We start from the raw sequence: 142,522 nt of genomic DNA, 5'->3' as shown, positions 1-142,522 counted from the left end.
TGCTTCAGCTCCCCGCCAGGGGCGCAGATCCCGTCCCACTTCCTCTCCTCTTCTTTTTCCCTTCTTCCTTTCATCCTGCCCAGTTATGCAGGGATCTTTTCTGTCCTTTCTGGTGTCCAAGGTCTTCTACTAGTGTTCATCTGGTGTTCTGTGAGAATTGTTCCATGTATTCTTGATGCATTTGTGGAAGGAGATGAACTCCGTGTCCTCCTACTCCTCCACCATCTTGGTGAATCTGAAATAACTAAGTATTAACATGTTTTAAAAAGCATGATAAACATGTTTATGTGTATATATATATATATGTATAAACACTGCAGAACACAATATGGCAGAGCATTTAAAAGTAGAATACATACACATATAATATATTTATGCATGTAGGTATATATGCATTTATACATATGTATGTACGTATATATATATGTATGTTGTGTGTATGTATTCTACTGTTTTTTTAATTAATTTATTCTTTTATTCTTGGCTGCGTTGGGTCTTTGCTGCTGTGCGCGGGCTTTCTCTAGTTATGGCGAGTGGGAGCTACTCTTCGTTGCATTGCATGGGCTTCTCAGTGCGGTGGCTTCTCTTATTGTGGAGCACGGGCTCTAGGTGCACAGGCTTCAGTAGTTGTGGCACGCGGGCTCAGTAGTTGTGGCTCGCAGGCTCTAGAGCACAGCCTCAGTAGTTGTGGTGCACGGGTTTAGTTGCTCCGTGGCATATGGGATCTTCCCGGTCCAGGGCTCGAACCTGTGTCCCCTGCATTGGCAGGCAGATTCTTAACCACTGTGCCACCAGGGAAGTCCTGTATTCTACTTTTAAATGCTCTGCCCTGTTTAGAGTTCGGTAGGCAGAAAATATTTGATAAATGTTAGGAATTGCCAACCTTTTGGCAAATAAACATGGGAAGTAATCTTACTAAACCTGCAATACTAGCACCTCTTAATAATCAATACAAAGTTTGTGTTACTCTAAAAGGGCCATGCTATATGTTTATATGTAGAAATATATCTCATTGTTTCCATTTTTCTCTAGTTGATCCACCAAAATCGGCAAGCCATCTTGAACCAGTTTGCAGCAAACGCTCCTGTTGGCATCAGTATGAGATCAGGCATGCAGCAGCAAATTACACCTCAGGTAACGTGAGAAAACCAGGCATTGTTAGTACTTCTCTAACCCATAACCCAAACTGTATTTCTTAAAGTGTTGACTTGAGTGTCTTTGAAATGGTCTGTGAACTGATCTTTTAATGATGTTTGTACTGTAGCTTTCTTCTAGAATGAATTTATAATCAACTTGTGATACCCCTTACTGATATTTGATGTAAAGCTGAGGGTTCTTTGTTTCATTTTGTTATTATTGTCATTGCTATTAGATATCAGGTGACTACGTAGAAAACTCTTATTGCTGTCCTGATTAGTACCAGTATTAAGAAGCCTCGGATATGAAACTGTGTGTATGGTACCTGAAACCTGATCAAAACCCAGTCACACATTGCTTAGTTATCTTAACTAACTTGCGTTCTCCACGTAGTCTGAGCATCAGCATTTTGGTTTTTATTTGTTTTAATGATCCTTGTGTAAGAACCCAGAGCCATTGGAACTAAACATAAAAAGAACGGTGAAGGCTTCTAAGTGTTATCTAGTACTTCCTCCCTATTTAACTTCTGCATGTACTTTAATATTTTTGCTTCAACCATTTTTTTTTTTTTTTTTTGGCTGCACCACGCAGCTTGTGGGATCTTAGTTCCCTGACCAGGGATTGAACCCGGGCCCACGGCAGTGAAAGCGCCAAGTCCTAACCACTGGACCACCAGGGATTTCCCTCAACCACTTTTTTTGTGGTTTCCCAACAAATTACACAAAAATTTGGGGGATGAGGTATTTTAGAGAGGATTCGAACAAAACACTTCTCCATAAAATGAACCTAGAAGGATTGGGAGCAAATACTAACCAAAAGGATAAATATTGATAGAAACTGCTGTTTAGCAGCAGATGTTGACATCTTCATGGATCCAGACTTGGGTTTTTCTGTCTTAAAAATCTCAGTGGTTAGCTCATGCAAGGGTAATTAGGTTATAAGGAAACAAGACCCCACTGTTGGAATTCACATAAAGACAGATTCTATCAGGAAGTCATTATGTCACAGTTTCTTCCAGAGTAGACTTCATCTGGTTGGCAATTTTCATTTTTATGGAGCTGTATGCTTTAATCAGCTCCTCAACCTGAACGGACATTTTCTGATGAAGGCTTTATTGACATGCCATGTTGCTTTGCAAGTTAGACCAGAAAGTGACTTCAACCTAATTTTACCACTTCTTTCATCATTCATAATATTATAACTATTAAAACACTTACTCTAATGCCTGGAGCAGTCTTACACTGCAACAATAATATAAGATACCTGGGTTCATTTATTTCTGCTTATTATTTTGTTTCTAATTAATTATTTGCTTTTTAAGTGACGATTTGGCATTGGATCCCAGATTTCTGATTCTTCCTTTTTTAATGGTATTTGTAGATTTTTCTAATTGTGAAGATAATGCACATTCATCATAGATAATTTGGAAAATACAGAAAATTAAAATCACCTGTTATCACATTTCATTTAAGTAAAGTGGAATAAATGATCTCCAAGAGAAAAGGGAAAACTAAGTTTCACCATACTAGAAACACAGTGAACTTTTTGGAAATGAAAAAGAAAATGTCCCCTAACAACCTAATGCCAGATAAGATAGAAGTCATCAGGCACATTTTATTTCTCTTCTTTATGGTTTTCATGTTTCTCTTAATAGTTTTCATGGCCTATATTATAATACTAATCAATATATGCTATCTTAGACTTTTATCAGTCCTGTGTGACTTTAATCTGTAAAATGTACTTATTTTCTCTCCTGTAGCTATTACTTAAGAGGTTTTCTTCCTTTTCTGTTTTAGTTTCCCTTGTACACTGATAATTGCTACATATTCTGTTGCTCCAAGCTACTAGGCTTAATCCTGTAAGCTAAGATAGGTGGTAATCATAATAATATTAGTAAGTGAGGATTTTTTTCTCTCTTTTTTAGCCACCCCTGAATGCCCAAATGTTGGCACAGCGCCAGCGGGAGTTGTATAGTCAACAGCACCGACAGAGGCAGCTAATACAGCAGCAAAGAGCCATGCTTATGAGGCAACAGAGCTTTGGGAACAACCTCCCTCCCTCATCTGGACTGCCAGTTCAAATGGGGAACCCCCGTCTTCCTCAGGGTGCTCCGCAGCAATTCCCCTACCCACCAAACTATGGTACAAATCCAGGAACCCCACCTGCTTCTACCAGCCCATTTTCACAACTGGCAGCAAATCCTGAGGCAACCTTGGCCAACCGCAACAGCATGGTGAACAGAGGCATGACAGGAAACATGGGAGGCCAGTTTGGCACTGGAATCAGTCCTCAGATGCAGCAGAATGTCTTCCAGTACCCAGGATCAGGTATGAGGATTACACCTTTATGTTGCTTTTATAAGTACAGTTGGCCCTCAGCATCCACGGGTTCCATACCTGTGGATTCAACAACCCCAAATCGAAAATATCCACCCCCCCCAAAAAAAAATTCCAGAAAGTTCCTAAAAACAAAACTTGGATTGGCTGCACTCTGGGAACTATTTACATAGCATTTACATTGTATTAGGTTTTACAAGTAATCTAGAGATGATTTAGTATATGGGAGGATGTGCATAGGTTCTGTTTCTCCATTTTATATAAGGGACTTGAGGATCCATGGATTTTGGTATCCATGAGGGTCCTGGAACCAATTCCCTATGGATACCAAGGGACGGCTATACCACATACAGGCATAGGTCTCTCTTTTCACATGTGTTTCAGTTCACTGACATTGAGGCAATTTGCTGAAGAAGAAAGATGCTGAGGGAGTTCCCTGGTGGCCTAGTGGTTAGGATTCCAGGCTTTCACTGCCCTGGCCTGGGCGGAACTGAGATCATGCAAGCCGCGGGGCACGGCCAAAAAACAGAAAAGACGTTGGTGTTGGAGTCAGGAGATCCAGGCTCTAGGTTCAGCTCTTGCCACTAAATGGTTGAGTGGTTTGAGGCTTCTCTCTTACATAAAGCTAAGATGATTAAATTAGAGGATCCATAAGGACCTGACACGAAAATTTTTAACATTTTGTCCGCAAAGCATATTCTTACTTTCTCTCATGGATCCCTATAAGAATCTTATGAGAGTCCATGTCAGACAATGGGTGTAAGTACATTAACTCAAAATTTGCATACAAATTTTTAAACTTACCTTGGAAATTTTTTTTGATAGATTACATAAGGATAATCAGTCTTCACAGATTATCTCAGACTTCTCATTGGTGTCACCACCCTTAGCTGCTTAGGTTGTAAGCTATTCCTCTGAAATATCAGGCAGCTTTCTGGCTTTCAAAAGCTTTGTTCTTTTTTAATCTTTCATTTGCAGTGTCTCTGTCCTACTCCCTTTGTCCTAGGTAATGATATCTTTTTAAAATTTTTCTTCTATCACTTGGAGATTCTAATAGGTAGTGGCAATAAAACACATTTGATTAATCCACCAGGTTTAATTAAACTTTGATGCAAAATTAATGGCAAATTCCTGGGAGAAAAATTGAAATAAATCCCTTCATTTTATAAATGAAAGAAAAAGTAAATTTTAAGCCTGCTTAAAAATGAATTTCAATGAGAAAGCTGCTGTTTGACCTGAATAAAATGTTGAAGTTATATAGAGATTTTTTTACACGGCAGTATGCTTATCAACTTTGACAGCCAAATCAATTTAGACTTTTCATTCTGGTGGCAACAAGTGCTGAAATCCTTTGACTATTAAATTAAGTATCTAGGGAGACATGTGTCAGAGAGTACCAGAATTCTCTAAGACGTTTTAATCAAAATTATACCACATCAGTTTCTTTGTCCTCAAGACAATGAAGTCATCTTTGGCTGGTTTATATCACTTACACTGTATGTGTGGGCAAGAAAAGTATTATAAATCCATATTTTAATTATAAGATTGTCTGAACAGGAGTGGCCTTCAAAAGAGTTGTATTTTCATGTGCCTTGTGATTTGTGTATGCAAAGATTTTGACAAGGTTCCTTCAGTGTATTCCAGCCTACAGAAGTACTTCCTCCAACATGAGAAGACTTGCATAGTTGTTTCCCCATTGCTCTTCCAAAACGGCAACTTAGCCAAAACAGCAAATTGATTCTTAGTAGCATTTATGATACTGATTGCAGAGCCTTAAATCACAAGATTTATGTCATTCATTGGGGAAAAAAATAACCACAAATAAGCCAAACATTAATAAATCCCCCAATAAATTCTCTTATTAAAAAAAAATAAGATAAAAACGGTACATCTCAAAAAACTAAAAATACAACTACCATGTGACCCAGCAGTTCTACTACTGGGTATATATCTGAAAAAAACGAAAACACTAATTTGAAAAGATACATGCACCCCAATGTTCATCACAGCATTATTTACAATAGCCAAGATATGGAAGCAACCGAAGTGTCCATTAACAGATGAATGGGTAAAGAAGCTGTGGTATATATATATATATATATATATATACAATGGAATACTACTCAGCCATAAAATAAATGATGATATTTTGCCATTTGTAACAACATGGATGGACTTGGAAGATATTTTGCTAAGAGGGAAGAAACTGATGGTTACCAGTGGGGAGGGACAAGTTAGGGGTGAGGGATTAAGAGGCACAAACTACTATGTATAAAATAAATAAGCTACAAGGATATCTTGTGCAATACAGGGAATTTAGCCAATATTTTATAATGATTATAAATGGAATACAACCTTTAAAAATTGTGAATCCTGTGTCGTACACCTGAAACATATAGTATTGTACATCAACTATACTTCAATTAAAAATTATTAACTAATTTAAAAAAAAACAAACAGTACTTCTGTCAATTTTCAGTCATACTGCTTAACGCTTCATCTCTGGAAAGCCAAGAAAGGTTGACTTCTATCTGCTCCTGTTTCTTGACTAAGCCTCCTGGAAAGGCAGTACTCCAAAACCCCATTTCCTATGAAGTTAACAAGATTTCCTTCAGGGTTGTGGGTCTAGTCTTTAATCTCTTGCAAGCCATATAGATAGAATACAGTGATCGAGATAATGAGTGGGTAGAGCTTCCTTCTTCTCCAGACAGTACAACCAGATATGTTACTACCCATTGTAATTGCTCTATCTGGTACCCGGATTTTTCTTCCAGTCCAACTTTTTTTTTTTTTTTTTTTTTTTTGTGGTACGTGGGCCTCTCACCACTGTGGCCTCTCCCATTGCGGAGCACAGGCTCCGGACGCGCAGGCCCAGCGGCCATGGCTTACGGGCCCAGCTGCTCCACGGCATGTGGGATCCTTCCAGACCGGGGCACGAACCTGTGTCCCCTGCATCGGCAGGTGGACTCCCAACCACTGCGCCACCAGGGAAGCCCCCAGTCCAACTTTTGATTGACAAAAAGTGCTTTTCACAAAATAAGATTTTTTTTATAGAGTATCTGTACTACAAACAAACCCCAGAAGCTAGGCACAGTGGAGAGAGTAGTAGTTTTATCCAGTTGCAGTTTGAAATGAAATGGCAGAGCTTTCAGGTCTTCCATGAAAAAACAAAAACACAGGGGGAAAATTGTTTGTTTTTCTGGAGAGCATAAGAACATTTAAAGGTTCAGTAGTTTAAATTTCTTCCATTGCTCTAAGTTATAAACTTGCACTATCATGATCAGCAACCTGGTAGAAAGCTGCAAGATCAGGTTGTGTGTTGGTACAAATTCAAGTTCTGGAGAAATTCCAACCTTTTCAAATCAAGCCTTCTCCAAGAAACAAAAAGCACCACATGTTTTTATAAATAAAGTTTTATTGGGACACATCCATGCTCATTAGTTTACATATAGTCTATAGCTGGCTTCACACAGTAGAGTTAAGTAGTTCTTACAGAAATGTTATGGCCTGCAAAACTGAAAATATTTACTATCTGGCCCTTTGCAGAAAAAGTTGGCTGATCCCTGTGTTAATTAATGATAGTAAAACCAAAGGATGAATAAAATAGCTTTGCTTTAGTCCTTTGTTTTGGCATCTTTCAACTTAAAATAGACCCAAAGTAAACGAAGGAACATGTAGGTCATAATAATGACAGCGTATGCTTTCTTTTATTTCTGAAAACAGAAAATTATTGTAGACTATCATGCCATGATGATGAGTGCACAAGAACAGAATTAGACATTTAAAATTTATTTTATGCTATGGTAATATTCAAACAAAATATGAGAGAAATTTAAAAAGAAATTTTTTGTACCTATTTCATGAATTCCTTGGAGCCAATCCAGAGCTCCCTGTTCTGTGAACTACAGAAAACATGCTACTCTACTCACTTCTCCTGAGTGATGTCATCTACTCCTGTGGCTTCAATGACTTCTTCATGCTTATGACTTTCTTCTCTATATCTAAAGCAGATCTCTCAGCTCATGTGAGAGACATACCTGAATTTTCTACCAGCACCCAAACTTGTCCAGAGCTAGGCTCATCAACTCCATTTCCCCTTCCCTCCATGCCTCAATGTGCCAGTTTAACAAACCTCTCAAGTTCCAAGAAAGAATATATACCTTGCTCTCTTTTACTTCTAGGCTTTTGTGTTTTCTGTATCCTTTGTCTAAAATGTCCTTCCCTCATCTGTCTCATTCCTGTTCCTCCCTCCCCTCAGAGATATCTCCTCTGGGAAGCCCTCCCTGACACTCCCAACCATAAGTACTCACCACTCTGTCTTTTTTTTTTCTTAAAGTATGATGAGTTTTTTAAAAATTTTTATTTATTTATTGGCTGTGTTGGGTCTTCGTTGCTGCACACGGGCTTTCTCTAGTTGCAGCAAGCAGGGCCTACTCTTCGTTGTGGTGCGCGGGCTTCTCATTGCGGTGGCTTCTCTTGTTGCAGAGCATGGGCTCTAGGCACGCAGGCTTCAGTAGTTGTGGCTCGCGGGCTCTAGAGCGTAGGCTCAGTAGTTGTGGCCCACGGCTTAGTTGCTCCGCAGCATGTGGGATCTTTCCAGACCAGGGATCGGACCTGTGTCCCCTGCATTGGCAGGCGGATTCTTAACCACTGCACCACCAGGGAAGCCCCACCCTCTCTTAGAGCCACGTGTTCATCAGCTGCCTTTCTTTTTTTTTTTTTTTTGCGGTACGCGGGCCTCTCACTGTTGTGGCCTCTCCCGTTGCAGAGCACAGGCTCCGGACGCACAGGCTCAGCGGCCATGGCTCATGGGCCCAGCCGCTCCGCGGCATGTGGGATCTTCCCGGACCGGGGCACGAACTCGTGTCCCCTGCATCGGCAGGCGGACTCTCAACCACTGCACCACCAGGGAAGCCCTGCCTTTCTTTTTAAACAGCAAGTTCCTTGAGAGAGCCAAGTGTGACCTTTTAAATCTTTGTTTCTCAAGTGCTCAGCACAGTGGTCTGGTGGGGAAAGTAGATGCTCAATGAATCTTCTAATGGAAAAATGAATCCTAATTCTAGTTGCTGCTGCCAGTGAAATTTATGTGGTGAAATTTATGGTCCAGTGGGGAGACTTAACATAATCAAAGATAGAACTGTAGAACTTTTAAACTAGAAGGAAGAAGACTGTCTGGTCCAAGGAATCCAAGGTCCAGTGCAGTGGCAGAACTGGGGCCAGAACTCTACCCCTCCAAATTCATTATTCACAGACTGGTTCTTTCTACTAAAACTAGGTCATCTGATAAGGAAAACATGGGCAGTTAGAATGTGAAATGAGGCCAGAAAAAAATGTCAGAAAGCATGCTGGGACTTCCCTGGTGGCACAGTGGATAGGAGTCCACCTGCCAATGCAGGGGACACGGGTTCGATCCCTGGTCCGGGAAGATCCCACATGCTGTGGAGCAACTAAACCCATGCGCCACAACTACTGAGCCTGTACTGTAGAGCCCACAAGCCACAACTGCTGAGCCCACGAGCCACAACTACTGAGCCTGCATGCTACAACTACTGAAGCCCACGCACCTAGAGCCTGTGCTCCACAACAGGAAAAGCCACCGCAATGAGAAGCCCGCGCACCGCAACGAAGAGTAGCCCCCGCTCGCTGCAACTAGAGAAAGCCCTCGTGCGGCAATGAAGATCCAACGCAGCCAAAAATAAATTTATTTTTAAAAAAAAGCATGCTGATGTACTTGAAGTCTTATTTATTAACTTTGACCCCACAGAATAATAGCCAGAATGTGATAAGTATATTCCCCCCTCACATATATATTTTTCCTGAAAGAAATTATTTTATCATAAATAAGATTAAAAATGCATTAGGAACAGATAAGTATTTTTTAAAGATCATAACCAAAATAGTTAAAAGTTAAAATGTAGAATTAATGCAAAGACAGCCAATATAAAAATGAAGATGATGGGGGGGAACCCACCTTCTAGAGTCATAAATGAAAAAAATAATTTCTCCATATATTCTAAGTCAAAATTATTTACCAGAGATTAAATTACATATGGAGGAAGCAGCAAGGAGAAAAATATGTAGCTTTTTTTTTTAATATAAATTTATTTATTTTATTTTTGGCTGTGCTGGGTCTTCAGTTGCTGTGTGCCAGCTTTCTCTAGTTGCAGTGAGCGGGGGCTACTCTTCGTTGTGGTGCACAGGCTTCTCATTGTGGTGGCTTCTCTTGTTGCGGAGCACAGGCTCTAAGCATGTGGGCTTCAGTAGTTGCAGCACCCAGGCTCAGTAGGCTCAGTAGTTGTGGCTTGTGGGCCCTAGAGCACAGGCTCAGTAGTTGTGGCGCACGGGCTTAGTTGCTCCGCGGCATGCGGGATCTTCCTGGACCAGGGCTCGAACCTGTGTCCCCTGCATTGACAGGCAGATTCTTAACCGCTGTGCCACCAGGTAAGTCACTGTAGCTTTATTTATATAAATTTTACCAAGAAAACAAGTAGCTAAATGTTTAGTGAAAGAAAAAAATATAGAAAGTCTACAGTTGGCTCAACTTTCAGAGAAAATTTAAAATATTTTTAAAACTGTAGCCTATAAAAAACAAAACTGGATACTTTAACTACATATCTGGCTAGTTTAACCAAACAGAAAAAAGAGAAAAATCATTGTATTAATAATAACAGAACACAAAATATACAGGAATCTACAAGGAGACATTAAGGGCATAGAGACATACTTGTGATATAATGATAAGAGAAAGAAGCAAGCCACAAAGTTATGCAATATTTCATAGAGGAAGATTTGAAGGAATTATATTAAATTATGGGTAATCACATTATGATATTCTTTTTTTCTGTACATTTATAACTTTCTTTACCTCAACAGTATTTAACTGTGAAATGTATTTTGTCAGGAAAAAAATAAAAATTACAAAGTGCTAGCATAACAGAAAACGTAAAAAGAAGCCCATTTTTACTCTTTTAAATTTTTATGGACTTCCACTTTTGGTCAAGATGGAATAACAGGGATGAGATTTATTCTTCCATTTGAAACAAACAAAAAATTGAACAATAGTTGTAGAAATTGTCCAGACTGTGATGCAGGAAGGGGGAATCCAACAGGAGCGTGTAGTTTCCTATAGTTGAGGCAATGGCACTTAAGAGTCTGGGAAAGCCAAGGCAGGTAGAGGTTTTAGGGCACAGAACCAGAGAGAAGAGAGCCACACAGAGAGAGAACCATGAGGATGTATAGAGGGTCCTGCTCAGGTCTTCAGTTCAGAACCAATCAGTGTGTGTGTGTACACAAACCGAGGCCAGGGAAAACCACCTGAAAAGAACTGAGGGAACATCTTCAGAGTTTAAACAGGGCCAGTTCCTCTTCCCACCAGCCAGAATAGAAAACCTCAAAATTCACGGTGTCAAGTAGAATACTCAGAAATGTTTGTGCCTAAGTAGCAGGGCAAAATAAGCACCAGGCTAAACCCTGCTCTTGTCTCTTTAGGCACAAGACCCAAAAGAATTAAAACTGTTACCATGTAACCTATCCACGACCCAGACAAAGGTCGAAAATTTAAATTTAAAGGAATTTTCAAAATCTAGCACCTAACAAGGTAAAATTCACAAGCCCTGGAATCTGAATTTTTTTAAATTACCAGACGTGCAAAGATAAAGGAAAATAAAACCAATAACAAGAAGAAAAATCAGTCATCAAAATCAACCCAGAGGGCTTCCCTGGTGGCGCAGTGGTTGAGAGTCTGCCTGCCGATGCAGGGGACACAGGTTTGTGCCCCGGTCCGGGAAGATCCCACATGCCGCGGAGCAGCTGGGCCCGTGAGCCATGGCCACTGAGCCTGCGTGTCCAGAGCCTGTGCCCCGCAACAGAAGAGGCCACAACAGTGAGAGGCCCGCGTACCGCAAAAAAAAAAAAAAAATCAACCCAGAAATTTCACAGGTGTTAGAATTAAAACAGTTAAAAATTATACATTTATTCTGTATGTTCAAGAAGCTAGAGGAAAGCTTGAACGTGTTAACTAAAAGTATGAAAGATATAAATAAAACCAAAATGAAACTTCTGGAGATAAAAACTACAGTGTCTGAGATGAAAAATACACTGGATGGGATAAGCAGCAGATTAGACATTATAAAAGAAAAAGTTAGTGAACTTGAAGGTATAACAATGGAAACTATACAAAATGAAATCAGAGAGAATACTGAAAAGGTAGTAATTTACTCCAAATTGATCTTGTAATTACACAATCCGTATCTAAATATCAACATGCTTTTGGGAGAAATTGACAAGCTTCTCCTACAATTTATATGGAAATGCAAAGGACCTAGAGTAGCCGAGACAATTTTGCAAATTAAGAATAAAGTTGGGGGACTTCCCTGGTGACGCAGTGGTTAAGAATCCTCCTGCCAATGCAGGGGACACGGGTTTGATCCCTGGTCCGGGAAGATCCCACATGCCACGGAGCAGCTAAGCCTGTGCACCACAACTACTGAGCCTGCCCTCTAGAGCCCACAAGCCACAACTACTGAAGCCCGTGCACCTAGAGCCCATGCTCCGCAACAGGAGAAGCCCATGCACCACAACAAAGAGTAGTCCCCACTCGCCACAACTAGAGAAAGCCTGAGCACAGTTACGCAGACCCAACACAGCCAAAAGTAAAAATAAATAAATAAATTTATATTAAAAAAAAAGAATAAAGTTGGTTGACTACCAGTTTCAAAAATTATCATAAAGTTACAACAATCAAGACAGTATAGTATTAGTACAAGTATAGACATACATATCACTGCAACAGAATAAGAAGTCCAGATATAAACCCTTACTTTCATGGTCAGTTGATTTTCAACACAGTTATATCAATGGTTACTAATAAGCACTATCCTGAATAGAAAGGAACAAACTACTGATAAATGCTACTTCAGCGTAACGTTTCACTCAACGTTATGCTGAGAGAAAGGCACCAGACACAAAAGACCTCACATGATTACATTTATATGAAGTTTCCAATAAAAGGCAAATCTGTGGGGACAGAAAGCAGATCAATGGTTGCCTGAAGCTAGAGGTGGGAGTGGGAATTGACTGCAAACAAACACAAAGGAATTTGAGATATGATGAAAATGTCTAAACTGGATTGTGGTGCTGGTTGCACAACTCTATAAATTTACTAAAAATCATTGACTTGTGCAGTTCAGTGGGTGAATTTGATGCTATATAGAGCACATATCAGTAAAGCTTAAAAAAAGAGGCAGGGAAGGGAAGCCGTGCCCATAAAGACAACTGAGGAGGAGCAGCCGACAATACTTTCATGAGTGGGTTTTTCTTACCTTTTTCCCTCTTCAACTTATTTTTTTAAGCTTTTTAAAATTATTTTTATTGATGCATACTTGACATAACATTATATTAGTTTCAGGTGTATAACATGATGATTTGATATTTTGTATATATTATAAAACGATCACCACAGTAAGTCCGATTACCATCTACTACTGTACATAGTTACAATTTTTTTTTTCTCATGATGAGAACTTTCAAGATCCACTCTCCTAGCTACTTTCAAATATGCAGTACGGTATTAACTATAGTCACTGTGCTATACATTACGTCCCCGTGACTTATTTTTTTCTTCCCATTCTACTGAGATATAAGTGACATACAGCACTGTATGAGTTTAAGGTATACAGCATAATGATTTGACTTACTTCATACATCATGAAATGTTTATCACAAGTTTAGTGAACATCTGTCATCGTGTATCCTTTTCAACTTATTTTTATTACACAAGCAATCTGTCATGTGTGCTCATATTTTTTTTTTACACTTAAAAATTCATGTAGTCAGGGCTTCCCTGGTGGCGCAGTGGTTGAGAGTCCGCCTGCCGATGCAGGGGACACAGGTCCGTGCCCCGGTCCAGGAAGATCCCACATGCCGCGGAGCGGCTGGGCCTGTGAGCCATGGCCGCTGAGCCTGCGCGTCCGGAGCCTGTGCTCCGCAACGGGAGAGGCCACAGCAGTGAGAGGCCCGCGTACACAAAAAAAAAAAAAAAAAAAAAAATTCATATAGTCAGAAAAGAACAGAAAAGAAAATCATACATAATCATGGTACCCAAATCAATATCTTGGTGAATGGAAACGTTCTTCCAAATCTCTTTTATATGTTTATTTATCTGTCTGTTTATACTGAAATTTCCTGTTTTGTTTTTAAGGAACTGAAATTTTTCCTACTCTGTTGAATAGGCTGTTTCTAACTATATTATGACAGATCCTTCTGGGTTTTTTTTTCTTTTATGGGGTTAATAAATATATAGTATATTCACGTAAATTAATTTGTGTCAATTTGTAGGAATGGTTCCCCAAGGTGAGGCCAACTTTTCTCCATCTCTAAGCCCTGGGAGCTCCATGGTGCCGATGCCAATCCCTCCTCCTCAGAGCTCTCTGCTCCAGCAGACTCCACCCACTTCTGGCTACCAGTCACCAGACATGAAGGCCTGGCAGCAAGGAGCAATGGGAAACAACAAGTAAGGGGGCATTTTTATATATGAGCATCCCTGATACTCTGCAGCACATAAGAACAAATATGCCTTCACAATCCAAATAGAAGATTATTAGCTACTATCCATTTGCAAATTCAAGGAACTGAATTTTATGTTATCAGCAAATAGCGATTTTTAAGTCCCTTAAGTTTCAAGTCAATTTTAAGGCAAATGTGTGTGTTTACAGTATAGAAAAGTACTGTAAACCTTTTCATCCCACTCCCAGCACACCTGAGGAATATGATCAACTCCTATGAGTAACAGAGCTTCGCTGGGACAGATTTAGGGATGAGTACTTTTTAAAAAATCATTATTTATAAAAACACTTAAAGGGCTTCCCTGGTGGCGCAGTGGTTGAGAGACCACCTGCCGATGCAGGGGACACGGGTTCGTGCCCCGGTCCGGGAAGATCCCACGTGCCGCGGAGCGGCTGGGCCTGTGAGCCATGGCCGCTGAGCCTGCGCGTCCGGAGCCTGTGCTCCGCAACGGGAGAGGCCACAACAGTGCGAGGCCTGCGTACCGCAAAAAAAAAAAAAAAAAAAAACACTTAAAAATCTTAAAAATCTAAAGCAAGAATGGCAAAATGTTAGAATTCAATAGAGCTGAATAGTGGGCACACGGTTTCACTCTTCTCAGTATGTTTGAAGGATTTCATAGCAACAGCAAAGGTTTTTAAGTCTTCTAAGGTCATTCTACCTTACCTAGCTTTTTGAATCTCTGGATTTTCAGTGGCCTTGTTTTACCCATTTTACTGAAAATTATCTTACTAAAGTCATTTTTCCCCCCAAATCGTGGCTGCTGAACTTTTCACACATCACTTGAGTTTTATAAAGGTTTTAATTTGGTTGTGTCTTGATTCTAATGACAAGGAAGCCGTTTGATCTGACAACATAATAAGTAAGGTAGTTAAAGTTGAAAACTTAAGACCATATTCTCTTAAAGTTCATTGAAAGGTAAGAGAGGAAATCTTCCTGTTAGAGAACTGTGTAGCTCTCAGTGAGGACTGATGTAAACTAGGTAGAAATGGAACAGTCTGTGTGATGTGCAAGAACTTAGTCTTCTACTGTGTTCTAATCCCAGCTTCCTATACTCACTTTAGATTCCATGGTCTATCTTTATAATTACTCCCTTACAGGCACTCTCAGCTCCCTTGCCCACCTCTCCCTCTGTTGCACTTATGCCTAGCAAAATGCTCCCTAATGAAATCCAACTAAACTCTCGCTCCATACCTACCCCTAAGCATCTGAATGTGCCCTGAGGAAAAAAAAAACACAGTCATGCTGACAGATCTGCTCCCCTTCACAGTTAAATCCCTTCCTCTCCTTCCATTTCGTATTGAATCTGTCAGGCTTTCATCCCTACCATTCCACCACAAGTATTCTTATCAAGGTCCTCAATGTCCTTTACAATGCCAAATGCAATGAGCATTGATAGCACTTGACATATTTGAGCATGTACTCTTTCTTGGAGCTCTGTGTTCGTTTGGTTTCTGGAACAACTTTCTCTCCTGAGAAAGGTGACTCTTCCTAACCCTCAGTCTCCTCTGCTGGATCTTCCTCATCTCCCTGACCTCCATTTTAGGGCCTCAGAGCTCATTCTAGGACCTCTTCCCCATATCTGCTTGCTCCCTTAGTTATATCATTCAGTCTTACTATATAAATGTCTGTCCCTATGCTATGACTCCTAAATTTAAGTCTCTAGCCCAGACTTCTCCCCGAACACCATACTGTATATACCACAGCCGAATCGACATCTCTACTTAGAAGTCTAATAGGCATCTCAAACATAACATGACAAAAACGAAAGTGATATTCTTCCCCAAACCTGCTCGTCTCATACTTTTTTCACATCTCAATAAACAACTCTATTCTTCCAGTTATTCAGAAGACAACCTTTTCTCTTTCTCTCACATCCCACATCAAACATCCATCAGCAAATCACATCAGCTTCTTAGCAGCTCTCACTCCTTACTGTCCCACTTGTACACTTTAGTGCAAGCCAGCATCATCCTTTTCCTAGACCACTGCAGTGGCCTCCTGTCTTCCTGCTTCCACCCTTGCTCCACTACAGTTTAGTCTCCACATGGTAGCCAGAGTGATGCTTTTAAAACGTGAGGCAAGATATCAGCCCTTTACTCAGAACACTCCAACTTATTCAAAATACAATATAGGGCCTCTGATGCCCTACATAATCTTGCTCCAGGATACCTCTCTGACCTCATCTGCTATTCTCATCACTCATTCTGCCGTACTGGCTTCTGTTTGTTCCTCAGATGTGCCAAGTACATTGCAAACTCAGGGCCTTTGCATTTTTAAATCCCTCTGCTGGGATGTTCTTCTCTCAGTAGCCACATGGATTTCTCTCTCATACTTCAAGTCTCTTCTTAAAAAATGTCACTTTATAGATATTGAATGTCACCATATTAAACTTCCCTGACCATCATTTCTAAACAGCATTTCCCACCTCTTAGTCCCTCCTTTCCCTTCTTTATTTCTCTTTATCATGCTTAACATCTGACATACTGTGTGTTAGTCTATTTACGGTCTGTCTCCTCCAACTAGAATATAAGCCTCAGAAGAGCAAGGACTTTTTGTTTACTTGTATATGTCCATCCTTTAGAACAAGTAAGCACTTAATATACATCTGTTGAACAAATGAGTGTAGAGATTCCCTATTCCTACCTAACTCATTTTTTGGATGCAGATTCAAATATGGACTTGAGTTTTTGTTGCACTTTCTATAAACTTCTGACTTTCCCGAATCATTTGAGAAAGAAAATAGTTATCACCAACTCTTCAAACATTCACACTTGCTTATTTGGTTCATGTATAAAAGTTTATTAGTCAACACAGGCAACATATAGTTTGTGATCACTCACTGTCTCTTTTGCACAGTGCAAGATACCACAAGGAACTGGGGAAAACAGCCCCTGTTGTCAACTTACCTAGAGTGTAGTTAATGACAGGAGTAGGTCGGAGAGAAGTAAAACATGAAACAAAGACTCATTAAGCAGAATGATGTAATAGAGCTCAGAGACAGTGTAATGTGATTCTTTTTCATTATCTCTTTGGTAGCAAGAGAAATAAAGGGTTAAACAAACTTATTTGTCCAGGAACTGGACAGTGTTACTGTGTAACTCTAGTCACAAAGGAGAATCCCAGGGCTTGTTAGCATTTTAAAGGCAGAGGTCTATCCTCTGTGGTTTAACCCTTTGTTTCTGAGACTTATTTGACCAGGAACTCCTCCTTGCTTGTTAATACCTGTAATATCTATGGAACCTACTTTAGGCCAAAGTTGTCATCTTTCCCTTTTCCCCCCATGATTTAAGGGCTACCAAATACCTGGTGCTAGCGTAAGGAAACTGTGATAACTGCCATGAGGCAAATCAGGAAAGCAGGTGAGGGAGGGGTCCAGGAAAGTGTGAGGAAGGGGGCCTTCATGCATTGGGCCTAAGGTGCCAGTGAACCCCACAGTCCATTCCAGAACCTGGAACAGTGATTGATGCTGCAGAAGGGCTTGATCTTCTTCCCATGAGGGAAGAAACTAAAATGGAGCTATTGGCAGGAGCAGTTTGAAAGAACTTAGGCTAATATACAGTCCCAAATATAATTTGAAAAGAAATTAAATCCTAAACTTTTTTCACTAAGTATGACATCATTGCAGTCCTTGAAGCTGCTGCATGCATTAACTTACATAGCCCTGCGCCTTCACAGTGGTGATTTATGTATCAGTTGCAAATGAACACTGTCTAAGGCAGAAATGTTCTCATTAGAAAATGGGCAGTAGACTAATGGTTTTTTTCCTCATCTTTAGCTGTGGGGACACTGTCTGACAAGCATACACACTGTACAGACATTAATGGTCCACAGATGCATTATTGACCATTTCCTAGGCATATAATTTTCTTTGAGCATTTGTGTTTTATAATTACTTGGGGAAAATTTGCTACTTTTCTTCAGACATGATGAATAGGCTGTTTCTCAGCCTGTTAATTTCAGTATGATTACCTTAATTTACCAGAAGCTGTAAACGTTAGTACATCCTGCTTACCTCCCAAGAGCAAGCAAGGAATAGATAAGCCATTGATGGGATAAATAATTTTTGAAATCAAATTCTTCAGAATAAACATTAAAATAGGTGGAATTTTACCAGCAGCTTATTGTTTAAAAATTGATAGATAATCACAAAACATTTGGTGTTTTTTTTGGAACTTACCAAAGACATAGTTCATATTATTTTCCTTTAGATGTGTATATCTGTATCACTTAGAATCTGGGGGGTTCAGATATAAAGTTTCAAATTGTATTTACTTGGAGTTTATTCCATACTATTCTATCTGCTAATAGAAACTGGTTTAACATTTGAGATCCTTGGTGTAACCACAGTCCAGACCTTGGTGGTGAAGAAGGAAGTCTAAAACAAGCCCTCTGAAAACCATAACTGGCATTGCATTTTGCTTCCTAGAAAAGACATGAAGCTATCTTCAGGCCTGAGAAAACCTTTGAAGTCTTCAAAAATACTACATTTTCCAAATAAAAATATCTGGTATATACTTCTTGGTTTCCTCTTAGTTTATAGCATATTGAAAATGGCCAGAAGCTGAATCCTTGAGAAGTGACAGCAAGCGGTAGGACACTGAATAAAGGCTCTCGAATTTTAATGTGCGTAAGTAGTTAGAAATGCAGCTTTCCATACCCACCCCCAGAAAATATGATTCACTAGGGCTGGGGTAAGGCCTGAGAGTCTCAATTTTCAATGAATACCAGGGAATTCTCTTGCAGATGGTCTCTGGACTACACTTCAAAAAACATTGGTATACATACAGTAAAATCTATCAACAAAAGCAACCTCATCAGTTGACAGCACTGAGTAATAACCCATGTCCACAATTAATTCATTCATCAGATATTTACTGAGTGCCTGCTGCTGTATGTCATTTATTAGTAGAGACAAGGAATAAATGGAACAAAATATCATCACTTCCCCCAGGTGTTAAATCTAAGAGAATATACAAGCAATCACAATATAAGAATGCTACCTTTGAATCATTCATTCCTTTGTTAATTTATTCAATGAACATTTATTGAAGACTGATATATATGCCAGGTACTTTGCTTAAATAGGATATTCTCTGTTTAAGAAGATAAAATAGTGTAATAAATATTAGAATGAGTTTGATGTTTAAATGGGTAAACCAGTTATCTGGAAGATTTACTTCTGTGGAAAACTTCCTTTCTTAGTTATTTGAATAATTGAAGTTTAACAACTCTGATACTAAGCCAGATAATTATGACTTAAAATGAGGTCTTTTTAGTTATTAAACCCCTTGAGCAGAGTTCAAAGTGCATCTGAATGATACTTAGTTCTTATATATTATAATAAGATAAAATCTTACACATAACTTAGGAATATAAAATATTTTCTTTGGAATTCCATCTAATAATTTAGAAAAAGAGTCCACACACATTATCCCCATGTTCATGATCAGTGGATGTAATTGAGATTGTTTTTGAGTTAACAGTGTGTTCAGTCAAGCTGTCCAGAACCAGCCCACGCCTGCACAGCCAGGAGTGTACAACAATATGAGCATCACCGTGTCCATGGCAGGTGGAAACACAAATGTTCAGAACATGAACCCAATGATGGGCCAGATGCAGATGAGCTCTTTGCAGATGCCAGGCATGAATACTGTGTGCCCTGAGCAGGTAAGTGGCACAACTGGCACACTTGCTACACACACACATAGTGCTCTATATCACACCACACTGCAATTCATTATTCCAAGGAAATCAGGAATGTTCAGTTACCTGTCAAAAATAACCACACTTCTTTTTCTTTCCCACTATCTTTTGATAATTACTATTTATTAAGGTATACAATGGAAATTTTGACAGACCTTGTAAGATTTTAGTCTCACGAGATTTTAGTGTTTTAGATTTATTATAAAATGATACATATAATACATTGACTTGGAACTTACCCCTTTATATTTTGAACACATTTTCTTCATTTCTCCCTTTCAGTTCAACAAACTCAGTACTTACTATATACAAAGATAGCTCTGTGGGCAATAATATTAACAAGTTGGGGAGGCACAACCTGAACAAAGGATTAGTTGAATAATAGGACAGAACAGCTGTGTAAGAGATGGACCCCATAGGACTGTGCATATATTTCTGTCAGATTAGGGGTATATACAGTTAACCACAGAGGGTTTAAAAGAAAAAGGGTCTGATTAGGAAAGTCTTCATGGGAAATTTGCCTAAAGGAAGAGATAGAAAAGAATATTCAATACTGGTTAGCACAGCATGACCTAGACAGGAATAGATGTTGAAAAGCCTAATGAATGTTAAGGGGATGTTTATATTATATTTAGAGCAGAATTTAATTGGTAAGCTTTTTACGGGGTGTTGCAGGCCATCTAAATGTTTAGTTTATCTTGGAGCCTCCTAAAGATTTTTAAGGAAAGAATGACTAAATTCAAAGTGATATTTAAAAAAATCTTTGGATACTCCCTGTAGTTACTATTCTGTCATCAACCACAAAGTAGACTATGGTGACTCAGCTATGACCATATAGCCGTAATTTATAGCAAGTCTTAAAAAACATGTAAACACTGATTACCTTTTCTATAGAATTCCTTTTTGATATGAATTTTAAAAAAAGTCCCCATTCACCAGGTATTAGCCTAATGAAGTTAGCAGGGAAAAAATCAACAACTTAGGGACTTCCCTGGTGGCACAGTGGTTAAGAATCCACCTGCCAACGCAAGGGACACGGGTTCGAGCCCTGGTCTGGGAAGATCCCACATACCACAGAGCAGCTAAGCCCATGCACCACAACTACTGAGCCTGTGTTCTGGAGCCCGTGTGCCTAGAGCCTGTGCTCCACGACAAGAGAAGCCACTGCAATGAGAAGCCTGTGCACCGCAACAAAGAGTAGCCCCCACTCGCCGCAACTAGAGAAAGCCCACACACAGCAACAAAAACCCAACGCAGCCAAAAATAAAATTACTTAATTAATTAAAAAAAAAATAGAACTTCATTTAAAAAAAAACTCAATGACTTAGTGATATCTTTTAGCAAAATAAAAGAACTAAATAGGATTGTTTCTTGTCCTTGTTGTCATCTTGTCATATTTCAGTTAGTAGAATTGTTCACTATCTCTAGTATATTAAGACAGAATAATAAAAAATAAAATGAATTAGGTAAAAAGAATATTACATTTAAAATGTATTTCTTATATAGTTGGGTCTTGCTTTTTTATTCAGTTTGACAATCTCTGCCTTTTAATTGGAGTGGCTAGCCCATTTACATTTAATGTGATTATTGATATTGCTATTGAAATTGAAATCTCTCATCTTATTTGTTTTCTCTTTGTCCCATCTTGCCTTTTTTGGTTTAATTGAATATTTTAATTAATTTTATCTCCTTTGTTGGTTTATTAGCTATAAATAACTCTTGTTTTACTGGTGCTTTAGAGTTTATAGTATACATCTTTGTTGCCATCTACCTTCAAATGCTATTATATCACCTCATATAAATATAAAAATCTCACAATGGTTTATTTCTGTTTCTCCCCTCCTGTGCTATTGTTGTACATACATATCATATCTACATATGCTAATACCCCACAATATGTTGTTAGTACTTTTTTACTTTACTTTTTTTACTTTAAACAGTCAATAATATTTTTTAAAGTTTAAATAAGTAGTTTTTATATTTCACACATAGTTATTTCCAGTGTTCTTCATTCCTTGGTGTAGATCCAAATTTCCATCTAGTATCATTCTCCTTCTTCCTGAAGGTCTTCATTTTTTATAGTGCACGTCTGCTAGTGATGAATTCTTTCAGCTTTTGTATGTCTGAAAAAGTTTTTGTTTCACCATCATCTTTGAAAGTTCTTTTCCCTGAATTCTAGGTTGGTAGTTTTAGCTTTCAGTACTTTAAAGACATTGCTCCACTGTATTTCTGATGAGATATCTGCTGTCTCTGGCTGCTTCTAAGATTACTCTCTTTATCACTGGTTTTAGGCAGTTTGATTATGATACACCTTAGTGTGATTTTCTTCATGGTTCTTGTGCCTGGGGTTCAGTCAGCCTCTTGATTCACAGGTGTATAATTTGCATCAAATTTGGAAAAGTATTGGCCATTATTTCTTCAGATATTTTTTCTGTCACCAACCCCCTCCTCTTCTTCAGAGACTCTAATTACACATATCGTAGGCCATTTGAGTTATCCTACAGTTCACTGATTTTCTGGGTTTGGAGTTTTTTAAGGGGGTATGAGGTCAGTCATTTTTTTCTCTGTGTGTTTCATTTTGGATAGTTTTTATTGCTATAGCCTCAGATTCACAGTTCTTTTCTTTTGCAATATCTGATAGTTTTATCTAGTATATTTTCATCTCTAGAAATTCACTTTCGACCCTTTTTATATCTTCCCTATCTCTAACATGTTCAGTCTTTCCTCTTTTTGAATATGTGGAATATGGTTATTATAATAGCTGTCTTAATATTCTTGCTTGTCACTTCTAGCATCTGCATCATTTTAGGATTGGCTTCAATTAATTGATTTTTCACTTAATTATGGATCATATTTTTCTGTTACTTTGTTTTTTTATTTTTAAAAAATTTTATTGAAGCATCATTGATTCCAATGTTGTGTTAATTTCTGCTTTTCAGCGAAGTGATTCAGTTATACTTGTATATACATTCTTTTTTAATATTCTTTTCCATTATGGTTTATCACAGGATGTTTAATATAGTTCCCTGTGCTGTACAGTAGGACCTTATTGTTTATCCATCCTATGTATAATAGTTTGCATCTGCTAATCTCAAACTCCCAATCCTTCCTGACCCTACCCCCTCACCCCCATGGCAACCACAAGTCTGTTGTCTATGTCTGTGAGTCTGTTTTTGTTTCGCAGATATGTTCATTTGTGTCGTATTTTAGATTCCACATATAAGTGATATCATATGGTACTTGTCTTTCTCTTTCTGACTGACTTCGCTTAGTATGATAATCTCTAAGTCCATCCATGTTGCCGCAAATGGCATTATTTCATTCTTTTTAATGGCTGAGTAATATTCCATTGTGTATATATACCACATCTTCTTTATCCATTTATCTGTTGATGGACATTTAGGTTGTTTCCATGTCTTGGCTATTGTAAGTAGTGGTGCTGTGAACATAGGGGTGCATGTATCTTTACAAATTATAGTTTTTTCTGGGTATATGCCCAAGAGTGGGATTGCTGGATATGGCAACGCTAATTTTAGTTTTTCGAGGAACCTCCATACTGTCTCCATAGTGGCTGCACCAATTTACATTCCCACCAGCAGTGTAAGAGGGTTCCCTTTTCTCCACACCTTCTCCAGCATGTACTGTTTGTAGACTTTTTAATGATGGCCATTCTGACCGGTGTGAAGTGATACCTCATTGTAAGTCATAGTTTTGGTTTGCATTTTTCTAATAATTAGCGATGATGAGCATCTTTTCATGTGCCTGTTGGCCATCTGTACGTCTTCTTTGGAGAAATGTCTATTTAGGTCTTCTGCCCATTTTTCGATTGGGTTGTTTGTTTCTTTGTTGTTGAATTGTATAAGCTATTTGTATATTTTGGAAATTCATCCCTTGTCAGTCACATCTTTTGCAGATATTTTCTCCCAGTCCGTAGGTTGTCTTTTCATTTTGTTTTTGGTTTCCTTTGCTGTGCAAAAGCTTATAAGTTTGACTAGTTCCCATTGGTTTATTTTTGCTTTTATTTCTATTGCCTTGGGAGACTGACCTAAGAAAACATTAGTACGATTTATGTCAGAGTCTGCTACTTTGCATACCTGGTAATTTTTTATTGGATCCCAGACATGTGAATTTTACCTTGTTTATGTTCCTATAAATATTGAGATTTGTTTTGGGAAATGCTTAAATTACTTGGAAATAAACAGTTTGATTTTTTTCAGGTCTTGCCTTTTTGTTTAGTGGGACCAGAGCAGTATTTAGTATAGGGCTAATTTTACCCTACTACTAAAGCAAAACCATTCTAGTACGCTACCTGAATTATGATGTTTTCCACTCTGGCTGGTGGGATCAGGACCTGTTCCCAGCTCTGTGTGATCTTTGGGAATTATTCCATGTAAATCTTTTCAGGTGAATCTTTGCTTGGGGTAGTTCTGTAACATCCATTAGCTAGTTGATCAATACTAAGCTGCTACTCTCTGTGTTGTTCTCTCCTGATATTCTGCCCTGTGAATTCTAGCTCTATACTCTCAATTCAGGGAGACTGCCAGGTGCTGTCTGGTTCCCTGTCCTCATGCTGCAGCCTGGAAATTCTCTCTAGGCAGTAGGCTGGGGTAGTGGTAGGACTCACCTCAATTGTTTCCCAACCCTTAGGGGCAACTTTCCCCTTCATTGCCTTTGTCCAAGGTCTTGAGTGTGTTCATTTCATATATTTTGTCCAAATTTTTAGTTGATTCAGGCAGAGGATAAATCTAATCCCTGTTACTGAATCTTGACTGGAAGTGGAAGTCTTTTGCTAATTAACTTTCACGAGTGTTGAATTAACTTTTTATTGAAGTATCATCTGTAAGGATATACAGAAAAGTATACAACTAGATGAATTTTCGCAAACTGAACACATCTTTTTAACTATCACCTAGATCGAGAAACAGAACATTACCAGCCGCACCCCAAAGGTTCTCCCCACACTCCCTTGCATGTCTGTCTACTTCTACAAAGGGAACCACTGTCCTGACTTCTAACAGCACAGTAAATTTCTAAGCTTGTTATTTCTGCTCTCCTCCTATTACTTTTCTGTCAGTGAGATTGTTTTTCATTGAGGAATTTGGTCTGCAACGTAAACAACTAGTTTGTAATTTGGTCTTGTACTTATCTTTAATAGATAAATGATCCAGCACTGAGACACACAGGCCTCTACTGCAACCAGCTCTCATCCACTGACCTTCTCAAAACAGAAGCAGATGGAACCCAGGTCAGTAAGAAAACTCTAAGCCCAGAGCTGTCAAGTTTTCTCTAGATACACAGGAATCTCTGTGTAGCATCGCGGTTAAGAGCCTGACCTTGAGAGTCAGACCTGGTTGTGAGTCCTGGCTCTGCTCTTCTTAGCTGTGTCATCCTGGGCATGTTAGGGAACTCTCCTGAGCTGCCATATAACCAACAGAACTGATGAGATACCTGCTTAGAGGATTATGAGAGGGTTAAATGAGATAAGCTTTCAGAAAGGTTAATCCAATGTTTAGACAGGATAAGCGATCACAAATGGTGACCACTAATTGCTATTTGTAAATAAACACAGTGCTAAAACTCATGTGTAATCAGAATACCTCAAAAGAGTTCAATAAATTCAGACAAAACAGAATGCGTACTGTGTACTCCGCCTCCTTTTAGAAGTTTGTTTCAAAACAATACAAATAACAAGGGTGGCCACTTTCCTATATCAGCATAAATTAAGATATTTTTTAAAAAACACAGGCCTTATGCAAAGGTGGAGATACAAAGAAGCGTGAGACATGTTTGCTCTTTAGGTGAACTGTGGGGAGAAGTAAGGAAAGGAAGCTTCATTTGTGGAATGCTTATGATTTGCCAGGCATTGTGTTAGGCACTATCTGCTTTATCTCATGTAAACATCACTGTAACCCTATGAAGGAGTTAGTTTTCCTTTTTTTTCACAGATGAAGAAACAGAACCTGAGGTGATTTAACTACATATACAATTCACAAACTAGAAAGTGGCAGAGCTGAGGTTCAAACCCAGGTCTTTCTAACACCAAAGTTCATGCTTTTTCTGCCATACCACTTAGGGCCTGTCGAAAGATAAAACATACAGACAAATGCACGTAAATTATTACATAACCAAAGAAGGCAAACTCAAATTTATTACAAGTAGCAAGAGCCATAAGCATTAAAAGAAAGGAGAAATTCCTGAGGTTGTCAGAGAGCATTTATGTAGGAGATAGGAGTGAACTGGGCCTTGAAGGAGGCAAGTGAAGGAGAAAGGTACTGTGGTTTTTGGAGGCTGAGGAAGGGGGTGAGCTTGGAAGTCCAGGAGATTGGAAGTTAGAGGGCACAGAGACAGGGAAACAGTAATATCAGCATAGTCCTGGGAAGCCAAATCCACTGAGCATAAAGGGTTTGTAATAAGAATTCACAGGAATTAAAATTGGTAAAGTAGATTGGATCAAATTTCCAGGGGCCTTGAATACTAAACTCTAAGGAATTTGGATTCAGTCCTACAAATGAAGCATCATCCCTGAAGGGGAACAGTGAGGAGAGTGCTAGTTTAAGCTTCATCTTGAGGGGGAAGAGGGGAAAAGGAAGAGCACTGGACAGCCAGCTCAGAAAGAGGAAAGCCAGTTAGGAAACTATGTGCATAGTTGGAGCATCGGGAAATAGGATCTGAGTCCTGTGATGGTGAAGAGAGGATTTTGTGCTGAGGGAAATGAAGTCTTTATTCACTAGAAGTTTTTAAAAGTCTCCTACTTACAGAGACATATACTTACGACAAAACAACTAAGTTTTAAAGTTCCTGAGTCCTGGGATAGTACGTGAATTGAAGTAAAAACTATGTTGGAAAATCTTAAGAGGTTGGGACTCAGCTCTCACATCACTCTTCTCATTGGGCAAAGCATAAGTTTTGTTTTCGTGTTGCTTTGCCTGTCTGTGAAGGTATAGCAATATCAGAAGTCCTCTGAGGTCTGGTCTAAGTCACCATGTTTTTAAGTAATAATTCAAAAAGGCTGAGATGTGTACTTTTTGGAGTTTGGTATCTTTTTAATAAAGCATTCTTTTTAAAGCAGCAGAATTTTCTCTCCAGTTTGTTTTATCATGCCTTTATCAAAAATTTTTTAAGTGTTTGGGGGCACAAACACCTTATGCTCTGCCCCAGTATCTCATATGTTGAAACATATAAACATGAAATTTTATGTTAATTTTTTAGAAAATCAGTCATTGCCTAAATGCACTATAGTTTGTGCTCACGTTAAGTTTCAGTGGCAGAATCTTCTTTCTGTGGTAGCCCATCATGAAATCTCTATTTGCTCTAATGTTTTTGTATTTGCCAGACAAAAGCTGGAGAGTGAGTTGGATAGAAATATAGAAACAGATGTACAGAAAAGGAGACGGAAAAGAACAAGGAGAGAAGGAGTAGGGGAGGATAGAAGGCTAGCTGCACTTGGAGAGCTGGGATGGGGAAGAGGAGAGAACAGGAAAAGAACACAGAGAATAGAGAAGGCGGAAGAAGGCTGGTAGGGGAATTGTTGACATAGAGAGAGAGGAAGGCCAGGGTTGGAGCTCTAGAAGGAAAAGAGTAGGAATGAGAAGTTATAGAGAACAAAGGTGGGTGGAGGGCACAGAGGCAGCTGGGGAGTAGACTCAGAGCTGGTGTATGTTATGTACCTGAGGAAGAGCCCAAAAGAAGAAGAAAACAAATGGGAGCCAATGGGGACAAGAAGCAAAATTTGGGAAACTGGGGGAAAGAGGAGGATGAGAGAGAGGGTGAGGACAGAAACAATACTAATCTAAATAAAGGTTTAATTCATCAGACACTAAAAAAGCTCAGCTCAAGAACTATCTGCCTTATCCGACAGAGTAGAGTGGAGGTGTAGGTGCATCGTGAGGAAAAAACATCAGGGGTTAGACTGATGGAGAAATTGGATGGTTGGGACATTTGACAATTGGCCAATTAAGGGTGATGGAAAACAACTTTTGTTCAATTAAGATAGAAAAGTTTTCAGAAACACTGAGTGTAATTGACATGAATTTAGTGATGAACAAAAAAATCTATCATTAATCTAAAATACTTCATGAACCTATTTAAACATGAGGCACAAGTTTGCCAAATGCTGAGACACTTAGATAGATGCACTTGGATACCTTAGAAAGCATCTCCATTCTTGGTCTGGAACATTCACAAGTGTGATATTGGCCTAATCAGTTCTACAGATGACTTTTTAATAAGGCTGATTGTTGAAGACTAACTTCTGGCTTTGTTTTCCTGATAGAAAATGTTAAAACTGTGTAACCTTAGACTTTTTAAAGGAATACATATATTATTACTGAAAGTAGTTAAAGGGAAAATTCACACTGTTCTCAGCTAGTAGTTTACTGTTATTTTTAGCTCATGTGTTTAAATGGATTGTCTATCAGGAAAAATAAGTTAAATATAAAATTTTTATTTGTTCTAATATTTTGCTGTAATTCTAAAGGCAATATGTAAAGGAGCTATGTAATAGTATATTTAGATACTACACAAATCTTCTGGACATTAATTTTAGTAATACTGATGTCCTATTTACTGAGCTGTGGTGGTTTTTATTTTGCTAATACTGGGTTAAAGCCCTTAATTTTCTAACATCATAAAGATTTTTTTATCCTATTAAAGTCATCCATAGAATGCTTTTATAACCAGTTTTCCAAATAATATACCTATTTTTTAAACCCACCACTGGATACCCAGACTGAAACTGGGCTTTTCCCAATCTTGGCAATATTAGCAATGATGCTCATTTTCAGTATTGATGGCAACCCTGTAGGAGGCTTGACCATTCCAATTTTGATTTTATTTTTAAAGTGTGAACTTTCCAGAACCCTGAGCAAAATGAGTGCAGCGATTTTCTTTTTGTAGGACAAGAAGACAGAAGAGTTCTTCTCTGTGGTGACTACAGACTAGAGGAATGCTCTAGTGAGTTTCCACTTCAAGTAGTACCCACTCATAAGCCGGGGGGGCAGACCCTTCTGTCTAAACACATCTTTTATTTGTGTTCCAGCAGGTGCAACAGGTTCAGGTGTTTGCTGACGTCCAGTGTACAGTGAATCTGGTAGGCGGGGACCCTTACCTGAACCAGCCTGGTCCACTGGGAACTCAAAAACCCACGGCAGGACCACAGACCCCCCAGGCCCAGCAGAAGAGCCTCCTTCAGCAGCTACTGACTGAATAACCACTTTTAAAGGAATGTGAAATTTAAATAATAGACATACAGAGATATACAAATATATTATATATTTTTCTGAGATTTTTGATATCTCAATCTGCAGCCATTCTTCAGGTCGTAGCATTTGGAGCAAAAAAAAAAAAAAAAAGAAAAAAAAGTTCACTTTCGTTGGGAGATTGAGAGATGTTTTTGTTTCTTTCTTTGTAAAGGCCTTGGATATTGAAAAAATAACAAGGCAGAACAGTTGGACAATCTCTCTCTTGAGCCAAATTTAATTATTCTTATTTTTGTAATCAGTCATTGGCTTCTTATCTGGATGAAGGCTTTTGGAGGAGAACCAAAATGACAAGTTCCAAGGGGAAGATGAAGCTCCGCCTCCGCTGGCTCAGTCCTGACCCTGCCAAGGAAGAAGGGCCCAGTGGGGCTTTGCCTGTGCCCATCCACCAAAGGCTGTCACAATGTCTCTAAATCAGCAGCCCTCCCCTTCCCAACCAGGCAGCTTGTGTGTACAATCAGCTTCTTCTAGCAACTCTATATCTGTTGGCTTCAAGAGAATATTTTGCCTCCACATATGTACCCCTTCTCCTTTTTTTAAAGATGGATTTAAACCAAGATGCCTCCAGGAATGAGGATGAAATGAGTATATTCACAGAAGAATCCAAAAAATACAGTTTGGGGGAAAATGCAATAATTTTTGATGAGATGGTTGAAGGACAAGAAGCGAGTTATGTCAATTATTGTAGATACAATTTTCTGATTAAATCTGGACAAAAGGCAGCCTGTTCTTTCTGCTTTTATTGTATTAACAGCTGAGGTAGCTAAAGTTATTTAAAATAAAATTAAATTTATGATCCAGTAGCTTATTTTTCCCTTTAAATCTCTCTGTAAATATATTTGATTTCTTGTAGAAATTGATTTCCTTCTGTTTAATTTTATGGTTTTATTATCCTACTCTTGATTTTTCTAAATTTCTGTGTGTGAAATATAACACTGATTGAATTGCAGTTACATTTGGCTAGTAATATTTCATTATTTTAATAACTGTGACGCCATGTATGGATTTACTTTGGGTTTTACATCAAAATGCCACTGCCAGAAAGAGCTGTTCCAGATGAGCTAGAGCATACTGCCCTAGAGTGTCCCTGGGATCATCTAACTTGAGAGCAGTGCAAGGAATTATCACCAGAAGTGCACAGGCTACTTGTACAGAGAAAAATTAATACTCAAAGAAAATCTTCTTCTTTTTTTTTTTTTTTTTTAGATTGACTTTGGGAATTTGAATTTTCATCAGTGCAAATATAAATCTCTCTATTCCTGCTCTGAGGCTAATTGATACCATATTTTCCCTTTGTGTCTTGTCACTCTGCCACGTCTTGTCTCATCCTGGCCTCTGAGTCAAGGACCCAGTGAACTGACTTTCTAGTTCTAGAAGTGCCACTGAAAGGCCAGGAAAGCTTGAGAAAGGTATTCTGGAAGAAGCAAAGGTAGACCCCCATCACTCGCCTTTACTGCACCCCTGGGCCTGTGAACGATGACAACATCTGACATTATGCACCAGCTACCTCTGCTTCCATGGCAGAGAAAAGGCCATAAGAACTAACAATGGAAGAGGAGCACGGACTCAGACATCAAGGAAGAAGCCATTTTCCCAGGTCCTCCTTTCTGCATCTCACCACCCCTAGTTACAAGTAACTCCATTGAACAGCATCTATTCAGAACCTGTACCGAATAAAAAGATTGATGGAAGGGCTCAAGTGGGTAGCAACTATTGAAACAGAAACAGGACACTCAGTTACAAACATTCTCTCTTTTAGTTTTTCAGAAAAATGCATCCCTGATTTAATTCATTCCCAGCTTGAAAGCCCAGCCATATTATGCTAGTCCCTCCCAAACTGTTCTAGGAGGTCATTTCTGTTTTGTTTGTGATATTTAGACGTGCAGACTTCAGGAAGTTCACCTTTAACTTCAGCATTCCAGATGAAGTTTCCTGACTCAGTACTTTTGCATAAGGAACTTAAAAAAAAAAAAAAGTGGTAAGGAAAATTGGAGATGCTAATATCCTCCCCCATCCCAACTGCACCTTAAAGTATGCATGTCACCTTCAAGGTTTTATAATTGCACTGTTTGTTTTATGTATGTACAGATTAAAATTATTGCTACATTTGAGGAAAATAAAATTGCTTGCTTCTATGTAATTCCTGTCATTCCACAGGAAATTCACTTGTCCAGCTACTGAATAGATGGGTTGCCTCTTCTTTTACAGGGAAGAAATGAAACCTACATCCTGCAGGAATTGTCAAAACCCAAAATGACTAACTATAATTAAAGGATAATAAAAGAAAGGATCCCTGAAGCTAAAGCTCCTCGAAGTCACCCTAATAAGAACCAGCCCAGTGAAATTTGAGAAGGTCCCAGTGAAGCTGAGATAGTAGGCTGTGAGGAAATGCTAACTCTGGCCACTTGTCTGATGATTAAACACTCTGGTCCTACTGTTTCTTGACCTAGGAGATCTGGTCCAGGCAGCACTTCTTAGCCACAGGATAACATCTCTCCCACAATCATTGGTTTTTACACACTAACATTTATTATTATTATGCAGATGTTGAATCTTACTTGAGGAGGCTCTTTCTTGACAATGCATTTTATGAAAATTAGGCCCTGTTTCTTGTTTGTGTGTTTTTAAGGCAACTAGGTTCACCAACACTTGGCCAAGTAGGGCCGGCCAGGGTAAGGAGGGTGAGCAAATGTGATTCTAGAGGGAGGGGAGGGAGTTTATCGCACACACATTCCTACGCATAACTACACACAGATTTGGTAGCTGTTGTCTCAAATTATACTTTTGGGAGAACAGAACCTTTTTTCCAAAAGTCAGGATAAGGTAAAAAAAGATACTTAGGTGAGGCTGAACATTGATTTAAATTTATCCTAAGGTAGGGGTGTGAAGGCCATTAGAAAAACAAATAGTAATAAGTGAGGAAAAAGTGAGGTTGATATAGAACTTCATCTTCTTTATGGTTTTGCCTAGAGTAGTTTCCATACTTAGAAACTGTCTCCTGGGCCCTAAGAATCAAAGAAAAAGAAAGGACAGTTGTCTGTTTACAAAGGAAGTTGTGCTTATTTCCTTGTTGACATTAACTGCTCTTCCCAGAAGAGCTGCTCCACTTGAATAAAGTGAATAATTCAGAGCAAGCTCAATCCTTGACCATTCCTGTACCTCTGAAGAAGATCTTGATGATTTAATTAGGCCCATAAATTTTTTTTATTGGAGAAAACTGCCAAAGGAAGCATTCCTCCATACAGAACCTTTTCTGCCAGCACTAAATTAGTTTTCTTTTTATACTTTATATTCATTGCCACAAGAGCTCTTAACAAGATTGAAGAAACGCAAAGCTCTGGCCTCACTCAACACATTTTATTGTCTTTATCCAAGGCACTAAGGATGTGGAAGGATCCAGACAGATGTGAACCCTGCCCTCCCAGAGCTTATATTTACATGGGGGTACTTACATAGCTATAATCACAATTGGATTAAATGATATAAAGGAGAATTAGAAGTTGCTTTGTGAGTGAGACCTTGTCTGGAGAGTGAAAGGTTTCCTTGAGGAAGAAATGGCATTTGAAGTGAGGTTTGCAAGATGGGGAGGAAGTAGCTCAGTGAAGAGCAGGCTGAGAATTCTGAGGACTGGCACGTGTGAAGGAGGGCCCGGAGGCAAGAAGGAGCCCCAGAGAGCTGCTCTTCTAAACTGTTAACCAGTGTTCTGAGTTCTCAAACATGTTATTAGAATTATGTTACCTGGTGGGCTGCAAAGTAATTTAAATCAGCCTTTGGCTCCAGGAGGGACATGAACGGGCTTTGGGATCCTCACTTGGAAATTGTGCCAGCCAGTAGCTAAGGTCTCTTCCATAACTAGCCCTAACCAGCCAGAAGTGCAGGCTTTTATAGCTTTTACATAATCTGTTGGAGCTGATGAGAATAATTTTAAAAATTCAGGGAAAATCAATTTGCACTGTAACATTTCTAAGGTGCTTTTAGGTACATTATCTCATTTAATCCCCTGCAGTCCTTCGAGAGAGTTGTAAAGAGAAAGGTCAGGACACAAACACTGTCTTTCAGTAGAATTGGGACTGGAACCAACTCTTCTAATTCCAAATTCTGGATTAACTATCCTGGACTATATGATTTAGGATGCATTTGGAGTCTGCAGACTTTAATCTCATTGTGTGACCTTAGGCAATGCTTTTTTACAGGAAATAACTTTTAAAAGCAGGCTTTGAAAAGAGGCCTGAGAACTCACAGGCTGAGAAGAGAGCACCTGGCCCCTTCTCTGGAGGCAGTCAGAGAACCTGACCTTTGGAAGCCTAAAAGAGGGTGAGCTTTGGCATGAAGTCAGCAGGTGTCCCGATACAGTTTTGGGAGAGGCATTCTGTCCCTGCGTATCTTAACAGAAAATGAAGGAGGGGCTCCATGAAACTGCAGTGTCATCCCCTTAGCTTAAAAGAACTTTGGAAAATATGGGTTCCTTGTGGGGCAGGTATAAAACGACTGGCAGAGGACCCCTTTTGTGAGGTAAAAAATTTGGTTTTTTGGAGCGGATCATGAAAGCATTCACTTTTCTCTAACTCTTGATCCTTTTGCAGACAACGAATCTTTCTTTTATGCTGGAGTTTAGCTCTGGTCTAATCATTTGTGCTTATCTCAGAACTTTGGTAGTTTGTGCAACCAGCAGAACTAAACAGTGTCTAGAGGTATTTGTAGCAAACCCAAGACATTGGCTTGAGAAAAGAAGAATTAAAATGTTAAAAGGAATAATTTCTATTTCATCAGGTTTTCCTCCCGCTCCAATGCCCAGAGGTCCTAAGGTACAGAATAAAACAAAAAACTTTAGACCAAGTTTTCAGTACTTACGACATTTTTGATGAGCTGTTGCAGTACAGACACTGTGATAGGAAGTGTGGGAAGTACAGAGACACTTGCCTGAAGCTGCCTCCTTCCTAATAATGGAGATTATTACAATCAGTTAAATACTTTCCAGGCAATATGCTAGACTAATACTCTTGTGCTAATAATTTCTTAGTTTGTACAGCACATTCACATACAGTATGTCATTTGATCTTCAAAATCCTATGAAGCAATTAGAATAGGTCATAGTGCCGTCTTACAGATGGTGAAACTGAAGCTCAGATGAATGGTCAGGTGGCTGGTAAGTGCCAGACCCAAGAGTCTATCCTTGGGTTTTGTGATGAAGCCTGCCGTTGTTTCCACTGCCCAATTCAACTATTAAAGATAAAAGCACCCTTAGACAGTGACACATAGAGACTAGGAATCCTGATGAGTTAAGAGTTTTTCTCTAGAATTCAATTTCCTTAAAAGCTTATAGGGGTTTCCATTTTGAAAATAAAACCTGGGCACTAATTTTGAATGTGTTAAAGTACTGATTTTTTTTTTTTTTTTTTGTATTTTAAACTTGTGTGAGGGTAATAGTTCTCAAGCAAGTCCCTTACTCTCGCTGAACAATTTCATCTTTTCCCTTGAACCCAGTACTGCTTACATTTATATGCATCTAAAGTCCACTCTTCTAGCCAAGATCTCTCTTCAAGATCCAGTCTCTAATTTCCAACTGGTGAACATCACCACGTGGATGGCTCCCACCCTACACTCAGCACCTCAAACTTAAGCCCCAAACCAAACAACTTATCTCCCCACAAACAGCTTCTTTGTCCCTTACCTGAATTAGTTGTACCATCATTCCGTTAGTGGTCCTTTTCAACAACTGCCTCCTACTCAAATTACCGAATTGCAAAAAGTTGTCTTTTGTAATGCCTCGGAGCTGTCTTCTCTTTTCTAAGCCTATTGATCAGAGATCGAATTCCAGACTCTTTATGGTGGGGGTGATTATAGTAACTACCTTCATGCCTTTTACATTCATCCATCACACCATCATCAGAGAAGTCTCTCTAAACACAACCTTCAAAATCTGTTGGTGACTAATTCTTGCCAATTGTTGACCTGAAATCTACCAGCCTTTTAAGCTTCATGGCCCTCTACACCCTCTCTAAACAAATGATCCTGCCACACTGATCTGGTCTTTATTCTTGGATTCACTATTTGTGTTCCCACTTCCATTGCCACATTCATTCTCTTCCCCCCAACCCGTAATGCTCCTCCTTTCTCCTCACTACTCATCCTTCATGGCTTCCACTTATTTTTTTGAATTTTTGAATTTTATTTTTTTATACAGCAGGTTCTTATTAGTTATCCATTTTATACGTATTAGTGTCTACGTGTCAATCCCGGTCTCCCAATTCATCACACCCCCACCACCCCCACCGCCACTTTCCCACTTTGATGTCTATACGTTTGTTCTCTACATCTGTGTCTCTATTTTCTGCTCATGGCTTCAGTTTAGATGCCCTTTCCAAGAAGTCCTCCCTGGACCCCACACTTAGATTAGTCCCCTCTTCTGTACTGGCTTGTGCAGTGTCGGGGCCTCCATTTGGCACTTGGCTATATGTACGTGTTTCTCTCCACCAGATTGTAAGCTTCTTAAAGAAGAGGGTCACATCTCTCTTTCTTCCCCCTCTCAGTGCCTTCCACATAGTGGGCTCTCAACTGCTGATTGAAGAAATAGATGCAGAAGCAGTATTTTAAATAAGGGAAACGAGCTGATAGACCAGGTGCTGAGTTGTCTTCCTAGAGTCTGGATTGTTAAGCTAATGGAAGGTTGCAAAGTATCCAAGAGTTCAAGACAAGATCATGATTCTATCGTGATGATTGTTTCTTTTTTTAATGAAATGTGAGCCTCTACATATTTGGAGAATTTACAGAACATTAGCAGTTATCTTTATTACTTCCATTTTTTTAAGGACCGTGTCTAAAAACAATTAATGCACATATAAGTTACTCAAAAGTAGTACTTCATTATTTACATGCTCAAGCTTTATATTTATCGATGATACATGCTGCTGTTAACCCCTTTACTTTCCTCAGAAATTACTTCCCCACTGAAGATCAGCTGATTGGATTGACTACACTTAATGAGAAAATAGAAAAAGACAGATCAGGAGAGACAGTCCCTTCTGGTTTTCCTTCCCAGAGTGAGTATATAGAATGTCCTACTAATCTTTCACCTACAATATAATGCCACTGAGAAGTGATTCATGATGAAATTGAACAAGAATAAGATGGCTTTTTGTGAAATTTCTAATTGGCCTTTAAAACCAGTGCCTCTGGAAACTGAGTGACTTAACTTGGTACGTAGACAGATGGGAAAGGTCAATGAGCAGGAAGACCTTCCTCTAACAGAACAAATGTCCTACCTGGAATTTTCCTTATACCTGAAGAGCCAGCCCTGCTCAGTTCTGCCTTGTTTGTTTTCAAATCTAAAGTAATTTATCATACACCTGCCTGTACTAAATTTTAGGCTGCATATTTCCTATTCATTGTCCTTTTTAACTTGCAAACTTTTATAAAATAGGTATTAATTTTTTAAAATTAGCTTTTCTTTTTAACATTCTTCTGATGTTAGCAATTGTGTTTTAAATGATAATTACTTAGTAAGCTAGACTTTAAAGTTCAACAAAAACCAACTGGGAAAAAGGCTCTACATAGAAAATGCTCTGTTTAAAGACTCGTGCACGTCTAAGCCTCGGCTTTAAAATTTCATCCTATCTTCTCTTGAAAACTTTTTTAAAGCTTTTTAAGAACATTTTCACGTGTATGTGAAAGTAGCAAGATTAGTATAAAGGACTAGTTCTAGGTTTTCAAATCAGCCTTTGATATGTAATTTTTATAACCCCAGATAAAGAGGTGACTTCAGTCACTCTTTCCACGTCAAAAAGTAAGTTGTAGTTAGTCTTGGGAATCTTTAGACTTAAGGGTTTGTCTTTTAAAACATTGCACAATAGCTACTTTAAAGAATGAATATTTTTAATGTAATAGTAATAACAACATATATATTTTCAGTCAACAGTTATTCATTTAATACCTAGTATTTCCCAGGCACTATTCCAGGCACTGGGGCTACATCCATGAAGAAAATGAAAATCCTTGCCCTCATGGAGCTTGCATTCTAACGAAGCTTGACTGACAAATGAACAAAATATGTGGTGTGCCAGAAGATTAGTGCTATGAAGAAAAATTAAGTAGGGAAGGAGGGATAGAGAACACTACTGGAGGAGGTGGTTGCAGTTTAAAACAGGAAAGTCAGGTCTTCAGAGAAGGGGACATTTGAGTGAAAATATGGAGAAAGAGCTTTCTAGGCGGAGGTGCAAAAGTCTTGAGGCTGGAGCAGAGTGAATGCAGAGAATTGTAGGAGATGAGGTCAAAGAGGTAATGAGGGCCAGGATGGTGTAGGGCCCTATAGACCAATGTAAGAACTTTGGCTTTTACTCTGAGATGGCGAGCCATTGGAGGATTTTAAGCAGGGGAGTGACCTGATCTCACTTGGGTTTTGGAAGGATCACTCGGGATTTTGTGTTGCACATAGTTGTGGAGAAGGCAAATGCAGAAGCAGGTAGACCTGTAGGAGTCTATTGTAATAGTACAGCTGCGAGAAGATGAGTCGGACCAGAATTGTAGCAGTGGAAATTGTGAGAAGTGGTGAGGTTCTGGGTGTATTTTGAAAGTAGAGACAACAGTATTTGCTGACATATCAGATGTGGAGTGAGAGAAGAATCAAAAACAACTCCAAGGTTCTTGGCCTGAGCAAACTGGAAGGAAGGAATTTCCATTAACAGAGATGGGGAAAAGAGGCAGGTTTAATTTATTTTCTGTCATGATAAGTTTGAGATTCCTGTTAGACATCCAAGAGGAGGAGATGTCAAATCTATTGGATACAGAGGCGGCTGAAATTTAGGGAGTAGTTGGGGCTAAAGATACAAATTTGGAAGTCATCAGTATATAAATTGGCTTTTAAAGCTAGGAGACTGAAAGGTAACTGGAACCCAGGTCTCTTAACTAGGCCATCTCCCTCATATTAAATAATCATGCCAAAGTAGGGTTTATTCCAGGAACAAAGATGGTTCAGTATTTGAAGTCTTACACTGCAAATCACCACAGTAACAATGGAGAAAACCCATATGATCATCTCAGTAAATGAAAAAAAAAAACCACACATATGAATTTTTTAGATTTAGAAAAGCAGTGGCAGAAGGGCGCTTCCTTAATCTGATACAAAGAATTTGCTGAAACTTTCAACAAATTAACATACCTAACAGTGAAGATTTAAAAGCATTCCCATTGCAGTCAATAATAGCAAGTCAGGGATACCTATGAACACGGCTAGTATTCTACTACAGGTCCTAGCCAGTGCAAGGACCTGAACTGACCTCTCCATAATGCAATAAAATGAGAAAAAACATTGAGTATAATGATTGCATTGAAAGAGACTAAATTGTCTGTGGTGGTGATAGATATATAGTGCTTTTGTAGGGTATTGTTTAAATTGATCCTTAAATTTGAATTGATTAATTCCTGTTAGGAATTATTCACAGATAAGGAAACTCAAGCAAAATTGCATAGCCATAAGTAGCAGAGTTCAGCCTTAATCTCAAGTCTTCTGGGACTGTCCTCTGCCTTGCTCTTTCTGTTTATACCATAAGGAAGTAACACCATATTGCTTACGGCTCAGTTTTCATTTTGTAACCACATCATCAGTCTTGTGCCATTATTTCACACAGCTTCCTTACTGATGTCCCAGCTTTCCTCCCCATTCCCAGCAAATACATCTTGTACCTGTTGCCAGAACAGTCTTCCTCTTGGATCATTAGTACTTCTTCAGAATTCCTTACATCCAATGCTGAGGAGGAGGTGGAATGCCTTATCCCCACTTCTTCCTTTACAGAGTGAGTTTAATAAACATAATCCTATGGAGTCTGTTGTTCCACTCCTTGTTCTCCTTCATGCAGTTTGAATGAATAGCCTAGTTGGTGGCTGATTGCTTTTGGTCCATGTTTCTCGTTTGGGTGGAACTAATCAAAGCTTGATAGATTGAATGTGGGGGATTTATTCTCTCTCTCTCTCTTCTCCACGTGACCAGTAGGAAGGAGCAACTTTCGTGAGTCTCAGGACAGGAAATTAGCAAGCCCATTCAGGCTATCACACAAAGCTCTATCATCTAAGCTATGGATAATAAAAGTGATATTTTGCTTTGTCACCTGCTTTTTATCTTATTTCTCAAAAGCCTAGGTTCAGGGCTTCCCTGGTGGTGCAGTGGTTGAGAGTCCGCCTGCCGATGCAGGGGACACGGGTTCGTGCCCCGGTCCGGGAAGATCCCACATGCCGCGGAGCGGCTGGGCCCGTGAGCCATGGCCGCTGAGCCTGTGCATCCGGAGCCTGTGCTCCGCAACAGGAGAGGCCACAACAGTGAGAGGCCCGCGTACCGCAAAAAAAATAAAAAATTAAAAAAACCTAGGTTCAGAACTTGGGTGCCACTTTTTTGGCCCTTGCAAAGCCCCCAAAGCTAAAACTTAGGCCATATCTAGATCTCAAAGTAGAGGAGAAGCTGGGGCTGTGCTAACTTACCCTCAGAGGACAGCTAAAACTTGGGAGGTCATAGTAGCCGAGGGCAGTGGTTCGTGGTTCTCAGCCATTTTTCCACACTGACACCTTCTCGTCAGTAACAGTGGTTCACCACTGCCATTATTCTCAACCAGGAAGCAGTGCACACCCGTAGGATGGCATCTCAGAACCTGTGGGGAAGATATGTTGATTAAACGACAATAAAATGAGACTTTAACATGGCCCCTAGGGGAGCCCTGTGCGTTCTGCCAGCCCCGTGAGAAGCAACGACCTAGGTGCTGATCCTCGGCTTTACAAGCTCAGAAGCTCAATTTTGTCAGCTCATCCACTTATAATTGGTCCCTAGAGTATTGAGTCACACAGCTCATAGTCACAGGAGACTGATTTATAATCCAGCATGTCAATTAACCAATATATAATGGAAGATACAGCTTCCCAGCGCTTGAACTCCTCGTGACCCCTTTTCAAACCACTCTCTAACTAGTATCTAGATGGCTGAAAATCAGACGAGTAACCAGCTCTGAGAGGTTAAGAGAAAATTGACTGACAAAAGGCCTGATTTTCAATCCCAGTCCTGCCACTGACTTTGATCTTGGGCAAGTCAAAGCCTTTCTGAATCAGTAACCTTGAGACAAGACTGCCTGCATCACAAAAGTGTCAGGATTGATTAACACATATGGAAGCACTTTGTTCATAATAAAATATTTTTTCACATGTAAGAAACTTAGCAAAGCATAGGAGACTCTTTTTCAAGGATTTGTCACCTATTCTAGGTCTTGCAGCACAGACTTTGCTCCATTGGAGGATCCGTTTTTTGTAAATTTGGTATACAAGGCCAGATACAGTGTACTTAGTGCCAGATTCTTCCTCTCCATCTTGACTCCTTCCTGTAAGCACATCATACACTATCCTAATGTGTTGATTGTAAATCACACACATTTATCGTACACTTTTTAGGTTGCCTGCCTCCTGGGACCAGGCTGCTTCTAGATAACACCAGAGTTTCCGATTCAGTAGGTCTGGGATAGGGCCTGAGAATTTATATTTCTAATAAGTACCCAAGTGATGCTGATCTAGGGACTATGCTTTGAGAACAGCTGATCTAGTTCAGATGATAATGAGCTTAGCTGATTCTAATAAGAAAATCTGCCACTTCCCTGCTACTGTCTTGTTCTCACTTGGGTCAGCACATGAGTGCCTGTCCTTTCCTCACTTGGGTAGAAATTTATGCTATTTGTGCTCCCTGCTTTAGGGATTTACCAGAGCGTTATTTCCCAGGTGTGTAGACACTCATCTCTCTCTGGCTTTCTCACTGTCTTACTGCAGAATTTGAATTTTAAAAAATACGTTAAAAAAAAATACAGTGTCATTTGGAAACGTTTTCCTAATTGTCTTGAATGGAAGTAGCAGGGAGTGGATGGCATCACTCCCTAGCAGAAAAGGAATTAGACTGGCTTACATGACTCATGGCTTTCCCTTAAGGAAAGCTCCTTAAGGGCCATGTCTTATATTTTTATGCTCAGGTTCTAGCACCAAGTGCCCCGGCATTGTTCCAAGGGATTTGTACATACTGACACATCTAATCCACAGAGCACTCCTGTAAATCCCTGTTGTACAGATGAAGGTCCTGGGGCTCAGGGAACTCGAGTGAAGTGACTTGCCCAAGTTCACACAGCTGAAATATGCGAGAGCCAGGATTTGGACTCAGGCTGTTTGCTACCAGGGTCTGAACTTTAACCACTATGTTATGCCATGTAATACAGTGCTCAGTAAGTTTGTTCAGTGTTATGAAAGGCTATGTGCTTCCCGCTTCGTAGAAGAAAATTAAGTCAACAGGTATTTCTTCCACTATAAACTCATGTATATTCATACCTTTTCCCCACTTCTTTTCTTCTAGTCTCAGAAAAGGTTTCTCTCTCTCTCTCTATTCAAGGCCTGTCCTTCCTTATGCCCTTGACCCTACCACTTCTCATTTTTTCCTGAACTTCTTTTATCAGTTATTCCATTTAGTAACTTCAGTCTCTCTTCTCCTTCTCCTCCTTCTCACCTATTAACTTGCTCAAGCGTCTAAGTAAATTCCCCTTTGGGACCCAGCATTCACCTTTCCAGCCCCCACTGTCCTCTCTCCTCCCATTCAAGCTTCTTAAAATAGTCCCCACCTCTTACCTCCCCTCCCATTCTTGTCGGTAGGTTCCAATCTGATTCCCACCTCATATACTATTTAAACTGCTTTCACCAAGTTAATCAACATATTCCCAATTGCTAAATGTTTTCATTTCTTATTTAGTGAAATTCTGTGCTGCCCTTGATTGCTCTCTCCCCCTTGAGACTCTGTTCACTTGGGTTCCTGGGGTTGGTTCTGCCCTCAGCACTCTACCAATTCTCCCTGGGAGACCCTATCAACTCTCCTAGTTTCAAGTGACCATCTCTTATAAAGGAAAATCTTCCTATCTAGTAGCTTGGCAGTCTTGGTATCTAGAGGGTGGGGGGAAGTGTACCCATTTTACCTTGTACATTTCTCTCTGTATTAATATCTATATATCTGTCTTCTCACTAGATTCTTCATTACCTGAGGGCAAAAACTTTTATTCACCTTTGTATCCTCAGCTCTTAGTACAGCCTGCCACAGTAGACATGCAACAGATATCTGTTGAACAAATGACCCTTTATAAACTTTGCTTCACAGATGTCCAAACAATTTCAGTAGATGTCTCCAAATGTTTATAGAAATATTTTAAGCACTCAACAGTGTTATAATAGATGTTCAGAGAAGGGAGCTATCATTTTTGGCTGCGTAAGACTTTGTGACAGTGATAGCACTTGAGCCACAAAGTTTCAGTCCAGAGGCAGGAAAGGGAGGGGGAGAGTACTAACATTCGACTCCCAGGCCAGAGACTAGAGGGCAGCAACTGGAGTCTTCATTGATACATCAAGTTTGGATCAGGGAATAGAAGATTCACCTAAAAAGGTAGGAAATATAAACGTGGAGGGCCTGAGGGCTAAGCTAAGGAATCTTGACTTTATTCCTGGGCAAGTTGGAGCCTATACTGAAAAGGGTGCTCAGTGATCCTATCAATATATGAACCTGGTGGCAGAATGCTTGCTGCCTTGTAACCAGGATACGCTAGGTGAGCAGACCAGTGGGACACTCGTGAGCGAAATGAGAGCCTGATTCAGGGTGGTGGCACTGGAAACTATAAGAAAATAGATGTAGCACTTCACATATTTTATTAAATCAAATAAATTTTAACATCTTTGAAATGAAATTACATGTCTCAGCTTAATTGGTAGCATTTCTTCTTTCTTAACAACACGTAAAATAATGGTATATCTTAAAGTTGATGGTGTCCAAGATTCAATGATTACAATACCTGGATGTGAGTAAGAAATAGGGAATTCAAAGGAAAAGTTTTAAACCTGGGTAACTGGAAGAACTCTATTATTCCCAACAAAAAAGTAAGGGTATTTCCTTGATCCCTATATAGGAGTCTAACCAAATCTTCTATTTGAGCAATGACCCATAGATGATAATGCTACTCACCTACTTTCCCCATCTGAACTTATAAATAATTAAAAATACTTATTAATGACAACTTTAATATGAACATGTTTTGACCCTCAGGAAACTAACTGTCATAGTTTAAAGGGAAGGGAATTGCCACTGAAAGGAGTACAACGGTGCTTAGGGATGGACGGCGTGCAGTTTCTGGATCCAGCTGATACTCAAACATATCAAAGCAATTGATAACTTCAGTCATTTGAACAATTGGAACTTCTTCAAATACTGGTTCACTTCTTCCTTGGGGTAGGGACGGAGTGCAATGCAAGTGGGGATGTTCTCTGGCTGCTCCACCCACAGCTTGTGGTCAATGTTCTTCTGTTGCAGCGTCTCTGCCAGCAACTTTAAGGTGGTCTCATCTGGGGCCTACAAGGAGCAGAACACAGACTGAAAAGCCCATTTAGTAAGTGACAAAAGGCAAAGGAAAAAAAAAAAAAGTATGGAGGGGGGCTCCTCTTAACTGAAACTGGAGGCACAGCTCTACCAAAGAAGGAACTGTAGAGCATGTCTCTAGAAACAACAGCTTCATTGCTCCATTTGCCATTCACTCTCTGAAGGGTGGGAGTGGGGGTGGGAATGCATTGTCAGTAATTATGCTCTACACATTTTCTAGTTCTGGTGCCTAAACAGCATCCCTAATCCCTCAGCCAGCTCTGACTTTAAGAGCTGACTACTGGAAGGATTTCTAAAATCACATCACCTCCACCTCCCTCCTACTTCCACCCTAGTCCACACAAACCTAGAAGGATTTTCTTTCCGCCAGGATAGTTCCCAGTTTTTAACTCAAGCGTGGGCAAACTATTCTCTAGTGTCCTTCTGAAACTGTTTCTCATCATCTTTATCACCCATGCTGAATCCCATTACAGGAAATAGCATAGCTATCACTCAGAAAATAAAGATACTTAGTGTGTTATGTTGCATAAGGTGTATTTTTTTGCCTATGAAGGCAGAAGCCACTAAGATAACTAGAGGTTTGTCTTAATCAAATTAGAGGATGCTGGGATTGCCACTCTTAATCTGCTGAGTCCTTTGGGCATGCTGAAGAAGAATGCATTGACTTCCCCTCCCTCCTTCTTCAGCACCAGGAGCAGCACAGTACAAGTTAGAGTGAGTCCAAACCCTTGCTCTACCACTTACTGATTTGTGTGCTCTTTGATAAGTTATGTGACTTAGCTGAAGCTTTGTGTCCCTGTTGTAAAATGGGACGATAATGCTTCCTAGTAGTAGTGAGATTCAATGAAATCAGGCTCAGATCTGTGCCTGACACAAAGCACCCAGTAAATGGAGTTAATCTTGGCACTGTCTTATATTTTATTGGTCTTTATGGCTACAGCACCACCTTTATTTAATCAGTGGTGACTCCTACGGCCCTTTCTTGAGTCATAGCTAACAACAGAATCATGAGATGTCTTTTAAATTCAGAGGAGTCACTTAATCTCTGTGGGCTTCAGATATCTCATCTGAGAAAAGGGGTAAATATTTTATCTGCCTGAAAGCAAGGGAGTGGGGGATGTCTGAACTACATGATTTCTTGAAGCCTTCCTATAAAATCCTATAAAAGGAATCTAAAGGAAAAAGCTATCTGTTTCTTTTCTGCCTACTTATAGATTCTCAAGACATTTTCCTACAGGTTACAGTTTAATGTTTCATTACCCAACAGCAATTTTTCTCTTGAAAAATGATCTGCTTTTGCCAGCTGGCCAGGAAGGAATTACCCAACCCCTCCACCCCAGGTTTATTTATTAAAATAAATAAATTTTATGAGAAGAAAATTGCTTTAAAATGAAAGCAATATTTTTTTCATTATAAAATGTGTGCTTAATGTAGGAAACTAAAAAAAAAAAAGAGAAGCATTACAAAATAACCAAAATTCCACTACCCACTCACTACTTAATATTTGGATATATTTTCTTAGTTCTTACTTTCAAAATCTGGATCACTTTGTATGTAGAATATATAGTTCAATTAGAATCGCATCATGAGCACTCTTCCATGCCAGGTAAATATGCTCCAAAAACATGATTTATGCTAGTTTCGTAATAATCCATTATAAGGGCATAAGTTTAGACAATTCATCGTACTGGAAATTTAGTGATTTCCACTTTTTTTACTATTATAAAATGCTCCTATCCTTGTACAACGCTCTTTGGGTGCATCTTGCTATTTTCTTAGGATACATTTCTAGAGGCAGAATTGACAGAAGGTAAGGGTAAGATCTGTTTGGCTATCTGTAAAAAGAACCTTACGTCTGATGCTAGGTTCAAATTATACTAGGGTTCACATTTATTTTCAAATAATTTGGCGTCAGAACCAGGTAAATGCTCCAGTTTGACTTCACTTGCAATAAGGAACCCCGCGTCCTTACCCTTCTGGATCGGTTTTGCGAAGAGGGTTAAGGACGGTACTTTTCTGCGCAGCCATTAAAAGGCCGGCGCAGTGCACAGGTAGAAAGGCGGGTGTCGCTCCACCAGCCTCCGCCCTCACAGGCATCTGTTTAAGAGGGACGCAGGTAAGACCGAAGGGGTGCGGGAAGCATTTATAACGGGCCCGATGTCCACTCGTCACACCGTCAGGCCCCGCCCAGTCAAGGTAAGGCTCCCTGGGCAATAGCTCAAGCCCCAGGAACCTTACCAAAACTTGTAAGTGAAACACCCCTCCCCACTAATGCCACACCCACTCCATGAAGTTAGGCCCTCCAACTCAAGACGACACCCTCTTCCGGTCTCGATATCCTCAGGGCCCCTCCCCCTCCGCCCGCGCCTCACCTCGAGGACCACCTTGCGCATGCGCCCCAGCTCCCGGAGGTAAGCGGCCGTGTGCGGGTGGTCCCGGTGAATGTGCAAGGCCGCGGTGGCTGCGTGACAAGCCTGTGCTACCAATGCGCCCGCTGGCCAGGAAAACGGCGCCTGTGATAGATCCTTTCGTAACACCAGGTACTGTACCAGGATCTGCGGCTCTGCGCCAGCGGCCGCCATCTTCCCGCACAACTTAAAGGCCAGGCCTATCCTCCGATGCATGCCGGGATCAGGGAGGGGCCCTGAGTGCTGCCATGTTTTTGTACGTTGGGAGTGCAAAGCACGCTGGGACCGGTTGGCTTGGATTTGAAGGCAAGCGGGAACAGCCAGAGGAGAGGAAGTAAGGGAAAGTAAGACCCAGTGGCGGTCGGGACCGTGATAGGGTGGAAGGCTGAGCGGCATTCTTACAGCTCCTTCCGTGTGCAAGGAAGCCCGGAGGAACCAGAGGCGCGGCGCCTTAGGAGCGCGCAGGGGCGGGGAGGTAGACGTGGACACCGCCGACTCGGACCCGGGGAGCGGACCGGGCGGGTCAGGGAAGGGGAGTCCTAGCGACGACACTTGGGGTGTCCGGGGCGCACGGGTGCGTACCAGCGTTGCGTGTGCCTGCCCTCTAGGTTTGTCTGAATATGAATCGATTCTTGCCATTTTATTTTGTCTCCAAGGACAGCCCTATTACTGGTGCTTGGACAGCTTTCTAGCAAGGCTCTTGGAAATCTGAGGAGGAGATGGAGCTGGCGAATACTCTAAGTCAAGACGGCGAGTCCAGAGGAGGTATTCAAAGGGTCGCCTTTCCCCCCCTTACTCCTGCTGCCCAAACAACGCGCAGGTTGAAAGCCTTTCCCTCCTCTAACCGATGTGTGACCTGTCCTGTTTGGGAGCAGGATAGTGAAAGGAACTAACATTGAAGACTTAAAGGGACAGGCAGCTAAGATCATTGGAGCAGGAAAAATTACTTCACATATTCTAGGCTCTTATCCCTTTCTAGACCAATAGGTTGCATTCCTAGTATGCTAAGCGTTCATATTCAGAGCTACAGTTCTAGCCAATGAGCTTTCTGTACTCTTCCCAGGATTTGGGGGGAGCCATTTATGCATTACTCCCATGGAAGAGGCAGTGACTGGTATTGGTCAGACCTGGGTTGGAGTCCTGGCTCTGCCATTATAAATACTGTGGCCTTGGGCAAGTTATTTTACTTTTCTCTGCCTCAGTGTTTTCATCTGGAAAATGGAGAGGAATAATAGCATTGTGGTGGTGGCTGTGGAAATTAGATAAGTAATTCTTTTAATGCTTTTCAAGTGAAGCATTTAGCACATGCCTAATGCATAGGAAATATTAAATAAATGCTTTAATTCTTTGCATGCTTTGCAAGTAAAGGATCTAGCACAAGTGTCTCTTTTTTTAATAAATTTATTTTATTTCGTTTTGGCTGTGTTGGGTTTTCGTTGCTGCACGCGGGCTTTCTCTAGTTACAGTGCGCGGGCTTCTCATTGCGGTGGCTTGTTGTGGAGCACGGGCTCTAGGCGCGTGGGCTCAGTAGTTGTGGCGCATGGGCTTAGTTGCTTCGCGGCATGTGGGATCTTATCGGACCAGGGCTTGAACCTGTGTCCCCTGCATTGGCAGGCGGGTTCTTAACCACTGTGCCACCAAGGAAGCCCCACAAGTGTCTTAATATGTAGGAAATGTTCACAGATGCTTCACTGCTAGAGTTGATTAGCATTATGAAACTGTGACCTTTACTATATTGGTCTTTAGTTAGTCTCTTAGGATCTGAGATTGCCTCTGAATTTCTATCTGTTGGTGAGCTTGTTTTCCTGTCTGATACCCAGTAATATTGGTGGACGGTTCCTTTCAGTGTGTGCCTTTATAGTCCTATGCTCCTAATACTTTTCAGAGTACTTATTCAAGCCTCTGTGGATGTCTAAATCCAGTTATGCATTAGCACTTTGGGAAAACATGCGTAAAACCAAGAAAAACAATTCTGCATTAAAAAAAACAATTTCTGAGAGAGTCTGAATTTGGTGACCCTGTTTTCCTCTGGGTCACTATTATCATAGATAACTGAGATTAGCCATTTTCAGATGATGCCCTTTTTGAACAGTGTCTTGGTCAGGGACTGCTTGTAGGTCAGTGTTCGGCCTAAGAGGTTGCTGATCACTGACTTCTGTTGTCAGCTCCTCCTGTTTTATAAATTGTTGGCAACGTCTCCAGTTTAGCTGACCACAGAGTTCTGGATAAAGGGTCACCCTCTGTTCTTCCCTGAAGTGCTTCCCGTTCCTGGGGTTAGAAATCCTTAGCTTCTTGTGAAACTCCCTTTTTACTTCCCTCAGGTGTTTTAGCTCACTTGGAAAGACTAGAGACTCAAGTGAGCAGATCCCGTAAAAAAATGGAAGAGCCACAGAGTGCACAGGCAGAGGAAAGTGCTCTTGGAACCAGGATTCATGAACTGAGACGTCTGCGAGATAAGCTGAGGGCTGAAGTGAAACAACATCAAGCTAGTGTGAGTAGAAGGGTGACCGACGTTGGCAGGCTTTCCTAGGGTGTAAAAAACAAACGTGATCTGGGAATTAGCAAATTTGTGTAATACGTTTTACCTGTGGTCTTACTGGATGGATTTCAGTCCTTGATCCCTCAAGTGATCAAATCTGTAGAGTCGGCTAATGTCAATACCCGCTAACAGCTGGCAGGCATTACTGATGGGCCAGGCGAATTCTTCATAATAATCTCTTAAACCTGCCCTCATAGACATGAGCCTGTTACCTTAATCTCAGCCAGACTTGAGTCATTGGTACTTTTGTCATTAGCACCATCTTTCTATAACCCAACCTGAAACCTCACAGTAAACTTTGACTTTTCCCTCTTTTCAGCTTTCTCTCTAGCCCAGGTTCAGTTAGTAAAACCTGTCAAATTCTTCTTTAGATTGTCTTTGTGCCCCTCCCCCACCCCCTGCTGTAGAGCACGTATTATCCACATGGGTCCTAAATATTTACCAGGTGATTTAGATGGCGGGATTATTGCAGCAGTCTGCTAGTTTGTTTTCTTCTGGTATTTATACTTCTCTGATAAATTCCGCACAGCCAAGAAAATCTTCATAAAACACTACATTTTTCATTAAATTACAAGTTTCCTTGCTCAAAGTGTCAGTAATTATTCATTCCTCCTGGGTTAAGGTCAGCCTTCTTTTTCTTGTCTTCCCTCCCTCTCTTCCTTTTCCCCCTTTCCTCCATTCTCTTCCTCCCCCCTTCCTTTTTTATTAAAGTAAAAATATATATATATATATATGTATACACATACACACATATGTGTATATATGTTGTGCACAAATCTGAAGATCCTTTTACAGAACGAACACACCCTGGTAAGTACCACACAGATCAAAGTGTAGACTACTACCAGCACCCAAGAAGTCTCCCTCTTAAATCCTCCTAGTCATTTCCCTCAAGGTAACTGCTATTCTGGTTTCTGTTACTATACATTGGTTTTACTTGTTATGGAGCTTTACATAAATTTAAAAAGTATAAACTCTTATGTCGGGCTGCTTTTGCTGAATGTTATCTCTGTGAGGTTCATCCATATTGGTGCATGCTGTGGTCACTCTTTTATATTGCTATATAATTATTCCGTTGAAGAAATATCCCACAATTGTTTTACTTATTGTACTTATTGGTGACATTTGAGTTATTTGGATTGTTTCACTTTGGGGCTATTAAGAATAATGCTGCTGTGAACATTGTTGTTCCTGTCTTTTGATATAAAAATATATACTTTTCTGTTGAATTGCTGGGTCACAGGGTATGCAGATTATCTTTAGTAAATACTGTCGAACAGTATTTGAAAGTTATTGTACCAATTTTACATTCCCAGCAACAGTGTATAAGGTTTCCATTGTTCTGCATCTTTACTGATACTTGGTGTTGTCAGTTTTAGAAATTTTTCATTCTAGAGTGTGGGAGTAAATCATTGTGGATTAATTCGCGTTCGCCTATATAACTGATGGTTTTAAGTACCTGTTTGGACACTTGAAAATCTTCTCTTGTGAACTTAAGACTTTTGCAGAATTTTTATTGGGCTGTATATCTCTTATTAAATTGTAGAATTCTTTACACATTTTGGATATGAGTTATTTTTTGTGTATCTGTATTCCAGATCTTCTTTTATGTTTTTTTTTTTTTTTTTTTGCGGTACGCGGGCCTCTCACTGTTGTGGCCTCTCCCGTTGCGGAGCACAGGCTCCGGACGCGCAGGCTCAGCGGCCATGGCTCACGGGCCCAGCCGCTCCGCGGCATGTGGGATCTTCCCGGACTGGGGCACGAACCCGTGTCCCCTGCATCAGCAGGCGGACTCTCAACCACTGCGCCACCAGGGAAGCCCCAGATCTTCTTTTAAAGACTGGCTTGCCTTTTCACTCTCTACCAATGTGATGAGAAGAAAGTCTGCATTTTAATGACGTTTGATTGAGGAATCTAACTTTATGCTTACCGTTCTTGTTTCCTTTTAATCTTTGCCTAACTTTAAGAACATGAAGATATTCTGTGTTATTTTCTAAAAGCTTTATTTTACTTTTTATTTTCAGAATTACAGTCCCTCTGAAATTGATTTTTGTGTATGGTGTGAAATAGAGGTCATACTTCTTTTTTTTTTCCATATGGATATCCAGTTCATCCAGTACTACTTCTTGAAGACCACTCTTTTCCCACTGTATTGCAGTGGGTCTTTGGGTCCACTGTGGGCCCGCTTCTGAGTTCTGTTCTGTGCCATTGGTCTGTTTGTCTTTGTGCTAGTACCAGAGGTTTATTATTGAAAGTTTTGATACCTATAGTTTAGGTCTTCCTCAGAATTATCTTGGCTATTGTTGGCCCCTCGAATTTCGCATAAATTTGGGAATCGGCTGTCAGTTTCCAAAAAGAAACCTCCTGTGGCTTTGATTGGAATTGCACTGAATCTATATATTGATTTGGAGAGGACTGAAATCTTTATAGTATTGTGTCTTCCAGTCAGTGTACATGGCGTATCTTCTAGCTTCTTGGGATGAACACTTATTGTTTTATAAGTCTTCTTTTCTCCTGTATGTGTTTAAGGTTATAAATTTCCCTCTAAGCATAGAATCTTAGTCCATATGGGCCACAATAACAAAAGTGCCATAAACTGGATGACTTATAAGCAACAAATATTTATTTTTTACAGTTTTAGATGCTGGGAAGTCCAGGATCATGGCACCAGCAAATTCAGTGTCTGAGGACTTAACTACCTCTTTGATTGTGGTCTTACTGTAACCTCACATGCCGGAAGAGGCATGCTAGTTCTTTGGCATCTCTTTTATAAGGGCACTAATCCCATTCATGAGGGCTCCCCCATCATGACCTAATCACCTCCCAAGGGCCCCACCTCCAAATACCATCACATTGGGCTTTAGGTTAGGTTTCTGAAGTTTGAGGGACACAAACATTCAGTTCATAGCACATGGCTTTAGCTATATCCCACAAGTTTTGGTATATCATGTTTTCATTATTTCAATTCAAAATATTTTTGATTTCCATTGTAATATCTTCTTTTTCCCATAGGTTTGTTTTAGAAATATATTGCTTAATTTCCAAAAATTGGGGGATTTGTTAGTAATTTTTTTAGTTACTGATTTATAGCTTAATTCCATTGTGATCAAAGAACATGACCCAGCATGTTTTGATAAATGTTTTGATAAATGTTCCATGTGCATTAAATGTGGGTTTTGCATTTTGGGGTACTGTATTCTCTCTATCAAATAGACCAAATATGTTCATCATGATGTTCAGATATTTTATATCCTCACTAATTTACTTGTCAACTTGTTTTATCAGTTACTGGGATAAATGTGTTGAAATCTCCTGCTGTAATTGTGGATTTGTACATTTTTTTCCCTTTCATTCCATTTTGCTGTATAGTAGGTCCAAACAAATTTAGGATTGTTATATCTTCCTGGTTGACTTAACTTTTATCATTATGAAATGTTCCCTTTTCTTTTAGTTAAACTTCTTAAAGTCAACTTTGTCAAATATTAGTATCACTACAACAGCTCATGTTCTTGTAAGTATCAATAGCATATAGTTAGACATTTTTAATCCAGCCTGGCAGTCTTTGTCTTTTAATTAAAGTATTTAGTCCATGAACTTTTAATATGATTACTAACATATCTGGATCTCAGTCTACCATGTTATTATTTATGATCTTATTTGTTCTTTGTTTCTTTTTTGTCCTTTCTTTCCACCTTTTGGATTGATCTTTTTTTATTATTTCACTTCTCTAATTATACATGCTTTTAGCATTCTTTTTGTGGTTATCCTCCACAAAACATGCTTTTTTTTCTTACTAGAATATACTTTAGATTAGTACTTGTACCACTTTCTGGATAATTACAGAACCTTCTAACATCTTTTCTCTCCCACACATGCAGCCTTTCATGTTATTATTGTCATATGTTAATTCTACATATACTTAAAACTGTATGAAACACTTTTGTTTGTATAGTCACTATGGCTTTAGAGTTATATATATATATTTACCTTTTTCAGTGCTCTTTATTACCTGCTGCATTTCCAGATTTTCATCTGGGATTATTTTCCTTCAGTGTAAGTAGTTCCTTTTGGTACTACTTTCAGTGTAAATTTGCTGGAAATAAATTCTCTATTTTTGTTTGTCTGAAAATGCCGTATTTCACTATATTTTTCATGTTTAAAGGTATTTTTGCTCAGTATAGAATTATAGATTGAAATTTATTTTCTTTTATACTTTAAATACATTTTTCCATTGTCTTCTAGTTCCATAGTTTCTGTCAGATGTTAGTCTTATTGTTTGCATATAGTGTGTCCTTTGCCCTTTGGCTGCTTCATGGTTCTGTCTTTGGGTTTTAGCAGTTTTATATCATAATGTGGCTAGGATTGGTTTTCTTTCTTCATCCAGCTTGGTGTTTGTAGCACTTCTTAAATTAATTACTTGCTGTTTTTCATTTATTTGGAAAATTTGGCCAGCATCTTTCAAATAATGCATCTGCCTCATTCTTTCCTGTATTTCTGGGGCTCCCAAGTATGGAGTTTTTGTTTTGTTTTTACTGTGACCTATGTCTTATATCTTTAATCTAGATAAGAAAATATACCTATTTTCTACTTTTTCTATGTGTCCAGTCAGCTTTTAAACCTGTTGAATTCCTGATTTTGGTTATTGTATTTTTTGGATTTAGGATTTTCATCTGACTTTAATAGATTCCAGCCCCTTGGTGTGAGTTCTTCATCTTTTAATCTATTTTAATGACTATGCCTAATAACTCAAATAGCTGAATCCCTTTGGATCTGCTTCTGTTGTCTTCTTTTTTCTCCTGGTTTTCAGAGGTCTGTTCCTCTTCCCTGATATGCTTTTTTTTTTTTCAGTGATGCGTATCGTATGAAAAAATATAGGGATTCTGAACTATGTCCTCTTCCTCCAGAAAGAATTTCATTTTTTTTCTGACAGGCAGATAGCATATGGGCATATCACTTTAATCGTTGAAGTAGTCTGTTTCTGGTTTGCCCTTACTCCTAGGGTGTAGTCCTTTGGTGGGGGGCGGGGGGACCTCACTTGAAAGCTTGGGTGTGTTGGGAACAGAGCTGTCAAGATCCCCCTTCTTTGGCAGGCCCTGATCTCCAGAATCTCTGCTTAGCTTTTTAACTTTCAGGAGCTTCTTTCTGTTTTGGTTTCTAAGTACCCAGCCACACATAGGCAGTTTAGGATTTGGCAAGTGCCTGGAAGGCAAGTTGTATGCAGAATGTTGGGTTCCCTTTTCTATAGTTTGACCCACAGGAAGGCTGCTCTGGTAACCTTGATCTCCAGTTTTTGTTTCCCTGGCATGGTGAGACTGCTACAAAATTTAGCCTGCAGCTTTCTATTTGGCCTGTATGCCTTGTGATTAAAATCAGCAAATGCTCTGAGGGGGAAAACCTCAGGAAATCCCAGCTCACTTCAGAGCATTTATCCTTAGTCTTCAATCTGGCTATTTTGGTGATTCTCCAGTGCCTTCAGGCCATTTTCTGTTTGTTTACTTGCATGATTGCTTATTCCTCTTTGGTATTTGATCCAGCTTGTGTAGTTGTCTCAGAGGGAGAGTTAGTCCAATACCTCCTACTGGGCCGTATCTCCCAGCGTGTGGCTTAGAGTCAGTATTTCTCATCCTGGCACTTGAAAACCTGCACAGTCTGACCCAAACCAACTTTCCCAGCCTTGCCTCTTCGCAGCTGTTTTTGCTTCCTAGACTTTCCTGACATCCTTTTCTTTCTTCTCTCACAGTACTCTCCATGCCAACCAAGTTCATTGTTGTCCAGGCCAGCACAATTTCTACTTCTGATTCCTAGCACTAACCCACAAGATTCTTCCTCTGCTGTGAATTCATAGCACCAGGTGGCTGGCCACTGTAGCATTTCTTGATCGATTTATATAATAAAAAAATATTGTGCATTTAAATTTTTTCCAGGTAGGTGAGGGCATGGGATTTCTATTATGCCCCTTTGTACCCAGTTTGATCTGCTACATATCTCGCAGGTTAAAGCGTCTACTACCAATGTAGAACCCGACCAAACATTAGAGATTACTGAGCAAGAAAGTTTGAAGAGAAAATGGGAAAACGTGAAAGCCATTCTGCAGGCATATCGTTTTACAGGTATAGTTTTTTTCTGACCTGTTTCAGTCTGGGTCTCTTGTCTCTAGTGAGTTAGTTTGCAAGATGTATTATAAGTCCTGGACTTCATGAACATTGACTTTTGCCCCCTTCAGCACACACACACAAAGCTGGCATGCTCTTCATAGGCAACTTGCCCTACAGGACTGGCCCCTTTGTGCAGCAGCAGGTTGACTGGTGGCTGGCTTAGACTGTTCATTTTTAGCAGTTTGACGTGTGCTAGATGGTGTGCTAGAACTTCCTTTACTGCTGGCTTGCTTTATGCCACTGGTCAAATAGTTTGAACCCCTCAAGTCTCTGTTTCACCATTAAAATGAGGATTTATTTACCTATTATCTGTATCATAAGAGGATTGTGGGAAGACGTGGGGACTACCATAAATTATTTGACACTCAGGAAAAAAGAAGCATAGGTAAACTGAAAAGTTCAAAATCTCTTCCTCAGTAATTTAATATTTAGGATGCTCTTTCTTTCCCACCATTCTTCTGTGGTTTTATCAACTCAAAGTGAGCTAGAGTCAGTGAGAAGAAAGAGTCTGTTGTCATTCATTCAACGAGCATTTGAGCCCATGATGTATGTAACTAGGCAGTGCTGAGGGGACTGGGATGCACAGGTGACTAGGATACTGCCTCTGTCTGACATCTCTTAAAGTATCGTCTTATTTGTCTCAGGGATCAGTGGGAAACTGACCAGCCGAGGAGTCTGTGTCTGCATCAGCACTGCTTTTGAGGGGAATCTGCTGGATTCCTATTTTGTGGACCTTGTCATGCGGAAACCACTTCAGATACATCACCATTCGATTCCAGTCTTCATTCCTCTGGAGGAGATATCTGCAAAATACTTACAGACTAATATTCAGCACTTCCTGTTCACTCTCTGCGAGTACCTGAATGCTTACTCTGGGAGGAAGTACCAGGCAGATCGACTTCAGGTATCTGCGATCTTATAAAGCATTTTGTGAGCCCAGATGAGCTTAAAAGGAGAAAAAGGGTCATGTTCTTTTTTTGTACTTTCAAATGTTTCATAACTCTGAGCCGGAAGTTTGACCACTGTCCTTCTAATGCTTGTTTCTTATTAATATACAAGCTATTTTCCACCTTCTCTTCTGTTGAAACTCTGGATGATGTTGAAGCATGGATACCAGTTAAGGGATTATTCACTCATGAATGGTGATTCTCAAGCTTTTGAACTTGACCCTTCCTTCGCCTCACAAAGTGGTAGGGTACAGTTGCTATACTTTTAATTCAACAGGAATTTATAGAGTACCTACTATGTGCCGGGTGTCTTGCTGAACCTTGGGTATAGGTGCACAGCAGAATAATGGTTTCTTGAAATACCACAGAGGAATACTCTCCATCTTTGCCTAAGCTCTGGCTTACCTTCTATTTAGGGTTGCAGTTGAGCTTAGGGTTGAGGTAAAAAGGGGAAAAAAAGGTAGGAAATGAATGCAAATAGGGAATAAGTGACTCTTAAAATAAGTGACTCTTATACCTCTTTATGCATTTGGAATGACTCTGAAGCTCCTGGTTGTCAGATAAACTTAAACTGATATGTAGCCTGCTTGTCAGATAAACAAATTGGTACGTGAATGTAGACATGAAGCATCTCAGCCATACATATGTCAATGCAGTTCTTGGCAGAAATAGTATCTCCCCTGTATCCCCAGCCCCTGGCCATTTACTTAGACTCTAGGCTGCTACCAGTTCTTAATTATCTTATAAATCTCTGTCATTTGTCCTTTTTTCAGGCCTTTCTCTGTCCTTCATTTATTTCTGAGATTTAATTAATAGGCCCTGTTTTTGGTAGACATGTTTGAAGCGGCATAACCTATCACTGCCTTTGGAGTCGTAATTGTCATATACTTTGTGTCTCTTTTGATCCTCACCCCCATTAGAGTGACTTTGAAGCCTTTCTGGCTGGGCCTTTGCAGAGAAACTCACTGTGCAACGTGCTGTCATTTACTTACAAAGCGGAGCCGGAAGCCCAGTCCTTCCCATTTTGTGCTAGACTGCTATATAAGGACCTCACGACAACTCTTCCAACTGATGTCACTGTTACTTACCAAGGTAAGAGGAAGGATACCTCCAGGAAGAAATTATAATATGCCTGGGTTACTCAGATTGATTGAAACAGGGCGAAATAGACTACATCAGTTGGGCCTCTTGAGACACTTTCTTCTGTTTATGTACTATGAACAGAAAAATATGAAGACAGATACCAAGAATATCTTCCTTGTTTCTACCAAATTTTCTTCTCCTCTTTGTAAGTAGTAAACACAATTATCCTAGGTTTCCTTTCTCCTTTGCTCCATCCAACTCCGCTAGAGTTCTTTCAGCTTATGATTTGTTTTCATTGGAGACCCCTCTCAGACAGCTAATGAGGCTGTGTCATAGGGTCACTGTGGTGGAGAGAGCCAAGACTTGTTTCACTGTGAAACCAAGTAGACATGACAAGTCAGCATATACTTAGCTCTCCAGAGACTTCTCTAAATGAGAATTTTTCAGGGATGGCTGAGACATTTGCTATGACTTTGTTTTCGTTAAGTGTACCATAGTACATGGGCGATAATGAGAAAAAGGATAAAATGTTTTTACGAGGCAGAAATTTTGAAGCTGCCACAGGTTTCACATCATAGGCTTTTGATTTCTCTGGGCAGAGCTTCTGGTCTCAAAATTTCATTGGACCAGTAAGGGGCAAGCCTCTCTCAGCTCCAGACCAAATTAAAAAAAAAGTTAGACGTGTCCAGAATATTAGTGATCCAAGTTCTGATTCCTACAGTTGCACTAAATGAGATTGATAGGTTCTATCTTTTTCTAGGGACAGATGCATTATCCACCACACAGGAAGAACAGCGAGCAGCCCATGAAAATCTGTTTTTTACAAAGCCCCTACATCAAGTGTTTACTTCATTTGCAAGAAAAGGAGACAAGCTGGATATGAGCCTGGTCTCCTAGAATATTATTTTCATTGGGAACACATCAGAAGTGAGTAAACTAGTACTGACCACAGTTGCAAGCAAGGTCCTGGGAACTGAAAACTGTTTGTTGTAAAGGCTCAGACTCCTTGCCTGGGGACCGTCCTTGCAATGAGAACAGACACCCACCTCACCAGCATGGTTAGGGACAAGTTTGAGTCTGTAGACCCTGGCATTTTCAGACAGTTCTCCATGATTGCCTGGTCACTTGTTACAATGCTCAAGAGTATCTCTTCTCTTGAGATATTGATTTGATCATACATTTTAGCTAAAAATCAGAGTGGTCTGTGGGGGTAATAGAGGGTATTTTGTGAAAAAGGGAGTATGTACCATACAATTGAAGAGTATTTCTAGCTTTTATGATACCTTCAAGTAATTTTGCCTTACTTTCCTTATCTGTGACTTTTGAAAAGAAAGTTCTTAGAACACTCTAGGTTCATGATATGACATGAATCATATAGTTAAGAAGGGAAGTGTGTTTAATCTTTTGTTTGGAATGGAATATTCTAGGTCACTGCTTTACAAAGAATATGGCATGAGAAAGTACTATGGATAAAATAATGAGGGTTCCATGTATCTAATGTCGTTTCCTAGAACATGTTAGTAGAGCACAGAATGTATTAATAAGCTCAGCGGTAAAAAAGCATGATCAGAAGTCTCATAATTTGATCACTGCAGAGGGAAGCGGATCCCCCTCCTTTGTCTCTTCCCTCTCCTGCAAGCTGCAGGCCCTGGCTGTACATGTATCTTCCTCATCTCCTGGTCCAGTTAGGGTGCCACTTCTTGTAACCATGGCCTCTGCTCTGCTGGTGCTTTTTGTTCCTTGGCTTGGGAGTATATGCAGGGCTAGTGCTCGGATGTAAAAACCTGTCATCGCGCTATTTTAATTCCTGTCCCGTTTCCCGCCCCGCCCCACTCCCCCAGTCACAAATAGGAGTCATTACCACCCGTACTGCCCAAGGCCAAGACCTGATGGCCACGCAGCAACCTGCAGGTGTGGCAGCCCCAGCTAACTCTGGGAGGAGCACAGGGGAATGGTCAAGCCAGCTTGGACCACCATTTAGAAAGAAGCAGCTTAAGAAGAGAGCAAGGTCCTAGTTTAAGCTCTTGCCTTCCAGGCACATGGTGAGGACCAGTGTGGGAGGCAGCAAAGCACTTCTCAGGTGAGGGCTGGTAACAGAATTTTCCCAATGATCATATTCAAGCTGAATAAAGCTTTTAATAAAACAGTCTTGTTCTTTATCAATACCTGTAAATTCGCTTTTAAAGCAGTAGCAAACGCGACTGTAGCAAGAGCTCAAAAGGCAAGGCAATATCGGAAAGTTTTTTAACAGAAAGTTAAAAATATAAATGTAGAAGATCTGTTTATATATTTTTCTTTCAGAAATAAAGTCCCTTTCCCTCCCTCCCTCCCACCAGGTAAAAGGAAATATTGCACTTTCTGCTCTCATGACTAAGGTGACTGACTGGGGTTCCAGAAGAACCTTTCAAGATTATCAGGACGAGGCCCATTTCACGTAACTCGGACCACAGAGGCAAGCAGGTCTTCAGAGTGAATGCTTCCAAGTTCTAGCTGGGGACAGAGCAGCTGCCAGCCCTGTCGTAAACAGAGCTGCCCCACCTGTGCTCCCAGCCGGGCCCAAAGGCAGCAGCCTTGTTCTGCCTCTGGTACATTCCTGCTCACAGTGGCCACGGCCTCTCTGGGGGAGGAGGGCTGGTCGAGACCAGGGCTCTGGAAGGATTACTCCAATACTATGCCTAAGAGCCCTACTCTCTGGGGAAGCTACAGGCACTACAGGCACACCAAGGAATAGTATGGCCGCCCTCAGAGCTCACACATCCATAAACAGATGAAGGCTTGAGATTTTTAAACCTAACGTCTACGTGAGTGTGCACCTCAACAGCTTGGGAATGCTGGGACTTGGTCACTTGTCCTTTCCCAAGGCCTGCCTTCGATTCCAGAAAATACCCTCTCCCTCCCGTGTGGACTCTCTGGGGGCTCGAGGCCATTCAGGAGTTGTCTACTACCTGGTGGGGCAGTGTAACCGAGGAGCCATTAGGGAACGTGGCTGGCTTCTCTCGCCCCTTCAAGAAGAAGGTTAGCAGCTCCCCCTTCCCTTTCACAAAGATGGGCCCTCTCCTCACAAAGCGGAAGCCGTACTCTCGAAGGATGACTTGAGTTTCTTCCACCACCTGTAGAGGGAGAACCGAGAGCGTCGGCTTAGAGAGTGAACCTGGGCCGAGGGGCCCGGTGCTACCCACGCAGGATCCCCATCCACAGGCTCCCAGCGCTCTTCTGCCCCTTCCAGCCTGTGTACCGGTTGCGGGGGTGGGGTTTGCCTGGCCCACCCCTCTGTAACCTTCGTGCTCCCTCTCCTAGGAGGTCAGCCACAGGTCGCCTTGCTTGGCAAGGCTGCTTTTCTGTCCCCTTTGCCCTTCTTGTGGAGCTTTCCTGCCAGAGCCAGTGATACAGATCAGGGTGGTTTTGGGGGGGGAGCTGTTGGAGGCCCAAGGGTCACTGGGAACCAAGAGGCAGGACATGCTTTTTTTTTTTGCAGTATGCGGGCCTCTCACTGCTGTGGCCTCTCCCGTTGCGGAGCACAGGCTCCGGACGCGCAGGCTCAGCGGCCATGGCTCACGGGCCCAGCCGCTCCGCGGCATGTGGGATCTTCCCAGACCGGGGCACGAACCCGTGTCCCCTGCCTCGGCAGTCGGACTCTCAACCACTGCGCCACCAGGGAAGCCCGAGCAGGGCATTCTTTTATCCAGAAGTTAAACCTGCATTTTGTAAATGGGTTTGAAGTATTTTCTCCGTTTTACTGAAGCATGTCGTCCCAGTGTGGCCCTTGATCTCAGCATTGCCAACTTAACGTTCTGGGCCAACAGAAAGGAGGCAGTAGTGCCCTGCAAAACATGCATTATTCCGATTCCACTCCCTGGGATCTGAGCACACGGTCGGCTCTGTTGCTGGACGTACCTGAATGTTGCCCATGACCCCTGTGGACTCCATCCTGCTGGCTACGTTGACTGTATTGCCCCAGATGTCATAGTGTGGTTTCCGGGCTCCGATGACACCAGCCAGTACCCCTCCTTTGTTCATGCCTGAGGTAGAGGCACAGAATTCAGCACAGCCCCATCTCAGAAGCCACCAACTCTTCTCACAGAATTTGCCACCTGGCTCCAACCACAAAGCTCCTAGTTATGTAACATACTCCTCGTCAAGCCTAAGCTACCGGAGGACAGAAGTCACGTGTCCTTCTCACCCTCCTCGCTCTGTGCTCGGTAAATGTCAGCCACCCCAATATACTGACTCATTTAGGACAGAAGTTGCCAGTTTCTCTCTTGGCACACCTGGTACTTCAAGTCTCCTGTGACCTTGCCCAGGATCGAGACCCCCTTCCCAGTAGTGGGTGGCAGGTGACATGAATCCTAACAGGCTGGACTGAGGTGAACAAGGCCCTCAGGCACAGAAGATTCCCTGGAAAGGTAGACAAACTCAAGTCCCAGCCGGATTCAGAACGAAGGCCATCATCGTCAACAGCGTGGGACAGGGATGGCTGACCATTTCATCGCACTTTCAGTTCGATCATCAACCTAAAGACCCGTAAGGTCCCTTCCAGCTCGGTGAGTATGAACCTCCCCAGCCCAAACGCCTCAGGTGTTTCTAAGCCCCGTCCTCCCCGATTTGCCGAGCCCCCTGCACCAGGGGGAGCACGGCAGGAGTGGGCGAGCCAAGAGGCCTTACCGATGCGCAACATGAAGTTATTGAAGGACTGGTTGTTGATGTTGGTGAGCGTGTCTTTCATGGCGAGCGCGAAGTCGGCCAGATCCGCCAGGTGCTGCCAGCGCTCCTTGTCTGACCTCTCCTGCACAAGAAAGCAACCGTGAGCGCCAGGGCCCGCCGGGCGCCTTCCTTCCCTTCACCTGCTAGTTACAGGCCTTGTTCTGCACTTCCTCCCACAGGGGAGCCAGGGACCTCTTTAGCTCTGACTTGTCACTGTGACAGCTCACCTGGGTCCCTCTGGGTGCAGGGCAAGGATGGGCAGAGGTGGTGGGGAAGGCAAATCCTTCCCAGCCCAGCTGCTGTCTGCCATGCGTCTGGCAGGGTCGTGTCACCACCCTATCTGAACCTGGCCTTTGAATTTTGTATCGTTGTCCTCATTTGTTTCTTCAAGTAATTGTAAGCACTTGAGGGTGATGACCATTCTAGATGTGTTTCTTTAACCTCATCCATAAAGTGGATATGGCAGTAGGACTTACACTGTACAGCACAGTTGTGAAATAAACTAGGGTAATGTTTCAAGAACAGCCCTTGGGACCAGGGTCCCCACAGTTCATTTCCTCTCCCTCTGGCGCTAAGCACAGCTGGCCTCACAGGGCTGAGCCAACAGGAGAATAATCTGTCAGCCAGTGAGCGTTAACGACTTCCCTCTCCTAACAAAACCATTTCCCCAGCCCGGACATCTTCACTGTTACATAACTGTGTAGATAGTTCCTGCTCCCCGGTTCTTATGAAAGTATAGAGCATTAAGAGGGCATGGCCACAGGCACATGAAAAGATGCTCAACATTGCTAATTATTAGAGAAATGCAAATCAAAACTACAATGAGGTACCACCTCACACCAGTCAGAATGGCCATCATTAAAAAGTCTACAAATAACAAATGCTGGAGAGGGTGTGGAGAAAAGGGAACCCTCCTACACTGTTGGTAGGAATGGAAATTGGTGCAGCCACTATGGAGGGTCCTCAAAAAACTAAAAATAGAGTTGCTATATGATCCTCCAGTCCTATTCCTAGGCATATATCTGGAGAAAATTTTAATTTGAAAAGATACATGTACCCCAATGTTCACTGTAGCGCTATTCACAATAGCCAAGACATGGAAACAACCTAAATGTCCATCAGCAGATCAATGGATAAAGAAGATGTGGTACATATATACAATGGAATATTACTCAGCTATAAAAGAATGAAATAATGCCATTTGCAGCAACATGAATGTTGGACCTAGAGACTACCATGCTAAGTGAAGTAAGTCAGGAAGACAAATACCGTATGGTATCACTTACATGTGGGATCTATATGATACAAATGAACTTATCTATGAAACAGAAACAGACTCGTGGATGTAGAGAACAGACTTGTGGTTGCCAAGGAGGTCGGGGGTGGGGGAGGGAGGGACTGGGAGTTTGGGGTTAGCAGATACCAACTATTATATAGAGAATGGTTAAACAAGGTCCTACTGTAGAGCACAGAGAACTATATTCAATATCCTGTAATAAACCATAATGGAAAAGAATATGAAAAAGAATGTATGTATATGTGTATAACTGAATCATTTTGCTGTACAGTACAAATTAACATTGTAAATAAACTATACTTCAGTAAAATAAATTTAAAAAAAAAAAGAGGATATGGCCACAGTTACCTAAACCATCTCACGCCCGGCCTAAGCTGTGGAACAGCAGTGGGGGGCCATGTGTGTTCCCCTCTCTCTGCTTATTAAACTCGTAAACCTGGTTTTATATTTGCACCGCGTTGGTTGTTGGGTGTGTGTCTGTGACCCCTTCGCACAACAGTACTTAATGGCAGCTACTTTTATTATGACATCGTTTCCCACGTGCTACGTGTGAGCTGCCTCTCTCTTGCCCCATCTCCTCTAGACATTGAGCTGGTTAGCTACCTTGTTGGAGCTGGTAAAGCCATTGGTGTTGACATCTGGGGTGACTCCTGAAGCTGCCATGTAGGTGCTGCCAATGGTTTTGATCTTGGTGATGACCCGAAACTTGGGATTGTCCAGGAGCTGAGGCCAGTAGTAAGGAAGACAGAACTGTCAGCAGTCGACGGAGATGAATGAGCCACAACTAAATGACAGATTTGCCTGTTTACAACAAGCCCAGGAGACATCTAAGATGTTTTCCTGTAACAGCTTCATCCAGCCGACACCTGCCACATGATCCTGGGCCAATGTCCCGATATTCTGAGCCTCAGTTTCTACCACCTTAACCCTGGGATGCAGGTGCCAGTCTCCTAGGGCGGGAGCATCTATGTAAAAGCATTTCCCCTGGTATACAAGTTACCTGATAAATGTCTACTGAACCTGAATCTGAGGGTAGGAGGAATCAGAGGGGCCTCGGGATCTTGTTTTGGCCAGACTTGTAGGTGATCTCCCAGGCTCTCACCTGGGACCCAACATCTCCAGATGGCTCTGTTATGCGGAGGGGCTTTTATGGGGAAACGCAGCCAGAGTAACTCTAACTTCCCTCTGACTTCTGCAGCCTTTCCTGGGCTGCAATCTGGAAGGGCTGGCTCTGTGGCAGGAGGAGGGGGGCGCAGGATGGTCACTTACAGAGTCAAAATCTGAGATGATCTCATTGAGGAAGCGCAGACACTCAATGCCACCGTTATTGATGCTCTCCTCTGTGTAGAAGTCAGCAAAGTTGGGCAGGGAGGCAAACATGACTCCAATCTCGTCATAAGACTGACTGTACAGCTCCTAAAAAGAGGCGGGGCCAAAGTGCTCAAAAAAGTCTAAGTGAATAATGTGCTATAGAAATGAACCTGTCTTCCATATCCATGACATGTGCACTCAGCTTTTTGGACACACACGTCTCCCAGACTATCCCAACTTTGAATTATTAGAAAGTAGCTCATCACAACAATTAATAACTAAAAAAGAGCTTCACTAGTCCCTGCAACAGCTCCAGCTCTGAGAAGAGGGTGGGGTGGAGCTGGGAAGTGAGGCATGAGAACCAGTCTGAGATGATCACGGTCGGCAGAAAGGTGGGCTCCACCAAGGCCTTGGCTTCTTAAATGGGCCTCCCAGAGGTGTGTGGCCCATGGAAGCAATGTCTATGGCAGTGCCCTTTACCAAAAGCCTGTGAAATTCTTCTTTTGCTTCTAGTATTGTGCTGGGTAGGTCCAGCCCTACCTGGGCCCCCAGGCCATGTCATAAGAAGACAGAAAGCCAGAAGATGACACACAGGCTCGTGGCTCCAGCACAGGGCCACCCCTCACCTCGTCTCTCTTCTTGGACCCCAGGAAATGGCGTGCCACGTGCTCAGGCAACATGTTAGTGACCAAGGCCTCGTTCCAGCGTCTCATTTCATAGACACGTTCCTTCTGGTCGTGGACCTCAATCTTCCATAAGAACAGTGTCCGTGCCAGCTTCTCCACCTATGGACACAGACATAGGTAAGGTGTGAGCTCTAAGCTGGCCATCTGAGGGAATTCCCTCCTGGCCCAGTGGTTAGGACTCGGTGCTTTCACTGCCGTGTCCCGGGTTCAATCCCTGGTTGGGGAACTAAGATCCCACAAGCTGTTCAGCACAGCCAAAAAAAAAAGAAAGAAAGAAAGAGAAAGCTGGCCATTTGATAGGAAGACGAAAAATGTGAACTTATTTCCAACATGGAAAGACTGAAAGGAAAACGGCTAATGGCAAGGGAAAGATTCACCTTGAACCCAGAAAGATTCACCTCATCAAAAAGGCCACCCTACAGGTGCAGTGAGGATCCCAGCCCCTTTGGTTACAGGAAGATGTGAGAGGTATTCTGGACGTGTGGGGCGTCCTGGGACATAATTTTAGCTACAGGTCTGCCCTGTGGGTGGTGGCAGCAGTGGGATCTCCTAGCCCAGGGAGGAGGAGTCCCCATTTCCAGCAGGCTCCATTCGGTCAAGAAGTGGCTGGGGGTGGCTGTAGTTCCCCGACAAGCCACTGGGTGGCATCTGAGCTAACAGGGAAGTGAGTCCCTCACGAGGGTACTTCCTTCCCTCTCTTCCTCTTTTTCCTTTTAACCAAACAAAAACTTCATCAGCTTCTTTCCCTTTATTTTCCGGCTCCGTAGTCAGTGTGTTAGTGACCCCCAGAGCCTGGGTGAGTGGAGATCCATGAGCCGCTGGCCTAGGGAATAGAGATTTTATCCAGGCTTTTGTGCCCCTCCCCCAGGCTTCCTTCAGTTTCCCGCAGGAGGTCAGAAGGAAGAGGTAAGAACTGTTGCTCCTGTACTACTGAGGAAGAAACCAGAAACTGGCAGAGGTGGTGGCCTGACCAGGGTCACATGCCATGTGGGGTAAGGGAACCAGCATTCCCCAGGAGCTTGGTTTCCTAGGTCCTGGGGCTGCTTCTCCAGAGGCCCCAGCAGGTCTGCGCAGAAGAGGAGGGTGTGCAGGCACTCACGTGGCGGGAGAAGTAGTAGAAGCTGAGCATCATGACGAAGATCATCACCGTCATTGAGCACTTGGATGGCACCAGGGGCAGCCTGTGGGACCGAGGACAGTTCAGCTGAAGGGCACCGTGCTGCCCGCTGACAAGGGAGCCTTATTCCCTCTAATCTGGCTGTGCTGTTTCCTGTCACCCAGAAACTTTTCTCAGCAGCTTAAGCACCTTCGCGTCAAGTCCGGATGCCCACCGGGCAGTAAAGCTTTCTGAAATCATTGGGTTTTTGTCTTAACAGCCAACCAACTCCTGGCTCCTCCCGGCTGCACTTGGAATCCACATCAGGCCTTCGGGGATGCTCCCCAGATGTTGAATAAACACTGCATCACCTGACTGATCACAGAAGTAGCTGCAACCATCTAGGAATCTGGAGACGGGAGAGACTGACTAACATCTCGGTGATGGGATGAGGGCACAGTGCCACCATGCTTTTGTATAACTGTCACCCATATTTTTGTGTGGAGCTGTACATCATTTCCATTACTGTACAGTATTCTATTATATGACTCTACCACGATTTACGTATCTGTTCATTGTTGATGTCATTTGGGTCGTTCTCATTTGTTTTGGATGTTTGTAGGTGTGTGTGGCTATTATAAACAATGCAACTGTGGACATCCTTGTTCATGTATCCTGGGACATATATACGTGCATTCGTTTCTCTGAGGTGTACACGTAGCTGTGGAATTGCTGGGTCATAGGTCTACTTTCAACTGTACTAATTAACTCCAAATTGTTTTCTAAAATGGTTGTACCAGTTTATACTCCCACCAGGAATGTATGCATTACCGTTATTATACAGGATGTGATCAGACTTCTTAATTTTCGCCAAACTGATAGGGGTGTGATGGTCTTTCACAGTGGTCTTAATTTGCATGACCTCGGTTACCTGAATGCCTTTCATTTATTACTGCCCAGTTAGATTTCTTCTTTTGCGAAATGCTCTTCAAGTCTTCTACCCACCTTCTGTAGGTCATCTTTTTTTTTTTTTAAACTTACTTAAAAGTCTAGTCAAGTCACTGAATCATACAATTCTAAAACTTTAGAGCTAGAAGGGACCTTGAAGAACTTCTAGTCTGATATCCTCTTCAAGAGATGAAAACTGAGACTCAGGAAAAGTGGCCTGCCTGAGGCCCCACAGAGAATCACTGCGGCAGGGTTCAGAATCCAGGTCTTCTAGTTTGAATGCAACAGTGTTCCTTCCTGCTCCTGTTTCTGCCGTCTGTCCTGCCAGCCGGTAAACGCAGCTGTCCTCTACCTGGCTGCTCTCCTTTCACCTCAGCCCAGCCTGCTCTCTGTCCCAGCCTCTAAACCACACTGCTCGCCACACCTCGCTCTCTTTGACCCAGGAGAGGCCAGCGTGGCCAGATGAGCACTAAAGTCTGCTGCAGGCTCCCTACAGAAACACACACTCACTTCTCCAGCCTGACTATCCCACGTCACGTGCCTCTGGAAGGATGAGACCATGGGGCTTTGGCCTGTTGTATTCCCTACCTCTAGAAGAAAGGGGCCAAAAACACAGACCAGGACGGGAAAGCGGTCACCCTTACCTGTCAGTGCCATTGAGCCCAGGGCTGGAAAGTACCTGCATCTTCTCTAAGGCCACCATCGGAAAGCTGTTGGGACAGATAATAGCACACTCAGGCCCCATCGGGTACAAGAGACTGGTGCCCAGCCAAACACTGAGGTGACCCAGGTCTTCAACTCCTCAAGAAGGGGAAGGATGTGTCCTGGGATCACAGCCAACCAGTGGCCCGTCTGTGAGAAACCACAAACCCTGATTCCCATACAAGCCGTGGATGAGCCCTAGAGACAGACGGCCAGCTCAGTGCAGACCCATGACCTTGAAACGGGGCCTGGTGGGTGGGAGGAAGGAGACTATGCAGATCCCCAAACAGGCTTCATCTTACTCGTGTTCCTGGAAGCGTCTGCGGTCGTATTCATCAAAGATGGGGCGCCAGGCATAGATGTTGATGACGGCCACAGCCCCTGCGATGAGCAGCATGAGCGTCAGCTTGACCATGTGGCTGACCTGCACCAGCATGATGGTGGCGATCAGGGACAGCACAGCGACGTAGTTGTAATACTTGGGGTTCTCCACGCAGCCGTCCTCTATCTGCACCCTTGAGGTGCCGTTGGTGGGTCCCATGTAGTACTGGAGACAGCTAAGCTGGAGGCCAGGACCGTAGGCGAGAGCACGGGGTGCAAGGGGACAGCAGACACTGGTCAGAGAAGGCGGGGCTGTGGCAGCTGCCACTTCCCACGGCTCCCTCAGAAACACCGAGAAAGAAGAAAAATTGACCAGGGCACAGTAATACAAAAGGCAGTTAATTCCTGCTAAGAGCTTTACCATCATCTCCTCTGAGGGTCATGAAAATTCTCTGAGTATTTTAGTGCTGCCACCATCAGAGGGAAAATTCGGAGAGGCCGCGCTTGCCCACAGTGATGCAATTAGCAAGCAGCAAAGCCAGAACCAGGAGTCCGCTCGTTAGGTTTCAAACCCAACGTGCACTTGCCCACAGCACTCTGTTGCTTCCGGAGGGGCCGTGAGCCAGCCAGGCTGCCCCTCAGAGCTTCACTGCGACGGCAGCCAGTCTCCACTCAAGCCCTTCATTTCTGGAGTCTGGTCGCCGGTCCCACTGCTGGGCAGACGTGGTCAATGGAAAGTGCATCCACAAACCGAATCGAACCTACTTTTCTTCACGTTCACCCACTGGCGCCTGTCTGGCTTTGGGGAGGCTCTCAGCATGTGAGTCTAGCACGTGCAAAGTTTCACACCTCCCTAGTTTTTCTCCCCTCCACAGGACTTCCAGATGTCCTGCCAGTGTCCGTGACCCTGTCAAACAGTGGCCCCCAGACCTCGGCACCAGGCTCCAGGGGGGTGTCCTGACACGCAAGGGGCCCAGGCCTTTTCTTGCCTGCCCTGTGGCCACCAGCAACCCCTGGGCTTGTCAGGTTCTCGAGCTCCTAACTCCATTCCTGCTGGACTTCGGATCAATCGGCCCTAGGGCTTCTCACGTACACTGCTACCAGAATAAGTCTCCATGCTGACTTTCCTCCCATGCTTCAATTGTTAAAGCAAATAATATAACATTATATTTGCAAAAAGCAGGACTCTAAGAGACTGTATCTAGTACAGTACTACCAACACTGGAGGGAGCTGGGAGGCCTGACCAGAGAGCACCAGCGACAGCTCCAAGTGCCCAGTGCTCAGTGAACTGGCTGGTGGCTTCCCACTGCCATCCCTTCTCCCCAAGCCTCTGCTGCCCCCTCACGGGACCCATGTGAACTGAGGACAACAGAGCAGAGGATTTCGTCTACCGCTAGCCATCTGGGCTCAGTGAAACTGCCGTCCCAGTGACCCACCTCTGCAAGGTGTGGCCTTGTTCAAATGGATGAAGGCCAAACAGGAGCGCTCCTCTGGTGGAGCCGGTTTACCTCCCTCGTCCTGCTGGATGCCTGATGCTAGCCACACTGTAGGGAATACTTAAGATACACAGAAAGCTTAGGAGTATTGGGGCCCCTGAACAGTGAGACATGGAGAGAGAAAACACAGGACGGGGATTTAGAACTGCTTCAATTCTCCACTCTGTTACTTACTGGCTGTGTGACCTAAAACAAGTGATTTAACCTCTCTGAGCATCATTTTTTTTCACATGAAACTACAGATGATACCGACCTCTCGGGATTGTTACAGAGATTAAATGAGACAACACATGTAAACCACCCAGACGGGAGCTGGTGCCTGGCGCTGGGCTCCTGGACCCGGGGAGAGTGAGGAACTGGGGAAGACAAGGCAGCCTCAGAGGCATCCCGGGGAGAAGACCCCGCCGTTTGGCCAGGATGATCATTTAGGAACCTAAGTGCCGCTCCAAAGCTGTGTCTACTGGGGGTGGGGAAATGGGCTGGCAACTGCTCACGCAGGCTAATCCAGAGAGTGGGCGTCCCTTCAACAGCACAGCAGGGGCTCACCATGTCCACGATGTTTGCCATGACCAGAATGAAGATGGCCAGCATGGCCCAGGTGTTCCTGGCCCAGCGCGTCCGGTCGATCCAAGTCGAGAAGGCCACGATCTTCTTAGGAAAGGCCTAGAAGGATGGAATTTCCAGGCCCTTGTGTCCTGACGGCCTTCCCCCCGTAAACACGACTGCTAACCACTCTGCTTGCTCCCGTACTTCCCAGGAACCTGGAGGGCAGTGCCGCGTGTGTGCGCCAACCAAAACCTGGCCGCGGCAGAACCGAGAAGGCGCGCGGATCCCGGCTCTGTCTGCCCGTCCTGCTGGATGTGCAGATGACACCCCACGGCTGCCAGATATCAGAGCCCTTCCCAGCGCTGCGCGGCGACCGGCCTGAGCCTGTGGGCCGCACCACCAGCAGCAGTCCACTCACTGTCGCTGGGCGGCAAAGCCACGCTGGGGGAGAATTTTCAGGGCCGGCCGTCTTTGCCTGGCTACGTACTCCTGCTTTCCCTGGGTCAGGGTTACCTAAATCCCCCAAGTTACTCACAAGCCACCCGCCAAATTCATGTTCCTAAAATGCTGCTTTTCCCTTTTTTTTCTGATCAAAAACTCTGCCTGACACCCAGTGCTTATAGGAGAAAGTCTCAATCCCTGTGTGTGGCTTTCAGGGTCTTTCACAACTGGAGCCATTCCACCTTCTAGCTGGGCCTCCACTGCTTTTCTACACAGGTTCCCATTTAGGTAGACTCTGGCTCACCCACCCACGCATGCTCCGGGGCCTGGCCCAAAGTGGGCGCAGAGCCGATAATGAAGACGTGTGCAATGAATGGATGGATGAGTGCCTGAGCCAGCCCAACGGAAGTCCTCCACTTGTCAGGATCTGACAGGACACAGCTCTATCAATACGCACTTTCACGGGGAGCGATGCTCACTTCCAGACAGCTCTGAGCCAAAAGGAAAAGGGCTTCTTACCCGAGGAAAGATGGCAGCCAGCGAGCAGACAGTCAGGGTCAGGAGCAGGACCTCGCCAACCACAAAGGTCACATAGTTTGTCATCAGCCTGTGAGAGAGAGAAAACAATCCAGGAGAGGGCCAGAGGGAGTAGTGGGCTGGGTCAGGGGCCAGGACAGTAAAGGAAGGGAGACAGAGGGCAGGCCCCCTAAGCAAGGCACAAGCCTGTACCCGAGAAGTTCCATGTCATACCAGGGAGTTGCTGCTGGCTGTGTGCAGGGCCTGGGGACACGGGACCCTCCCCAGCTGTAACTGTTCTGTGGGACATTTCTTAAAGAAGGACAGACTCACAGATGCCCTGGGCAGAGCCCAGTAACACCTGGGAAGGGATTCTTAGGAACAAGCATTCTGCCGTGTCGCAATGATGAAAGGGGAGAGCACAGAACAGAGCCGCTCGCTGCCGAGGGCTGCTGAGGGTTTCAGCGCTCACCGCTGTATCCCTAGACCTTCGCCCCAGGCACAAAGCAGACAGCAAATATTTGTGAAGTGAATGAAGGAATTTGGTCCTCACAATAGTTCTGAGTTAGCGAGGGCAGGTTTTATTATCTTCAGATCATCATCATCGTCATCTTTCACTTTACAGATGAGTAAACTGATACTCCAGGAACCCTTAGTGATGCGCCCAAGGTCATAGAAGAAATAAGTGAGCGAGCCGAGTCCAGAACCTGGGACCACGTGACAAGTCCAAGGCTCTTTAAGTTCCCCAAACTGTGATCAGAAGAGGGCTCCACACCCCCTCCTTTCTGGTGGGGAATCCCTGAGCTGGAGGGAGCTGCTGATCGGCCACGGGGAGGAAGGGAGGGAGGGAGGGGGCAGCCATCCTTCAGCTGGGCTTCAGCAGACGGAGCAAGGATTCCAGAACACCCTGCCTTGCCCCAGAGGACCTGCTGCTGTGAGAGAGACCAGTCTGCACCCAGAGCCTGAAATCTGTCTTTTATAACATGAGCCAAGAAAGGGAGCCGATGAGCCGTGGTGACCGAGATTGAGGAGCGTCCCCGTCCTGTCTCCTTGTCCCAGAGCCACTCAGACCCACCCAGCCAAGGTCTCCATCCCCCCGGACCCTTCTTCCCTCAGCCTTCTCAACCCTGGTGTGACCCCCCACTTTGACGCGAGTGCTATTCTAGGACCCAGGAGCAGAGAGAAGGAAGGGGGTCCAGGGTGCAGTCCCAGCATTCCCAGGGGCTGCTCCGGGGGATGGGGAGCAAGGAACAGAGCCTGCGCGCCTGCGTCAGGCTCCAGCTGAGGCCCACACCCCGCAGGCCTCTGGCCTAGGAAGCTCGTCACCTTCCACCCTCCCCTGGCTGTCAGGGCCTGCCCTGCCCCTCCCTCACCAGGGGTCGATGAGAATCTCAACCAGGGCAGTGCAGAGCAGGACGACACAGGAACAGCTGAAGGCGGCCCCACTCTGCTTCTCCTTCTCCACCGAGTAGCGGGTTTCCATCTCGCGGTCCATGAACCGCATGGACAGGAAGAAGGTGTTTCTCTTCTTCACTCTGCAGTGCAAACAAGCCCTATGAGATGCAAACATCACATCTGTCTCTGCCCGCCAGGAAGGGGCCGTATTTACGATGACTGACTTCCTGGACCCCACGCTGGGGCCAGACAAGGCACGTGCCAAGGGCAAGGGGCCAGCTGCCTGAGGGGCCACTTACACCTGGGCGGACTCCCGCTCCAGCAGGGCCTCGTTGAGCAGCTGGTTGAGCTCGTGCTCATCCTCGGAGGCGTCCACCACGCGATCGGCCAGGTCCTGAAGCCGCAGCCTCCGGCGAGGGTTGGGGAACGAGGGGTTGTCAGCCTGCAAGGCAGTGTGGCAGAGTTGGGGGGCAGGCGGGATGGAGTGGGGAGAAGTTGACGAAAGACAGGGTGGTGTTGGGGGGAAGGGGAACTAAAGGGATCACACGAGCACCAGCCCCTTGAGTCTCAAGATCATTTCTCGGGAAAAGTCTTCCCTGTGCTGTCACGTGGCTCCGTGCTGCAGTCCTTCCTGGTTTCCCTGGGACTCCAGGTCCCAGGCCCTGGGGCCCCTAACAGAAGCTCTGCAGTGATCGCCCACTAACGGCGGCGTGGGGAGCAGCCACCGGGCGCCCGAGTGGGAGACCTGGAATTTGAGGCTGCTGCTGGGTCAGCGGGGTCCTGGCACCTCCTGCTACGAGGATGGGGGTGTCACACAGCCACACCCTTCGGCATCCTTGGGGATGTAGAAGACCCCCCACCCTACGCTTAAGGGCGCTCTTAAAGGAGCTCAGACCTGGCTCACTTGGGGGAGGAAGACCTGAGGGGGAAAGCTACGGAGAGAAAATAACATCCTTATTGCTAGTGGGGTGTAGGACTGGGGTACCCCCTACCATTTTCATTCCTGGTCAAGAAGGAAAAGCCTCCGCTCCAAACACATGAATCCAGACTATGGTCACACAGCCATCAGCCCAAATAACAACTGGGAACGGGCTAGCGCTGTCTGCACGGGTCTAAGCGTGTGTCTGGAAGCCGGAATCCAGATACCCTGGCTTAAGCTCAGGCGTGCTGCTGGTTGAGTCTGACCCCGTATAATCCATGTCCCCCCAGCCCCAATTTTCTTCTCTGTAACATGCTGTGGACGTTCCGTTCCAGTACCAGGAACCTCTGTCCCTGAAGCGTGTCGGGAGCAGTGCGACACTGGCTAATTGTGAGGAAAATTGTGAAGAAAATCTCCGGCCGCTAAGCCTCTGCGTCCTTCTTGTTAGTGAGTTACACTGAGTCTGTATTAACACTTTCCATCAAGAAACTCACAACAGGGAAAAGCTACTGAGTGCTGTGGTGCTCATGGAAAACCCAGTTTATCTTCAGCCCTCTACCCTTGTCTTCCAGCACGTGATCTACAGGCACGGGGCAGTTCTGTCTCCCCTGCAGCGAGACTCGCGGTGTGGCCGACCAGCTCACGGCAGCCTCCGCGAGGCCGAGACCCGTCTCAGCACTGGCCTCTGTCCGTGGATAGACTCAGGAAGCTCTTTAGTAGTGGATGGATCCTGGACGCTCTCCCAAGGTGCACCCCATCCTCAGGGGGCATCCTGTTCATTCCTTTGGGAAACCCCTCATCTGTGCACAGGACTTGTGGGGTTTGGACCTAGCCAGAGAGGTGAGCCCAGCCCTCTAGTGTCACTTCTGAAACAGCTCTGGATCCTAGAGAAATTTCCGTGGGGGTCCTCACTGCCCTCAGATCTCTAGGATTCTGGGACATGGGAGCCAGACAAGGCCTCGGAAGTGAGCACCTCTTCTGACCTCAGCCACCTCCACCCCATGTAACTGACGAGGAGACAGTGAGGCCAGGGGGCGGGGCGGTGACCAGCCCCCAAGGTTACACAGCCACCGAAGACAGAGGCCAGGCTAGGGGCCAGGCCATCCCGGGCCTCGCCCCGCACGTACCTGGGCATCCGGCTCCTCGGACGTGGAGCCGCTGGTGTGGATGCTCCCGTTGGGCTCCTTGGTCTCAATGAGGGCAGGGGAGCCGGGCTTTGAGGAAGGTGGCGCTCCGTTCAGCAGAGCCTGCAGCAGAAGGGAGTGGCCGTCAGGAGCCCCCAGGCACTGCCAGATGCCCACCCAGCGTGGGGTTGGGCTACTCTCAGTCTGGAATCTTCCCACCAGAGTTCAGAGACCTTGTAACCTTAGAAATCTCACGATTCAGTTCCTTCTCTAGACCATCAATTTTAAAACGCTGTAATTTTCTAGTATCCATTTCTAGTATTACAACTTTTCTAAGCACAGAAAGACCCTATTGTTCCAACTCCTATTTTTAAAACAGTAACTCAGTGACACAGTGATTCACAGAGATCTTTTCTGGGGTCGAGCCCTGTCAAATGCCTTCCAAAAGTCTGAATAAATTCCATAAACCAATTTCCCCAATGATCATTTAATTTACTCTGTCAAGGAAAAATACTGCTCTATACAGGAAAACAGCTCATTCATTCATTTACCAAGTATTTACTGGGTACCTACTGTGTGACAGGAACTGTTGTAACTCCTGGGGACACAGAATGTTCTAACCTCAGAGCCCACCTTCTAGTGAGGACGGCCGGACATCAGCGAAGTAAAGAAGTACATGATTACAGAAGGTCAGAGAGCAGTGATCTGGAGAGGTGTAGGCAAGGGACACAGGGATTGCTGGGGAGTGACGGTAAGGGGAGTGGGGGAGGTGTCACCATGAAGATGACATTTCCATGAAGACCCGGAGCACATCACGCGGCTCTCAGGGACGGGTTCCAGCAGGCGGAAGCCCGGAGCGGGCTGGAGGCCCGGAGTGTCTGAGCAGCAGCCAGGAGGGCGGCGCTGCCCAAGCCCAGTGAGTGAAAGGGGCGGGGCGGTGAGGACCTGCTGGATGGGGTTCCTGACCTCAGGGAACTTTGGCTCTTCCTCTGAGATGGGGACCGAAGGAGGGTGTGGAGCGGGCAGTGCGGGGTGGGGGTGGGTATGTGTGTGTGACACGATTTCACCTAACACCCCAGCAGGATCACTCTGGCTGCTGTGTGGAGACGGGGCGGGGGGCGGGCAGAGCAGGGCGACAGACTGGGAGACCACTGCGCTGACCCAGGCGTGAGATGGCTCGGACGAGACGGCGGCTGCCAGGGTGTGAGGAGAGTGGGGCGAGAGCTATAGCTTGCAGGGAGGGGCTCATGGATTGTAGAGGGGGGTCAGGATGTCTCCAAAGGTTTGGGGCTGAGCAGTGAAAAGAACGGAGTTGCCACTGATTGAGACGGGGAAGACTGAGGAAGAGTGGGTTTTAGGGTAGAGAGATCAGGAGCTCAGCTTTGGACTGTTATATACACAGATGGAGATGCACACGTGGCTGCAATGTGCAGGGATGCCGGTTGGGGCTGAGATCTCAATTTGGGAGTTGTCGGAGATGGCATTTAAAACAACTGAATGAGGGCTTCCCTGGTGGCGCAGTGGCTGAGAGTCCGCCTGCCGATGCAGGGGACACGGGTTTGTGCCCCGGCCTGGGAAGATCCTACATGCCGTGGAGCGGCTGGGCCCGTGAGCCATGGCCGCTGAGCCTGCGCGCGTCCGTCCGGAGCCTGTGCTCCGCAGCGGGAGAGGCCACAACAGTGAGAGGCCCGCGTACCGCAAAAAGATAAAACAAACAAACAAACAAAAAACAACTGAATGAGACTAACAGCAAGGTCAGTATCGATGGGAGATGTCTTTTTAACACTTTGGAAAGGATCCACTGTGACAATTCCCCTCACACTCTCCTCCTTATCACTTTGTTCAGCTAAACCCCGGGGAGAGGCTTCTGCAGATGGAATGGTATTTGCTCCTGAGGCCCAGGGAAGCCGCCGTCACCACTTTCCCTACTGCTTCCCATTATCACTCACACATCATTCACGCGTTTATCTCTGCCGTTGACTACTTCTGACTGACTGCTGAGCAGGTTTGGTGATTTGCTGACATGGCCTTCTCGGAGCACATCTTGAGTTGGAGACATCTTAAACAATTACTGAGCTAATCACATGGGCTTATGATAATGGCGTTAAGTTGTTCACTTAACTCACACTGGGGGCTGACAGTTGCTGCAGCGCCTTATAGGGAAGACGACTGGTATAATCTACAGCAGCTCAACTTCTAAGCTCCCCGAGACAGATGCGTCACAGTGCTGGGCACGAAGCAGATGCTTGATACACAGCTGATGAGCACAGTATGACAGAAGGTTCAGCTCTCTAACAAACAAAAAGCGTCTACAAACCAGAGGCGGAAAAAGCCCTCAAAGGTTAGATATGAATATGCAATTCACAGAAGAAAATCACCAGACTGACAACCATGTTACAAGTGTCCAGTCTTACTAATAACTAAAGAAACGCGATTCAAACAATAAGATACTGTGGGTTCATCTTTCAACTGAACGAAGAAAAAAAGTGAGGAAAGAGTCATCACAGGCACAGGCAGGGTGGCAGGAGGTAAGTAGCAGGCACATGGGTTAAACTTTCAACGTACAGAACCTTTAACCCAGCTTTTCCACTTTGCGACATCTACGTTTTTTAGGTAGGGGCACTAAGAAACAGTTAAAAGTCAACTTTACAACACACTAAAAACCCGGATTGCCCCAAAACGTCAGGAGAATTAGTTTTGAAGGGAACAGCGCCCACGTTTCCATGAGAAATGGGCCCCCTCATTTGTCTGATGGAGGATTTACGAAGAAGTCTAACTCCCGTTCATTGGAAGCTGTCGCCTGTGCTCCTGTCCTGTGTGGCAGCACCCAGGCCACGGGGCTCAACGGCCCACAGCCCGGACCCCACTCCTACTCACCCAGAGCCTCTGTGCTAGTATTTTAAGCTACACGTCCACGAACTCCACTTTTCTCTAATTGGAAAACTGAATAATGACTCCTGCACACCAGCTTCGTAAAGACACTGCTGCCAGGGCCCCATGCGTAACCCTCCCGGGGGTGTCAGGTGCCAAGAACAACTCCTGAGTCAAATGACGCACCACGCAAGGGTTGATTAAACAAAATGAGAAAATGCAAGATTAGAACGAACAGGAATGCGTGTGGTTGTCACAAAGATACGTTTGACTGCTGCCCTATGACTTCAAGGTGGTCACCAGTACAACCAATTTGTGGGTAATTTTTTAAAGGAACAGCATTTTTAAATGTACTAAAAACGTTTTTTGCCAGAAATGGTAAATGTTCTGTCACTTCACAAAGGTAGCTGATTTCTCAAATTGCTGTCAATCACCATCTTGTAGAATAGCTTAGAAGATGCATTGTTCATTTGTTCCAGTGAACATACTGAAGTTGTGCGTGTAGCACTCTTTTTTTAAAGAATAAATTTATTTATTTATTTTTGGCTGCGTTGGGTCTTCGTTGCTCCACACAGGCTTTCTCTAGTTGTGGCGAGCGGGGGCTACTCTTCGTTGCGGTACGCGGGCTTCTTGTTGTCGTGGCTTCTCTTGTTGCAGAGCGTGGGCTCTAGGCGCGCGGACTTCAGTAGTTGTGGCCCGCGGGCTCAGTAGTTGTGGCTCGCGGGCTTAGTTGCTCCGCGGTGTATGGGATCTTCCCGGACCAGGGCTCGAACCCATGTCCCCTGCACTGGCAGGCGGATTCTTAACCACTGCGCCACCAGGGAAGTCCCCTAGCACTCTTAAAATATGAAGACTCAATAATTTTGTGACCAGGTCAAGTCTCATTTCATGGGGCTCCACTTTCCGCCGTGACATTTCCTAATTTTCTGCAGGACAGCTTCCTACTTTTCTGAGTTCTTTAGAGCATTTACTGTAGCTCAGACTTCACACTGGGCACGAAATACTTACCTCGTACTACCCTTTGCTCCAACACTCAGCAGCTAGCGAGACCTCTCATAGTCCTGCCAACTCTTCTACAATCTCACCTCCAATCCCTGCCTTTCCCTCCCCGCCGGCCCAGGGGGTGGGTGGAGGACTCACCGAGCCGCTGAGGCCATTTTGGGCAGCTGTCCTCTTCACCTCTGGCTTGGACGCAATGATGAGGTAGGTTTCGATGCCCTTCTCATCCAGGTAATCACAGCGGCTGCCCCCATCGCCTGGCTCCACGTCGAACTCGCCTTTCAGGCAGTCCATGGTGCTCTGGGAGATGTGCACACGCCTGGGTTCGGGCGAGAGGGGCCCTGAGCACAGGCCCCGTGGCAGCCCCCGCCCTACCCCCGGGGACAGAGGTGGAGCGGCAAGTCCTAGCGCTAAGTGGCTGTGTAGGCGGCCCGGCACCTCCCCTTCTCTGAGCCTCAGCTTCAATCCATGAGACAGTTTGTCCTCAGGCTGCTGAGGGTATCAAATGAGATGAGGAATCTGAAGTCTGCTCTGAACACTAAGGTCAGAAGGCCTGGTTATCATCCACCCGGTGTGATTCTCCGCTGCAACACCTGCTGTCAGGGGGTAATAGCCTGTTTCTGGGGAGTCACCACTAGGGAGAGAACTGTCACTGCCTCCGAGAGAAGCCTCCTGACCCAGGCGGGGAAGGTTTCACCGCCTCCTTGGTCCACCCTGAGGGTGGGGCCTGCCCCACCTGACTGGCCAAGTCTGTAAAGAACTCAGGAAAGACGTGCAGGTGCCTCAGAGCCTGTTAGGAGACTCTCGCTGCTAATAGTGCCCTTCGGGGTGACCTGCGCACTGAAGGAGCTCCAGTCCTGACCTCAGAGCCCCAAGGCCCCGCAGAGGGTAAAGCGGGCAGGAGGACAGACTCCTGCAGAGCCCCAGGCAGGAAAGGCCCAGGAGGCAGGCGCTGGAAGAACACTGCTCCTGGGTGGGAAGGGCTGCTTCCTCGAGGCCCCTTGTCCCTTGTCTGGGCCACAACCCTGAGATGGATGGGACGGTCCCCTCCCCTGGCCCCGGGAAGGAACGCGCGCTCACCCGGGGATGCCGCCGGCCTCCATCTTGTTGGCCACGGTGACGTCGGTGGACCACACGTCGTACTGCCAGCGCTTCTGGCCCAGGACACCCCCCAGCACGGTGCCTGTGTGCACCCCGACTCGCATGTCCACCCCAGTCTTCGTCTTCTCCCGTACATACCTGCCAGGTACACACAGAAAGGAGGAGGGGTCAGGCCTGCCCACAGCCAGGTGGCCAGCCCCCTCCCCAGCCCCCCAGGGGGAGGAATTCTGCACAGCCTTCCTCCCCTCCAGGCTTCAGGGCCTACAGGCTGCCCCCATTGCTTTCTGCCCACATCTGAGTCACCCACAGCTGGGGCTACAGCAGGCAGTGGCCAAGGCCAGACTCAGCAACCACAGGCCAGTGTGACTCGGGGTGGGGATGGAGGGGCAGGAAACAGCAGAGACCCTCTGCCCCTGGGGGACCTCCAGCTGTTCTCTCCCAGCCATCCGTTTACTCATGTGTGCAGCTGACCTGCACTGAGCGCCTACTGTGTGCCAGGCCCTGCGCTACGTGCTGCGTGTGCAGAGGGGAAGAGCTCCTTGCTTGAGATCTCCAGGAGGAGACAAACACGAATTTCAGCACTTTGCCCAACAGTGATGGGAGTAGAGGTAAGAGTCTCTAAATCCTGAACTATGGCCCCAGGGGAAAGGCAGCATCTGCTTCTTTCCAGCCAATCCTAGAGGGGGTTTAACCTGGAAGACAGCAAAAATGCAAAACCACCCCCTTGGAGACGGTGGTGAAGCACACGCCCAACTCCTGGACTCAGCAAGGGGCTTGCGGGGGCTGATACCACCCAGGGCCCACGAGAGGCCTTGAGTCGACGGCAGGGAGCAACCCCGCCCCCCCAGGGACCTCCAAGCCCACAGGCGCAGTGACAGCAGTGGGGAAGAGCCGGGGAGGCAGAGTTCACCACCCTAGAGGCTCACAGTGGTGCAGGCAGGAGCCTTGGCCGGGGCTCAGAAGCCAGGGTTCTAGTCCCATCTCTGCTGCCCAAACATCTCGTGACCTCAGCAGTCACTTCACTGCTGTACTCGGGCTTCCTGATCCAAGAGATGGGCATGGAGATCTCTGAGCCTATCTGTCCTGGGGGGTCACGACGAGAAAACACGGAGAGAAGATATGCGGGGGGGACACTTGGGAGGAAAAGAAAGCAAATGGAAGGTGGCAGAATTTCATGATGACCGCACCTTCCAGCAGAAAAAACTAGCGTGGACTAAAGCTAGAAGAGGATCCCTTGGAGGCTGCAGTTTCCCTCAGCGGTGAGGAAGGTAAGCCTAGCCCGACTTCCCAGAGCCTGGGACTGACCATGCCGCACCTGCCTCATCCCCTGACGAGCCCGGCTCGGAGCCTCGGGACACACAGGGCCCACCGAGACAGAGCAGCGCGGCAGGCGTGCTGGTGCCGGAGCCAGGACCCATGCTCCCCCCACTTACGAGATGGCCTCCACCATGGCGAGCCCCATGAGGATGGAGCAGACGGCGTGGTCCTCCCGGTAGTCAGGCAGCCCACAGATGCAGTAGTAACAGTCGCCCAGAATCTTAATCCGCAGCTGGTGGTATTTCTGAAAGGGCAGGTCCTGAGTCCCTCCTCGGCAAGGGGGGGTGAGGGGCAAAGAAAGCAGAGGACGGAGGGGTGGGCGGAAGTCCTGGGAGCCGGAGGAGGAGGGGGAGGCCCAGGTCACGAGGATGGCGCCCCCCACCCCTCCCCGGAGGGCTGGGCGAGGGTCAGGTACTTACGGCCGCCAGCTTGTCGAAGCGTGCGAAGAGCTCGTTGAGGAGCTTCACGAGCTCTTGGGCGCTGCAGGCTGAAGACAGCTGGGTGAAGCCCACGATGTCGGCAAAGAGGATGCTGCGGAGGGGGAGGCAGGCCCCGGTGGTGAGGACCCAGGCGGCGTGCCGGGCTCCACGCTGCCCACCGCCAGCTCCCGCTCCAGCCTTCAGGCGGCCAGGTCCCCGCTCGAGCCCCGAAGTGGTGAGATCCTGGCACGTGCCGGGCGCACTCAGGGCTCCGGCGTTTAGCTTATCTCGCGGGTGGCGTCTGTACAATGACGGGCCTGGACCACGGGACCCGTCTCGGCCCCAACACCTGGCAGCAAGGCGGCCCCTGCGGGGGCTGAGGCTCACACTGTGGGGTGGCCGTGTTTCCAGGGCCCGGGAAGACTCTCGAACCCCGCGGTGCTCCGCCGACCCCCCCCCAAAGCCCCCGTCCTGCGCTCGGAGCCCAGGCCTGCAGCCGGCGCACCTGACATTCTCGTGGCGGTACATGTACATGGTGTTGAACTGCTGCTGGTCCTTCTGGCTCTCGTCCTTCTTCATGTCCTTCAGCATCTCGTCTGCCACGTGCTTGGGCAGGATGGAAAGCATAAGGTTCTCCTGTGGGGGAGGAGACACTGAGTGGGGAGGGCAGGGGCAGGCGCGGACACTCTGAGAAGAAACGCCCTTATCCTGGTGACAGGTGTCAGCCAGGAGCCAGGTGACCCTCCGCAGAGACCTTGCGGTGCACACCCCTCACTGGGAAGCAGCCGGAGGCCCAGGACAGGCCGCCTCCTGCCCTGAGCAGACTCAGCACCGTGACCTGAGCACCTTCGGAGCGCGGACAGAGCTCAGAAACCCGTGAAGAACCCCAGGCTTGGCTCTGTGCCTCCAAGGCACCCCCAATACCACAGGAAGGGTGACAGTGCCTACGTGTGCCCTTGAGGGCAGGGCTTCTGTGTGGCCCACACCACGTTGCACAGGGCCATCACTCGAGAATCCAGATTCAACGTGACTGGAGACCTACGACGTGCCAGGTACCACGCCAGGTGCCAGGCTACAAAGACGAGTGAGTCCAGGAGGTGCCTTGGAGGGCCCCGTGCAGGGACGCCCTGCAGGCAGATGCTTGGCGGCTCAGAAGCCGCGGGTCAGACCCAGCAGCAGAACAGGAGAGAGGAGACAAGTGACGGCGGGGGTGCTGGAGGGTGGGTCAGAGGAGGGGGAAACGCAGGCAGCGGCAACTTGTCGGGAAGGAACCGCCCTGTGCCCCCAGGAGGGGAGGGAGGTGACGGTGGTGCCCGCTGGAGGACGGTGGGAGAGGCTGAGGGAGAACCTCAGGTGCAGGTCTGCAGGATGGAAACGGCAAGGGAGCAAGAGAACCGCGCTAATGGCGGGGAGGCGACTAAACTGAGGCCCGCGGGATGAGGCAGCGGGAAGTGAGGTCAGCCTGGGAGAAGTGTGGGTGCAGAAGGAGGCAGAGGGGGCTGGGGGAACAAGAGATGTGGCTGGAGGTCGCAGCCTTGGACCCCGGGGTGGAGCAGTTCCGGGTGACCAGGCCCGTGCTGCAGGGTCAGCCGCTGAAAGGGGAGGAGGGGACGGGTGGGGCGCGCGGATCCGGGGGTGCTGTGTCCAGTGACCTAGGGCCGGGAGCTACCTGGGGCAGGAGGGGTGGCCAGAAAACTAAGACCTGTGTCCTCAGCACCTGGGGTCTGACCAGGGGTCAGGGGCCACAGTGAAACTCAGGCTGCAGGTCCCAGGCCTCGGCAGTGATGCCAGCCCAGCGGTACAGGAGCGGGGACACACCTCCGCCACGGGCCTGGACTCAGTGGGCCCTGAGGCCAGAAAACGCAGCTCTACCTGCCTTTCAGACACACCTGCTCTGGGGTAGGAGCCTGAGGTGTAGAGGTCGACTCCTCTCCTCTGGTGGGCGCGGCCAAGAGGCCCCCAAGAGTCTGGCGTCGTCCCTGGGCCTCTGTCCCCACTGAGCCAGAGGCCTGCGGCCTCAGCTCCCCTGGAGAAGACGGCTCAGCTGTAGGCGCGGCCCCTCCCTCCTCCTCCTAGGAAGGTCTGCAGGCCGGGAGCCCCCCACCTGCTCGCCATCACATAGGGCATAGGTCCCTGTGCCCTATCTCTGTTCTCACAGGGAGAACCAATCCTCTTTCCTGCGGTGAATACCACCATAACAAGGCGGCCCCCTCTGCTCAGCATGCCTGACGCTGGCTCTAGCCTGAAGCACGGACAGTGGTTATTCCTGTTACCCTCCCATTTCCACAGCAATGTCTCTTCCACTGTTAAGAACCTCGCGGGTGGCACCATTACAGCTCAGGAATGAGAAGCCAAAATGACCCCAGTGCGCCCTGCCTGGCTCCACCCAAGCCCAGGAAGCAGCAACCGAGCCTCCCGGGGCCCTGCAGCCCAAGCAGAGCAGGGGGCAAAGCCGCTGCCCTGGCAAAGCTCTCAGCTTGGGAAGAAGATGAGCCTCCGGGAGGATTTTCAAGGAAAGCCAGAGACACGAGGCCCTGCCTGCTCTCGAGGGTGGCCTGTGGAGAGAGCTGCTGGGGTCCTGAGCGGGAGAAGGAGACGGGGCTGAGGGGCAGCAGTGAGGGCTGGGGCAGGAATCCCAGGGGTCCCAGCCCACCCCACGTGCGGCCCTGCCCGTGCCAGGCTGGCAGGGACAGGGTCCGATCGCCTGGCTCAGACCCGAGCCCTGCCACTCACCGCGCGATACCAGGCCATCATTAAACTTTCCCGTGCCCTGGTGTCCTCGCCCGTAAAACAGGAGGGCTGAGCGACTCGTTACCATAAAGCACTTAAAACGGTGTCCACGCATGGCAAGTGCTCCATGTACGTTAGCTGTTCTCGTGTCCCTTGATGTGAAGTGTCACTGAGGCACTGAGACAGAAGGTGTCTCAGAAAGACAAGGTCTAAACTTCCCCTGGGGCTTCCAAGCTGGCCATAGACTTATCGATGAAGAGCTCCAGAGGGACGTCAGGGTCAGCAGGAAACGTTTTGGTCCCTCGGCCAGGCCCTGTGAGCTCTGTCTGGTCCAGACAGGATGACAAGGGGACACCAAGAGGGATCCTGCCTTCCATGCGCATCTCAGCCTTTCTCCCCTCAACGTGCATGCGGGATACATGCCAACGCAGGGAAGAGGCAGACACGTGAGGGACGTGGGCAGGGCCTGCCAGGCTGGGAAGAGCAGAGGGGGGCCACGGGACGCCGAGGAGCAGGAAAGTCACAGTGGGGCGGGGCCTGTCTCAGCAGCCACCCCCGACACAGGCAGGCCTTTCCCACGCCCCCCTCAGGCTCTTCCACAGAACTCTGTCCTCCCAGAAAAGCCATTCGGCTCCCTGGGAACCTTGGGGACATCAGAATGCAATCCAACCCTGTGAGGTGCCCGTGGCCCAATTTCCCTGGAAACAAGATGGGCCTCCCCGGAGGCAACCCGCACTGCCCTATCCTAGCACGGCCTGGGCTCCAGTACTGTCAACAAGGGCAGGATAAAGGCAGCAGCGGAAGCACAAAGCAGGGCAGCCCTGACACCCAGAACCCAGGTGCCTTGGAGGTCCACAGAGCGCGGAGGCCATGAGCTTATCTCTGGGGGTGCCACGTGGGGGATTTTCACTTTTTGCATCATGTGATTCTGTAACTTTTTGCAGGAGAAGAGATGAGTTCTGGGACTTCCCTGGTAGGCCAGTAGTTAAGACTCCACACTCCCAATGCAGGGGGCCCGACTGATTCCTGGTCAGGGAACTAGATCCCGCATGCATGCCACAACTAAGGAGCCCGGGTGCCGCAACTAAGAAGCTGGCGAGCCGCAACTAAAAAGCCTGCATGCCGTAACTAAGACCTGGCACAGGCAAATAAATAAATGTTTTTTTTAAAAAAAGAGAGAATAGACGAGTTCTGAAAGCAGATAACCCTTAAATGTCAAATTTTCAAATAACAAGAAAGCAGCTGTGGTTGTAAAGGAAGGCTACCAATTGACCTGTGTGGTGTACGGCAACCCTATGGTCAACCTCAAAAGGTCAGCAGGCAGAGTCCACCTTAAGTCACTCTGATAAGACGAGTCTTAAATAAGAAGTAGGCGTACACAGAAAAAAGAACAATTTGTCAGATGAGAAAAAAATGCAACAGGCAGCTGCCACAGGACTGGACCGGAAAGAACATTCTAGTAGGTGGAGGGCAGGGGCAAGAAAGTGGCCGAGTGGGCAGCGAAGGAGGGGCCGGGCCCACGTCGCAACCCCAGGACCTTGGTGACAGCCAGGCTCTGCTCCCCTCCCCCGCCACCTTCCACTTCTGAACTTCACACCCATGGATGGCTCCCCACCCGCGTGCTTCTCCGCGGCACCGAGGCCTCCTCCCCAGGACACCCACCTGCCTTCCTGGCCCCAGCTCCCCCTGATTTCCTCGGTGGCCCCTCCTGGGTAGACAAGCAGGACTATTGGCTTTTCTCTGCTCTGGCGTCCCTCTCTCTGGAACGGCCCCTCCTCACCCACCTGCCACCTCTCCAGAGCCCCCGGCCCCTGCCCAGGTGTGCTCATCCCCTTCCTTACCTACACCCACTTCATACCAGTGCCTCCACTGATGCTGACCTTGTTTGCCCTTACATTTCAGAGATTCTCAACTCATTCCTGGATCCTGGCCTCTTTTAAGAGTGTATGATGCTAATGATGGATCTTTTAGAAAAATCCTCACACACACACAGAGGATCCTTAACATCCATCCTCAGAGTTGGGCTGAAGACCCCAACCTCCCTCATCCATGTCCTTGAAGAAGGAAGGAGGCTGGGATCCAAGTGCACTTGCCTGGCGGGTCCCACAGAGGGCACAGGGGTGGACAGGACAGGAGCCACCCAGGGCATCCTCGGGGCCCAGAGCTGGGGGATGTGTCTTGGTCTCCCCAGCAGACAGGCAGAGCCTGCTCTCACTAACATAGCAGTTGCTATATGTTTTGGGAGTCATAAGAATGTTCTAAGCCTCTGACCCATTAATGGCTCTTCTGGGAATTTATCCAAACAGAAATAATCCAGAAGAAGTAAGAAGATTTACGTGTAAGAACTTTAATGCAGCATCACTTACACTTGTGGAAAAAACTATAAGCAGCCCAAAAGCCCAGAAAATGGCTAATTAGACTGTGACACGTCCTCTGGATGGAAGATTATGCAACCTTAAAAATGATATTGGTGAAAACTGTTACAAGAAGATGATGAGAGAGGAAAGCAAGACATGGAATTGTATTCTGTGAAGGTGACGCCGGATGCACACGCATCGAAATAACGGCAGAAGGACACACGCAAGAGAGAAAAGGGTAACAATGTGAGAGACGGAATTAACAGAAAACTTTACATGCTTTTCAAAATTGCTATATGGTTGTTGTACTGCTGCTGCTTCTTTTTTAAAGTATGTTTTAAACTGGAAATAAACACAAAACTTCCTGTTGCCTCCAGCTGTGACCCTGACCCCAGCTTGTCTGTAACTACCAGTTTTCTTAGAAATGGACCGTCCCTGCAAGGCCACTGAGCTGCCTCCAGACTCCCACATCTGCTTGGCTCTAACCTGAGAAGGGAGGCTGACGGTCAGGTGCGAAGCAAGCGGGAGACCACAGCCCCCGGTGAAACGGGGAGGAGGCAGCGGCCCTCTCTCAGGGGGCCACGCGACAGAACCGGCGCCCTGGGCTGGCTTCTTTCTGCAGTTCTCAGAAGCACAGCAAGTCGCCAGGCACGTGGACACTAACGACCAGTATCAAGACCGTCCCTCTCCTTCCCTAAACTTTCTCACCTACCCAGTATTTTCACGAACACGTCATATTGCCTCCACCTTGCAGGCGCTCAAATCGAGGTGTGGAGGGTTAGGCAGATTGTCCCGGTTCCTCGGCCGTAGTGGCAGACCCGGAACGTGGACCCAGGGCTCCCTGACCGATGGAACTGGTGGGTTTTTCTCCACCAAAAGACGTACTTTTCACACTCTAACTCTCTCACCTGCACCGGACGTTGTTCTGCTATGAATGTGAAGAAACAGAAGTGCCCAAATCTTATCTAGTGAAGACCTGACAACACGGCTCCCCTGGGGCTGAGCCCCGGTCCCTGTGCTGTTGTGTGGGACGGCGGGTCCTCTGTGGGTGCCTCAGCGTGCTGGCCCAGGCCCACCAGACCACAGCGGGGCACCGGGGAGAGCAGGCCAGGCCAGGGCAGCTGCTGGGACTCTTCCTGATGCTCAGCAGAGAAGGAGGGGGAGGGTGCTGCTGGGGCGGACGCAGGGGAGGCCTGGGCTCAGTGCTGGGCAGGCCAGGAGACTGCCCTGAGCCCACCCCCGTTTCCCCACAGGGCGAGGGGAGGAGGAGAAGGGGGCCGATGCTGAGAGCTCTGGACGTGACCAACCGTGAGGGCCCTGAGATGCTGGGTCACCCCAAAGCTGCAAGAGAAGCCAACTGCGGCAGCTCCAGAGGGGCTCACCTAGATGGGGGTGCCACCAGGTCTCCCCTACGGTCCAGTGAGCTGCCACTGGACTGACCGCAAAGGGCCCAGAGGTGCGTGGTTCCTGTGCGAACCTCGGCATCACTCGACGCTGCTACTGGAGGAGCAGAAACTTCTGATGAGTCCCTGGACGTCTAGGTGCTGGGAGGTCCCCTGGTACAGCTGAGCCCATCCCACGGGACCAAGGCCTCATGACCCGAAGTCTGGCCTGCAGAGGGGAAGTCTCAGCATCACCTGGGGCTCACCCAGCAAGGCCCAAGGATCCTCAAGTGACTGGTGACCACACTGAAGTTTGGAAGCACCATTTTATGAGCATTTGAGAAGGATCTGAAGGAAAGGAAAGCAAGGGGAAAGGCACAGTCATGGTCCTGTAGTGGAGAGGAGCTGATCGGTACACCCAGAGAGAGACCCTGCTGCCGAGGTCACTGCTGGAGACCCCCACCTCCAAGGCCATGTCCGAGCAGCAGGCAAAAACCTCAACCGGGACATGTGAATTAGAAAGAAGCAGAATAGGGACTTCCCTGCTGGTCCAGTGGTAAAGAATCTTCCTTCCAAGGCAGGGGATGCGGGTTCGATCCCTGGTCAGGGAACTAAGATCCCACATGCTACGGGGGGACTAAGCCCACGTGCCACAACTACTGAGCTCACGCACCTCAATGAGAGAGGCTGCATGCCGCAAACTACAGAGCCCACGCGCTCTGGACCCCATGCACCACAACTATAGAGAGAGAAAACCCACATGCCACAACTAGAGAGAAGCCCGTGCACCACAAAAGATCCCACATGCCTCAGTGAAGACCCTGCATGCCTCAACTAAGACCTGACACAGCCAAAAAATAAAAATAAATAAAATAAAATATTAAAAAGAAGGAAGATACTAAAAAAAAAAAAAGGGAAGAAAGAAGCAGAACACTTGAAACCCAGAGGACAGGACAGCAGTGTGATTCATGTCAAGGTGGAAATGGCAACACACCTCCAGAAACTTGGACTCATACGGTCAAAGATGCAGAGGTCCAACACTCACCCAGGCTCCTCCAGGAAAGCCAAATCCCACTGATGACCACAGTCCCAGAGAACTGGGAGTAAAGAGGAGGATGTGATCAAAGTTTATCAGGAACTAATATAGCGGGCAGGGGGAGGATGCTCAATAATTTGGATAATCTTTTCATTTAGTTTTTCTTCTCCCTTAACCCTTTTTTATTTTTTAAATTAGTTGTTTTGTAATATTTTCAAAACTGAATTGGAACTGTCACCCCCCCCCACACCTCTTTAAAACTCCTGGTATTTTGAATTCTAACGCTCAGCATTCATTATCGTGTGAATTCTTGTGATCAACTCCAGGCCCCTTCCTATCATCTCTCCTTTATAAAAATGACGTCAGCACAGAGGGCACTTTTCTCAGGACTCTGTCTTTTCAGGCTTGTGGTGCCCTGAAGTTCTGGCATGTCCTTGTTTCACTCTTGGACCATGACTTTAAGGGACACAGTGGAAGTTTGCCAGAAAACTGGACTGTGGGAAAATGACATTTCCTTACTTTGAAGCTACTTTTAAAATCTGATGGTCTGGACCGAAAGAAGGAATGGAAGTTGGAGGCTGAAGAGACAGACGTGGAGATAATAATGACTAACTCCAAGGCAGACTTTGCTGAAGAGACAAAGCATTGTAAAGATTTAAAAATCTTGTCAGAAGGAAGGGGAGTAGCTTTGGGGGGCAGAGCAAAAAAATCACTGAGCTGGGGTCGGGCCGCTAAGGCCCCTGCGACCTGGGGCATACACTTTGCCCCTTCGGCCTTGGTTGCTCATGTGTAAAATGGGTTCTCTCTTAAGGATCTCTTTCTTTGTTCAAAGTGGACATTTTTCCAGGAGAAACACTTGAGAAGATACAGACCATGTATCTATAAAGTGTGTGGATGGCATGTCACTAGGACAACTGGTTAATATGGACTTTACCCCAGAGCAATCTGCTAAAATGTAGAGAGGGTCAACTTCAAAAGGGGTAAATGTAATAACCTCTACTTGAGTCCCCAAAACCAACTGCCAGACGACAGGACGGGGGCGGGACACAGTGTATCAACCCTGGGGGAAAAGTCTGGCCATTTGAGATGCTATTAGATTTTAAATGAATTCACAGCATAAAATGATGCCTACACAAGCCCCTTGGCCCTTAATAGAAGTTAAGGTCCCGAAAGAGGAGGCGGTGGAGCTTCTGGGTCCTCCCCACAACAAAGAAACAGATCTCCTGGGCCTTGGTCAGCGAGTGACCCTGTGGTGAGGGAGCCGGAATCCGGTCACCTGAGGGTGGGTGGGAATCAGCCCAGAGAAGAGGGGGATCCGCCGCCCCACGGAGAATTAAAGTCTGAGGAATGCTGTTGTGCGGAAAAGGGATGAGTTTGCTCTGAAGGCCCCAGGAGGGAAGACTGCGGGGAACAGACTGCTGCTTCCCGCGGAGGGAGAATTCTCTAAAAGTCAAAACAGTGCAAACAAAGAATGTGCTGCCCCAGAGGTGGCGACCTCTCGTCCCCAGACACCGCGTGAGAAGGCGGCAGGAGGGGGCAACCACGGATGGAACCACCAGCAGAGGACAGGGACTCAGGGGCTCGGGGGCTGAGACACGGCTCCACACAGAGAAAGAAGGAGGGGTGAAGGGCCTCATGCAGCCTCTCCCCAGCCCTCAAGGCTCATCCTAAAAACACACGGCAACGGAAGGCAAGGCCCTGGCCCTCTGGGAAAAGAATCAGACACGGTCCAGAAAGAGACAGGAAGTTTCTAGTAGGCTTCACGGGTAGAGCAGAAAACTACCCAGATCCTGGGGAGAAGGACCCAGGCCTGCCCCAGGCAGGTGAGCAGACTGGGTGGGGCAAGGGATCCTGGTCCCTGGGAGAAGAGACCACAGTGCCCCGGGGCAGGACGCTCGGCCTCCTGGGCTGGGGTCTCCTCATATGAAAACGGTTACATGCCGAGCTGCTCAGGTGAGCCGTGAGCCCGGCCAGGGCACTGTCAGCATGGTCTCGGCCAGGCTCTGGGAAGGGACGGATCAAGCATGCCAGGCCTCGCCTTCCTGCTGCCCCAGGACTGAGACAGAGGAGGAGGCCAGCACCACTCCGAGGGGCCCCGAGTTGTTACAGCTGACACTCTGATGAGGCATATTCAGGAGTTAATTACAGCAGGGTGGCCGCCAGGGATCTGGATAAACGAGCTTGGCTGATGAGAAGCTAAGTTTCTACAACATCCTTGTGAAAGGGGCAGAGGGAGGAAGACAGATTTAAGTGGAGAGACCTACAGTGCCCAGGTGGCCGGTACGTGTGCATGTGCGTCTGTGAGTGTGTGTGTCCAGTGTCTGTCCAAAGTAAGCCCGTTAAGTCCGCCTGTCTATTTAAAGAATGTGTGTGTCCTACGGGGTACACACACACACACGCACACACACACACACACATATACATGTCACCACAACAGGCTGTGAGCAGACCCACAGCTGTCTGCAAACGTGTCTGTTCTGGTCCTGATCTGTCCATGTTCTTGGAGTTTCCAGGCCACTTAGAAGCCAAAAGGTCACTGGACCCCCCCAGGTGCCCATCCTGGCCTGAACACCTGAGCAGAGGAGGCAGCAGGAGGAAGGGAACGCAGGGTAGGACCTGGCCTTTAGCCCAGGGAGGTCAGGGCCCAAACAACTCCTCTCTCCCTGATGAGAGGACGCAGGACCGCATCACGTGAAATCTGGATGCCCCAGTGCTGCCGCTTCTATGTGAGCAGACAGCCGCCCTGTAGAGCAGGGGCCCACACGTGCTGCCCCATCTAAAAGACATGGTCATGACCTCGGTCACTCAGAGTCATCAAAGAACAATCACTGGTCATCTAGGCAAGTCCCCAAGCTACATGCTGTGAAGCTCAGAGGCAAACAGTACTCCCAAGAGCCTGGATGAGCGGGGCAGTCAAGTCACTTGCCGACTGGCTGGTCTCCCAGGACAGGAGTGCTTTGCTGTCTTCTGCCAAAGGCCATGAGAGTTCAGAGGAGGGAGAGGCCGTGTAATTCAAAGACCTGCCTATCTTTAAACAAGACCTCCATTGCAAAACAGGCTCCACGCCAGCAGCCCAGAGTCTCCCAGGTAGACGGGCTCCAAGGCGGAAGCAGGACCACATTCAATCTCAGTGTTGGGAGAACAGCCCGGAAACCACACAGACCCAGGGTCAGCCCAGAACCCTTACCCTGCTAGAGTGGGAGAGGGGATGCTGAGCCAGTGCAGCTGCTGGTCATCTGCCTGGCTCCTGCGCAGTCCCCAGAGATGGGCCACTGTGGGCCAACGTGACCACTATCTCAGGAGACTGCCCTTTGGGCCCAAAGACAGCCCACACGTGTGGCATCTGGAGCCCTCACCAAGAGAGGCACAAAGAGGGCGCTCCTTAGAGGTCTGATGAGCTAATGAGCTGTCAACCAGGAGACGTGGCCCAAGAGGCAAGCCATCACCCTCTAGAACAGCACTTTCTGCAGTCACAGAAATGCTCTGTAATTTGTGCTCTCCAATACGGTAGCCACGACCCAGCCACATGGAGCTACTGAGCACATGAAATGTGGCCAGTGCAATGGAGGAACTGACTTTTTTTTTACTATTTACTTATTTATTTACTTAGCTGCACCAGGTCTTTGTTTCGGCACATAGGATCTTTAGCTGTGGCGTGCAGGATCTTTAGTTGCGGCATGCAGGATCTAGGTCCCTGTCCAGGGATCAAACCTGGGACTCCTACATTGGGAGCGTAGAGTCTTAACCACTGGACCACCAGGGAAGTCCTGAGGAACCGACTTTTAATTTTAAAATTCTAACTAATTTTAATTTAAATAGTCACAAATGGCTATGCAGCTCTAGAACACTACCGCAGCAATTAAGTCCAACTCGGAGGAACAGAGAGCAGCTGCCTGGAGCACTGTGTTGAGAAGGATGCCGAGGTCACGTCTGTGATCAGTGGAAAAGATTGCTACTATGTCTGCCATGGAAGCACACATCACCTGCTTCCGTCTTGGACCCGAAGCAGCAGCTCACCTGCAGGCTAAAATCCTTAAAGCCATCATTGACTTCCCACTCTCTCATCTCTCGTTCTACCCAGCAGTAAGTCCTGTTGGCTCTGCCTTCAAAACATACCCAGAATCCTCTGTCCTCATCACCTCCATCCTGGTCTGGGCCATTATCCTCTCTCACCAAAATTACTGCAATGCTTCTAACTGGTCCCCCTGCTTCCACTACTATCTCTTCTCCACCATAAGCCAGACTGATCCATTTAAAACCTAAACCCTCCAATGTCTCCCATTTCCCTCAAGGGAAAAGCCAAGGTCCTAATGAGGCCCTGTAGAATCTGGCCCCCATCACCTCTCTGCCTCACCTCCTACCTCTCATCCCCTCACTTCTGCTCCATCTGCACTGACCACCTTGACATCCTATGAACATACCACAGGGCCTTTGCACTTACTGCTCATTTCTCTGATCACTGCATGGCTCACACCCTCACTGCCTTCAGGTCTCTGCTCCAGTCTCATCTTATCTTCTCTGGCCACACGATATTAAACAGCAACCTCCCTTCCCTTCTGGCAGGCTCTATGCTCCTTCCCTTGATTTGTTTTTCTCTACTGCCTGTCCTACTTCCCAACATAGCATTTGTTTAATGATTGTCTCCCCCACTAGAATCTGTTCTGTTCACAACTGTATCCCCAGTGTTTAGAAGCGTGCCTCAAACATTTGTGGGATGAATCCTCTCTTTTAGACAGTCTGACAATCCTATTCTGTTCCCATTTCACGGGCAAAGAAGTGGGGGCTCAAAGGGCATAAGTAATTGGCTCAAGGTCATGGTGCAAGTAAGTGGCCTGGCTCGGATGTGAATGCAAGCTTCACTCTGCACCCTGTGTTGTCAGACATTTCCATTTCTCAAGGCAGTCAGAAATACAAGTTTTTATATAGAATGTCCAAATTTTTAAGTATCAGAAATTTTTGAAGCTCTGGGCAGGTCAAACAAAACAGAAACTGACAGGCCAGATGTAGTCTGGGGACTACTCACCTAATTCTCCTCAAGTAGATCTCCCAAATAGAGGCCCTCACTGGGAGGGAGGGCCAACTCCCCTTCTGGGTTTTGTCGTGATGATTAAATGAGATAATTCAGTAAAAACTCAGCTCAAGACTGGGCAGAATTGTTAAAAACAAAACAAACAAACAAAAAACGACTCCTATTACTAAACAAAACTTCATCTTTACAGCCAGATAAAGGTGGGGACGCACCACAACCCGGACCAGACTGGACCCCGACCGTAGACTCTACAACTGTGTGGAGAGAAGAGGACGTCTTCTGGGCCAGGACGTCTGGGCTGGAGGACGTCTCTGGGCCCAGGACCCTCCAGAACCTGGCAGGGAGCCAGCGCGGAGGCCACAGCCCAGACACGGGGCCATGCACTAGCAGTGCCACCAGCGCCCAGTCCCCCGACCCAGCAAATGTCCCCCCACCGGCAGGGGCCCTCCACGGCCTTAGAACAGCCTGTCCTCTGTGGGTTCATCATGTGTATCACCTAACATGGGCTTGTTCTGCTACATCCTGGAATGTTAGAATGAAGAACATTCTGCGAAATCCAGGAGGTCAGAGCTGGAACCGACGGAAGCACTCATGCCTACTTCACCATGGGAAATTCACCTTCTGGCTTTTCTCAAACCAAGAGGCCTCCGAGGCTAAACTTAAAACTAAAAAATACTCGTGAGCGGTTCTGTGAAGCAGTTAAGACAGCAAGCATCTTTAGAGGCTGCTGTCAGGGGGTTTCCTCCATGGCTCCCGTCAAGTAAACGATGGCTTTGCCCCGCCTCCATCAGCTGCGACAACATGCGGTGACACAGGAGGCAGGTCCCCAGCCCCAGCCCCACTGTTGCCAGGACGACAGCTGGCGCTTTGAGGGCTGACACTAGAAACCCAGCCCCAGGCTAGGAGGCAGCCCCCTCATCTCTCTGCCTCTCTCTGTCACTCTGACTCCCCTCTCCCCACCAACGGAGGCTGAGGTCACTCTACACCTTATCCTCACAGCTAAGGTCTTGAAGGGAACAGTGAGGCAGGCTTGGCCAGAGGTCAGAGACCTTCAGAAAGACCAGAAACTGAGCTTTTGAAAGGGCAGCAGTCCCAGTCCCAAGCTTCTCTTACCAGAGAAGTCTGAGTCTCGCGATAAAGGGGTGACCTGCTCAAGGGCAGAAGGTCACCCACCCAGGGAAACACTCCTGCACAAAGAAGAAACACCACCCCTAGTCCAAGGTGCTCTGGGCCTTGGGTTGGAGTAGCAGGAGAGGCAGAAGCGACTGCTCTGTCTGCGTCCCCCCAGAGGTGAGGGCCCCCAGCGCTCACCCACACTGAGTTCCCCAGGGCACCATGGAAGAAGGTGATCTGACCCCTGGCCCTGGGTGGGTACGGGTGGCGGTGGATGGTTTTCTGGCCTAGAACCCCGCACAGGCAGCCTTGGGCTCTCCCCCCGACGCCGGCTGCAGCTTCCTCCCCCAGGAGGGTGGGGACCAAGGGCAGCTCTCCTCCCCAGGTGAGGACCAGGTTGGTTTCCTAACTGAACATGACCTGAAGGAAATGCAAGCCTGCCGTGTGCCCGTCATCCCTCCATCCTCCCCCACACCCTCCTCCACCACCTCCCACTCCCTGGGAAGCAATTCCGAGTATGTGCTTCGGAAAGGCTCAGAAGTCTAGAGTTTGTACCTGGCGACGGGTGTGCACTGGGTGGATTTCCCCGGTGCCTGCAGCTGTCAGGTGGCAGTCGGGGTGCTTAGCAGCCCCCAAGGTCCCCAACTAAACCCTCGTGTTATGGTCACATGGGAATAAAGAAAAACAACTCCAGCTCCCTCCTCTGGGCCTCCTGCTCGACCCTAACAGGTGGAGCCAAGGAGAAGCTGGAGACAGGCCTGAAGTCCACCGGACCACCCTGTGGTCAACGCCACTGGACGGCCTAAAGCACCAGATATGCGCTGGGCAATGCAACGAGAGCCCTCGCCTGCCAGGGCCACACTCACAGAGCCTCAGCTCCATGAGGTCCCATCCCTCCTGGCAGAGGAGACAAGCTGAGCACCTGCCAGGGACGAGGCCGGCGGCCCACCCACCGGGCATCACCCGCCGTCAGCAGGAGGCTGCTCATCTTAGCAAAGGAGAGCCCAACCTCCCACGTGACAGCAACAAGGAGGACAGAACCAGAGGATCGGGGTGGGCTCCTGATGCCAGAGAGGAGAGTGACGGCTGGAGGCCACACACAGTGCCTCCTCCCAAAGCAGTTTAGAAGACAAGATAAACACTCACCAGCAAAAGAAAGAGGGAGACACGGACCCTGAGAACTAAATTCTGAAAGGAGGTCTCCCCTGCAAATTGGGAACTTTTAAAAAAGGCATTTAAACAAATATGAGTACATAAGTGGCCAAACCAGCTTCTGTTTCCTCTCCCACTATGACTTTCTGCAGCCCCTTCCAAAACGTTTTCACATCTATTATCTCATTTTTATTCTCATGAGGGGCTTTCGCAGGAGGAAAGTGAAATGGGAGTGTGCAACCTCTCCAGTGGCCTGCACTCAGCTCGAGACACATCAGCTGACATTCCTGGGATGTAAAATCAGCCCAGAGCCCACACCACTCTCCACGTCAGCCCCGACGCCTGGGGAGGGAGCAAGCTCTGTCCCGAATGGAACCATGGACAAGGATGCACCGGCCCCAGCTGGCTCCCATCCTGCCTCGTGGCTCCTCCTTGACCAGCGTCCCCTGGGCTGGTGCCATTGCCATGTACTAAATTGTACAATATGGTTAATTTTATGTTATATGTTGTTCACCTCAACAAAAAGGAAAAAAAAAATCCAGCAAACCTGAAAGTCTTTTCTCGCCGAGAACCCAATTTAACACACTTTTTTAAAAATTATTTTTAAATGTAACCCCTGGATTATGGGAGATTTTATTCTACTTCTCTGTATCTTCAAAATGTATCCAACAACAATAGTATGATGGTAGACAGTTCACTGCCTACTCTTTAGCACTGTGCTAAAAAACCCTTTACACTGAGCTTCCGTAATAACCATACGAGACGGGCATAAGACTTGAGTATCTGGTTCTGAACTGCTCCATCTGAGAATAAGATGTTACTTTTATAATCAGGGTAACACTCTTCCAAACACAGAAGAAGGAAAAAAGACTTGAAGGAATATGCCTCTATCAGTATTTTTTCTTTATACTTGTCTATTTTGATCAAATGTCATACAACATATACTGAAAAAGAAAAGAAACTCTTCCAAACCTGTGTTTACCTGGCTGTGACTTGAGCCAAATAAGGAAACAGCAGGCAACAGCCCACAGGATGTTACCACTGCCTTGGGGCCTGTTCCCTGCAGCTGGGGTTTTCAAATAGGCATCCCTGGGGGGAGCTGCAGGGTTCCAAAAGCAAAAAAGTCTTTTCTAGATAAACAAGGAAAACTTAAGTGCCTAAGTCCACCCTCATTCATTCCTGGGAAGAGTGTAAATTGTTTGAACCTCTATGAGACAATTTGGTAATATTTATCAACATGAAAAATGCACACGCCTGGTTCCTCAAAAAGTTAAATACAGAGCCACCATATGACCCAGCAATTCCACTTGGGTTTATACCCCAAAGACTTGGAAAGCTGGGACTCAAACAGATACTTGTACACCAATAGTGCATGGCAGCATCAGTCACAAGAGCTAGAAGGTGGAGCCCATCAACAAATGAATGGATAAACATGGTACATACATACAATGGCGTATTATTCAACCTCAAAAAGGAATGAATTCTGATACACACTACAACATGGATGACCCTTGAAGACATTATTCTAAGTGAAATAAACCAGTCACAAAAGGACAAATGTTGTAGGATTCTACTTACAGGAGGTACCTAGGACAGTCAAATTCATAAAGAAAAGTAGAATAGTGGTTGTCAGGGGCTGGGGGAGCGGAGGCCGAGGAGTTAATATTTAATGTGTAAAGAGTTTCTGTTTGGGATGATGAAAAGGCTCTGAAAACGAACAGTGGTGATGGCAGCACAATGTTGTGAATGTACTTAATGTCACTGAACTCATACACTTCAAAATGATTAAAATGGTATATTTTATCTTCTGTATATTTTACCACAGTAAATATGCATATATATATACACACACACGTATGTATACACACACACACATATATATACATATATATAATTTTTAAAATGCACATGCCCTTTGATCCAGCAATTCCACTTCTAGGTTTTGAGTTTTCAGATATATTTGTACACGTATAATATGGTGTCCCTATAAAGATGTCTATTACAGCAATGTTTGCAGTAGCAAAAAATTGGAAATAACCTAAATGTCTACCTACAGGAGCCCTTTTAAATAAATGATGTTACCTCTATACAGTGGAATACAGTACCGTCACAAAAAGCATGAGGCAATTGCAATATGGACTTAGAACCCTCTCTAAGGGATTAGGTGAATAGATGGAGTGCAGAGGAGTGAACATACTACCATTTGTGTGTGAAAAGTCTGTACAGGCACAGCTCAGAGATACTGCGGGTTCAGTTCCAGAACACTGCAATAAACCTAACGTCGAGATAAAGCGAATACGTGAACTTTTTTGGTTTCCCAGTGCATATAAAAGTTACGTTCGCACTATTCTGTAGTCTATTAAGTGTGCAATAGCATATCAAAAAAAAACAATGCACGTATCTTAATTTTAAAAAAGACTTCATTGCTAAAAATCGTTAACAATCACCTAATCCTTCAGCGAGCCGTGATCTTTTTGCTGGCAGAGGGTCTTGCCTTGATGTTGATGCTGCTGACTGATCAGTGGTAGCTGCTGAAGGTGGCGGTAGCTGTGGCAATGTCGTCTTAGAACTAGACGGCAACGAAGTCTGCAGCGTCAACGGACGCTTCCTTTCACAAATGGTTTCTCTGTAGCATGTAATGCTGTTTGATGGCATCTTACCAACAGTAAAACTTCTTTCAGAACTGGAGTCAATCCTCTCAAACCCTGCCGCTGTCTTATCACTGAATTTAGGTAATATTCTAAATTCTTTGATGTCATTTCAACAACCTTCACAGCATCTTTACCAGGAGTAGACTCTACCTCAAGAAACCATCCTCTCTGCTCATTCGTAAGAAGCAACACTTTATCCATTAGTTTCATCAGCAATTCAGTCACATCTTCAGCCTTCACTTCTTTTTTAAAAAAATAAATTGATTTATTTTGTTTATTTATTTTTGGCTGCATTGGGTCTTCGTTGCTGTGCACGGGCTTTCTCTAGTGCAGCGAGCGGGGGCTGCTCTTTGTTGCGGTGCACTGTCTTCTCACTGTGGTGGCTTCTCTTGTTGCGGTGTGTGGTCTCATTGTGGTGGCTTCTTTTGTTGCAGAGCACGGGCTCTAGGCACGTGGGCTTCAGTAGTTGTGGCACACGGGCTCAGCAGTTGTGGCTCACGGGCTCTAGAACACAGGCTCAGTAGTTGTGGCACAGGGGCTTAGTTGCTCTGCGGCATGTGGGATCTTCCCAGACCAGGGCTCAAACCTGTGTCCCCTGCATTGGCAGGTGGATTCTTAACCACTGGGCCACCAGGGAAGTCCCAGCCTCCACTTCTAATTCTAGTTCTCTTGCTATTTCCACCGCGTCTGCAGTTACTTCCTCCACTGAAGTCTTGAACCCCTCAGTCATTCACAAAGGTTAGAATCAGCTTCTTCCAATCTCCTGTTAATATTGATAGTTCCACCGCTTCACATGAATCACGAATGTTCTTAATGGCATCTAGAATAAAGAATCCTTTCCGGAAGGTTCTCAATTTACTTTGTCCAGATCTATCAGAGGAATCATTCTCTATGGCAGCTATAGCCTTACACAATGTATTTCTTAAATAATGAGACCTGCAAGTTGAAATTACTCCTTTATCCATGGGCTGCAGAATGGATGTTACGTTGGCGGGCATGAAAACAACAGTAATCTCCTTGTCCATCTCCATCAGAGTTCTTGGGTGACCAGGTGCATTGTCATTGTGCAGTAATATTTTGAAAGGAATCTCTTTTTCTGAGCATAAGTTCTCAACAGGTCTTAGCGTAATTCTTAAGGGCCCTAGGATTTTCAGAATGGTAAATAAGCATTGGTTTCGATTTCAAGTCACCAGCTGCATTAGCCCCCAATAAGAAAGTCAGCTCATTCTTTGAAGCTCTGGAGCCAGGCATTGACTTTTCCTCTCTAGCTATGAAAGTCCTAGATGACATCTTCTTCTAATAGAAGGCTGTTTCATCTACATTGAAAACCCACTGTTTAGTGTAGCCACCTTCATTAATGATCTTAGCTAGATCTTCTGGATAACTTGCTATAGCTTCTACACCAGCACTTGCTGCTTCATCTTGCATTTTCATGTTATGGAGACGGCTTCTTCCTTAGAACTCAGACCTCAGGAACCAACCTCTGCTAGCTTCAGTCTTTTCTTCTGCAGCTTCCTCACCTCTCTCAGCCTTAACAGAACTGAAGAGAGTTAGGGCCTTGCTCTGGATTAGGCTTTGGCTTAAGGGAATGTTGTGGCTGGTTTCTTCTTCTATCCAGACCACTAAAACTTTCTCCATATCAGCGATAAGACTCTCTTGCTTTCTCATCATTCTTGTGTTTACTTAAGTAGCACTTTTAATTTCCTTCAAGAACATTTCCATGGGCTTCCCTGGTGGCGCAGTGGTTGAGAGTCCGCCTGCCGATGCAGGGGACACGGGTTCGTGCCCCGGTCCGGGAAGATCCCACATGCCGCGGAGCGGCTGGGCCCGTGAGCCATGGCCGCTGAGCCTGTGCGTCTGGAGCCTGTGCTCTGCAACGGGAGAGGCCACAACAGTGAGGGGCCCGCGTACCGCAAAAAAAAAAAAAAAAGAACTTTTCCTTTGCGTTTACAACTTGGCTAACTGGTGCAAGAGGCCTGGCTTCTGGCCTATCTTGGCTTTCGACATGCCTTCCTCACTAAAGCTAATCATTTCCAGCTTTTGATTTAAAGTGAGAAATATGTGACTCTTCCTTTCACTTGAATACTTAGAGGTCACTGTAGGGTTATTAATTGGCCTGATTTCAATATTGCTGTATCTCAGAAAATAGGGCACCCGAGGAGAGGGAGAGAGATGGAATGGCCGGTCAGTGGAGCAGTCAGAACACACATATTTATTAAGTTTGCCGTATCATAGGGGCGCAGTTCGTGGTCCCCCAAAACAATTACAATAGTAATATCAAAGATCACTGATCACAGATCACCACAACAAATATAATAATAATGAAAAAGTTTGAAATACTGTGAGAATTACCAAAATGTGACCCAGACACATGAAATGAGCAAATGCTGTTGGAAAAAGTGGTGCTGATAGACTTGCTTGATTCAGGGTGGCCACAAACTTTCTTTTCCTTTTCTTTTTTTTTTTTTTTTTGGCCACACCATGGCTGGTGGGATCTTAGTTCCCAAACCAGCGATTGAACCCGGGACCTCGGCAGTGAAAGCACAGAGTCCTAACCACTGGACTAACCACTGGACTAACCACTGGACTGCCGCCACAAACTTTCAATTTGTTAAAAAAATTCAATATCTGCACAGTACAATCAAAAAGTGAAGTGCGATAAAGCACGGGGTGCCTATATACAATGACTTGGAAATAGAATAGCTCTGAAAGGATACACGACAGAGATGACAGTGGTTGTCTGAGGGATGGGAAAGTGGATGATATACAGAGGGAAACTTACTTTCCATGGTACAATTTTTTTCATATCTTTGTAACTTTATAATATGTACACTTCTGGCTACTCTGAAATAAACTTTAAAATATTTTAAGTAATGTCCAACTCTTGCTTCTTATAGAGGAGTTTATATCAGACCAACCCTTTAGCCAAGGATAAAAGCCGGATAAAACACAAAAGAACAGCTATCTGAAGGCAATAGGAAACAACCAACACAGCTAGGACTTCAGGACACAAGCTCTCTGAGGGAAGGGAGACACATTTAAGTGAGCCCAACACACTCTGCCACTTTTTCCCTTGAGACCAGGGTTGAGAGTCTGAACAGACAGCAATGGCTAGAGTTTCTGAGGGGCTGGAGAAACAATAACTGGTGAACAAGGATTCCAACGCAGAGTAGAGGGGTGAGATCCTGGACAGAAGAGAACCATAGAAAAGTAAGCCAGACTTTCTCTACAACTATTCCCCTTGAGGCATTTGCCAATCCCTAAGCCACATGGGGCAAGAGACCGAAAATCCAAGCAGAAAGTGACAGAAAGGAGGCTAAAAATCAAAGGATAGTTTTGGCAGTCTCTTAATGTTGAGGAATTCAGGGTCCCTCAAGAGGAGGACACCCTTTCAGTCAAGACCCCTGAAGGGGTATTTCCTAAGAGTAGGCACAGAACAGAAACAGACCAGCTCACTGAACCCAGCTTTAAATCTTCTCACCCCCACATGGGATCAATCTGAGCTAACCCTACTATGACCATCTGCTGCAAGAAAAGTAATCCTGTCTGGAGAGACACAACATCATTCAGGGTTGCTATTATTTTCCATATGCAATATCCAGTGTTAATTAAAAGTCCAGGATGCCATAAGACAGGACCAAAAGTCAAGAGAGAAAAGCAGACCCATCAGTATTCTGATACCATGGTTGTCAAAGACTTTAAAATAAATGTTTAATATGGTTCTAAAACTAGATGACAAAATGGGGAACTTAACCAGAGAATTCAAATCTATTTTTTAAAATCAAATGGAAAATTTTTTAAAATAAAATGGAAATTCTAGAACTGAAAAAAGTACAATACTGAAGTTAAGGATTCAAGAGATGAGCTCAACCATTGAGTTGACAAAGCAGAAGAGAGGATTAGTAAACTGAAAGTTAGGTCAGTAAAAATATTCAGTCTGAAGCACACAGAAAGAAAAAAAGGAAGATCCAGACATTTATGGAACATGGTAGAAATGTCTAATAAAGATATCTAGAGTCATAGAAGCAAAGGACAGAATGACAGAGAAGTTACAAAAAGATACTGGCTAAAAATTTTCATCAAGCCATCAATGCAAGAAGCTCTTTGAGAACAAAACAGGGTAACTTCAAAAGAAAACTCCTAGGCAAAACTAAAACCAAAGACAAAAAAAAAAACCAGTAAAAGCAACCAGAGGAAAATAATATGCATTAGTTTAAAAGGAGCAACAGCATTATTGTACAACATGGGAAATATAGCCAATATTTTATAATAACTATAAATGGAGTATAATCTTTAAAAATTGTGAATCACTATATTGTACATCTGTAACTTACATAATATTATACAGCAACTATACTTCAAAAAATAAATAACAAAAGGAGCAACACTATGTCCTACAGCTGGAAGCCTGAGGATAATAGAAAGACACCTTCAAAGGGCAGAAAGTAAAAATCCAGAAACCTTAAATTCTATATCTGATAAAAAATGACTTTCAAAATTGAAATAAAAATAAACACACTTTGGGCTTCCCTGGTGGTGCAGTGGTTGAGAGTCTGCCTGCCGATGCAGGGGACACGGGTTCGTGCCCCGGTCCGGGAGGATCCCACATGCCACGGAGCAGCTGGGCCCGTGAGCCATGGCCACTGGGCCTGTGCGTCCGCAGCCTGTGCTCCGCAACGGGAGAGGCCACAGCAGTGAGACGCCCACGTACCGCAAAAAAAAAAAAAAAGGAAAAAAAAAACAAAAAAAACCCCACACTTCTAGCAATTAGAAATGGAGAGAATTTAGTGCCAACAGACCGACTTGAAAAGCAATATTAAAAGGAATTCCTCAAGAAGATGGAAGCACAGCAATGAAGAAGAAATGGAGTGTAACTGAGAGGGTAAAATATGGGCAAACGTAGGTAATGAATATTAACTGCAGAAGACTATAGCTTTATGAGACTGTTTTGTGGGGCTTAAAACATACGTTGAATTACATTACATTACAATCGAATTACGTAATTACATAAAATACAATCGAATCACAATGTTGTACATGTGAAGCTAACAAAATACTGTAAATCATCTATACCCCAATTTTTTAAAAAACCTGAAATAAATAAATAATAAAATAAAATATATTACAGTGGCCAGAAAGTATTGGGGAGGGGAATTAAGTGTTGTGAGGTCTTTGCACTGTGACCAAAGACGCAAAAAATACTTTGGGGTAGATGCAAATGAATCCTAATTGACATTTATTGACCTTATTTCATTTTTGAAAAACATTTTGATACATTTTGTAGAATACACATTATTCTTTTTTTTTTTTTTTTTTTTTTGCGGTACGCAGGCCTCTCACTGTTGTGGCCTCTCTCATTGCGGAGCACAGGCTCCGGACACGCAGGCTCAGCGGCCATGGCTCACGGGCCCAGCCGCTCCGCGGCATGTGGGATCTTCCCGGACCAGGGCACGAACCCGTGTTCCCTGCATCGGCAGGCAGACTCTCAACCACTGCGCCACCAGGGAAGCCCCAATATACATTATTCTTAACTGCATCAAAACCAATCACATACTAGGTCAAAAATCAAGTTTCAACAAATTTCAAAGGGCTAAAATCGTGCAGAGCATATTCTTTGACCGCAGTCAAATGAAACTAAAAATCAATAATAAAAAGATAACTTTTAAACATTCCCCAGATATTTGGAAATTAATGTACTCCTAAATAGCTCATGGATCAAAGGCATCTCAATGGATTTAGAAACTATAAATTTTAGAATTTAGAAAACGGAACTAAATGACAACAGGGATATGACATATCAAAACTTGCGGGATAAAGCCAAAGCACTGTAATGAGGAAAATCTATAGCATACGTACACGTTTTAGAAAAGAAATGCTGGAAATTAGCTATATCAGTTCCATTTCGAGAAGGGAAAAAAGAACACTAAATTAATCCCAAAGAGAGGAAATACAAAGTTAGAAGCATAAATTAATGAATTATAGAAATGCAAAAAGAACCAAAAAGGTGTTTCACTGAAGAGGCTAAAACATTAATAAACCTTAGTAGGACAAGTTAAGAAAACATTTAAAAACAGAAGGCACAAATTACCAATATCAGTAATGAAAAAAGAACTCAAATCCCATACACAATGACACATAAAAAGAAAATATAATGAACATTATGTCAAAAATATGAAAACTTAGATGAAATGGACAAGTTCTTGAAAAAACAGTAACTTTCCAAAACTCATGCAAAAAGCAATTGTAGAACGTTCTATCTTTACATGAAACAACCTTCTCATAAAGCAAACTCCAGACCCAATAAGGCTCCACTAGTGAATTCTTCTAAACATTAAAGGAATAACCTAAATCGTCCTTAAACTTTTCCAGGGATTCGAAAGAGGGAACATTTCTCCAATTAATAAGTCTGGCATAACCATGCTACCCAAACCCGTCAAGGACATGGAAAGAAAGTTAAAATGGCAAGCAGCTCTCATGTCCACAGTCACAAAAGCACACAGGGGTGGTTCTCTCAGCCAGACCCCAGCACCCCGCACTGATCCTGCCCAAAGGGGCATTAGAAAGTGGGCCTTGTGGCCTCTGTACCTCGGCCTGACCATCACTGTTTCCAGCTTTACTGGTTACAAAGCACCTCTGTGTTTCCCATCTGACCCTCAGCAAGATGAGTATCAACATCTCTACTTTGGAGTATCAATACCCCCACTTCACAGATGAGGGAAGTGAGGCTCTATGGGGTGGATAACTTGTCTAAATCATCCACCCAGAGACTAACAGATTCAGGGAGAGACTCACCACACCAGGAGGCCCCCACCAAGCACTGCTGAACGTAATTGAAGATGTCCTGGCTTATACATTACGAGACAGACAAGATGAACACAGATGGGTATGCTGAAAACTGCACAGACTATATAAAAAAGAACTCCCCAGTCTAGCTCAGTGGTGACACATGCATTTTTTTTAATGTAGAGAACCCAGAGGGCTGCCTCCACATTACGAGAGATCAAATGCAAACAAGAACCAAGACAGTATAAAAAGCAGAAATTAAAGAATGCCTTTGAAGGAACTCAATAAAGCCAGTAAAGCTTTACTGAGGATTCTTTAAATATGTTCCAGCCGCAGCAGCTCCTCAGTAACCACAGGACACAGGGCCGAGGAGAAGGGGACGAATATGACGGGCCCTTTGTCACAACGGAGGTAGGAAGGTTCCCCTTCTAAAGCCCGTCTTCTGAAAGATGAGTCCGAGGCCCAGCTCAGGAGTTTCTAGATCTCATTGGTAAACAGAGAGAGAAAGAACCTCCCAGGACAGACAAAGCTAGGACACATCAGCTAAATGACTCAGTGTGTGCCTTCAAATAGCACTGTCTAGAGAACATGAGGCCCACCAGTGGGGCCCCCCGAAACTAAGGCCCCACCCACCTGGGTGGCAGGGTCTATGAAAACGGCAATTTCAGTGAACCCACTGAACCCAGAGCAAAGAGCACCACCTGAACACAAATGACATGGTTCCCAGAGCAGAGAAATCATATGTTTTCAACCTATTGAGTTTGTTTGTTCAGGGTAAGTCAACCTATGGATAACAGGAAACTGGTGGATGTAATTTCTGAAATCCTTCAAAAAGCATGTGAGATGAACCCAGACCAAAAACTATTTTAAAGACTGAGTCACACGAGAGCGGGGAGTCTCTGCAGTGGATCAGGCTGGAGTAAAACCAGTAACAAAAGAGAGGGGACAGCAGGCAGGCAGTTCTCTTGATGGAAAAATGTAAACAGCGGGCTCCCCAGGGGCTGGGCTCAGTTTTAGGTCTTCACAAATGACTTAGCGGGAGAAGGCAGTGGGGAGATTTCCCTGAGCCTGTGGGAGGAGGGGTGAGGGGCTGATAGACTTCGCACACAAGGGCCCCCAAGGCCAGGGGATGGGTCGCCCACCCCTACCCCACCGCAGGGAGAGGAGCCCTGAGAACAAAGTAGGTGAGCGATCTGCCCGGGGCGGGTGTGGCAGAGGGAGCGGGGAGAGCAATAACACAGAGTGATGCCTCCAGAGAAAAAGAATTCACATGGAGCCCTGGGGTACCCACAGCAACTGGGTTCACGCCCTTCCGACAGGCCCCAAACCCAGGCTCCAGGCCGGCACTGCCCCAAGGCCACCCCCAAAGAGCCTCACCTGCTGCTGGCTCTGCTCCTCCAGGTTCATCTTCACCTCCAGCGACTGGCGGGCCTCCAGGAAGGCCTTGCGGTGCTTGCGGTCCGCCATGTAGTAGGACATGATGCCCACAACGATGGCGCACAGGTAGAGGAAGACATTGGCCAGAATCTGTATCCAGAGGAGGAAGAGAGGAAGGGACAATGGTCAAGGCATGTCTTCAGGAGAAGGATGGAGGAGGTGGGCAGGTGGTGACCGAAATCCAACTGCAAGTTGCCCACTGTCCAGGGAGGCCCCCAGCAAAGCTTTTGACCTCGAGGGGGTATTCAGATCCCTGAAGTAGACCCTGCCCCATCACCATGGATGAGTGACGGGACTGCTGTTCTCCCTTCCACCTTTTCATGGTAGGGAAGCTGGCCAATCCTGCCCACCTGTGCAGCCTGAGCAGTCCTTCTGCTACTCATCTATTCACTCACTCACTCGTTCAACCACCACTTACTGCACCCTTACTTCATAGGCGCATTTAGGTACTGTGCTGATTAGCTGGGGAGGAAAGTGAACCAAGCCCAGATCTACTGGCCAGGGGTGTAGAATCCTAACAGCTACAGATCATATGGAAGGTCACAGGAGACCAGAAGAGGTCCTGGGCTGATTTAGTTGTCACGATGCCACCTAACACGTGTGCCGCAGGCTACAGGCTTCTGGGATTCACATGCATCCTCTGAGCCAACGCCACCTGCCAGCGGGTGAGAGGGTGGCCAGTACCAACATCCAGGTCTCATGAAGAACTGAAGCTCCAGGAAGGGGAAGAGGCAGGTGGGATCTGACGTCTGTCCGGTGAGCTCAGTGCATTGGCACCAAGGGCTTCTTTGGGCATCGAGAACCTGCTCCCCCACCCCTGGCACCCTGCGGGCTGGCCTAGGTGTCCTTGGTCCCCAGCCCGCTCCACAGGCCACCAGAGGTAACCTCAGCTATGGACCTGACATTCAAACCCCACCTGACTTCCTGGCGCTGTCTGCTGCCGGCTCCGATCCTTGACCTGACTGGGCCCCATTTGGGGCTGGACCAGGTTCTAATTCCTCCCACTTCTCCAAGACCACTGGCCATGAAGCTTCTCCAACAAGGCCCGTTTCCAGGTCTGGTGCCTCCCACTCCCCTGAGGCTGCCCCACGCTCCCTGCCTTGATTCCCTGAGGTCCTGCCAGAGGTGGACAGACCCCTCCTCCCAAGGGTGTGGTTTCTGGAGCAGAAGTTGGAAGTTGAGAGGCAGGAAGGGAGACAGAAGTTCTTAGTTTCTGACCCTAGGGGAAGAAAAGATTGGCCCAGCGGAACATAATAAATTCTGGGGTAGGTGAAAAATGCAGGGAAGTCAATTTTAGATGTTGAAACAGGACAGTTTAATAGACAATAAGGCAAGTTAATTCTAACATTAATTTCCTGGGTACTCTTGGTTATGCTGTATCCCTCTGACTGTTTTTATGTTTCACTGTGGCTTTTGGTCGAAACTAACCAGGAGGACCTACCACCCCCCGCAGAAGCTTCCTGAAGAGTCTGTACTTGGGCACCAGTCTAAGCCCAGGAGGCACTCAATAAAGTAGGTGAGGTGTGTCTTGGTGCTGGTCATCAAATCACTGGGTGAAGATTTCACGAGCTTCTTAGATGGCTGGTTCTAGCAACTAACAACCAGCTGTGTTCTTGGGCCTGGGCAGCCTGATCGCCTACACCGCCTGCGGGGCAAGCAGGGCATTTCAAAGTCCTGTAGGACGGCTCCTGCACCTTCTTCTGGACCGTGACCACCCATTCCCTTCGGAGTGGTCAGTAATACTGAGTATGCTCTCAGGCCACTTCCTAAACATCTGATGATCGGAAAAGCTGCCAATTTATCATTCACGTTCAGTGAGTCAAAGCAAATCACACAGATTGCTGGGTCTCAAAGCCAGTCTAGCCTGAGGTCCAGGAACCTCCACCTCCTGTGGGGTCCTTAGAAACCTGCGCAACTCCAAGTTCATGGTGCAGGAAGCTCGTCAAGGTCAGGCCGCACCCCATGCATCCTCACCAAGCAGTGGCACTCCACCGAAGCCCACGCGGGGTCCAGACACAGCAGCCACCGGGCCAAGGGTCTCCGGGCTGACGGGGCTTGGGGTCCTGGAGGGCGAGGGAGGAGCCACACGTCTGGACCCCACACCTGCCAGTGTCAGCAACTGAACCAGGGGCTCCAGACAAGGCAGGCTGACCTGGGGCCACAGGCCTGTCTCTGCCCTGGCCACAACCAGCCTGGGCTGTCACACTGCTGGGGACAGAGCTCCTCACTCAGGGGTCTTCCTGACCACCTCACGAGGATGCATGAGGCGGGATCTGTAAAATGTACAGTGCTGAGCTGCTGTCGTTCCCCACAGGGCATCCACCTAAGAAAACCAAACCTGCAGACAGGCTGTCAGAGAGCAACTCTAGTGGAAAAGTTTCAAACCAAAGATTATAATACAAAAAATAAGAGGAGTCAGGGACTCCCCTGGTGGCACAGTGGTTAAGAATCCACCTGCCAATGCGGGGGACACGGGTTTGAGCCCTGGTCCGGGAAGATCCCACATGCCACGGAGCAAATAAGCCCGTGCGCCACAACTACTGAGCCTGCGCTCTAGAGCCCGCGAGCCAGAACTACTGAGCCCACGCACCTAGAGCCCGTGCTCCACAAGAGAAGCCACCGCAGTGAGAAGCCCGCGCACCGCAACCAAGAGTAGCCCCCGCTCACCGCAACTAGAGAAAGTCCCCGCGCAGCAACGAAGACCCAACGCAGCCAAAAATAATAAATAAAAATAAATTAATTAATTTAAAAACAAAAGGATTCAGGTTGGGTTCACGCCTGGGGAATGTCTAGGCAGGACAGCATTCCTTTCATTGAAGTGCACATTTTAAAATAAAATCTACTTTTGCACTCACTTGTAGGTACAGATGATCTAGAAAGTAAATTTAAGAGGAGCGCTGGACTCCGGTACTGCCCCTCGCTAGCCGGGTGGCTGCCAGGTCACATAACCTCCCTGAGCTCACTTCATCATCTATGAGCGAGGGAGGGACTGACTCATCTGGAAGACCCCTCGGTCCTGACACTGGTCCTCATCAGACCTCACTTCTGAGGGCAAAGGTTGCGATTGGAGATGAACCTGGTCCCGAGAGGCCAGGGGAAGGAGAGCAGGTCAGTTCCAAGTCGGCCAGAGCGCCACGCTGCCTCCCGGGCCCTGGGCATCCCCGGACCCAGAGGCCTCATCCCCTTCCTGACCTGCACTCTCGGCTGCAGGGATGCGGAGGGAAATGGCCACATCTGGACCATGCGCTGCAGAGTCAGGTGGGTCCTGCAGGTGCCATCCATGCCAGGGAACTCCCTCCCGCCTTCCAGTGAGCACAGCTGTTTCCAGACAATTCTCCCGACAGTCCCAGGCCTTGGGTCTCCTGGAGCTCCCCCAATTCTCTAAACTTGCCTCAGCTGAAGAAAGGGCCCTCAGGGCGCTGCTGCTCTGGTCCACCCGACCTGTCTCCAGGGCTACGAGGCCCAGAAGGAGTGTGGCAACCCCCCGGTGCCAGGCACGGCGGGGTGAGAGGCTCAGCCTCCAAGTCCAGGGCACAAATCCACTAAGGCAAGGAGACCTCCAGCCGAGGAAGCAGGGGTTCGCTCTGGGGAGGAGGGTTGGGGACGGAGCAGGAGCTGCACTGCAACACGGTCCCCTGGGGTGATGGGGGCCCAGAGGTGCACAGGTGACTGGCGGGGCAGGGGAGGGTGTGGACAGCAGTCCCCGCGTGCAGCCAGGGCCGGGAGCCCCTGATCCTGGCCTGTTTCCTCACCCGTAACATCCTCTCACATCACAACCTTACGTTCTAGACACGGTCACACACTTCACCCACCTCGTCTCGTTTAATCTTCACAAGGCAGGTGACATTATTCCAATTTTACAGGAGAAGGAATTGAGATTAAGCAAGGGCTCAAAACTAGAGGATAAGGTTTCTTCCTGCACTCATCTCATTATTCTCTGGTGCAAAGCCCCACCCTACAAGCACCCCTCAGCTAACTTACATATTTATAACCCCACGTTTCCCCAGAAAGGCTATTAGATATTTTCTAAAACTGAAATTAAAATTTCCACCAAAATACCAGCCCTAAAGCACTTATTGTGAGCTGCTTGCATTTTTAATCTGAAACATCTACAGATTTCCACAACTTCCATACACATGGGTGGTCATTAGCTCTAGGCTCAGAAATCCCTAAATTATGCCTCTAAGTGTGTCTCACTTAGCAAAAGGGATGTGCTCCTCCTAACACACTTGGAAAAAATGAGTTGTGCTCCTTCGGCAGTGAGCCCCGAACAGCACCAGCGCTGAGGAATCGACGGTGACCAGGACGCCACCGCGGAGCCCGGGAGTCCCAGCGCTGCCGGAGCAGGTCCAGGTCAGGCCACGAGGATGGGTAAGCGGGGCAGCTGTCACCTCTCTAACACATCCGTTAGTACGGCCTCTCGCTACAGTTTAAGAGCTGCAGACCCAGGAAAACCTTTGGCCACCAGGAAAGGTTGAACCCTAGAGAGAATCTGAAATGTGTCTCTCACGTGACTATGACAAACGGGCTCCTCCCAGCTGAGCCTTGACCTCTGCAGGCCTGGGATGAATCTTCTGGTGCTCCCACCCCGGTGGGAGGGGCGAAGGGCTTCCTTGTCAGAACTCGTCTCTTCTCCCTCCAGGACTGCCTTCCCAGCACCCACTGCTGCGTGAATACCCTGCAACCCTCAACGCTCCAGCCACAGCCGACCCACCTGGCAGCCCCTCTTCCTGCTCAGCCTCCCATCTCCCTTCCCCACTTCTCCATCCTCCTCACACACGTCTGCCCCCTCTCTAACACCCGGGGCACCTGCTAAGGCAGGCCCTGCTGTCCTCCTCACCCATGTCCCCAGAGCCCAGCCCAGGCCTCATCCAGCACCCGGTGCTCAGGAACCCAGAGCTGCTGGGCTGGACGGACCAGGTAACGGAACCACGTCACAGACTCACCCCTCACCTGACCCCTTCAGCCTCTGGCCAGCAGACAAGAAGCCAGCATAAAGTCCACCTCTGGCCCCCACCACCTCCCCGGGACCCGCCTTCTACCCATCTGCTGCACCCCACCCTAAGAGCAGAGAGGAATGGGGCTCAGTCACTCCCCCAGGGCGGAGCAGACCCCCAGGACAGCAGGTGGGGGACAGTCCAGGAGATATCCAGAGTATAAGGCAGAGCATACAAAGCGGTGAGAGAAGGGTGGGGATGAGTGGCGGGGTCTCATTCATTCAGGAAGAGGTTAGATGGCTTCACACATGCGTCAGAGAGAGATGGGGTCTTGGAAACATGACGACGGGGCTCTGATACCACGGTCAGTGAACAAGCGTGGTCTGAAGGCTTCTGCCCTCTCTAGTCATCCAAACAACGTATTTGGAGAGTTTCAGCTCCACTTTCCAGTTCTGAAAGTGAGCAGGAGCCCCGATGCGCAGACCCTCACTCCTGGCTCTTCCCCGTGGTCCGGGGCCAGCGACGGCCGTCCACACTAGACGGGCGATGCCCGCCACATCTCCAAGACTGAGAAGCTCTGCTCTGGGGTGCCGTCGAGGTTAGCTCTTCGCGTCCCAGTGGGCTCCTTTAGACTGGGCAGCAGTCTTATTTCAAACAAATTGTTCTTTTTTTCTTTTAAACACAAGGTTTTAAAAATAATGAATAAAATGAATGCTTCTCCCAAGTGGGTAAACATTCAGCTTCATCTAACCCATGGCAGCTGGATAATGTGTTTACAATACACCCCAGCTCAGAAATGCAACCGTGAGAAAATTCCTTTACAAGATCCTTCCTCTTGGAATCTGATGAGTCACAATGTCCCACACAGTTTCTAACAGCCCACAGGGACAGGGACTGCTCTTAGTGGGGCTTTAAAATGGAAGTCAGCCCATCAGAGGCAGGCTGGTGGCTCAAATGCCTAGGCTGACCTCTCCCTATAAACTCATTCCGGCCTGCAGATTCCAGAACATTCCCAAACAGGGGAGAAGAGACCGAGGGAGAGACAGCAGCTCTGGGGTGTCAGTGTCCATGTCAGCTGCCCTCGGAGACCTTGTGATGCTCTGCTGCTGGGGGGAGGCCCCTGTTCATTATAGCTAACCTAGATATTTTCAAAAAAAACTCTCCAAGGAGCTGCAGGGCAGGAAGGAGCGGGGAGAAGGCACCTCTGAAGGCAACTAGCCTCCCCAGCCTAAGGAAGACTGGCCGGAGCCTGCCGTGGCAGCCACACAGTGCCCGTGGGGTCCCCACCTGTGGAGCCATGCTCCCTGCAGACACTTGGAGGGGCCCAGTAGTGGGTGAACACATGGCAAAGAGGTTGGGCCACGCCATCACAGAGACCTCCCACACCACCAGCAGGCTGTGTGACCTGGAGCAGGTCACTTAACCTCTCTGAGACTTGGCTTCCTCATCCTCACCGTAACCCTGACGGCTGTTCCACTAAGATTAAAAGAGATTCTAGGCAACACCTAACAGAGGGCTTGGCGTAAAATATCTTCTAAATGACTTTTTTTTTTCCTTTTCTTCCAGAAAGGAGAAAGAAAATTGGGACCTAATAATAATACTTTAATGAAGTTTTACAAGAGACTTCACATTCATTATCTTATTTGTCACAACAGCAAAGTTTTCTTATCCTCATTTTGTAGAAGAGACTTGAAGCCCAGAGAAATTAGGTTATGAGCCCACAGTCTCCCAGCAATGCTGAAACTGGAACCCAGATCTCCTTCCTCTTTTCTTCCCCCTACAAACACAGAATTTAAATTTCAAGACATTAAAAAAGCTCTGTCCCAGCCCAGAGGACTGAATGTCAGAAGCCAGCCTGACCAGGCACATGTGGCCTGGGGGCAGATCCGCCGCTGCTTTCTTGGCCAGCAAGCACACCACCCAAACACGAGTCCAGGGCCCCCGTCCCTATGTTCCTGTCTCCTTAGCTGGGTTGTGATGAGGGTCGGCAGAGGCTGGGCGAAGTCCTAGGTGCTGGAGGTCCCCAGGGAGCACAGAACCCAGTGAAGACCTGGAGCATCTCTGTGGGTTGGGGGGGTCCGTAGACAGTGGGGTGACGCTCCCGTGCTGCCCCAGAGCAAGCTCCAGCATCTCTCTGCCAAGAGGCGACTGGGGTCTCCAGTAAATACAACCCTGCTTGACACAATGCAAGGTTCAAGCCTTGGGGCACTGTGACATGCCCTTCCAAGCCAGACATTTGTCAGGTTTCCACCACGTGCCTCAAAAGGACTTCCAGAAGCTTCCTACTTGTTTAATAGCTGGGACATGCCTCTGCTAAGAGATATGCAATGTTCACCCTCTTCCAAAACAAAGATGACTTCCAGATAGGCATCCACCCATCTCGACATGTGACACAAGGTCCCTCATGACCTGCTGGGTGGCCAGACAGCTTCCCAGGTTGTGTACTGCACACCCCTAGGGGCACCACTCCAGACTCAGACACGATGGCTCCCCCAGAGACGTGGAACAGGGAAGGCCTGACCATTGGGCTCCAGTGTCACTCTTATGTCTTATATCTGCCCACCAGGCTCCCTTCACTCCAGCCACACTGGGCACCTCTCCAATCCTCTAACAAGATGTGCTATTTCAGGGCTCTACAGCTCTAACCAGAACATCCTGCCCCTGCTGCCCACACACCCCCGCCCTGGCCATGGAGGGCTACACATTGTAAGGGTGCCTCGATTTAACCAGGTCAAGCACAAGCACACACCACACACCTGGCCCTTAGTCATCCCTCAGGAACTGTTAGTTGTTGTTACTATTTCAAGATTATCTCCGACACCCCTCCCTGATTCCCCAAACGGAACCATCCAACCAACCATCTGTCCATCCATCTATTCATTCACAGATTTACTGAATGCCCACCCTGTGCCAGGTTGGTACTTGGTATTTAGCAGTGAATGAGGCAGAAAAAGTCGCCGCTATCATGGAGCTGATGATCTGGTAACAACAGACAAATAAGAAATAAGTGATTCAACAAGCAGAGTACCAAAATTCAGCAGACAATAAAAATGACAAAGTGACTGGGCGGCTGCTTCAGACGGAGTGAGGGAGACTGCTGCCCCATTTCTTCACTCCCCTGTAAAGTACTGTTCAGCTTTGCCATAGCCTCAGAGAGAGCGATGTGCTCCTCCCTCCTGCTGACTCGGACTGTGCGATTGGCTTTGGCCAAATGGATGTCAGTGCGTATGACACAAGCAGATTTTTGAAATACACTTGCTTTCCCCTTTGTGCTTTTGCTGTCACCATGAGAACAACATGCACCAGAAGTTCAAAGGTCCAGCAGCATGAGAGGCTCGTGGAGCAGAACTAAACTCAAGCTGCAGCTTGTAGCCAAACCCAGCTGAGCCCAGCCTAGATCAGCCACACCCCAGCCAACCCACACACGCGTGAGCGAGAAATATGTGGTTGTGAGCCACTGAGCTCTGAGTTGTTTGTTACAAAGCATTAGGTGAAAACAGCTGACTATGGTTAGGTGGTTAGGACTGGTCTCCCTGAAGCAGTGTCACTTAAACTAGAATATGAATAACAAAAAAGTCCCAGTCACAGGAAAAATCAGGAGAAAGAGCCTTCTGGATGGAGAATATACCGGTGCAAAGGCCCTCTTTCCCATGAGACACTCACCCACCTCCTGATGCATCTGCATATATCGCCCCGGCAAGGAGGCAAGGAGCACCTGAGGTCAGGGTGTGTCTCTTACATTTGCAGCCGCAGGGCCTGGCACAGCTACTGGCACAGAGCAAAAGTCAGCTGCACGCATGACTATAGTAGAAAGAAGCTGAAAGAACAGTCCATTCTCCACTGAGGTGTCCCCTTTAATGAGAGCTAAAATCCAGCTACAGAAAGGCTGAGCAGCAGTTCTTAACTGGGGTGGGGGGTGATCTGGGCCCCCTGAGGAACATTTGGCAGTGTGTCTGGGGACATTTTTGATTGTCACGACTAAGGGGGAGGATGCTGCTGAACACCCTCCAGTGCACAGGGCAGTCCCCACAATGAGGAGTTGTCCGGCCCCAAATGTCAATAGATCTGAGGTCGAGAAACCCTGGCCCAGGCAATGCCTTCTTCCTTTTTGATTCCTGAGTCTTCACTTGAAACTTTCTCAAGCTTTTGGATTAAGGAACTCTGAGGACAAAGACGGCACAAGAAGATTTATTTTTATATCAATCACAGACCTCATGGGCTAAGAGGAAAACACTACTGATACTTGTTGGACATAAGGACACAGTAGCTCGATAAATGCACCCACGATGGAAGGCAGGCCCAAATCACAGGGGTAGAGACGACTAAGACCAGAGAAGACCACCTGGTCTGTCTCCCTGGAGGGGCAGCTGCAGGAATGAACATCTCACAGTTGGCATTTGATACTGACCAAGGAATTATTCGCTTGAAGTCTGTGGACCAGGTTAGGGGGAGTCAGTGGACCCCTAAAATTAGGGGCAAAGTGTTTCACCCTTTTCTGGGGAGCAAAGTCCACTGCTTTCACCAGATTCTCCAAAAGGTCTGTTAGCCCAGATGATTAAGAACCACAAAACGAATCAAAAGCTCCCTATTTCCTCTTGTGGCTTCTTGGCAGAAACAGAAAACATCAGGTCACAGCCCTTTGTGTCTTTTCTTACACATGTGACCCTATTAGTCACCTCGGTCTTTTTCTGCAGGCCAAATAACTCCCCTTCTACTTAAAGGAATCTATTTTTAAAATGTTTAATCACATTTGGCTTCAGATTTTTTTTTTTTAACTCCTGAGTTCTCGCTGAGTGGTGGACCCCATGTTGGGTCCTGGAAAGTAAAAAAGAACCTCAAGAGCTCAAATCTACTAGGGGTAAAGAAGCTACAGGAGGGACTTCCCTGGTGGTCCAGCGGTTACGCCTCCGTGCTCCCAATGCAGGGGGCCCAGGTTTGACCCCTGGTCAGGGAACTAGATCCCGCATGCTGCAACTAAGAACCCACACGCCACAACTAAAGATCCTGCACGCTGCAATGAAGATCCCACGTGCGGCAGGCAGCTAAGACCCGGCCCGGCCAAATAATCAACCAACCAACCAGTATAAAAAAAAGAAGCTACAGGAAAGGGAGGAAGCATAGATTGATTCTGAGGTAGAGGAGGACAGGTCGGCAAAGGTGTTATTTTCTACTGTACAGCAAAGTTATTCAGTTATACATATATACACTCTTTTTTATATTCTTTTCCATTATAGTTTATCATAGGATATTGAATATAGTTCCCTGTGCTATACAGTAGGCCCCACGAGGAAGTAAAACGGGCTGGACACATTCAATTGTGGGTTTTCACAAATATTGACAACACGGAGCTTTTATATACATATTAATACATGGATGCTGGATGGTAAAAGCAATTTAAACCAATTTCTCACTGAGGACCCCTGTTAAATAAAGGAGAGGTGAGCAGTAATAAACTATACGCTTATGCGAGTTACCAGAACAACGAAAGGGTTCCACACTGCCTGCTCTGGTCTTCTCACCTCTAAGTAATCCTACTTGCATTTAGTGCAGAGATCCTGACTTTCCGGAATTGTCTTTGAGTGAACTTGAGAACAAAGGTACCAGCCCAGAGGAACATGTAATCTGGAGACAGAAGAAGAGTTCTAGAATCCCAGCAGTATGCTCATCACACAAACTTAGCAAAATGAGAAAGGGATCCCCAATTTCACAAGCACACTGAAGCCCCTGCAAATAGGGAACAGAGCAAACTCGGGATTCCGAGGACCTTGTACCTCTCAATTCAAGATGACTCATATCTTGAGAGTAAAACTTTTTGCAGACTCTCAGCTGCAGAAACCAGCGCCACAGCTTTCTCCTTGGGGATTCAACTGCCTCTCTTCTCTCCCTGAGTGCTTCTGAGGGATTACTCAGCACCCCTCATCCCTGTAGCCTCTCAGAGCCGGCCTGGAGACATCTGGGATGTGGTTTCTTAGTCACTGGTTCTGACTTGACCCTTCAGTGCTTATTCCTTAGTTGCTATTTCTCTAGTTTCTGATCCAGGTGTGTTGGCATCCAAAGGAAAAATGATTAAGACTCAGGAATCTAAATGTCACACTCCCCCAGGTGATTCTCTTTTATGCATCATTCTAGGTGGTGTAGTAAATAGCAAAACAAAGCCAAGATCCTCCAACCTTCCTGGTTCTTTAAACCAAACTATAAACATATGCGATCACTTTACGTTATCTCCCTATGCCTACTGCCTCTTTTTCTTCCATCTGTTTTCTCTCTTTCCTTTTCTAACAATCTTCTGATCCTTAGTGCACCCTCACCCAGAGTTACTGCACTTCCTTACCGTCTTTCCCTATCTGACCAGCATCTCTTCCATACGTTCAAAGCCACATCCACTGAGATGTTTTCCATCTGTTCACCCTGTTTCATGTGTCCTACAGTTAATTCAGTTCCCTGGTTTTCAATTCAGATCTTAAGTCATTTTCCAAGTTTCCTTCTGACTGTCCCAACCCTGTCTCCCACTGCCCCCCATCTCCCTGCTCTTGGTAGAGTTAGTACACACTCGCATCAGACACTCCACAGCCCGGTCCTCTCCATGCACTGTCTTGGTCACATGACAAACAAAAACTTTCAAATTCCACAATCTGAGCCTCAAGCCCTGGCAAACTATCACCACTCCTAAATCTCTTCAGCCTCAAGTGTCTTGAATTAGCTCCACCTGAGTGGGCTCCCCTCCCCCTCCCTCAGGGGCTCCCAGCCCTGCACCACCTGAGAATCCCCTGGGGGCCATGCCCGGGCAGCATCCCAAAACAGTGAAACCTGAGGCCCAGACATGGCACCGTTAAAAACCTCCCAGGTGACTATATATGTGTAGCCCATGGTCAGTGGGAACACCCAAGTCTGTCACAGTCTCCCCAACCATCCCCGAGCTGAAGGTCCCATTTCTGCCTGCCAAGGGTTGGGGACCAGAACTCACCCGACTGTGCACCTCAGATAATTAGCACCCAGGCTTGCGTATGTCTGAAGTAACCCTTTGTTGACTGACTGTTCTCCCTGTCACTGGTGCTCCTTTCTGCACCTCCAGTGGGTCATTCATTCCATCTGGTCTTTCTGGGTCTTCCTCATCGACCTCCTCTTGCCATCACCTGGCCCAAACCCTCACCTCCCACAAGCCTGGGCACAGACTCATTTCCCTGGCCCCTCTCTGGTCCTGTTAACCCACCCCCTGGTATCAGGTTAATCTTCCAAACTTAGCTTTTTGCAAGTTCCACCACCTGCTCAAAACACCTCAAGAGCTGACAATTTTCCGAAAAGTAAAGTTCAAAATCCTCATTCTGGCATTCGAGGTCCTACATACTCTGGCCCCTGTGACCTTTTCTAAATATCACCCACAGTCCCCTGATGTAAACCATCTGCTTTAGCCAAGGTGATGTCCCCAGCGTTATCACCCAGCAGGCACTCCTGACCTCAGCATATGTTGCAGCCCACACTCCGAGGGCCCTCAAACTTTTCCACTGAAGTACGTGGAGAGGAAGCTTCACCTCTCCCCTTGCTGGGGCACGTGGCTTTTGCATTCTATTCCATAAAAATCCATGCTTGTAATTACTATTTTTTTTTTTTTTTTTGGTCACGCCGTGTGGCACATGGGATCTCAGCTCCCCGACCAGGGATCAAACCCGCACACCCGTCAGTGGAAGCTCGGAGTCCTAACCACTGGACCGCCAAGGAAGTCCCTGTATTACTATTTTTAAACGTCTTAAAATGTTTGCCTTTCAGTAAAACACATGTGTCTGTCTGTTATATTACACGCTCTGCTAGGGTGGGGACAAGATGTGTTCCAATCACCACTGTGTAGCCAGCACTGGACAAACACCTGGCACATAGGAGGTGCCCAGTGACTACTGGGTGAAGGAATGAATAGTGGGGGAAGGAGGGAGAGGATGAAGGAAGAGAGGGAGAAAAGGAAAAAGGTGAGGAGAGAAGGGCAGAGGAAGATGGGCAGAGAGGATATTAACACCGATGCCATAGTTATCCTGAGGCCTCAAGGACACCATAGTCGTAGACAAGCACACCCCTGCATCCTCCAATGTGAGAAGCACCCCACCTGAACTGGCCCCCGACTGTATCCCCCATCACCTTCAGCCCTTCCCTCAAGATCTAGCTAAACCCTGCCTGCTCCGCAAAGCCTTCCCGGATGGCCCCGCCCCTGAGCTATCACACTCTACTCGTGTTTCTCCTCTAGTTTCTTAACGAGGAAATAAGTGCAAGGTAAGTCATTAAGAGAAAAAAAAAAGTTTAAATACACAGCCACACTCTGCTCTCATTTTCAGAGTAGACATGACACAGGGCAGGAGCAGAAACAACAAAACATCAACAGTGGTTACCGTGTAAGGGAGGGAGATTTAGGACAATTTCTCTTTTCTTCTTTTTGCCTCATCTTTCTGCAGCTAATCTCTCTGTAGAGGCAAGAAAGACAAGGGGCACCATCTGAAGTTTCTACTGTTCCATCCACTCGCTTGGAACACCCTGACCGTCAGCAGACCTGGGGACCCTTAACATCTTTTTTTTTTTTTTAATTTATTTATTTTGGCTGCGTTGGGTCTTCATTGCTGTGCACAGGCTTTTTCTAGTTGCGGCGAGCGGGGGCTACTCTTTGTTGTGGTGCGCGGGCTTCTCATTGCGGTGGCTTCTCTTGTTGCGGATCACGGGCTCTAGGCGGGCGGACTTCAGTAGCTGTGGCTCGCGGGCTCTAGAGCGCAGGCTCAGTAGTTGTGGCGCACAGGCTTAGTTGCTCCGCGGCATGTGGGATCTTCCCGGACCAGGGCTCGAACCCGTGTCCCCTGCGTTGGCAGGCGGATTCTTAACCACTGCGCCACCAGGGAAGCCCCCGGGGACCCTTAGAAACAGAGACTCCTCTTCACGGAAACTCCCTCCTTGCACTCAGAGGCCCTCAGTAAACACCCCGTGGTGGGGAGCCCCGCCCCAGAGCCGCTGAGAACCTCCCCTGGGCACCTGTTTCTACGGGACACACCTCGCCTCCTGCCAGACTTCTCAAAGGGCCAGCTGCGAAGATAAACCTTCCGACAGCCTTCAAACAAGATCCGGGCGCAGTACCCGAGGGCCTCGCCCCCCCCCACACCCCCCCACACACACCCCCACACACACCCCCACACACACCCCCCCCACACACACACACACACACCGCCCTCCCGCTCTGCTCGGCGAAGGGCGGGGATTTGGAACCACCAGGAGTGAAGGGAGACGCCCCCGCCCAGAGCTGCCCAGCCAATCGTCTGTCACTCATCGTTCAGTGCCAACACGTGCAAAGGAGGCCCCCTCTCGTAAACTGGAGCTGGTTCGGGTTATCCCCACAGAATCACCATCTCCTCTCACTAATGAGCCTTCCCTGGGGAAAGGCAGGGGCAAGGTGGCTGCAGTCAGTCGCGATGGTTCCACACAGAGTAATCGCTGCTGGCATAGGGGGCCTCTCGCCATCGCCCTCGAGGTCCCTTACAAACAATGTACACAGCTCACTTGGTCTAAGTTCTTTGGACCTGGTTTTCTTCCTCTTTCCTCAAATGCTTTGTCCACCCGTGAGTGCTACCCCCGTCTTTTCCCTCAGAGACCGGCCACCCAGCTGGCAGGGATTTTCTCACCCTGGGAACACACATAACCCAGGTTTCCAAAAGAGCTCTAAAACCATCCCCTGGCTTCCGGAGAAGTTCCCGACTTTAAAAATATTTCCCTTTGGTTTTTGCCTAATTTCCCCACTAATCGGCCTTACACTTTTTTTTTTTTTTTTGCGTTGCGCGGGCCTCTCACTGTTGTGGCCTCTCCCGTTGTGCAGCACAGGCTCCGGACGCACAGGCTCAGTGGCCATGGCTCACGGGCCCAGCCACCCCGTGCCATGTGGGATCTTCCCGGACCGGGGCACGAACCCGTGTCCCCTGCATCAGCAGGGGGACTCTCAACCACTGCACCACCAGGGAAGCCCGGCCTTACACTTTTGACACGTAAGAGACCAGATCTTCTCCCCACCTGAGTGGAGGACTGAGGCCCATATCAGCATCACCAGTGGTCTGCCCACAAGGGCATCCGAGTCTCTCCCAGCTCACGGCCGGCACCACACTTCCTGTGGCATACTTCCTCTATGGGCCCCCAAGAACCATCTGTCCCTACCCTTCCCAATTAACACACACACACACACACACACACACACACACACACACACACACACATATACACGCCATCTCTCAGTAAGGTAAACACTCAGGGCCAGTAAAACACAGCAGTTAGAAACTGGGCTTGAATTCCAACTCTACCACCACTGGCTGTGGCCTTGGGAGATGTAACCACTGCTCTAAGCTTGCTCCCTCCTCTATGAAATGAGAATAACATGATTCCTACCTCAGGGTGGGTTTGAGAATCTGTGAAGACGATGATGTAACGCACCTGGCACGGTACTGTGCTGGGCACACAGCAAGTCTTAATAAGTGTTGGTTATTATGATTAGGTGTATGATAAATTCCCAGAATCACCACAAAACTTTGTTCCCAATTCTCCAGCTCTCTTCATCTCCTTCAATACGTCTTCTCAACACCTGGGAAGGCGGTAAGTACCAACGGCTCCCAAACCTGTTCTAAGGTTCTACCCTCAGACATTCTGCTTTAGTATATTTGGTGGAGGGCCAGGAATCTGCCTTCTGAAAAGCGCTCCTCCCCCACCCAGGAGATTCCAACGCCACCAGTCCTGTAACCTGATTGCTGCATTTTACTATTTAAATACGATTCTGTGTCCCTTGGCGCTGTCCTATAAAGTTCATCCTGATATGAACTCACATTGTCCCTCCCTATGGCTCTCAACTGTTTTCCCGCTGCCACGGCCCTCCCCCATTGCCCGTCAGCTCTCCCCGAGTCCACTGCGTGCCGGCCGGGCTGCAAGGCTGCTGATGCAGCTCCATCCCAGGACCCTGCTCCCAGCTGAAGGGCTCAGTCCCGCTCCTGTCCCTCTGCCCAATCCCTATTGGGAAGCCCCTTGTGGCAATGCCAGCAGCTGCGAGAGCCAACTGCCCAGACCATACTTATCAAGTACTTTCCGAGCCCACAGTGCTCTGCCTGCTGTGTGGGGACACCAGTAAACCTTGAACCATTCGTCAACAAGTCCTCCTCCAGCCCCTACCCGGGAGGCAGAGTGACACCATGCAATGAACAACAGCTCTGGAGCCAGACAAGTTCCTAATTATCATTCCTTAGCAAGTCCCCTAAATCAGGGGCCCTGGTATATTGCAAAAGTTACCAAAATGTGACACAGAGACAGAAAGTGAGCAAATGCTGCCAGGAAAATGGTGCCAACAGACTTGCTTAACGTAGAGTTGCCACAAACCTTCAGTCTGTAAAACACACAATGTCTGAGAACCGCAATAAAGCAAAGTACAATAAAATGAGGTGTGCCCATATGCATCTTCAGCTTAATATAGTCTACTTCAAATATTATTACTTTACATATAGTATAAGAGTATATTTTCATTTCTTGCCTGTCTTTTGTTCTATTGTTGTCATACATTATTCTTCTATGTTATAAACTCCACAGTACATCATTTATATTTTTGCTTTAGTCTTTTAAAAAGAGATTAAAAATGATAAAAAATAACTTTCATTTTCCCACAGATTTACTATTTAGAGGCCTATTCATTCTTCTGTGCAGTCCAAATTTCTATTTAGTATCATTTTTCTTCTGCTCGAAAAATTTTCATTAATACTTTTTGTGGTGCAGGTCAGCTGGTGATGAATTCTCTCCACTTTAATTTGTCTACAAAAAAGGCTTCACTTCACGTTCATTTTTTGAAGGACATTGGGTATAGAATTATAGATTGACCTATTTTTCAGTTCTATTGTCTTCTGCCCTGAATAATTTCTGGCTAGACATCTACAATCATTCTTATCTCTGTTCCTCTATGTAATGTGTCTTTTTTTTCTTTCTTTCCGGTTGTTTTTATGAGTTCCTCCTTAACTACTAGTATTAAGCAACTTGATGATGATGTGCCTTGGTAGGATTCTCTTTATTTTTACTCTTTATATTTATTTGAGTTATTTTGAGCTTCTTGAACTGTGGATTTATAGTTTTCATCAAATTTGGAAATTTTTTCACTATTAGAAAAATGCTTTTTCTGTCTTCTCTCTGTTCTTCTTCTGGGACTCTGCTGCTTGCACTGCCTAGAGAATGCAGTCAAAGCAATCTCAAATCGCTTTCTAGGTCATCCACTTGAGATCCCAAACTGCCTTCCAGCCTTCTCTTTTACTATCTCATACACCCAATTCTGCAGTCAAAAGTTCTGTGTGTGTGTGTGTGTGTGTGTGTATGTGTGTGTGTGTGTGTATGCATCTTCACACCACTGCCCACCAGCAACTGTCTCTGCCCCTTACCAATCCAGGGCTCAAAATCTAATTTCCCCTTCATGGCACACCTCAGTACTGCCTCCTCCGTGAGAACTTTCCCAAGCAAGACAGAATGATGCCTTTTCTCTGTACTCTCACAGGTCTTGTCTGTCACAGTGGCTCCTTGAGAGCTTGCGGACATCCTGTCAAGTGATTTTGGGATGAGTCCCACCCTCAGACCCAAAAGAAAGAAAGCTATTGGACCCTGTGATGGGAGTAAGAGCGATGTTATGTCAAAATGCGCCTATGCGAGCCTTTGCTGAGGAAGAAGTTGAGCACACGGTATTTTAGGAAAGAGTGAGTCAGGCAGCATCTCTCCTTTTTCCAAAGGGAAAAATGAGACACACAGCAGATTAAGTCAATTATACTGAGCCAGAGGAAATATCCTCCAAGGATCTTCACTCTCAGACCAGTCTCTCAATGTAGCTCTCAAGAGCTGGGAAAAACATTCCAGCTTCCGACGTCCTTCTTATAAAACCAGGGGGGCAGGAGTAGGCAATCATGTTCCAGGAAGCTACTCAGCTCTTGGATCCAGGTCTCTGGGGAGAGAACCCTGGCCTGGTAAGGTGTGGGAGGCCCCAAGAAAGCAAACAGAATTCCCAAAATTAGAAGAACAAAAGCAAAATGGACCACGCAACCAAGAGCAGCTCACCAGCAGAAGACATGAAGCCTGAGGCCATCCCAGTTTTACACTGGAAAGTCTTTCAATGGCCCAGAACTCCACACCATCCCTTCAAACACGCCCACACCAGGTGACCTGCGCTCCTTCCATCTCCACCTCTCATTCTCCCCACACGACCACATGCTCAACAGCCTCCTACCTGAACAACTTCCTCCTACCACCCCAATGGCCCCTCACTCACTCCTTTCACTCCATTACCCCAATGTCACCTGCCTGCAATGCCCACCTACCCCTCCCAGCCACCTGCCCTGGACGCTCCCGTCTCCACATAAGTTCCCGAAGTAGAGTCACTCTGGCTACTCAGGAACAGACTCTCCATCTCCTTCCTGCTTCCTGCTCCTGTCACGGGTCCCTGCCCCAGCACACAGTGGGGCACAGTGGAGCACAGAGTGCCCTCTTTGAGGGGTCAGAAGAGTACTGGCCTAGGGGCCAGGAGACCAAGGCTACAGACAGAGGCACTGAGACTGTCTGTCTGTGGGGCCTCAGGCAAGTCACTTCCCCTCTAGGCCTCAGCATCCCCTCTGGAAATGCTCAGTAATATCTCCGAGGCCACCCCTCCTGGCATAAGCAGTACGGGCAGCAGGGGCAGAAAGCAGCAGGAACAAGATCCTCTTAGGTGCAAACCCCAAGCCCTCCAGATCTGTAAATACCACTCAAGCACAATGCAGTTTGGCACCTCCCAACAGGGATACAGTCTGGGGTTTTACACAGTGACAGGTAAGCATATCATCATAGTAACACCTGCATCTGAATGGGGCTTGTGGTTTACAAAGTGCTTCCACTCATCCTCTCATTACAGCCTTGGCCACAACCCTGGAGGAGCGAGCGCGTATCACCAGCACGGCAAGATCATGAAGAGAGCACTATGCTAAGAGCTTTATTAGCTCGTTGAGAGATTTAGTAACGAAGGCCCAGAGAGGACTAAGCAAGGTGACCAAGATCTCAGAGCTGGAAGAGGCAGATCCAGCCGCTGGAGCCCAGCACCCGGCCTGGCGGCTGGCTCGTGCTCACGGGGCTCCCACCCTCTATTCTCCTCACTTACTGAGGAGGAAACCAAGCTCAGCAACATCAAATGGTTTTCCTGAGACCTGCGCCCACAGGGGCAGAGTTTGAGCTCCACTCCTATTCACTGAAGAGTTGGTGATAAAACGGGCAAAGTCACAAACGCAAAGGATGTCAGCACTCGGCAGGTACGTGGATACGACGGCGCTTCCTCAGCTACAGGAGCGGCTGCAGGTGCATGTGAGGGGCCACCAGAGTGGACCCCATGTGGGGGCCCCTGGCTGAAGGAGGGAAGGGCTGCAGTTCATGGGGACATGTCACCACCTCGAGCGGGACACCAGCTACCGGAGAGGAATGTGTGGACATTAACACTGACAGGTTTGCTTCGCAGATCTGCCGAAACTTACGTACACAACCTCTCAATCCTAAATGTACATATATCACATAACAATGCAAATTCATAGCATGCTCTCTGGAAGTATACCCACCACACACTTCGCAACGGCTGCCTATGGTGGGGGGGCGGCAGAGGAAAGGGGGGCTTCTACTTTTATGCTTCGTACTTCTGCCTCGGTTGAATTATTTCTTACAATAAGCACAACACATGATATAGAAGAAAAATCAATCGTCACATCTATCTATCTGTAAAAAGGGACCCAATGTTAACAGTAGGTATCCTTGAAAGATAATATTATGGGTAATATTTTCCCGTACTACTTAGTATTTCCCAGGCTTTCCACAGTGAGCACATCTATTACTTTTATATTAAATAGAACCATATGAAATGAAATTGCCATTGTTTGCACGTTGAAAGTGGTTGGATATTGGCCATTTCATGCGATTCAGCTTACTAAAAATTCATGCATCAACATTCAACAACTATTTATGGAGGGACTGCTCTGCGCCAGGTCCATATCCAGACGATTGTTTATTTATTTATTTTTTAAGAAAGTAAATAAACCAGGACTTCCCTGGTGGCACAGTAATTAAGAATCCGCCTTCAAAAAAAAAAAAAAGAATCATCCTGCCAATGCAAGGGACACGGGTTCGAGCCCTGGTCCAGGAAGATCCCACATGCCGCGGAGCAAATAAGCCCGTGCACTGCAACTACTGAGCCTGCGTTCTAGAGCCAGCAAGCCACAACTACTGAGCCTGCATGCCACAACTACAGAAGCCCACGCACCTAGAGCCCGTGTTCCGCAACAAGAGAAGCCACCACAATGAGAAGCCTGTGCACTGCAACAAAGAGTAGCCCTGGCTCACTGCAACTAGAGAAAGCCCGTGCGCAGCAGCGAAGACCCAATGCAGCCAAAAATAAATATTTATTTTTTAAAAAAATGTAAATAAACCAAGCTGGGCCTCCCTTGTAGGCAGGACCCGAGGTTACTGTCTCTGAATCCCCAGGAACTTGTGTAAACATGTGTCCAGACCATACGTGTTTGGCTGAGTGAAAAGATAAATTTGTAGACAGACGGACAATAGATGTCCATCAACAGGCACACGCATGCAATTATACATCCTAAGTAATCAACAACAAACACAGTATCCCTGTAGGAAAAGAAGAGGGCAGACAAAGAAGAGGACGGGCCAGATTCTGGGTAACCTGATAATCGTGCTGATCTTTATTGCTCTGGCAGGGCGACAGCAACAGAGAAGCAGTGGGAAAGGGAGAGGTATAGGGGGCGTGCAGGCTGCAGAGGGACACGGCCGTGGTCAGAGGGCAGCCCAGGGAGGCAAACATACCTCCAGCCCCGAGCAGCAGTTCCAGCGGAACGGTCCCTGGGAACAAACAGTTCCTCAGCCGCCCCAATCCCTTAAACAGCACACCCTGCCAGGCCGGAAACATTCCGTCAGTCTCTGGAGAGCTGTCCTGCCATCTAAGCAGCAGTGGGCTCCTCTACATTAACTTCAATTTTCACGTGGACTTTAATTCTTTTATTAAGACCTGATGCCTAAATTTTCCAGGAGTGGAGACCACCCTCCCCACCAAACCTCAAATTACATCTGGAGAATTTTACCTCTAGCATTTGTGTCCTGCGACAAGGCAAGATGGGCAGGGTTCTTAGAGCAGGCAGGGGGAAATGCGTGTAAAACGGAAGAAGGTGGACTTCCCTGGTGGCACAGTGGTTGAGAGTCTGCCTGCCGATGCAGTGGACGCGGGTTCGTGCCCCAGTCCGGGAGGATCCCCCATGCCACAGAGCGGCTGGGCCCGTGAGCCAAGGCCGCTGAGCCTGCGCGTCCGGAGCCTTGCTCCACAACGGGAGAGGCCACAGCAGTGAGGTCCGCGTACCGGGGAAAAAAAAAAAGGGGGAGAAGGCACCCCAAGCACCACGTTTCAGTTTGCAGCCAAAGAGAAGTGCTAGCATGATGTAAGGTCCGGAAATGTCACCTGAGGACTTCTTGAAAAAGTTCAATGGGTTAGGCTGAAGAGGAGACAGAGAGAGAGCAAGATGGCTGAACTCAAATACTAGGAGGGCTGCTGGGTAGAGAACAAGAGGCAGACGTGTGCACTTCCTCTGGATAAACTAGAACCAGGACCAGATGTTAAGAGGGGGCAGGATGGGGCTCCAGTAGGAGGGCCAGGAGCAAAGCTTATCCACCCCCTGTAAAACCTGCTGACCTTACACGCACAGCTGGCAGGATCCTCTCCAAAACTTTCCTGCACATCTGCTCCGACTTCTGGAGTGTCTCCCAAAAGTCAGTTGTGTTTAGTCCCAAACCTGCTTATGTCAGTTGTTTTTTGGTATTACATTTACATAACTTACTGAAGAACCTAAACAGATAAAATATGAGTATGAAAGACAGTTGTTATTTCTAAGAAAAGTAAAGTGAACATTTTGGAAGTTCCTGAATAAATGTAAGTAGCTAATAGAAACTGCTGCTGAATTAGACGTGGGCAAAACTGCAAAAATTTAGCCCCCCCCAAAAAAGTCATAAAAATCTAGGATTCTGTACCTAGATTATTTCCAAGTGACTTTTAATCCTCCCTCCACTTTAAGGAAACTAGAAATTACAGAGGACACATCTTAGCTACAAAAGGCCTCAAGGAACACCAACAAGAGCACCCAGATGCGAAGGAAAGATTTTTCCTTTCCACAAAAGCTGAGCAACTAAATGTTTTCAACTGAAATAAGCTATTTTAAATGCATATAAATGTATATATTTATGTGCAATTTTTTGTGATTGCTGGATTCTACTGACTTTTAAAAATCTACTTTGTTGAGTTATAGTTTGCATACAATAAAGAGCACCCGTGTAAAATGTGTATTTTGGGAATTCCCTGGCGGTCCAGGGGTTAGGACTCTGCACTTCCACCGCAGGGGGCCGGGGTTCAATCCCTGGTTGGGGAACTGAGATCCCCCAAGCCACGTGGCATGGCCTAATAATAATAATAGTAGATAATAAAATGTATATTTTGATGAGTGTTGACAAATTCACACAGCTGTGTGACTACATCCACAATCACCACAGGGAACGCTTCCTTCACCTCAGAATGTTCTTTGTGCCCCATCCAAACCCCGCCCTCACCCCACAGTGTCTAAGGCATCATGGCTCTTACACACACAATGTGTCAAGGTCATCCAATGACCACCGGTGCTTACCACCATCTAGCTTTGTTTTTACTCCCTTTTTTTCCACATACAGTAAAATTCACTCTCTTTGGTGTATGTGTTCTGACACACAGCTGTGTGACCACTATCACAATAATTTAACTTTTTGCATTAACTGACCAACCACCTGTCTCAATCTCATCCGATTAGAGGACTTGCACTGCATTTGGACCTAGAAGGCCTGGACTTGACACCAGCCACACTGCATCTTCACTCTCTGATCCTGGGCACTTTATGACCCCTGTAAATTGAACTGTGAGCTCCACGATCTTTTCTACCGCTAAATCCAGCGATAAGTGTCATGAGGTGTGCGTGAAAACGAACAAAATGAGGCCACCCAGGAGCAACGGGGACACCCCACAGCCCTGTGTCCCCTTTATTCGCAATAAAGGAAACAAGCTTCACACAGCTCAAGCATTCAACCTAATGGAAGAGCAGGTTTGACACTCCTCCAGTCCAAATCATTCCAGAGACTTCCTTCCCTGTCTCCCCCACCTGCCACTAAATTTTTTTTTAAACATCTTTATTAATAAAGTGAATCAGCTATATGTATACATATATCCCCATATCCCCTCCCTTTTGCATCTCCCTTCCACCCTCCCTGTCCCACCCCTCTAGGTGGTCACAAAGCACCGAGCTGATCTCCCTGTGCTATGCGGCTGCTTCCCACTAGCTATCTATTTTACATTTGGCAGTGTATATGTGTCCATGCCAATCTCTCACCTCGTCCCAGCTTACCCTTCCCCCTCCCCGTGTCCTCAAGTCCATTCTCTACGTCTCCTGCTACTAATCTTAACTGATTCCTCCAAAAAGAAGGAATAAAGGAAAAAGATATTAAGCCACGGCTGTGATGCAAACCAACAACCCTGCATCAAAAGTACAGAATTCTTTGTCCTCTGGGAACTTCAACTGAAAAGCATGCGTCTCATTTCTAAGACAACAACAAGAAAAAATGGTGGCCCAGCAAAAAAACTGATAAATAAATAATGGGGTGATGAGTGTCTGATGACCCAATCCAGGTGCCCTGCAGACATCCAGAGCATGGAGCTGCTCTTCCCTCCCTTGGGGTTGGCCCCAGCTTTTTAAACATTCCTCTCCATCAGAGCCACTAATACTAATGACAGCAACAGCCAAAGCAACAAGCATTTTTCTAGCGCCAGCTGTGTATCCGGGCCTGCACCAACCAAAAGGACATGTTTTCATCGCTAGTGTGTGTTTCATCCCTACACTAACCCAGCGAAGGAGGTGTTATTAGGCCACTTCACAGAGCAGAAACTAGACTTAGACTGAATAATGTACACAGGATCCCCCAGCTGGTAAGTGGGGGGAGCCAGGAAGTAAACCAAGTCAACGACTATGAAGCCAGGGCTCTCAGATTCCCGAAGCAGAAAAGCCCACCCACGGGTCAGGCTTCCGAGGCCTCTGCGTTAGTTTAAAATGTAGAGGTCAGTTGGTCTGAGACAGGACACTGAAGGGACACACGACATAGTGGTTCCCTAAAGTAACCACCTACATTGGGCCCTTTACTGAAATAAAGAGGCAGTGTCCCAGATCTGTCCCCAGAGATGGGCAATATAATATTCACAACTACAACCCCAATTTAGGGAAGGGGGGATTAATGTGTCTTCCAGAGTGCTCAATACTGCACAATGAAAGATAAACTGTAATCATGTGTAGGAGTTTAGAAAACAGAGTGCTGACAGGTGAGAAACTGTGGCACTCTTCTGGCAATCTGGGGGAAGCTGTGTCTAGCTGACAGCGTCGCCCAGTGCTGGGACATGAGCCCGGGGGCGGCAGGGGGCAGCTCCCAACCCCAGCCTGGGAAGATGACCGCCCCCCAGCACCAGGCAATGCCCTTTGCTCAGATCCCCCTCCAGGAAATTAGTGATTTGGTTTCTTAGGAATTTGCAGTACATTTGTGCCAAATAACAGAGTATTCCCCTTCCTGGGAGGGAGGGAAGGGCCACCTACCACCAGCAGGTCGGTGACTAAGCCTTGGGCTTATGGGTCAGTCTCTTAAGAATGAGACCCAGGGGGATCAATTCCCCAGGGCCCGGTCCCCTTGGGTGAAAAACTCAGCCTTCCAGGGGCAGCCGAGGCGCCCACCTAGGGCCGACTCTGGCCTGGAAAGGGGGCTGCCCAGCCTGACGCTGCCAGCTCTGACTCAGCTGGCCCCACGTTACAGTTCATGGGGACCAGTCCTAAAATGACACGGAACACAACCCACAACCACGGAAATCCCGCCAGGGTTCCAATCCAGTCTGCTTACGCTGGGGTTTTGAATGGGGGTAAAGCGTGAGGTGGGATTTCTTCTGAAACGTGTCATTTTCTTTTCTGTTTACAACAAAGAAAGTGCTCTTGAAGAGAGGAACGGGAAAGGGAAGACAAGGTTTCATTACTAATCAAAGCAAATTTCTTCGGAACCACAAAGAGGAATTTTGCTGGGAGAAACAGCTGAAAACGTGATCAGAGGAAGGAAGGAGCATTAGATATAAAATCACCAGGAGGGGACAGGAGAGAGGCCATGGGCCTGCTCGTATTACATACAAATAATAATAAGTAAATGAAATATAGATGATAAATACATAAAATTAATAAATTAAGAGTAACCAAATGCCCTACAGAAAAGGAACAGTTAATTATGGTACATTTAGCCAACATCATATTACGCAGCCATTAAAAATGATGATTGCAAGGCTTCCCTGGTGGCGCAGCGGTTCAGAGTCCGCCTGCCAATGCAGGGGACACGGGTTCGTGCCCCAGTCCGGGAAGATCCCACCTGCCGCGGAGCAGCTGGGCCCGTGGGTCATGGCCGCTGAGCCTGCGCATCTGGAGCCTGTGCTCCGCAATGGGAGAGGCCACAACAGTGAGAGGCCCGCGTACCGCAAAAAAAAAAAAAAAAAAAACAAGTGGCAAAGGAGTACTGATTAGCACTCTTGAAGAGTTATGTAAGTCTTGCTTTGAAAACATCATTCGCTAATCACTTAGGTTAGTACCAGAACATTTCCCTAGCCTGGATCTAACCAAAAATTTATCAAACTGTCAACCAGAGTTGATGAGGAAGGAAGTAAAGATAAAAGCAAAGCAGGAAGGTATTTATTCAACAAACATTTATAGAGTGACAGTCAGGACCAAGGCACTGCAAGGGGCTGCAGAGGGCCTGTACTATTGGTCTTACTCTCCTTGAGGCGAACAACAACCTGCTAGGAAGACAAATTCGACATGTTTCTGAAGGCTGCACACTGGCAAATTCCCACCTCCTGGGAAAGGAATACAAACGCCAGAGCCAGGCTGCCCATCTAGCTGACATGTGGACAGAAAGGTCCGGCACTGGTGCTGGGGTCGTGACTAGAGGCAGGTGTGCCTCCCCGTAACCTAGTGCAGTACCCTGGACAGAGAGGGTATGCGTGTTGGAAAAGTTAAGAAAAAAATTCTTCTTCTGAAGGTAAGGTAAGGCAAAGCCCATGCAGGTGAACCACGAGCCATCATCTTTTCATGTGCAATGCAGTTTCTAACTTTCTGAAAAATCTTAGAAATGATGGATTGGCTCTCATAGAGAACCAATACCTTCAAAAAGTTATATACAGTCATCTCTCAGTATCTGGAGAAGACTGGCTCTAGGGGCCTCCGTGGATAACAATGGCATATATAAAATGGCATAGTACAACGAAGACAGTCGGCCCTCCGTATCTGCAGGTTTCACATTCACAGATACAGAGGGCTGACTGTACAGCCAACTATACAGTGGACCACATTTCTCACTTCTGAGGCATCCTGTGGTACCCCACCCAGACTCATGGCTCTCTTCATCTCTTCTCCCCAACATCCACCACGTGCCACCTGGTTTAGTAAACAGCCTCAGAAGACGGCTGCCCTCCATTCCTTCCTTCCTTCCCTGTATGTACGTATCACCCTCATGCCAAGGCGTAGAATCAATTTCCCCTTATCTTGCACCTGGGTTACCCCTGTGATGTGCTTTGACCAATAGTGATGGGTCTAGCCTTTAAAACCTCTGATAGCTACCACTGTCTCCCAGACACCACCATGCTCCACCATGCTGTGAGGAAGCCCAAGCTAACCCACTTGGAGGGGTCACTGGAGAAGCTCGACGGCTTTAGACATCTGAGTAAGGCCTTCTTAGAGCTTGCCAACAGAGCTGTCAGCTGAATGCCGGCAATGAATGAAATAGTCCAGGCAGCCAAGTGAGTGACCTCGGCCAGTGCCACGTGAGGCAGAGAAGCATCCAGCTGAGAGCACAGTCAACCCAGAGAATCATGAGATAAACTGTTATTGTTTTAAGCCAAGAACAGTTGTTATTGCTTTAAATTTTGAGGTTATATGTTATATAACCACGGATAACTGAAACAGGGTAAATGAAGGAATACATGTGCAGTAATGCCACTGAGAAACGGGCCAACCCACATTAGTGAACTTCCTAGAGAGCCAAAATGTAATCCTTATTTGTCCAAATGTGTTCTTATCCATTTCTGACAAAAACGTTTTTAGAATGCAGTATTAGACCTCACTTTATACTGACTGTAATTTAATATTCTCTTGAAGTGGGCGTCATGATTACAGATATTGGTGACTACAATGTCCTGTAATGTAACAATGCCTCCTAAAGGGGCATAAGGAATGTCGGCTGCAACACTGAACCCCCAGACAGCTCTGCTCCTTGATCAGCAGCAATACTTCTGCCCCTAGAAACACCTCCTCAACCCCCATGTTGTTCCTTCTCATGGTTGTGGGTGGAGAAACTAAAGACCCAATCCTGTTGGAACTGTATCTCAACAGACTCTTAGGGAAGATCTTTTATGAACTCTGGAATCCCACTGACCTAGATTCGAACCCTGCTCCTCTACCTTCTAGCTATGCGGCTCCGGACAAGCCATTTCACTCATCACACATTTCAGTTTCCCCATCTGTAAAAAGAAAATACTTTCTACCTCTTGCTGGAAAATACTTGACTGAAATACAGCAAGAGTTCAGTACACTGAGTACCTTGTCCATCCCCATGTTCGCTGGATTTCCACCTAGGGGTTATCTCTGAGCTCACATGTCTGAGCATCGGTCAGGACTGTACCCGCGGTAAAGCAGATCATCACGAGTACATATGTTCATGAGGGGACAGCTGGGGGTTGGCTGAAGGTTTATTCGGGGTTGGAGCACCCTACTGGGATTCACTGCACATTGATGAAGAAATTGCAGAATAACTGGGAGTCCTAGCAATTCTGCCTCTTGGGAGATTTCACCAGACCTTGGCATGGAGACTGGTGCCTGGACCTGGCCCCGCTGACGCGGCCCTCTCCAGAAAAACCCGGCTGATGACAAAGTGTTGATTTAAAATAATAAACACGAGGACTCCAATGTGCATGGCAAAATGTCAGTGAAATCACGTGGGTGAAAGGTGGGACCTAAAATGCATTTGCACGATGATGCCAGACTGGAAACACCCTGTTTACACACAGAAAAGGATCAGAAAAGGCCCCAGAGAAATGTGACCAGGGGAAGCACTGAGGGGGGAACTTTCTGCAAAGTTGTTCACATGTTCAATAATTGACTATTCTTCCCCCACGTGCAGCTGGATTCGATGGCCTCCTGGTCCCCTTCTGTGCATTTCCTTATTATCCCGGTTCCTACATGATACCCATCTGCACGCTTTTTGTAGAGGATGAGCCATCTGTGGGACAGGGGCAGAGCCCAGGGCGAAAGGACCAAGAACCGTGTTGGCTTTGCCCCCACCCAGCCTGTGTCCTGCACACATGCCTCAGCTGCTCAGAGCCCCAGGCTGCTGCCTCCCCGCCCAGCTCCCGTTCCTGCTTCCCCCACTCACTTCTCATACACTCCTGGCCACGTTCCCAACAGGAACATTCTGTCACAGGCTTCTCCCTGCCCTTGCAACCAATTCCCAGGGTGAAACAGAGGGGCGCTTCCTAGGATATTTTAGGTCCTCCCACCTCTTGGCACTGTTCTTCAACACTGCTTATAGCAAAGGCATCTGGGGGCAGCCACAGATGCAGGAAGGAGGCCCAGATGCCAGCTTCCAGAGAAAAAGAGGCTTTCAGGGAAGCCCCCTGCCCTCACACCCACCATCTCACTCACCAGTGATCCCTCCCCAGTTACCAGCCCCTCTGTCTTCTCTTGTCCTCCTGAGCCTCAGTTTCCTCATCTGTAAAATGGAGCCAGTAACACCCAGGGGTGATTGAGACGATGTGTATGAACTTTAGCTCCAGCCTACAGACAGGGCATCTGAAGCATCAGCTTCCTCACACCCTCCCCACTGAAGCCCCCCGGAGCCGAATATTCATTCACTGGGCGAATGATTTGCTCTGTGATTTGTAGGTGTGAAAGGAATCCCACATCCACTGCTCTATCATGTTCTCATTTGTGAATAAAGGTCTTAACAGGCTAGTAACTCCAAGAGAGAGTTTTGCCCCTAAATAGCCTTTCTGCCGTGAAATAAAGCTATAAAATATGTTTCAGGGGTTCCTCGCTCCTAGCTTGCCACAGTCTCATTCCTTTCAGGACCCTGTCAGAAGCTAACAGGTGTCTGTGGGCACATGTGAGGGTCCTGGGAGCAGCCACGGGCCGCAGGAATGTTCCCTACCTCGGCTGCATTTTCTCCCCACTCCCATCTCCCCCTTCATCCTCCCCCATCAGCAGCTGCCTGGTCCTGCCCTCCACCCCCTCCTGCTTCATCAGCTCACCCCTTGGGCGGCTCGGGGTGAGTAAAAGGCAAGCTGGGCCAGGAGCCAGGCAGGGGGAGGGATGTGGGAAAGGCCTACCGGCCGCAGCTTGCTCCTCCCTCCCTCCAACCCCACGCCGCGCTCTCCTCCACCACAGCCTCCGATGACATGATCTGACGCCCTTCAGTCCCAGACCCCAAAGGCTGCGAGCCCATACCTGTTGCTCAGTTAGAGCCACCCATTCACTGATAAACGAAGCCCCAGCATCGCCCCATCCCACAGCCCCGGACTCCACCTGCTGTTCAGTGGGAACCCTGACCTGCCTACCTCCCAAGAGAAGAACCCAGGCAGCGCAGGCTGTGTGGCTTGTCCCTGACACTTCAGGCTACCCTGAGGCCCCTGTGTCCTTCTGTCTTTCTCCCACAGAGCCAAATATGGGTTTGAGGGGATGAAGGGTGCAGAGGAAGAAGACTTGGGCACTGGAAAGGTTCCTTCGGTGCTGCCGGTGACAGCAGCACTCACAAACCCCCAGAAATCCAGTGTCTGCTTCTAACTGGAAAACTGGGTTCATCCCCCCACCAGCCCAGAAGGGGGTCCCTGGCTGGAGCCAACAGGTGACAGGAGAAGAGAAAGAAAAAGGGAGTCTATGGGCAGAAGACAGCAAAGCAAGGAGGTGCCGGGGGCTGGGGCTACTCTGATTGTGGGGGGAGGGGGGGTCTGGTTGCCGGTTCTCATACCCCTGTCCTCCAGCCCCTGCCCACTCCTATCCCTGATGGTACCCCATGCCGGGAGGTAACAGGGGACCAGGGGAGCTGCAGGCAGGTGAGCGAGCTTCATTCCATGGCCGGGGGGCGGGGGGGGGGGTCTGTGTCTAGGTGCTCTCTCCATGACAACACAGGGCCACAGGGGGCTCAGGGTTCCACCGTATTCTGAGAGACCAAATGCAGGGACACTGTGACTTAAGACTTTGGTGAGTGGGCCTGGGAACCCAGGCACCTTTTAAAAAGTCACATGATGGGACTTCCCTGATGGTCCAGTGGGTAAGACTCCACGCTCCCAATGCAGGGGGCCTAAGTTTGATCCCTGGTGGGGGAACTAGATCCCACATGCATGCCGCAACTAAAGATCCTGCATGCTGCAACTAAGACCTGGTGCAGCCTAAATAAATATTTTTTTAAATTGTTAAAAATAAAAATATATATATATATATATAAAGTCACATTAGTCCCAAACAAGTGACTCAGAAACTTCTGGAACACAGCCCACTGAAAGCTGGGGCCTCCTGCATTCTATCTCGGGCTCCCAAATGGACCTTGGGAGTCACCTCTCCCTCCCCATCTAGTCCCAAAGCTGCCTCCATGTCAAGGTCATGCTCTCCTGGGATACTAATATTGCTATTCTTGATTTACTTATTTTTCTATCTTTTTTTTCTGTTTCCTAATCTTTTGGAGTTTTTCTTAGCAGCGCCCAAAGGACACCAGCAATCAAGGGTTCAGCCTCTTGGGCTCCAGTGGGGAGAATTTCTGATTTGCTCCCTTCATGGGCAGCAAAGCACATGGGAAACTCATGTGGTCCAGGGGCCCTGGCAGAGAGGAAAGGGCTAGAAGTGACTGTTCAGTAAAAGGAAAGGGTTCAGAGTTTGATCCCAGGCCCCAGAGGCTGCCATGCCCACCTATCTGCCCCCAAGCTGTGCTTGTCACCGATTCCTGATAGGAATGCCTCTCTCGCCATTCTTGCCCAGAAAGCTTCCAGCAGGGCCCTCAGCTGGCAGCAGCACAACCTTAGGTTCAACAACCCGGAAGTCATGAGGGGAATGGCAGGCTGTCACCCTTTACGCACAGGGCATTGGGAGAAAAAGGGACCTTTCTGTGTGCCTGCACCAATCCGTGTGCACCAGCCCAGGGCTGGGCCCCTGCAGCATCAACACACAAAGCTTCTGTGAGAGAAGACACTGTGTGAGCCAGAATGGGAAAACAGGAAGAATATTGGTCCAAGAACTAGGAAAAATTTAAAACAGAAGAAAAACCTGTGTTTCAATCTAACTAAGCGGGAGGCAATGGGACAGCCCCACAGGTTTCTTGCATCAACCACCAACGGCACTGCTGCGCCCCTGGACACTCAGCCCCCAATCACAGGAGACTAATGGCTTTGGCCAAGATGGCGGTAGCAGTGTGACGTAGTAGCAAGAGCACTGAAATGGGAATCTAGAAATGGACATTCCAGCCGCTGACTGCCACAACTAGCTGCGTGGCCTTAGAGAGGTCACTCTCCATCTCTGGGCTCATATATAAAATAAGCAGGTAGTGGGTAGGACGCACAGCTGTGGAATTCATTGACTGTAAGCCCTGTGGAGCCCCCGCCCCCAGATAGGTTACCAGATAATAAGTGCAGAAGGCCAGGAATCACACCTCCCGATCTCTGTAGCCCCTCAGAACCTACTCAGGGTCTTGGCACCCAGTGGGACCACAAGACTACCTATTAGTTAAGCTGAGGCCAAAATTTCACCCCTTCCACAGGAAGGCATCCTCTGGAACCAGCAGACACCCCCTCGCTGTGGCCGGCGACCCTGGCCCCGTTTGCATCCCCATGACATGCCTTCTGTGGGGAGACCACCACTCCCTACATCATCTGACTGTTCGGGCACCCTGAGCTCCCAGCAGAAGTGGGATTTACGACAAACACACAGTCCTTCACGTCTCCTTATCTGAGGTTACCCACAACCTTTGATCTTAATAACAACCACTTTAGGCAGGCCAACTCTGTCCCCATTTGACAGAGGGGCACTGAGTCCACACACTCAGTCTCTCGCCGAAACCAGTCGATGACAAGCTAGAGACCAGAAGCCAAGGGTGCCCTCTTTCCCCACAAGAGGTCTTCCCAGCAGAGCTCAACGACAAACACAAGGCTGCCTCGCTCAAGACCAGGCCCAGGCGGGCCTTCCTGCCACCCACGCGGGCTGGGCACAGGTGACAGAGTGGCCAATGTTCGGAAATCCTCCAATCCCTAAGGCCAACCACAGACAAGCTCTGTTGCAAAGCCAGGGGTTGAGGGAGAGCTGGTCCTTCCTGCACAGGCAGATGAGAACCCCAGACCACGACCCCTGCCCCCCGACATTCTGACTCAAGGGCAAAGAAAACAATGCCACCCCCATCTCCAAAACGGGTACCACCTCAGCTGAGAGCTGCTGGGAAGAGAAGCCGCTGGGTGGGACAAAAGGTGGGACTCACCTCCCTCAGCAACTGCATCCCCTTCAGCCCATCCCGCTGCTGCTGGGCCACGGTGACCCCCAAGACGAGCGTGTGCACGACGCAGGAGACCACAGAGATGATGACGATGGGGCTGAGGCTGAGGGGCAGCGTGATAAAGAAGGAGAAGACGAAGAAGGCCTGCCAGCCCACCGTGTCGCTGGCTGCATGGGCGCGGGAGAAGTTCAGGCCCAGGTACGAGAAGACCTGGGCTGTTATCAGCAGCCACAGCAGGTAGGGCACCACTTTCCGGGTGACCCGGTTGGGCAGCAGCCCCTTTTTGCAGAGCACAAACAGGATGATGTCCAACACCAGCCCCACCCCGGCCACAGCCAGGGGAGCCAGCTTGTCACTGGAGAAGACCACCGCGCACATGACCACCACGTAGCAGTCGAAGAGGGCCGCGAACACCACCAGCACCAGCAGCGTCTCGTGGCGCTGCCTTTTGAAGTAGGTCTGGTACAGGTTCTCCAAGGACTCCGGCACGAAGGTCAGCCGCATGAAGCGAGGCAGGCACAGGCAGGATCCCGAGTTCCGGACAGAGATCTCATGGGTCCGGCCCACCCTGCGGTCAGGGTCAGAGGGCAGGCTGACGGAGTACTCGGCTGAGTACTCGGCCGAGTACTCAGGATCGGAGAAGCCCTGGGTCCTCGGCATCCTGGCTGGTGTCTGCTTCTACTGGCTCTGGAGAAGCGGACGGTGAACAGAGGAGGGACTCTGGAATGGGCCACCTACCAGGGCTCTTGGGGACCTGGGGCAGGCTGACGGCCGGCCCCCTCGGGCAGGAACACAGAGCTGGCTTCCCCGGCACAGGCAGCACTGACCATCTGGAACTTAAAAGGACATCACTGAGTAGAAGCCCCTCTTCCTTCCTACCTGTGCTTTCTCCACAACCCACTCCAGCTGTCCTCAAAGAATCCTTGCTCCAAGGGGCTCCAGAACCAGGGCCGTTCTCCCGCCTCCCCCATGCTCACTCCACCACCCGACCACACACACTTAGTCCTGACCGCCCAAACACTCCGTCTCCTGTCTCTGCCTATGGACGGGCCTGGCCACCTCTCCATCCGTCGCACCCTTGGTCATCTCGTCTCTCTCAGTCCCTGACTTCCTCACGTAAATCTCCTCCAGGCCCAAGCCTTAGAAGGTCTAGATAAAACAAGCTAGAAAAAAACCCAGAGCCATCCTGGGGGTTCCCGAATCTTCCTCTGTTTACTTCCTTTCCCACCCAGCTCCTCGGCCACTCGGGCTCCCCACCTCGGGGCACTGTTTGCCCTCCGGAAGGCTGGCCCTGCCCCTCCTTTTACCTGTGCAGAAACTCGGGAGCCGCGTGGTCCGGGCTGGTCCCCTCGCGGGCTGCGAGGCCGAGTCACGCGTGCAGCGGGAGGGGACAGGAGGGCTCAGCGCGCCCGGGGGCTGCTTCCCACGGAGCCGCGCCGCCCCGCCAGAGCCACGGTCCCCGGCCGGGGCGCGACTCTCCCGCCGTCAGGCCGGGAATCCGGCCGGGAGAGGCGCAGGACTGCCCCTCAGCATCCACAGGCGCCCGGCCGCAGGAGGAAGGAGGAGGAGGCGGCGGCGACGGAGGCTGGAAAATTCGGGGGCGCCCGCCCCTAGGGCTGCGGCTCGCGGGGCCGGCATGCGCGGCCGGCCCCCTCCCTCTGGCCCCTCAGTGGTCGCGACGGCGCGGCTAGGGGCGCAACCGGGGCCCTCCGCGGCGGGAGCGAGGGCCGAAGCCGGGGAAGCCCGCCAGCATCCTCTGGCCCGCCCGCGCGCCGAGCGGAGCCAGCCGAGTCGGGGCGCTGCGCGCTGCACAGTGACTCCCCGCGCGGCGCTGGCGTCTCCGGGGCCACGCGCGCTCCAGGCCCCGGCAGGCGGGCGGCGCCCCTCTCTCCCCGCAGTCGCCGCCCTCTCGGCGAGCGCGTCCGTAGTGGGGGGGGGGGGGGGGGGGGGGGGGGGGGCGCCCCCCCCCCCGCCCCCCCCCCCGGGGGGGGGGGGGCCCGGGGGGGGGGGGGGGGCGGGGGCGGGGGTGAGGCGCCCGGCTCCAGACCTGGCCCGGCGGGGGGAAGGAGGAGAAGCGTGAGGAGGAGCGCGGGGGCGAGTTGCAGGGCCCCTGGCGGCCCCAAGCTCCGACACCGGGCGGCGAGCTGGCGGCGACGGCTGCGTGGAAGCTCGGAGTGGGCGGTGGCAGGAAGGATGGGTTAATCAGCGCCTTTCCCCCCGCAGGCCCGTCTCAGAAGATAAAAGCCCGGGACGTGCCCTCCCGCAGGTGAGGCGCGCTAGGGGCATCCCGGACGCCCCCTCCTCTGCCGCAGCTTCCTTCCGGGCTCGGAGAGGCGGGGGCTGAGGTTTGCGGACGGCTCCCCCCGCCGGTGCGCCTGGCCTGTGTCCCCGCCCACCCTGGCAGCTTTCCGCAGAAGGGCCCGCAGCTGAGCCTGGTTCTTGAAGGAAGGGGGTAGGAGTGGCCCAGGAGGCACGTGGAATTGGGAGAGAACCTGCTTCAAAAAGATCTCTTGTGCACATTCCACCTGTTTGAGGCGTTTTTGAATTTACAAACTCTGTTAAAAACTCAAATGCTCCTTTGAATGGTTAAGTCGTTCAGTCTCTTACACATTAGTATAAATTACTTTCTTTGGATTTGACAGAATATCTTGCCAAGCTCAACCACGGGCTTTAGGAATTTAGATAAAGGGAGAGGAGGGAGATAGGTTGTTTTGGAGCAAAAGTAACAATGTGGGGGAAAGAGTTGCTGAGGACAGCCAGCAGCATGAGAGGATGGGCTCCCTGGGGAGAGGAGGAGATGTAGGTAAGAGAAGGGAGAAACTCAGCCATCCAGGCCCTGGATGAAGATGCCTCCTGGACCTCTTGAGATCATCCTTGAGGGCCCTTTCCAGAACCTCAGGTGTCAACTCACAAACCTTAGGGAATAGATTCATCAGCGAATTGATCCTATCACAGCTGTTTCTGTCCGACTCTCATACTAATTCAGAAAAGCTGCCAGCCTCAGCCCAAACTTGTCGGCGCTTTGCTTCCAAACGTGAGGAATACAACATCAGATTTAGGAGGACGGTAATTTCAGTAAAGCAGCATTTCTCCCCATTGTTTCGGTTTGTTTGGAATCCAAACATTTATTTTGAATTGTTCTACAGTGTTAAAGGAGGCATGATTTTTATGTTTAACAAAGGGACATGTGTTAATAAAGGGGAAAAAAAGCTGATAAATACTGTTTGGGCCTGCTTGGGCACAAGCGACACCCACATTGTGTTTTCTGTGAGTCTCTCCCCTTTTCCTGGCACACATGCCAACCCTTGGGGTTCTGGGGGGCTCCCCACTCGGCAAGGCCACGCCCAGCTCCTGGGCCCTGTGGGTTTTCTGCTGGGCCTTCTGCCACCACCTATGCCCCAGCCTCTCCCCCCCCACACATCCCGTGAAAGAAGAGCGTTCCACACAGATACCCCTGGTAAAAACCCCGATCTCCTGCCCCTCCTGCCCCTCCTGCCCTGACTGCTGAACTCACTGCTC

General features: G+C 46.9%; 4 protein-coding genes across 16 annotated transcripts in view; 2 read left to right on the top strand and 2 right to left on the bottom strand.

Annotated features, from left to right (window-relative positions):
• The window catches only part of NCOA1 (nuclear receptor coactivator 1), a 366,502-nt gene extending 335,371 nt beyond the window's left edge, over positions 1–31,131 (top strand). For 3 of the 6 annotated variants that reach the window (XM_027113705.1, XM_027113707.1, XM_027113706.1), the window contains 6 exons: positions 1,033–1,134; positions 3,062–3,464; positions 13,809–13,983; positions 19,520–19,703; positions 24,895–24,984; positions 28,777–31,131. In XM_027113705.1, coding sequence (XP_026969506.1) covers positions 1,033–1,134; positions 3,062–3,464; positions 13,809–13,983; positions 19,520–19,703; positions 24,895–24,984; positions 28,777–28,947 — 1,125 coding nt within the window. In that variant the 3' untranslated portion in view covers positions 28,948–31,131. Of the gene's footprint in view, positions 1–1,032; positions 1,135–3,061; positions 3,465–13,808; positions 13,984–19,519; positions 19,704–24,894; positions 24,985–28,634; positions 28,692–28,776 lie in introns of all 6 variants that reach the window. The other 3 variants (XM_027113710.1, XM_027113709.1, XM_027113708.1) reach the window with 3 other exon arrangements.
• Positions 31,132–42,669: 11,538 nt separating this feature from the next.
• On the bottom strand, positions 42,670–46,047 carry PTRHD1 (peptidyl-tRNA hydrolase domain containing 1). Its single transcript, XM_027113693.1, has 2 exons — positions 45,785–46,047; positions 42,670–43,385 (listed from the first exon to the last, which is right to left on the bottom strand). Exons 1-2 carry the CDS (start codon positions 46,034–46,036, stop codon positions 43,215–43,217), a joined length of 423 nt encoding a protein of 140 aa, XP_026969494.1. The 5' UTR covers positions 46,037–46,047; the 3' UTR covers positions 42,670–43,214.
• CENPO (centromere protein O) lies at positions 45,820–59,430 on the top strand. 6 transcript variants are annotated; one of them, XM_027113687.1, is made up of 8 exons: positions 45,820–45,952; positions 46,477–46,585; positions 48,142–48,311; positions 54,352–54,469; positions 55,159–55,418; positions 56,382–56,553; positions 57,305–57,471; positions 58,881–59,430. In XM_027113687.1, the coding sequence occupies exons 2-7, from the start codon at positions 46,540–46,542 to the stop codon at positions 57,439–57,441; spliced, it is 903 nt and encodes a 300-aa protein (XP_026969488.1). In that variant the 5' UTR covers positions 45,820–45,952; positions 46,477–46,539; the 3' UTR covers positions 57,442–57,471; positions 58,881–59,430. The 6 variants fall into 6 exon arrangements, with proteins under 6 accessions (XP_026969488.1, XP_026969492.1, XP_026969493.1 ...); XM_027113688.1 differs by lacking the exon at positions 45,820–45,952 and adding an exon at positions 46,037–46,154; XM_027113689.1 differs by lacking the exon at positions 45,820–45,952 and adding an exon at positions 46,050–46,164.
• On the bottom strand, positions 58,661–140,986 carry ADCY3 (adenylate cyclase 3). Of its 3 annotated transcripts, none has more exons than XM_027113684.1 (22): positions 140,311–140,986; positions 138,989–139,839; positions 106,362–106,511; positions 81,257–81,387; positions 80,752–80,863; positions 80,449–80,660; positions 78,995–79,153; positions 78,056–78,233; positions 74,048–74,167; positions 72,301–72,443; positions 71,980–72,141; positions 70,610–70,697; positions 69,650–69,766; positions 67,588–67,847; positions 67,228–67,293; positions 65,639–65,720; positions 64,480–64,638; positions 63,812–63,958; positions 63,146–63,265; positions 61,207–61,327; positions 60,439–60,563; positions 58,661–59,654 (listed from the first exon to the last, which is right to left on the bottom strand). In XM_027113684.1, exons 2-22 carry the CDS (start codon positions 139,661–139,663, stop codon positions 59,472–59,474), a joined length of 3,510 nt encoding a protein of 1,169 aa, XP_026969485.1. In that variant the 5' UTR covers positions 139,664–139,839; positions 140,311–140,986; the 3' UTR covers positions 58,661–59,471. The 3 variants fall into 3 exon arrangements, with proteins under 3 accessions (XP_026969485.1, XP_026969486.1, XP_026969487.1); XM_027113685.1 differs by having other exon boundaries at positions 138,989–139,833; XM_027113686.1 differs by having other exon boundaries at positions 80,449–80,576; positions 140,311–140,984.
• Between the last annotated feature and the right edge of the window lie 1,536 nt (positions 140,987–142,522).

Source organism: Aethalodelphis obliquidens, unplaced genomic scaffold (genome assembly GCF_003676395.1).
Source record: "Aethalodelphis obliquidens isolate GAN/ISIS:26980383/991018 unplaced genomic scaffold, ASM367639v1 scaffold12, whole genome shotgun sequence".
NCBI lineage: Eukaryota > Metazoa > Chordata > Mammalia > Artiodactyla > Delphinidae > Aethalodelphis > Aethalodelphis obliquidens.
The sequence above is the reverse complement of the archived record's forward strand: the minus strand, read 5'-3'. Positions and strand labels throughout refer to the sequence as shown.

Coding starts and splice junctions, on each gene's coding strand:
- ADCY3 (XM_027113684.1), bottom strand. CDS start 139,663: ATGCCGAGGACCCAGGGCTTCTCCGATCCTGAGTACTCGGCCGAGTAC. Junction 69,767..70,609: donor TGGCTGCCATCTTTCCTCGG/GTAAGAAGCCCT, acceptor CCATCCTTCTAG/GCCTTTCCTAAGAAGATCGT. Junction 63,266..63,811: donor TCATCTCAGATTTTGACTCT/GTAAGTGACCAT, acceptor TACTGGCCTCAG/CTCCTGGACAATCCCAAGTT.
- CENPO (XM_027113687.1), top strand. CDS start 46,540: ATGGAGCTGGCGAATACTCTAAGTCAAGACGGCGAGTCCAGAGGAG. Junction 46,586..48,141: donor AGACGGCGAGTCCAGAGGAG/GTATTCAAAGGG, acceptor TACTTCCCTCAG/GTGTTTTAGCTCACTTGGAA. Junction 54,470..55,158: donor GCAGGCATATCGTTTTACAG/GTATAGTTTTTT, acceptor TATTTGTCTCAG/GGATCAGTGGGAAACTGACC.
- PTRHD1 (XM_027113693.1), bottom strand. CDS start 46,036: ATGCATCGGAGGATAGGCCTGGCCTTTAAGTTGTGCGGGAAGATGGCG. Junction 43,386..45,784: donor TGCGCAAGGTGGTCCTCGAG/GTGAGGCGCGGG, acceptor TGCTCCTTGTAG/GCCCCAGATGAGACCACCTT.